This window comes from Pseudonaja textilis, chromosome 1 (assembly GCF_049901715.1).
Source record: "Pseudonaja textilis isolate UNSWEBS1 chromosome 1, rPseTex1.2, whole genome shotgun sequence".
In the NCBI taxonomy this organism is placed as follows: Eukaryota; Metazoa; Chordata; class Lepidosauria; order Squamata; family Elapidae; genus Pseudonaja; species Pseudonaja textilis.
The window spans coordinates 143,061,375-143,205,553 of NC_141990.1; the positions used below are offsets into that span (position 1 = coordinate 143,061,375).

At 38.9% G+C, this 144,179-nt stretch overlaps 2 protein-coding genes across 4 annotated transcripts; one reads left to right on the top strand and one right to left on the bottom strand.

Annotated features, from left to right (window-relative positions):
• Positions 1-18,099: 18,099 nt before the first annotated feature.
• Positions 18,100-98,976, bottom strand: CTNNA1 (catenin alpha 1). Of its 2 annotated transcripts, none has more exons than XM_026710422.2 (18): positions 98,569-98,976; positions 89,371-89,477; positions 87,380-87,575; positions 85,797-85,963; positions 85,120-85,239; positions 83,264-83,530; positions 81,601-81,804; positions 61,196-61,276; positions 60,233-60,385; positions 46,914-47,006; positions 45,258-45,414; positions 36,797-36,997; positions 35,685-35,836; positions 32,857-32,967; positions 31,173-31,354; positions 21,986-22,091; positions 20,510-20,644; positions 18,100-19,452 (listed from the first exon to the last, which is right to left on the bottom strand). In XM_026710422.2, the coding sequence occupies exons 2-18, from the start codon at positions 89,473-89,475 to the stop codon at positions 19,165-19,167; spliced, it is 2,718 nt and encodes a 905-aa protein (XP_026566207.1). In that variant the 5' UTR covers positions 89,476-89,477; positions 98,569-98,976; the 3' UTR covers positions 18,100-19,164. The 2 variants fall into 2 exon arrangements, with proteins under 2 accessions (XP_026566207.1, XP_087774668.1); XM_087918542.1 differs by lacking the exon at positions 98,569-98,976 and adding an exon at positions 97,727-98,242.
• On the top strand, positions 67,615-72,593 carry LRRTM2 (leucine rich repeat transmembrane neuronal 2). 2 transcript variants are annotated; one of them, XR_015740457.1, is made up of 2 exons: positions 67,615-68,006; positions 69,601-69,726. XR_015740457.1 is itself a non-coding variant. In XM_087918394.1 (2 exons), the coding sequence occupies exons 1-2, from the start codon at positions 68,003-68,005 to the stop codon at positions 69,828-69,830; spliced, it is 1,551 nt and encodes a 516-aa protein (XP_087774520.1). In that variant the 5' UTR covers positions 67,615-68,002; the 3' UTR covers positions 69,831-72,593. The 2 variants fall into 2 exon arrangements, 1 of the variants encoding a protein (XP_087774520.1); XM_087918394.1 differs by having other exon boundaries at positions 68,284-72,593.
• Positions 98,977-144,179: the final 45,203 nt, after the last annotated feature.

Here is a 144,179-nt window from a genome sequence, read left to right on the forward strand (position 1 = left end):
GGCCAAAACAGCTGCAGACATAGAACTGGTTCTATGTCTGCTGCTCTTCAGAGCTACCGGTTCTACAGAGGCGGACAGAACCGGTAGAATCCCACCCCTGGTTGGTTGCCACAGTCAGCCAGATGTTGAGAGTGGGTTTGGCACTTTTAGCCACCTGTTGAGTCTTTCCCAAGAACCTGGGATAGGCAGATATTCGATGGTGTTAAAGCGTTATTATCATCATGATGATTAAAACTGCAATGTTGTGAAAGAAAGTCATTCTCAGCTGAGAAGCCTCTAAGCCAGGGGTCCCAACCCCCAGTTCTATGGTCCATTGAGAACTGGGCCACACAAGCGGTGTGTGAGAGTGCAAAACCATTTTGTGTGTGTGTCCCCTGCCACCGCCACCACACGGTCAGTCCAGGGATCCAGAATGGTTGGGGACCATTCTGGCTCCATGGACTCCGCCACCCCCCTCCATAGTTCCACAGATCACAAGAATTGGTTCTTCCAGATTTCTGTCCCAGCCCGGTCCATGACTTGGGAAAAATCTTGGCACACCCTAGATGTGCGTAGAGCCTTGAAGATTTATATCAAAAGGACTTCTGTAGAGCCCCCCTCCAAAGATGTCTCTTCCTATTTGCATACTCGCATACTCTTTGCATACTACTTGCATACTCTTTGCTAAGCTCTGCTCTGCTTTGTTTATCACTGACAAAATGTGATACTGTACGGTGGTGGGATTCAAAATTTTTTACTACCAGTTCTGTGGGCGTGGCTTAGTGAGTGTGGTGTGGCTTGGTGAGCGTGGTGTGGCTTGGTGGGCATGGCTTGATGGGCGTGGCAGGGAAAGGATACTGTAAAATCCCCATTCCCTCCCCACCCCCACTAACCTGCTTTCCAGCTCCGTTCTCCTGTGCAGGGCAACCAAAGAGGATCCAGCCGATCACCTGGGACTCGGGAGGCAGAGAATAGATGGGATTGGCGGGGCCAGTCAGAGGTGGCATTTGCCGGTTCTCCAAACTACTCAAAATTTCCGTTACTGGTTCTCCAGAACTGGTCAGAATCTGCTGAATACCATCTCTGTGAATGTGGAGAGGGGTACCTGGTTGGTTTGTAGTTTCTGCCTTTTTCTTGGCCTATTTTTGAGCTTCACCTGTAATTCACAGAAGATCTAAAGAAAAAGAATTTTAAAAGAAGAGAAAAGAAAACAAGAATAGCCCAACAAACCACGATTCCTTGTTTATCAGCAAACCTGAATTGTTCAGCAAACCTTGTGAAAAGGAAACCACCTCTCCCACAGACTCCAAATTGCGTTGGATTCCAGTGCCCAGGGAACACATTTGGGAATGATTGCCTTATTGCAATGTATGGATTGCAACTAGAATATAGTGTTTATGAATTGATTAACAAACCATTCCATTATTTATTATACTGTATTTTTATCCCACTTCCCTACTTTATAAGTAACTCAAGGTGGCAATACCTTGAGTTACTTATAAATACTCCTCATATGCCTTCCTCCTCGTAGTTTCCCCACATTGAAAACCCTATAAAGTAAGCTGGGCTGAAAGAAAGTGACCCAGTCAGTTTTTCAATATCTTTTGGCCAAAGATTTTTTTAAAAATGAAGAAAACAATTACCATTTTTTTTTTTAAAAAACAGCATTTTCATAGATTTCCTTTTCTCCCATGAATAAGTAACTGGGAGCATATATCTTCTTCAGCTTGTTAAACTAACATTCTTGGCCTATGAACCTTGCCTTGGTACACTTCCTTGTGTCCATCCGAAGCGCCTGACTTACCAGGCCCGCTAGTAGGTAGGTCAGGCTAGTCCATCGATTATGCAGGGCTGTTCCAAGTGGAAAAGGTCCTACTTATGACATCGTCTCTTTGCTGATGTTCCCTCTGAGTTTACTCAGGAGGTGTTCTATCAAAAAGTGGGTCACTGCAGTCATTTATGAGCATCATCAAGCATGAATCTCTCTTTTTATTGCTGTTTTTCTATCAGGACTGCTGCTTGCAAGCCTCACATTTTTCAGATTCCTTTTCTGCTTGGCAGTCCTGCTTTATGCTATAAAAATGATGAGGCTTCTTATCTGCAGAAACCGGGCATACGCAGCTGAGATACGAAAATTTTCCCTTGCACGATAGACTCCTTGTATAAGACATACATGGACTTCTTGGCCTTAGAAAGACCCTTCTTTCATCCCTGCCGTGTCAAAAAGGTCATACAAAAGCAGGTGGCTAAATTCTTTGACCCTGGGATTATTTCTGTTCTTGGGGAATATGAAAAGACTTTGTATTTTTGTTGTTACCAACAATTTAAACCCAGAGCTTCTTTCTTCAGTTTTAACTCAGCACGACCCCCCTCAAAGAGGGCATATAGACTCCAAAATTAAACATTTTCTTGATCAATCAGCAATGGTATTGACACATTTTATTACATATTCCTCATGAAACCAGCCTTGTTAGAATGATAGCTACATTAAGAATCTGTTACAGGAATATGCCTTAGCAGATGGCAGTATACAGGTGACAATAAACTCATCTTGGAAGCTTAGAAAACGTTAAAGTTGATTTGTACTCAATGGGTAACAAGTTTCTAGGATAAAGACATTCCAGAAGGAAGCAGTAGAAAATGCCTTTTGTACTGCTGTCAAGAAGAAAAAGTCAGGATTGTAATAATGAAGTACTTGAGAGTGGTCTAGCAAAACTGGCCAATTTATTGTAGGACAACTCAATGCTATATTAACCGTTTCATTTACGGTAGTTACTTTTATTATTGGTGGCCATGTTTTCATCAAAAGTATTGTAACTCTTGTATTTCTAGGTGGACTTTCTTTATTGTATTATTATTGGCCAGGGTTCCATTGAAATTAATTTTGAATTTGTCGAACTGTCCGGTGAGCTGTCCTGAAGTGAGTTGGCCACAGTGAGTTGTCCTGTGGCAAGTTGATGCTGATGAGTTGACTGTGGTGAGTTGGCCCCATTCTATGAGAATGTTCTTAGTTATCACAACAACAGAGACTTTTTTGATTGTGGCTGTCTGAAAACATCTCCCTAGAGTGAAAGAACCTCTCACCAATTTTTAGGAAGCAAAGTGCGTGTCCCAGGCTGAAAAGCTTTTACTTTATTTTATTTTGGCAGTCTAACCAAGGTTATGCCAGTTGTGTCAAATAATGGCCGCAACCCAATTTTGTCTGAAAGCTATTAATGTATTTGATTATTACATGGTTCCACTTTTAAATTCTGTAATCAACAGAGTCATGTCCTTGGAGTGTAGTGCCAGAGCTGTAGAAGAGAATTCAGCTGACCTTCCCTTTCTCACATGCTCTGAAGTCCGGATGGCCTCAAAAGCAGGCAATGGAAAGAGCCATCTTGGTTGAATCAGAGACAGGAGTACAAGTTTCTCCCTTCCCCACGTGTGATGGAATGGGAACTAAGAATGAGATGTACTCCCTGTTCAGGCTCCCAGGTCTTATGAATCAGCCTGGAGGCTGGCTTTATTCCCTGGAAAATTGCAGTGACTTCTCATTAAAAATAATACCAGCTGGAAGGTATTGGAATCAGTCTGTACGACGATGTTTTGCATGTTTGCTTGCTGGTGATTTTGGGGTGTGTGTGGTTGGGTGGCGGGAGGAACACAGTAATGTTTCCATGCCACCGAACACAGAGTTTGAATTAGTCAATATCTCAGGACATTGCAAACTTTTATCTTAACCAACGTTTGCATGATTCATCCACTCCTGGAACCATCGCCGACTTTTTTGTGTAGACTCCTTGAAAGGGAGAATTCATACTGAAACATGGAAAAATGAAGAAATTAAAGTTGCCAATGTTACCAGTGGTCTTTTTAATCAAACTCCATTCAAGGCTGAATGGAGAAAAAGCACCCAATTCCAATCACATTATTTTAAGAGGCAGTAATAGCATTGCATATTAACTGGATAGGAATAGGGAAGATTTAATCTTCATGTACCTTTACATTGGTAAAGAATTTTATGATCTCAAATCAAGTTCTAAGAGGCACAATTTGAACATTTATCTGTTGAGATAAAGAAAGTAGCTTCTGCAATCTGTAAAATAATCAGGAAAGTGACATGATTGGATTTGAAGCATAACGACAATGCTAAATTACAGAATCTTCTTGTTTCCAGATAAAGCGCGTTCTTTATACACAAAGACTAATGTTGCATCTTTCTGGGAATAAAGAAAACTCTAAAAATACCAAGAGAAAAGAGAGTTGCCAACTTTTTAGTCACCCTTGCAGCTGTAGCATCTTTAGTAACAAAAATTAGAGGACTATAGCACGGCTGCTTTAACAGAGGACAGTGCTCGGGAAGTGCCTGTTAAATCTAGATCTTCACTGAATATTAATTTGCAAGGAAAACGTAACAGACAGCTCTGAAAGTTGATTGAACCTGAATTTGCATCGTTTGATTTAATGGACATTAATCTCTTAAGTTGGGCCTGAAATCTGAGCAAACTTTGTTCGTTGGATCAGAAGGCGCTGAAACAATACCAATTAAACTAGACTTTTATAATAATCTCAGGGAGCAATATTTAATAAAGTTGGAGCGTATATGAAATTGACCGGCAAGCCTCAGTTTAGAGACTTATAGTGAGAGTATCCAAACATTCTTTGGCGGGGTAGAAGTTACTTTCAGGGGCTTTAAGCCGCAATCGCTGCAAGCCTGTGATAGAGTCATATTCAGTTTGATGGAATTTATTATTGCAGAAGCAGGCTATTGATTATATATATACATGAGAATATCACCCCTGTTTCCATTTGGGAAACAGATGAACATCTGTCTCTGTCTCTCCCCCACTCCCACTCTCTCTCCCTCTCTCTTTCTCCCTATCCTCCCCTTCCCCTCCCACTGCCTCCCTCTCTCCCTCTCCATCCCCTTCTCCCCTGTCCTTCCCCTCCCTTTCCCTCCCTCTCTCCCCCTTTCCTTCCCGCTCTCCCACCCACCCCTGCTCCCTCCCTCCCTCTCCTCCCCTTCTCTCTCCCCTCTTACCCCTTCTCCCTCCCTCTCCCTCTCTCTCCTCTCCCTCTCTCTCTCCCTCCCTCACTTTTGCGCTCTCTCTCAGCGTGTTTCTAAAAATGAGTAGGTATAGGTTTATTTTGAAATGGTTATTTTCCTTAAGTATAACCAAGATGAGCCGTAGCCACTTTAGATCAAGTTCTGTGTGGGATCCATTGTCATAACAACAGTGAGATTCTGTTAAGAAAAAGCAAGAGACAATTAATTGTGGACTTCAGAAAGGAGGATCGTTTTCCAGGGCCGCCAAACAATTATTGACTAAGGAGGTTTAACGTGGCCAGAGTTTCTTCTGGCAGGATCTGAAAAACTTGTACATCTGGACTATCTCTAAGATTTTTGCTGCCTAATGTGGGGCAGCAACTGGCTTTTTCCTCACCAAAGAGTAGCAAAGCAAAGTACTTTGGCAAAAAAATAAAAAAAATAAAAATCAATACAATTCTTTGGCAGTTAGAAAGCAAGAACCATACTTTAAAATGACTGCACAATTACGAATGGTGTAATCTTTATCCTGAATTCCATGGGGTGAGATGAGAGAAATATCTTAATAAAAGCAGAAATTATGCCTGTATCGGAATGAAACATGTTGCTTTGCTTTTATAAGCCACATAAATCATCTTTTTCTTCTTCTTCAGAGCAAAATGTTAGGCAAAAAGCAAACCCATAGGCCAAATATGGGGGCTAAGGACTCCAACAGCAGATGAACCCCACATTTTAATATATACATCTTGAGGTCCTAGATCATTCTTCCCCAAACTGCAAATCCTCAGAAAAACTGGGATTTATGTTTATATATTTGGAGTTAATATATTCGGAGAGCATCACATTTGGGGAAGCTGGCTCTAGAAAACATGGTAGCCTCCAGTTGTGTAATAGAGAAGGCCTGGTGTTTCTGGGAAAACTAATATACTCTTAAAAAATGTAAAAGTATTTTATTCTTATTTGCTGGGGAAATTAGGTTGGTTTACCAATCCCAGCTCAGGGAAATGAGAATCACCTGGGGTTAAAAAGTGGTACAAAAGCTTTCTTATTGAATGATACTGTTCCTCTTCATTTTTGCTTTTCAGTATAATCTTTCCCCAGATGGCTTTCCTGTTCTATAGAAAGGGATAAAGGAAGAAGTGAGATGGCCGAAGATAGGGTGGGTCTCTGGGTATTTCCTCCCAGAGATAAGATAGCTGCTGAGGAAAGTGGGTGTGCTTTTATTTTAGGGGAATACGCCATTCAGCAAAGAGAAAAGATCTGAACAATTGTAAAAGACAATGCTGCAATAAATGCAAAGTCAGCTTCAATAGAGTAGTATTATTCATTAAAAAAAATCCATGGTTGTGAGGAGAAAGATGGAGAGCATCTTTCATTCATAATTATTTGTAATGATTCTCAAAGAAGCTGCTTGTAAATTGTGCTCCTTGATAGACTTTATCTATACCTACCTACCTACCTACCTCTGTCCATCTATCTATCTATCATCTATTCATCTATCTATCTATCTATCTATCTATCTATCTATCTATCTATCTATCCATCCATCCATCTATCTATCATCTATGTATCATCTCTATCTCTATATATCTACCCATCTATCAATTATCTTTCTTTTTTTCTCTCTCTTTATCCATCCATCCATCCATCCATCCATCCATCCATCCATCCATCCATCCATCTATCTACCTATCAATCATCTATCTATCTATCAATCTATATCTATCTATCTATCTATCTATCTATCTATCTATCTATCTATCTATCTATCTATCTATCTATCTATCTATCTATCTATCTATCATCATCTATATCACCTATCTATTTTGTGCCCTTATTATTTTTATTATAACTCAAGGTGGTGAACATACCTTTCTTCATAAAATACAACTGCTGGAATTCACAACTTCAGTGTGCTGCAAAGACCACTGGCATTGGTGGCTTTAAAAAGGGGATAAAAATAATTTTTGGAAGCTTGTTAACACTCTATTTGCTGAAATTTTGACATGTACAACTTTGAATCCCAGTTTCTCCACTGTGATGGCCTTCCAACCTCCTTGTAGGGTATACGATTATTTGGCCTGATCACCTAAAGCTACCATAGAAGGAGGCGGGCATAATAGCTGGCTAGATACCCTAAGCTTCAAATGAATTATATGCATTAAAAAAGAAAAATAGATGTAACTTAAGGTACTGACTCTATTGTTTGTAGCCTCTGCAGATGTGAACAGTGGTTTTCTTTTATTTCTTCCATTATTTAATGGATTTTGTTCCTAATCATTAATCTTTTTTTAAAGAAATGAAAGTAAAGAAAGTGCCACCTTTGTGGATTTTTAAATTGTTTCTGCTATCTGAGCGCACCACTTAAATGCGATAGTATTTGATAGATGGAGGTAGGGTGGGAGGGAAGAGATAAGCCTTTTGTTCCTCAAAGATGAAAAAAGCTTCAGAAACTGGATCTTTGGCCTTCAGTTTGATTGGAGAGCCAGTCTCATATGTCATCCAGAGGCACTTGAGGGTTTTTCTAGTTTTTCCAACTTCCTAGATTTTCCTTTATCTAAATTGAAACCGAGAGTCAGCTTGGTGCAAATGGCTTAAGGCACCAGTCTAGAAACCAGGAGGCTGTCAATTCAACTCCTGCCGTAGGCACAAGACTAGCTGGGTGACCTTGAGCTACACACTCTCTCTCTTAGCTCTAGGAAGGAGGCAATGCCAAACCACCAAAATCTTGCCAATTAAACTATTGGACTTCTGTCCAGACTGCTGCCAGGATTCAAAACTAACTTGAAGGCATCCAACACAACATCAAACTATTGTTCAATGATGTAAGTTGTAACTTTCAGCTTTATTATTGGGTGCATATTTTTGACTTCAGTTTTTCTATGGCGTGCCAGTGGTCAAGTAAAGAAGACATGGTGATATTAGAAAGTGATTATGTGAGCCCTTTAATATCATGGCCCTTTAACTTCACCAATAGTGAAGCCTGGTGGTGGCACCATCATGCTGTGGGGGTGTTTTCCAGCAGCGGGCACTGGGAGAAATGTCGGGGTTGAGTGAAAGCTGGATGGGGCAAAGTACAGGGGTGCCCTCAATGAAAACCTGTTCCACAGTGCTCAGGACCTGAGACTGGGTCAAAGGTTCACTTTCCAACATGACAATGATCCTAAGCACACAGCCAAGTCAACACAGGAGTGGCTTAGGGACAACTCTGTGAATGTCCTAGAGTGGCCCAGCCAGAGCCCTGACTTGAACCCTATTGAAAATCTCTGGAGGGGCCTGAAAGTGGCTGTCCACCGATGGTCATCATCCAACCAGACTGAGCTTGAGAGGAGTTTAAAGGAAGAATGGCAGAGAATCCCCCAAGCCAGGTATGCAAAACCAAAGAGATTCAAGGCTATAATTGCTGCCAAAGTTGCTTCAACTAAGTACTAAGTATTATGCCAATGTGATATGTCAGGATTTTTTTTTTCCTTTTTAATAAATTTACTTACATTTTGAAAATTCTGTTTTCACTTCAACATTATGGGGTACTGAGTGTAGTAGATTAATGAGAAAAAAAATGAATCCCAACAATTGTAGAATCAGGCTGCAGCGTAACAAAATGGACGAAAGTGAAGGGGGTCTAAATACTTCCCGAATGCACTGTAAGTCTATAAGTCTAAGTTTAAGTCTCTCAAAATCTCACAATGGAGATGGCGCAAATAAATATTGCTTAAAGATAGGAGTGTACTTCTTAATTATTCAACAAAACCTTGGAACGTGTCACAGTATGAATCACTCGAGAGTTATCACTCATTGGAGACAGTGAAAACCTCTCTCTTCAATGTACATGTTCATATATGTTGATACCACTGGTGGGATTCCAATTTTTTTACTACAGTTCTGTGGGAGTGGCTTGGTGGGCCACGAATGGTTTGGTGGGTGTGGCAGGGGAAGGTTACTGCAAAATCCCCATTCCCTCTTCAGCCCACTAATCTGCTTTCCAGCTCCGTTCTCCTGTGCAAAAGAAGACCCAGCCGATCAGCTGGGACTCAGAGGCAGAGTATAGATTGGGGGCGGGGGGGACCAGTCAGAGGTGATATTTGCTGGTTCTCCAAACTACTCAAAATTTCCGCTACCGGTTCTCCAGAACTGGTCAGAACCTGCTGAATACCCACCTCTGGTTGATGAACAGATGCTGGCTATGAACAGATGCAATGGAAAGACATATCAGTGTTACTTGGTGTGGTCAATGATATATTTAAAAATTAGTTTCAGCCATTTCCTATATGTAGCATAGTGTGTTTCTGATATTCCCCTTTATCCTCTTTTTGTCCTGCTCGTAATAAACAAATGGTGAGAGAATACAGGTAGTCCTCAACTTACCACAGTTCATTTAGTGACTGTTCAAATTTACAATGGCACTGAAAAAAGTGACTTAGGACCCTTTTTCAAACTTACAACCTTTGTAGCATCGTCATGATCATGTGATCAAAATTCAGATGCTTGGCAGCGGGTTCCCACTTACGACCGTTGCTGTGTCCCGGAGTCATGCAATCCTTTGAAGAAGCAAAATCAGTGGGGAAGCCAGATCCACTCAACAACCGTGTTACTCACTTATCAATTTCAGTGATTCACTTAACAACTGTGGCAGGAAAGATCATAAAATGGGGCAAAACTCACTTAACAAATGTTTCACTTAACCACAGGAATGTGGGGCTCAATAAGTTGAGGACTACATGTGTATCTTTTTACCATATTTCATACAGACTTGGGTATTTGTTTCCAAGATACAGACGTGTTCTGTCTCACCATTTTTCTTTCCCAAAAGATGAAAGAGTACAAACTCACACCAACACAGGCAGGCAAGCTGACTCGGACTTCACAGAGTTAATTCTTTGGAACTGATAATGTCCTTGGCATTCCAACACGCTCTGCCTGCCAAGTCCGAATTGATAACAAGTAAAAAGCTACTCACAGAGAATTACAAAGCAGACCACAAGAATCATTCACAACGAAAAACCTGAAGTAAGATTAAACTTTGTCCCGTACAAAGTTCCAGCCGACAACACACCCACTTTTATCCCCTGTGGGGTGTGGCTCAATGACTCAGCTCACTCTCTGACCCTCCCATGCCTCCTACGTTGCTGCTCACGTTTCTCCCTACGACGCTGCTTAGGATCAAGACAATATTCTTCCTCTTGACTCCCTGTCAGGGGCTGCTCCATTATGTTTTCCTCCTGATTAATCTCAGGCTGACTGTTCCTCTCGGTTGTCTGATGGAACCTGAGGCATTCTCAGGGAGGAAGGCATTGCCAGAGAGGAAGGTCCTGGGGAGGAAGGCACTCCCAGTTCCTCCTCCTCATCTTCCGAGTCCTCTTCCTCTAACAGCACAGGCTCGGGAATCAGAGCCACAACACAGACGGGTCCATCTTTTTATGAATTGTTCTAGGATCATCCAGAAAATTCCTATCAGATTCTTTGCTCTATAATTTCCAGGATCTTCCTTTTCCCTTTTTGAAAACAGAAACTTTCTTCCAGGCAGCTAAAATATCACTCTGCTCTTCAGGTTCTCTCAAAGAGAATACATAAAGGATCATCAGCAAATTCCTTTAGAACTTTCGGATGTCATCTGTCAGAGCCCTGGAGATTCAAATCATTCATAATAAAGAGGTAGGGCTGATATTCCCCCCCCCCCACTCTATAGGGTTGAAGCTTTAATTCTTTACTTCCCAACAACCCGGTGGAAGCTAAGGATCTTCCCCTGAAGATGGAGAAGAGCGGGGCCCAGGTAACCAGCCGATTGTGCCAGCCTAAATTCATGCCTATCAGCATTTGGCTTGGCTTTTGAAGTGATTACACCTCAAATATGGTCCTGTGTGGAATAATAAAAATTCATATTCCAAGAAAACTACCTAGTCAGCTCATTGACAAATCTTAATCGGGCAAAGGGAGTATGCAACAGCACCCATTATATTCACCCATTTAGCAGCTGTTCAAGCACTATAGACCACCGAAAAGGAGTGACATGCATAAGACCACATTAGAAGCAAATACAGAGTGGATGAGTTTGGAGAGGAAGGAGGATATAAAGGAAGAGATTACAAGAAGAAGTGCGAACTGTACACAATAAGCTTGACGAGCTTTCATGATGAAGATCCTGGAGATTATAGAGCAATGAATCTGATAGGAATTTTCTGGATGATCCTAGAACAATAAAAAGATGGACCCGTCTATGTTGTGGCTCCGATTCCCGAGTCTGTGCTGTTAGAGGAAGAGGACTCGGAAGATGAGGAGGGGGAACTGGGAATGCCTTCTTCCCCAAGACCTTCCTCTCTGGCAGTGCCTTCCTCCCTGAGAATGCCTCAGGTTCCATCAGACAACCGAGAGGAACAGCCTGAGATTAATCAGGAGGAAGGCATATTGGAGCAGCCCCTGACAGGGAGTCAAGAGGAAGAGTGTTGGTTCGATCCTAAGCAGCATCATAGGGAGAAAAGTGAGCAGCAACGTAGGAGGGTCAGAGAGTGATGATAGAAGAGCTTTACATTGTCAGGTGGTGTGGCTTTGCCCCTCAGTGGGACAATGTCTTGAAAGGAAGTGAACTCACTTGAAATAAAAGGTGACTGTGTCTAGAAAACAGGCCACCCCCACCCTCTTCCCAGTCAGGTGGAATGTAGAAGCCTAGTACTGGACGTGCTTTCCTTTTTTATCAAAATGTTTTATCTGATTTTTGTTTCATGGACCTCAGCTCCTAAATTTGCTCTAGGAAATGGATGAGGTGGTCGGGTCACATTGGAGTCTAGTACCTAGGAACTGATAACATACAAGAAGAGGAAGCACCTAATTTGTACGTGTTTCAAAAACAAAATCGTTCTGTACTACATAATTCACTGAAACATCACGAAGCTGCCTTAGACTAGTTATGGTTTGTAAAGATGGATTTCCAGCAGTAATGAAATGCAGCGGTACCTTGATACTCATTGTTAATTGGTTCCAGGAGATGCAATGAGTTCCCAAACTGATGAATACTAAACACTCCCCCCCTCAATATGGAATAATGTACAGGTAGTGCTCAATTTATGACCACAACTGAGTCCAACATTTATGTTAAGGGAAAAATTTTTAAAATAAGTTTTGGGCCACTTTATGACTTTTCTTGCCACAGCTCCGGACTACTTCTCTAATATAGGTAGTTGTTGTGGCTCCGGGCTTGGATTCAGCTCCTGTGACTGATATGAGTTCAAGTGAGGAGGACATGGCAGAAAAATATGAGCCGGCATGGCTCAGTGATTGGACTGGTAACCAGGATGAGGAGATGGACGTGACAAAGGACGACAGACCTGATGTATTAGAATTGTCAGGACCTTTGACCTCCTCTGGTTCCTTATCTGATCAACAGCCGGGAATGGCTGACAGGGAAGTTTTGAGAGAGTCTTCTAGTGGAGATGAGAACTTGGAAAATTTGTGGTTAAATGTAAGGAACAGAAGACGGTTGAGAAGGCAAAATCAGCTGGAGCGAAGGAGGAGAGCGAGTCAGTAAATTAGCACGTTGCCTCAATGAGTATAAAAAGACACAGCTGGGCTGGTACATTTTGCCAGGAACAAAGTGACTTATTGAATGAGGACGTTACAGCAAGAAGCTCTGAGACTGGAGATTTATTGCCAGGACTGGTTTGCCGGACAGAGTAAAGATTTATGCTGTGGATTGTGATTTCTGCCAGCCGTTATCTTGTAAGACTTCTTTCCGTTTGATTTAATTGTGAAACGGCTGCTTTCTGTTTTGTTCGTTTGAATTTTGAAGGGGAGTCATAACAGGTAGTTATGTTGAGCCATGGTGGCACAGCGGTATATAAGTAAGTCTAAGTGCTACTGCTATTGCTATGTTGGGTTGTGTCAACTGCAAAAATAATTTGACAGAATAAACTAACAAAGCTCTCCTCTTCTTAAGTCTGCCTTGACTACATGGAGCATTGCTTGCAGTTGAGATGTCCAGATTCAAGAACAATTCCGCTGTACAGTGGAAGAAAGCAATCCTTTCTGTGTGTTGATTTCATCTCCCTAGCAAAGATATTTAAAGCTGCTTTTCTCAAAAGAGAAGAGCACACAGCTAAAGCTTCAAAACCAGACAGAAGCTTTCCCCTCTTACTATTAGGTTGACCTCAGCCTAGCTATCACTTTTCTTCACTCACTGAACTCAGAGACATGAAAAGGTCTTTATTTAAGAGCACATTCTGAGGCACTGATGTATGTGCCAGGAGGGGAACATCCTGGCCATTGTTGCATTGCCCAGTTGCATTTCATCCAGGCCCTGGCTGGAAAGTGTGCTATGTTCTTTGTGGCCTTTCCTTTTTCTCTTATAAGCTTGGGTAATTTCAGCTATTTCCATCTGCCTTTTTCATTCTGAAGCCGTGTGTGCATTTTTCTTTTGTGAAGCCTTTCAATTTTTTCCTACATCATTAAACTCCGAAGCCCCATCAGGCACAAGGTACAGAACCATTTTCAGTGGCTTGACCAACACCCTAATTTAGACGCACCATTTAAAGAAAAGGATAATCTGGCAGAGGAAATGTGTTAAATATGTTAAATCGCCTTTAGCATATGTTTGATAAAGCTGCTTAAACATCATCAAACAATTTATCAATGACTTGTACACATTTCAACCCACGTTCTACAACAACCTTCACAACAACAAAGCTGACTGTTGTTCGGTCAGTACTGTCTGGTAGAAGAACGCATTCAGGTTGTCAGTTGGCTTTTTCACTTCAGGAAGCTTTTTTTAGCAGGAAAATGAGAACCAGACAACCTTAGTTGACTTATGTTGATTCATTAGATTGTGATGATGTGGATTTTAAGACTTAAATCAAAAGAAAAATTGGAGAACAAGGGTTACACTTTCCCCCCGATTTACACACATCCAACTGTCTGAAAGATTTAAACTAGGTGAAAGGAAACCTTTGTCAATTTCTTGTCAATTAGACAAGAAAATGAGGGACGAAAAAGAAATATGTACTAATGATGAACATCTTTTTGCAAAAGTTTATAAAGTGTTATTGAATTTTCATCTTGAATAGTCATAAATATGTTAAAGGTTGTATGGCTAAATAGGCTAAAAAAATTGGTTCTTATGCCAATGATCAATGGGAAAATATGTGGACACAGAGTTTGCACTGAACTATGATTTGAAAGAATGTTTTAATAAAAGGATGTATTGATGGTATTTAATTCCTGATAAATTGTGAAAGATGTGTAAGGGAGTCTCAAACAAATATTGGAAATGCAATCAATTTGAAGGAATTTTACCACCTTTGGGAGACAGGCAAAAAGGCTAAGACATTTTGGAATCAGATAACTAACTACCTTGGTTCAGAAAATTCAGAAAATGGATGTAAAATTGAAACCCGAAACTTTTCTTTTAGGGATAGCTGATAAAACAGGGGAAAAGAAAACACGGGACTTTGTTTTTATATTTTGTCTTCAGCTCCTAGTTTGCTATAAGCATAAGAGTGAAAGAGGGCCATATACCCACAATGGAACTATGGACTTTGAAACCATTGGAGTTAACCATGGCGGCAAAATTGGCAGCCTTGATTAGAGACAATAATTTGATTAAATTCCTTGTGAGCTGGAAACCACTGATTTATTACAAGACAAGGAGAAAAATCAACTTATAACTTTGGGTTTTGAGGATTAGGGTTTGATTTGATCAGATAAATATTGTGGATTAATACCTGTATGGTTATTCATATTTGACAATCAATATAGTATAGAGAAGAATATATTATGAAAATTGAGTTTTTGAATTGTAAGGTATTAGTATTCTATTTTAATTGTTGGTATTATTATTTAAACTTAGAGGTTGTTTTATCATATTGTCTTAGTACTGAAAAAAGTCCAAGGTCACTATTGTTATGTATTTGATGTATTGTTTTTGCCACTTTTCACATGACGCATCTGGCCTGCGAGTTTGACAGCACTGTCCTACTTCATCATCAAGCCAAGCTTCCAAACTTCATAGTATCTCATGATGACTGCAGGTCCTCGACTTACAACCGTTTGTTTAAACCCCATCATTGAAACAAGTCACTTAATTACCCATTCTCGCACTTATGACCGTTGCAGTGACCCCATGGGGACATGATCAAAGTTTGGGCCCTTGGCAGCTGGGATGTATATACCATGGTTGCAGCCTCCCAGGGTCATGCTCACCACTGTGACCTTCTCAGGAGGCTTCCAACGAAGTCAATGGGGGAAACTGGAAGATGCTAAATGATTGCATGATTCACTTAACAACTGTGGCAAAAGGGTCATCAGAAGGCACGACTCGCTTAACACCATGTCACTTAGCAATAGGAATCCCACTTCTAAGGGCTACCTGTAGTTCCTTAGCTTGAGGGCAACAATGCTCCATTTTTTATCCCCTAGACTGAGTCTCGTTCCCAGTTGCTCCTGTTAGCAAGGAGGAGCACGACCAGAGATGGAGCAAGCGAACAAACAAGGAGGATGGACAGGTCCTGGGGTTGTCTTGATATATTCCTTTTAAAAATAACTTACTTGCATTTCTGCTGTATGCTTTCTTGACATAAGTGTTTCATTCATTTGCATCTTGGAATGGGGATTTTTCTTTCTTTCTGACATGAAGAATTGGAGCATAGTCTGAGCAAAACGGTACTTTAGCAGTGTTAGAGCCAGTGGTGGTGGGATTCAAATGGTTTTACCACCGGTTCGGTGGGCGTGGCTTGGTGGGCGTGCTTTGCCTAATGCTGGTGCGCAGCTTTCCCCACACCAGCTGAGACCTGCAGCGCCCATCAGCTGAGAGGATAAAGAAGAGAAAAGCGCAGGGGCGGGTGGGAGGGCGGATCCTGCGCTTTCCTCTTCTTTTCCCTCTCAGCTGATTGTGGATTTTTTCCCCTCCTCTCAGCTGATCCTCGGCTTTTTTTTTTTTTTTTACGAACAGTTTGACTGGTTAGAGCTTTAGAAATCCAGCACATATCACTTCTTGAGTACATTTAGTGCTGAAAAACGACGATGACTTGTGGCCTCTTTATCTTTCAGCTTGCTTTCAAAAGTTGTGGGTGCTTCATGACTGGAGGCTTTTAAGAGACTGGACAGTCACTTGTCTGGTGTCCGGTCTCCTGCTTGAGAAGGCGGTTGGACTAGAAGACCTCCAAGGTCCCTTCTAGTTCTAGTCTGATTCTAATCTCCAAGCGTTGACCAAAGCCAATAACTGAAAAACCTATTTTGGGAGCTCCCGTTCCACCCACCCTTTGGGATGATTTGTCTAAACTTGGGATCTAGCACACCATTCCCATCTCCTACAATAATTCCTTCCTGCTCTGCAATTCCTATTAAGATCCAGGAGAAACTTTTATAGAATATCTGTATTTGGAACGTGGACGGATGCCAGTGTTAAAATCTTTTTTTTTTTAATTTCAGGATGAAAATTCTTGCCTTTTTGATTGTTCTAGTATTTCCCAGGAAGAGGATTTGAGGTAATTTGCTATTCTGTTTTTCTGTCTTCTCCCAATTTCTCCAGTATTGATTACAAATTAAGACAATACATGTTCTAATTGTTTGAAATGTATTGATCCCCCCACATTTCCTGGCCCCGATTTACCTTGTGTTCTTTCATTTTTATATTTCATCATCATCAACATCATTCATGCTCTGATTCAGTAATTTATCATAGGTACATAAATAACCTTATGCTTAAATGTATATTTTCAACACGTTAACTTTTTAAAGCAGATTTGTGCATCTGTCTTCTAGTGGCTGAACCACTTTTTCCGAATTCCCTTCTCAATTCCCACTCATTCTTTTATGTCACCCACATTTCATTCATTCACAATGTGCCTTCAAAACCAGTTCCTAGTTCTTTTGTTATAATTCTCTGGATTGTAACCTGTGACCTATCACTTTCATGTGCACTTCAAAAATTCAGTTTCTGACATACATTTTAACTCTTTTGACACTGAAGCTACGTCTTTATTTCTTTGTGTACTGTACCAGATCATTGTCCTTCAGTTCTATTACATCTTATTCATTTGTATTTTCTTTTATATTACTATTATCTCTTTTCCTTCCCTGAGTTTCACATATGCACTTTTCATTTGATTGATTCATCCATTCAGGGTCTTTAACGTTTACTCATTCTATGCTTCAAGTTGCAGCCTTCAATATATGCTCACAAGTGGGCCCACAAATGTTGAGTTTCAACCAAGTTAACTGACGTTTTCGTAAAACACTTTTATTAAACTTAAGTTACTAACCTTAATATATCTGAACTACATTTATTATTTCCTGCTATCAGTCAGGGCCCCGTTCTTGTCAGTTTGGGCACACTTTATCCATTATGTCAAAAACACAACCAAAACCTAAGTACTGTCACAGTATTTGATGCAATCTGGAACCTCCAAGCCAACTACTTTGCAGGCCAATGAATTATTGCCCATATATAACTAAGAGTATATACAGTATGCAGCACGCCGATACTATAGCTATTGTCTTCTCTAAATATAATCTTCCGATGAAAGATAAGTACATTTAAGTGAACACTATTTGGATCTGGAAGAATTTAAAAATGGAATTCTTAAGTTATTAGGATCTTTCACATGTTACTTTCCCCTGAAATGCCAACATTCATTTTTTTATTATTATTCAGTCATTAACCCCTAGAATTATTAATTTTAAATTTGAATCCCACTTTTTTCTCTAACAGTTCAATTGCCAATGACATTTTGGAGATCACAAAACTGTATGGGTTGCCCAAATAAACCAAATAGATAAAACAGGTCCCTCATGTAACATAAAACACCTTTAATTTAAAAATGTATTGTGGAAACTGCTAACTCTTTAGAACAAATGAAGCTATGACTCCAGCTGATTAACTCTGGAGTGTCTTTTTCTCTACTGAAAGTTACAAAAGAGCAGATCAATTTTGCCTGTTGTGCACTTTTGTATGCAGGGCCTCTTGTTGACTTTTAACAAAACCATTTAAGAAAATTAGGCATGAGTCATCCATTATTGGCCTTTTAAAAGTTAACTCCAATTAGTCAGTACACTATAGGATTAAGCTTATTTTACCAACTGCCAAAGAAAACTCTGACTAGTACAACTGGTTTTTATACTTTATTGGAAAAGATATAAAAACAGAAATCCATAAAAATTTTAAAACAGAAGAATTATGCCATGGAGCTCCCATTATGACAATTCATACCTAGGGTGCAGCCTGAATAAACATAATTTGCTACATTTCTTTTTAAGCTTTAAGGAAAATGACTAGCAATTATTACAATAACACAGTGATGCATTTGCATTTGAATGCCGAAGGAAAACAGGCAACTTTTGCAGCACCCACTGGTAACAAGAATTTTTTATTAGTCTTGTGGCAAAAAAGATCAGTAACCGGTAACCAAGCATTGTCACATCCCAAAAAGAAGTAAAAATTTGTGTGTTCTAATACATTGCACAATGCGCATCAAGTTCCTTTTATAATGATTTCTTCAGTTCCCAAGAGTCAAGGAAAACTACCTTAGAAATGCTGATTTAGCTACAACTTGTCCCTCAGTATTATCTATACCCCTAATGTGTGTTCCCCTCAAGAGTTACTTAGAATAAATGCATCAATGTGTTCAGGCTGGAAAAAAGTCAATACCTACTTCAATTAGAAAGAATGCTACAGTATATTACTTCTTCAAATTCATTTTCTATTGTCTTAGTGTTCTAAGTAGCAATTAGCGCTTCCACTTTCCCAATTATTAAGCATAGCAAAGTTTATCTTTATCCACCCAGCATATATATACTTTTTAGAAAAGAAACAAACACATGTTCGATTCCCGTTCATACTGAGAGGGCTCAATTTTCTCCTCATAGAATGACATGATCCAGCTATGCGAAGGATGATTGTTACTGTGAATTTATCTTTGGTTATAAAACAGATTTAAAGCAGGCCTTATTTTATGCAAAACAGGAGCTAGAAATATCACAGAAGCATTTCTAGACAGCATGTTCATACTAACTTTATCGTGCGTGCAAATTGAAAGTTGAACTGTCATGCTCCCTAACTCTGTTTATTTCTTTTTAGTCTAAATGATTTTATCATAATATTAAGTAAATAAACTTTTAACATAATCCAGAAGGCAGAAATTCGGAAAGGAAGGAAGGAAAACTGAAATGACAAATTAAATGCTATCCATGGCTTTGAATTCACTGAGGGCTTGCACTGGGTTAACGTGTTTCTTCTGGGAAGCTCGCTTGATTTTGGTCTGGGTCTCATCTTGTTTCTCTCGCTTGACTAGGGGCTTCTTCTCAGGAGCTTTCATTTTCCAAGACACAGCAGGAAGGTTCAGAGAAGCCATCCCTTGAGACTTCTGGTATTTAGTGGAGGCCACGTAGGAGGCCTTCACGGTTTGTACCACAGCATTCATCAGGTTCTTGGCAGCCTGGATCAGGGACATGGCACTATCCACCTTAACAAACAAAGCCACAAAAGAGAATACTTTGAGTCTGAGACAGTGCCTGAAATACAGTTTGCTATAGGAAGTTTATCGATAGCCTAGTTCATATATATCAGAGATGCGAGAATTCCAAGTTTGTGAATCTCAGAACAAATGCCAAGAGGAAGCTGAGATTCAGGTTCCTTTACAAAGAAGATTCTGTTTGAATCCAAGGGTGCCTTTACCCTTGAGAACTAACTATGAAGGGAATGGAGAAAAACATCTAGATACTTGGGCTTAGCAGAGAAAAAGAATTACCAGCGGCTAAAACTTAAATGATGGTAAAATTGGAGTTTGTTATTTGAACAGCAGATGCCTGTGCTAAGTCACAAATTACATTTTGATGGGCTCTTGCTTTCAAAAGCTGGAAAAATACTATACATTTGATGGAATTGCTGGCACAAAAAGGAACAAGGGCGTCGTTCTGTCAAATGGGTTAGCTTCAATCGCCATTGTTATGTCTGCTGTGCTTAATCTTAGACAAAGGCTTTCAGCATCGGATGTATAAATCCACAAAAACATCAACAAAGAAATTTTGCAACAGCTTCATTGTTGCAAACAACGAAGACACACAAATGCCTGCAAATGGCAATTTAGAGGTTGAACAATTAGTTTAGAATGTAAAAAGACTGAAACAATTAAAACATAATCCTATGGGAAAACAATTACAGAAGTGCAATTTATCAATTGTTGGGGTTTTTTAAACTGACTTAAGGTTCTTCCAAAAGGTACAGTTTGGAAATCCATCCATCCATTCTTATTTCAGTTTGCCATTATTCAGCCAAGCCGTTTTCTTCATAATGAAATGTATGCACTGGATTGTTTAAACCAGAGTTTGGACCATGCTATCTTTCTGAAGGAAAAAGATGGTATAAATGTCTCCAACCCTGGGAGGAAAATCTCGAGAGGTCTTGAAGATGCTGAAAGAACAGCTTTACGTTCTACACCTAGAATTTCACAACTGAAGCAAAATACAGTTTAAGAACTGAATCTAGAAAGGCACAAAGCAAACATTAGCACATGTACATACCCCAGACACCACAAGTTCTCCTCCAAGATTCTGAACTTCTGCCTTCACTTTGCTACAAATGTTCAGCTGGTGACAGTATAAAGCAATACGCTGCAGATAGGCTAGAAGGTCTTGTTTGCAAGCAGAATCTGGGCACTGTGCACAGGAAAAGAAAAAAATACTTCATTCTTTAGGGAGTTTTGCACACTCCAACTGCACTGAAATACAAGCCGGTATTTTAGTCATTTTATTTCTTGTTAAGCTCTATTCTGAATAGAACTGCATCAGGGATATGGAGTGAGGAATGCTTAGTCCTGATAAAATTCCAGATAAAATTCTGGAAGGGCTCAAGCTCACCCAAACCCATAGCCAGGTTTTCAGTGATTTTTAAAAAAACATCACTGGGGGAACCATATGGATCTCTGTGGGGAGGCTGATCCAGAGAGAGGCATCACAACAGAGAAGACATAATCCTCATGTCCCAACAGATGGCATGTTTGCTTGAGGGGACTGGAAGTATACCCTCTGTGTCCAATCTTACAGAATGGACAGAAACTGCTGGATAGGCAGCCTTTCAACTAACCAGTCCTTATGGCATGAACCTACAAACCAATCAGCAGTAAGTGAAGCTTGAGGAGCAGTGGTGACTCAAGGCAAGACCCATTATTGCCCAATGGCATTTCATTCTGGACCACTTGTAGTTTCCAAGTAATCTTCAAGGGCGACCCCAAATAGAACATATTGCAATAATTCACCAAATGGAATTTAATTTCCATCAGTCTTTATCCTTAAAAGATTCGGGTAACAATAGTCCATTTTGTATATCTAATGAAACTGTCAATTATTTAAGAATAAACATTCTAGAATGCAAGGAGAAAATCCCAGATAAATATTGAAAATCCAAGGTAGGGTTAATATTGTTTTAGCTACTATATTGCCAAAAATATAGACAATGACTTGTTTGATCTCTTGGCAAAGACAATATACATGCATTATCTTTTCCCTACAGTGACAGTGACAAAAAAAAGTGAAGTGGACTGAAAATCCTTGTCCTTTTTTCAGCATGTCTCTCACTATAGTTTTCTATAATAAAATAGCCTGTGTTCTGAAATGAAAAAATAAAAGACCTGATGGCATCGAAAGAAAACAAGATTAATTTTTTATCATGTATATGATAGTGCCTTGAATTAAGTGGGTATAAATGCAAAACTCTGTATATGACAGAATATTCTTTTTTCATTCATTCCACACATCTGGAAATTTTAAGTAAGTTTTTATTTGCAATAATTATTTGAAAAATAAGGTATCAGTATAGAATATAAATTCATTAATATTGAGAGCAAGCAATGAGGAAAGCTTCTTCGTAGAGAAGGGTACAGAATTAAGATTCTTAGGAAGACTCCATAAAACAAAATAGTGGATCTTGGAGTTCATAAATCTATTGCAAAATTAAAAGTGAATCAAAGACTCATAAAAAAAAAATCAATTATGGCTTACGTGATCAGCAATTGTCCGTCCTAGTTTATCCATTCTTGACCCTGCTTCTGCAATTTTCTTTGCTGCACTGATTACATCCGATGTATTTTTTAGAGGTCCTTTACCTCTGCAAAAGAGAATAGAATATTTGTCTGTTCAAATCAAGGGCGCATATTTCTTTGTAAATTATTTCCCACGATATAGGATTCACTACTAGACTGGTATGGTAGTCCTCGCTTAATAATTGTTTGACGTTATGACTGACTACCCCCCAAAAGTGACTTATGATCCATCCACAAAGGTATGACTGCTGTACTCCTGGGTCACGTGATTAAATTAGTAGGCCAGCAAAATGCTGTGGATATAGTATATTTAGACTTCAGCAAGGCATTTGACAAAGTAGACCACGACCTACTTCTTGGTAAGCTAGGAAAATGTGGGATAGACAGCATCACCACCAGACGGATTTGTAATTGGCTCGCAAACCATACTCAACGAGTAGTCCTTAACATTTACATGTAGGAAAATAAACAGTGGGATACCACAAGGTTCCGCCTTAGACTCAGTACTCAATATCTTCATAAATTACTTAGATGAGGGAATAGAAGGGGAACTCATCACATTTGCAGATGACTCTAAACTGGCAGGAATAGCCAATACCCCAGAAGTCAAGCTCAGAATCCAAAAAGATCTTGATAGACTTGAACAATGGGCCATATCCAACAAAATGAAATTTAATGTGGAGTAAAGCAAGGTTTTGCAACCTGGGCAGAAAAAAAAACACAAAAGTACAGGTACCGATTAGGCAAAACCTAGCTCAAATACAGTAACTGTGAGAGGGACCTTGGAGTCCTAGTGGGCAATCACTTAAACATGAATCAACAGTGAGTTCTAATCCTGCCTTGGGCATAAAGCCAGCTGGGTGACCTTGGGCCAGCCACTATCTCTCAGCTCAGGATGCTAGCCAATCCAAAAACCTTGACTTAAGCGTGCTTAGAGTTGGTTGTGTGCGGCAGCAGCCAAAAAAGCTAATACAATCCTTGGTTGTATAAACAGAGGCAGAGAATCAAAATCACGTGAAGTATTAGCACCGCTTTATAAAACCTTAGTTAGGCCACACTTGGAATACTGCATCCAGTTTTGGTCACCATATTACAAAAAAGATATTGAGACTTTGGAAAAAGTGCAAGGAAGAGCAACTAAGAAGACTGAAGGCCTGGAGACTAAACCAAAAAACAGCTGCGGGATTTGGGTTTGGTTAGTCTAGAGAAAAGAACAACTAGGAGGGACATGATAGCAATATTCCAATATTTGAGAGGCTGCCACAAAGAGGAGGGGGTCAACTTATTTTCCAAAAATAGCAGAAGGCAAGACAAGAAACAGTGGATGGAAACTAATCAAGGAGAGGAGCAACTTGGAATTAAGGAAAAACTTCCCTACAGTGAGCGCAATCAACCAATGGAACGGCTTTGCCATCAGATGTTGTGGGCGCTTCATCACTGGAGGTTTTTTAGGAAGAGACAGGACCGTTACTGGTACTTGCCTGAAATCGTATAGGGTCTCTGGCATGAGCAGGGGGCTGGACTGGAATATCTCCAATCCCTTCCAGCTCTATTCTGATTGATCGTATTTGGGGCACTTATGACTAGTTGCTATATTATCCTATGGTTGTGTAACTGTGGTTTGTGACTCCCCCTCCCCCAAATTTCTGGCAAAAAAAAAAGTCCATTTGTTAGAATTAATGACCACATAGTATGCTTAATGACTATGGTGATTCATTTTATAACCATTGTAAAAGCAGTTGTTAAATTGACTCTAGTCATGTGGTGACATGATTAACAACTGCAATGACTTATGACCAAAATCCTAGGGTCAATTGTGATAATTAAGTGAGGACTACACTTAATATCTTATGGAACAAATACTTAAGCTTGGCCATGGTTTATTTGATCATGGTGCACTTAACAAACCAAAATAGCTTTACAGAGCAAAAGTAATCATAGCTTGTTCTTGGATTTTTTTTTGAGATGCTCTTACATTGCCCCTTGAAATTAGAGACTTGGGTAGGGCATCCTTTGGCATTGCCTCATCAAAATTTCCCTTATCAAAGCTTTCATGAATGATTTGATTCTGTGGCAAGTTCTGTATGGTGTTCAAAGTCACAATCATAAGAAAGGGGCCCAAATCCAAGGACAACCCTAGAATAAATCTGAGATCTATCTATTAATCTATAACAAAACATGGGCTAAACATCAAACAATTTTGTCTGATGGTAAAAGTTGTTTAATTATTAATTGCCTACAATTTACTGTCAGTTTAAAACAAATTGCAATTCAGTTCAGAAATGTAGATTATCAAAACGATTCTAGCTTTGTGCAGTTCCTAAAACATTTCATAAACTGAACTTATTTAGATCTAATTTTGTAAGCCAACTCTTCAGAAAAAGGGCGTTGGTTCTTACCTGATACGCCCGTTCTCTGTGAGCTGTGAAGAGCATCCAGAAGTGGGAGGTGCTTCAGTCTCTTTTGGAAAGGCTGGGCTTAAAACTCCGGGACGCTCCTCCTCCTCCTCCACAGAACACCTCCTCAGCGTCCCCAGTTTTGCGAAGACTGAGTGCCAAAGTCCGGGACTCATCACCTAATCTAGATCCCGGACCAGAATGGAACCCCACCAGACGGAAAGAAATGGGTGGGGCTGGATGCTCTTCACAGCTCACAGAGAAGGGGCGTATCAGGTAAGTACCAACGCCCTTTCTCCCATGAGCTGTTCAGAGCATCCAGAAGTCGGACATACCAAAGCTTGGCCTGTCCTTAGGGAGGGACTCCTTCTGGATCGAAATCCACCCCTAAACTCTGTGGACCTTCTGCAGGACTCTTCTGCCAAATGAAGCATGCGCTGAGGCATAGACATCAATTTTATAATTTCTGACAAAGGGTGATGGTGAAGCCCAAGTTGCCATTCTGCAAATTTTGTCTATGGAAGCCTATGTAGCCCATGCTGCTGATGCTGCCGCACACCTTGTTGAGTGGGCTGTAATGCCCTTAGGAACTGAGATGGACTGGCATTCGTAACTTTTAGCTACGGTGGCTCTCAACCATCTACCAATGGTCATCGACGACACCTTGTGTCCTAAAATGGATGGACTGAAGGATAGAAATAGAGCCTCAGATTTTTGAAATGCTGCCGTGCGGTCTAGATAGATGCTTAAGGCCCTTCGAACATCAAGTTGATGCCATTGATGCTCCAGTCTATGAGATGGTTTCGGACAAAAATTTGGAAACACCAACTCCTGAGCTCTGTGGAAGGCTGAATTTACTTTAGGAGTGAACGATGGATCCAATCGGAGAATCACTCTGTCCGCATGAAACACACAGAGGTCCTTTCTCATTGACAATGCCGCCAATTCGGAAATCCTCCTTGCTGATGTGATTGCAATTAGGAAGGCCACCTTATATGTCAGGAATTTAAGACTATTGGTTCTTAAAGGCTCGAACGGGCCAGTTGTAAGTGCGGTTAGCACCTTGTTGAGGTCCCGGGGGGATAGCGGTGAATTACAGGAGGTCGTAAGTTTGCAGCACTCTTAAGAAAGCTGTGGACATGTGGATGGTGCGCTATGGACCAGAGGTCACCCCAGGCTATCACCGAGGCTAAAGCCGCCACCTGTCTACGTAAAGTATTTGGAGATAGGCCCTTGGTCAACCCCTCCTGTAAAAAGGCCAATAATTGTCGTATTGATGGGGCAGTTGGGTCGATCTTAGACCCCCGGCACCAGCGACAGAAGGTGGACCACGTGGCCTTGTTTATACAATTTGTTGAGGACCGTCTGGATGCTTGAATGGTGGCAATAGCATCCTCTGAAATCTGTTGGGCCCTTAAATGGCTCCGCTCAACCTCCATACGGTTAGACTGAGCCATTGTGGGTTCGGGTGAAGTATCGGCCCTTGGGAGAGGAAAACCTTTGACGGTGGAATTTTCCAAGGTTGTTCTCTCGACAGGTCCTGTAAGTCTGCAAACCATGTTCGCCTGGACCTGTAAGGGGCGACCAATATCAATTCCGCTTGTTCCTCCAATAACTTCTGGATCAACCTGGGTATTACCGGGAGTGGAGGAAACGCATGTAGAAGTCCGGGAGGCCACTGACAAAGCAGAGCATTGACAGCCTCCGCCCCCTGAGTCGGGTACCTTGAAATATACTGGGGCAATTGGGCATTGAGAGGAGAGGCAAATAGATTGATTACCGGTTGCCCAAACTTCCACACTGCTTCCTGGAAAACAGACGGGTGTAGGTGCCACTCTGCCTGATCTATCGTGGCCCTGCTGAGCCAGTCCACTTGTGTGTTTAAGGCCCCTGCTATGTGTTCTGCCTTGAGCGAAAACAGATTGGCCTCGTCCCCTTTGAACAAATTGGCCGTCTCCAGCATCAGAAGTTTGGAATGGGCACCCCCACCTGTTTACGTGGGCCTTGGTTGTGATATTGTCTGCCACAACCAGAACATGGCGTGATTGGAAAAGGGGTAGAAGCTGCGTAAGGCCAGGTGAAATGCTCGCAGCTCCAACAGGTTGATGCTTTGTGATTGCTCGGAAATAGTCCAAATTCCCTGCGCAGTGTGGGATTGGAAGTGAGCTCCCCATCCTACCTGGCTGGCATCGATTATGATCGTTGCCCTGTAAGGTTCCTTGAAAGGACACCCCTTGTTTATCGTGTTTTCCGACCACCAGCGGAGCGATCGGAGAACATTGTGCGCTACCTTTATCCGGACGTTGGAAGTGGCTCTTCCGGGTCACTGGAAAGGTAGCAGGAACCACTGCAGATCTCTAGAATGGAATCGAGCCCAAGGCACAATGGAAATACAAGAAATCAGTTTCCCTAACAGTTGAGACAGCACTGCCAGGGAAACCCTCTTTAAGGCTCTGATCTTTCTGGCCAAAGACTGGATACTGTTTAACCTGTCCTGAGAGAGAAAGACCTTGCCCTCCACGGTATCTATCACTGGCCCTAAATGAACTAACCTAGTTCAGGGGATCAAATGGCTTCTATCCCAATTTATGGAAAAGCCATGACCCTGAAGGGCTCCAGAGTAATCAGGGTATCCAATTTTGCTTGATGTCTGGAAGATGACAAAATTAAAATATCATCCAGATAACATTGTAAGCGAATAGATTTGATCCTGAGTGAGGCAGCCAAGGCCGCGAGGACCTTGGTAAAAGTCCTAGCCGCTGAAGCCAGACCAAATGGTATGGCGACATATTCATAGTGCCGATCACAATAGCAGAATCTAAAATATCTGTAGTGAGCAGGTCTAATTGGTATATGTAGATAAGCCTCTGTGAGATCTATGGAGATCAGGACATTGTTCTCTCTGATGCTGAGCAGAATGGACTGGAGAGTAGTCATCTTGAATTTTTGATAAACCAATGATCTGTTCAGATGTTTGAGGTCTAGAATAGCCCTCCAGCCCCCCAAACTCTTTGGGACCACAAACAATAGAGAGTAACAGCCGTGACCCCGCTGTTCAGATGGGACCTCTCTAATGGCCCGAATATGTAGAAGATGATTGATCGCCTCCTGCATCAACGCCCTCTTAATGGGGTCCATGGACCTAGGGCTCCTAATGAAAAAGTTCGGGGGGGGGATTGAAACTCTAGCGCAAAACCAAACCTAATAGTGTCCTTGACCCACGCACCAGAGGTGGAGCTGTCCCATTGATCAGCAAACTATTTTAGCTGCCCTCCAATGGGAACTGCTGTCAAGGACTCACTTGGGGTGACGAAAACATCGGCCTCCGGTGCCTCTGCGGTTTCTTCTGTTTTGACCTCCCCACTGACCTCTATCAGAAGATTCAGACCTATCTCTGTCTAAAACTGGATCTGTAGCCTGATGTTCTCTGAGATCTGGGAACGTATGGGCCTTGATAGTAGGACCGAAAGGAACCCCTTCGAAACAACTAGGGCGTTCTGTTTTCAGACCTCCGAAAGAGAGGGGGAAGCACTTTTTTCTTGTTTCTATTCTCTATAAGGAGGGCCTCCAAGACACTGCCAAATAATTTATCCCCCGAAATTGGGGCTGATGCCAACTTGCATTTATGCTTGGTATCCGCCTGCCAATGTCTTGAGTCATAGCAGTCTCCGTGCTGATACGTGAGATACTATGGGCCTAGACGAGAATTTAACTACATTAAATGTGGCGTCGGCGGAGAATTCTGCTGCTGCAATAATTTTAGCTATTCTGACATTTGACGCCAGCAGTATATCCCTCAAGTGGAAGAGCCATCATAGGGAGGACAGTGTAAAAAAAGGATGGCGCTGTAGCTGCCCTAATGGCTCAGGCGTCAGAAACGTGCACCCCACGGAGTGCCAACTCTGCTCTCTTTTCTTCCGGTCTCAGGGCTTCCTCGGCCTCGCTGGGAAAGGTTGAAGAAGAGGCCAGTGCCACAATGGGCTCATCCACCTCTGGCGTTTTGAAAAAAATTGAAAACTCTGCTGCCAAATTATAATATTGTTTATCATACCCTGTTGGGGCTGGGTATGATGCTGCTGATGCCCATTGATTTTGTACTAATTCAGCAAACATACGAGGGACAGGAATATTTTCCGCCTCATTAGCCGGTTGTGAGAATATTAGATCCTTGGATTCGTCCTGAGACCCTGTTGACAATGGATGAGGGTTTGATGTGCCTAGTTTAGCGATGTTCTTTGCCTTGAACAGTAAGGATTTAAAGAGGTGAGGACAAAAAAGGCCAGAAAAAGTAGGTTGGTCTGGAATGAGGCCTTCGTTGTCCAACATTCCCCATTTTAGTGGGTCAGCCTCTGACAACCCCAAGTCCATCTGATGGATTGACCCCACCTCCATGGGAACATCCTGATCCTCAAATTCTACCTTCCGCTGAAGGCCCTGGGCTGGCATGTTAGGAATATTGGGGAATACTTGAGTTTGATATTGTCCCATATGCGCAAAGGATCGAGTGGACAGGGATTCCGCATCCGAAGTGGCCCAGAAGTGTCTGGTCCTGATGGATTGCTGAACTCCAGCTGCCATGCCCCTTTGAATCGCCATCTCCATCAACTGCCTCATTTCGATGGGGATAGTATCAGGTAATCCCTCCTCCTGTCTTAGGCCGGCGACCGTGGGGGTGAAGGTTGCCTCTGGGATTAGCCCGGCAGTGCTCATTGGAGATGTGCCTATGGGAGGTTGTCCAGAAACAGCCTGCCTGGGCTGGGTGGATAAGTCCTAGGGCCCCAACAATGGACTTGGGTCCTGATCAGATTGTTGTGTCATAGCCATCTTGTCTGCCTCCCTGGCTCGTTTCTGTAATTGCCTTTCCAAAGCTAGGTGCCGTCTATGGGAATCCCAATCCTCCGCCTTAGAGGCCTTTTTGGGGCCCACTGGCTTATCTCGGGACTTATTTGTCTTGGAGCATTCTTTTAAAGGCGTTGTCACCTTTCATTGTGGATGACTGATTCTCTTGCCTCTGACTTTAATTTTTAATTTTAATTTTAATTATTATTATTATTTGTAGTTTGGGGTGATGCCTTCCCCTGTGGTTGAAAGTAGAACGCTCCTCCAGGAGACTAAGTCTATATATATCTATATCTATATACATGCGCCCGTATACATATACATGTGCCTATATCTATATGTAAAACTGTGCATATGGTAAACAGTATCTAAGGGTCCCCAGGAAGGGAAACCCCCAAGCGCTCCAAGTGAGAACCTTCTGGATCCCTGGTCCCCAACAAGGGAAACCAGCTATACAGGATCTGAGGTAATCCATTCCTGTCAAAACCAAACGTCCTGCAATTTAAATGGCACTTGCAGTTTCACTCCGAAGAAATGATCCAAAGGCAATTGCAAAGAAATGCCTGTTTAATGACTAGCCTGCTTATCCAACGTCAGCCAGACAAGGGAGAGCTAAACCCAGGGAGAACAAAGTGGGAAGGTACTGCCTCGGTCCCCAAAAAGGGAAACCAGCGGGGAATGGCGCCTGTGATAATTAGGTGCGAACTTGAGCCAGCCGTCGAAAAGGGCAGGAAGCAGAATCTCCGTTGCTAATGTCTGAGCCGTCTAATGAGCCGCTGCTGCTGAGGCTCTAACTTGCTAATTAAATGCTCCTATCAGACGAAATGGCAAGGCAAAGTGAGCCGTGGCTGCGAGTGCTCCGCTACGATCGCAGAGAAGACGATCTGAAAGTTAGATAAGGTAATTGCCTGAGGCAGTAGCCTCAAGCTGCCTGCGGAGTGGCAGGCTCCATTATTTACAAAGAAACTGTTTGTTTTTTGAACTAATCGAGGTAGCCTAATAGAGGGACCAGCCTGAAAAAGCCAAATTAAATGGGGAAGATTTTTAAAAGCTAAAATGACCCAAGAGCAAACCTGAATCAGAAACCCTTCTAGTCAGGGAATGCACAACCTCTTACCACGAAGGCTGAGCTAAAACTGGGGGACGCTGAGGTGGTGTCCCGTGGAGGAGGAGCGTCCCGGAGTTTTAAGCCCAGCCTTTCCAGAAGAGACTGAAGCACCTCCCACTTCTGGATGCTCTGAACAGCTCATGGGAGAATATAAGATTACAATCAGTTTAAATTTATATTTACTTATGCATGTGCTAGAGAAATTACTGTACATTTACATGTCTCTCTTGAAGTGTAAACACAGGAAAACCAGAAGGCAAAGTTAAAAAAAATATCATTAAATATAGGCAATGCAGTCTTATTAAGCAAACTTTACCACTCCTCCTTTAGGGGGAACCTTCCTCTACTTTGGTCAAAGTATCCCATGAGTGTCAAACTCGACCGCGTCACATGACTTATCGTAATGTATCATGATGCTTTTTTCCTTGGCAGAGCCAGGATGGGTGTGGCCTGCCAGTTTGACAGACCTGAATCACCCAATCTTAGGATCCCTATCTTGCCTAGATTGCCTTGCAGCTTTAACTGGATCTTCTTCAGTCTATGACCCAACACTGGAACAGTTAAGATTAAATGAAAAAGAGGAGAGGCTTGGTATCGTATTCATATTCATGACCCTGCTCTCATTTAGAAATCTCTCCAGAATGAGAGATAAGGGAGAATAAATAAGATCATTTCACAAGGTGTCTGAGACCGTTTCAGGCATATGCCCAACTGTAGTGGATACCGTCAAAGGAAACTAGCTGAGATTCAAGGAAAACAAAATTAGGTTACCCTTGAAAAGCCTACTTATACTGAATGCTTACCTGGTGAAGTCTGTCATCTCCATCATAATCATGCACATTTGTTTTGCCAGAACAATGATATCATTACCGCTGTCATCCCATTTGGATACTTCAGCATCCAATTTACTCTTTTCTTCTTGGAAGCTGGCAACTTGTTCAGCAATTTTAGCTTTTTGTTCTTGAGGGAGTTGAGCCATGATGGCCTGGAATGAAGAATTGTTCTATATATAAAATGCTTTTCAATAATTCGCTATTCAGACATTTTCACTAGCCAACCCAATTAAGAGTCAAAGTAGCGTATTATCCAAAGGAATGGCCAGGAACATTATTTTTTAATCTCTACCATATGGAAAAAGATACTGTTGAAAGGTGACTTTTTAAGTACCCAGTAGAAAAATATTGATAACATCAGAAATTTGTTTTCTTCTCCATTTTTACATTGTATAGATGCAAAATTTGAAATTGCTATAGGGGATGAAAAATAAAGAGTTTTCAGACAGAAAACGGACATATTTTTGAAAGCCAGATTGTAAATGCTGATCAAGGATCAAATCTTATTCAAATCTTCCAAATATAGGCAAAATTGGAGGGAAAGACAAAAAAACCCAGGCTACAGTGTAATGATCAGATCATGATTATTTGATTCAGCTCTGTAAATTACCAGAGATAGATTTTGAGGCAGCCAAGTTCATGTTGCCTACACACTAAAATGTAAGGCTTTTGCAGTAAGTGAAAGCAAATTTATAACAGGAAAATTAAAAAAGCATTGAGCTTTGTGAAATAACAAAAAGGGCAACCTTGGGACACTTGCTTGGACGACCATCTCTTCATAGATGTATCTGTTGGCAAGCAACCACACCCACCTAAACTTTCAAGTAGCATGAGCAGTAGGAACACTTGAAAAAGTGAACTATTACTTTGAGGTTCCTTCTGAACTCTATTTTCTATAGTATTTATTGATGCTTAATATAGTAAATACAAAATGAGTTTCTCTTTTACTGTTAAGCACACAAGAAACTAGATAGGATTTAGAAGTGGGTTTTTTTTAAAGAAAACATACAAGGAATGGGAAAGCTTAGTAATTCCATGCAGTTTTATCTATTTGTAACTATAATCTACAAAGACACTCTCATGCAAGTGGAAAACAAAACTGCTAACATAAAGACTAAGATATCCATTTATGTGTATATACAAGGGTCTTCAAACTTGGCAAGTTTAAGACTTGTGAACTTCAATTCCCAGAATTCATGAGCTAACTTGACTGGAGGAGGAATTCTGGGAGTTGAAGTCCACAAGTCTTAAAGCTGTCAAGTTTGAAGACCCCTGGTATAGAAGATAAAAATATAATGGTATCAAATGGCAACATGTTATATTAGAAATAATCTTTCTCAACAGAATTGTTTTAAATAAAAATAATTGCAGTTTGAAGGAATATTCCTTTTTCCATGGCTAGGCTTAAGTTTAAATCAAGGATTGGGAATGCAAAAATCAGATTAGATGCTGCTGCAGTTATGTGATTTTTATCTACACCGAAGCAACACAAATAGAGGAAGAAGATAACCCCAAGCAATAAGATAAACAATCAAATAATGCTATACAGATAAACAGATATACTGGGAATGACAGAAATCATGGTATCTTGGGCCTGATACTCAGGCTATATAGCCAATGAGATTAAAGCATATATTAAATAGATATCCCTTACTCTTGCACTATGACCGTGAATAAGTTGATCATCTTCAGTTTGAACACTTGTTCGGCTTCTGACATCAAAATCTTCTGTTTCAAAGTCAGAATCATCAAGTTCTTCAGGTGTCTGCAAATACAATTTAAGCCCAAATCAAATAGAGAGTAATTTAGGGGAACAAATGTTTCCATAGTTTTGGAATACACTGAATTAAAAACCTGTCAAACAGCATATTTTAAGACAGATGAATAATTAACAATAACAACAATCACACACATTTTTTACATGTTTATCTAGCACAACTGGGAGACAGTTTGATAAAAAGGTTAGATAAACACTTTAAAAAAAGTAATTGTCTTTTTATACTGCCTGCTTACATTTGGTATGATTTTTCTTCAGCTTAAGCAAATAGACATAAAATACTATTTGTAGCTTCTTACATTGCTCTATTTGTAACACTTTATTTAATGCAATTTTTGTAGACACTGTAAAATAACTGAGACCTGTGCTAGATTAAACCACAGCAATCCATTTAAAAGGATATATTACCCTTTTATTACCCTTCAGAAATCTGCACTTTGTATTTCTTTTATAGTAGGTGTTTTTGCTGATTTCTTTACTCCTAGAAAATGTGTTTCCCAGTTTACCATAATTAGAATATGTACTAGCTCCTGACAGTGGAAACGTTGGTAGTATTATAGTGTATAAACTACCTACAGATGGCAATGGGAAATAGGGTGTGGGAAATCAATTTTCTTTTAGTTTCACCTCATTTGAGTAAATAGCTTTGTGCATATCTCTATTCTTTATTTTCAAAATGACTAATCCCTAATGGCATTAATACAAGAATTTATGGTATTTCATTTGGGGGCTTGCTTTGAAAATACATCCAACTGGAATTTTAGACAAAATGCAGAGCTTTTACTAATTAGGTCTTTTAACGAACACCTAAGAAAAAGGCATTTGTCTCTCATAATGTATTCATTTTTAAAATGTTTGCTGGCTCATCTCCATCAAAAGCAGATAGATTTTGAATATAATTTCTGAATAAAAGTATCCTAGCCTTAGTCCTTATGAATTATTCTTTATTGAGATTTTTTTCCAATGCAAAGGAGATGAGCCTACTATCCCATCCTTTGACACTCCTAACTTGTTATGTCAGCCATTTATGCAGACTTAAACAATAAAAAGAGCATAGTATAATATTATAATATACTATTATATTATATACTATTATAATATACTATTATACTAGTATTATAAACCATTAAGATACAGGCAAAGCTCCATAAATAGATGAAAATCTAAATGTATTAACCGCGGCCAGACTGGCATTTGCCCAGTGCTGGAAACTACCTTCCATCCCCACTGAACTTATGGTCATTCAGAAAATTTTACAATGTGCAGAAATGGACAATCTAACCCAAGCATTAAAAAATAAAGAATCTTCAATTTATTCTAGCAATTGGAATCCTTTGTATATTTGGCTTAATCAAAGATAGTTCACCGCTAAGAAGACTAAGGCCGACGATAGCTTTGAAGAAGAAAAGACCTTACTGACAGTCACAAAATATGGTTTTATTATAATTGTCTTTCCTACCTTTGTTTTCCCCACTTTTCCCCCCTTCTCTTCCCTTTCCCTCTTTCCTCTCTCAAACTTTCCTTTCTTTCCCTCTTGGCTTACGCCAAGACTGGTGCGTCTCTTTGTTGTATATAATTTATAGCTGTGTTGTTGTCTTTTTTTTAAAAAAAGTAAAATTAATAAAGTTTATTTAAAAAAAAAAAGAAAATCTAAATGTAGTTAAATAAGTGCAATTTTTTCAAATATCATTGAACACTCAAAGCAAGGGCAAGCACAACTTGGATTCATAAATCACATCAATTAATGTACAAAATATGTCTTATAACCTGTAATAGCTGGATTGATCAATCACATAAAAAGAAGTTTGTTTGTGATGTGGTATAATGCAGAATCATTGAACTTCTTTAGCTTGGGGTATCCTTGGGCTTTGAGTGACAAGTTGACTGCTACATTCTAAAAGTGGATGGGTCTGGGAACCAAAGAAGACCCAATTTTGGGATACGGATAGATTTTTTAAGAGGTAAAATGGCAATAGCTTTGCTCTTTGAAATCCTCCCAAACTTCAAACAATGAAACACTTTTAATTGGCTGTCCCACTCTAAAATATGACATCTGCCTAAGATAAATACTACACAATGGAAACCTTATTCTAAATACAAACCAAATGCATGTTTAAAAATCTGTTGGTTTACATTGGAAAAGGGAACAGCTGAAATAGCAACAAATAAAGATTTGGAGAGAATGTATGCCAAGCAGCAAATTAAACTGTGACCAGAGTACTAACAGGCCAAAAAAAACTGAAGCAGCTTAGCTTTATACCATCCTCCTTTTCTATGTGGGGGACAGATGTAAACAGAATGAACAGCTGCCTGTATCTATCTCTTGTCCAGTTGGGAGACCAAGCACCAAAAGTCATTTGAAACATCCTGACTTTGGTAATCTCCATCACTTTCCACAACTGCATACAATTTGAATTGAAATTACTGTGTTTATTACAGAGATTAGAAAAATGGAAAGTGATCACAGTGTATAAAGAACTGCACAACAATATATAGGTAATGGGTGAAATATAGAGTGCAACTGTTCAAAACTTAAAATATTTAGCTGCAGATACAGTAGTTACTGGAGTTGCTCAAGTTATTAAGCTATGATATGCGCTGGATGTGTGCATGAATTTGCACAGAATTTAATATATGTCTTAAATTATTAATAAAACTTATTTCGAAAAGCGAATGCTATTTCAAGGAAGCTGAAGTTCACTCACTCTGATCATCAGTACTGCTTTTCTGATGTCACGGATTCCATCATATACTAGTCGTGAAGCATCAATAAATTCGTTTTCATCCATTGGTTGAGCAGGGTCAGAACTTAATGCTTCTACCGCAGCTTCTACTTGTTCAGTAAAACGTGGCATAACTACAGAACACACAGAAAAAATGAATTGGGGAGAACAAGAAGAGAGAAAAATTATACCACACAATGCTAAGGAGCAGTTTTCATTCATACGTATTACTGGAACAGCATTGTGAGCAGAGAAATATTTATGTTTATGCTTACGTTTAAGACATATGTGTGTGCGTATGTATTTTTCAGAGTGTAGACATCGGGGCATTGTGCATTATATAAACATAGGAACACAAAAAGGATGGCCAAGAGCTGTATGGTTCAAAATGATGCCTATTTCCTGCTTTATATCGTATAAGTAACTTTTTCATGTCTGACACCCACATGTAACATTTAAGGGGCCAGGATGAGAATACAAATACTAATAGCCAATATTTTGGTAAGATTTTTCTTTTTCATTTTTAAGAGGGGCTTTTTTAAAAAAGTATATACACCTATTTTAGGACATACACTATCAACTATAGCTCTAAGGAATGTTTTTCAACCTCAGCAACTTTAAGCTACGTGGACTTCAATTCCTAAGAATTCCCCAGCCAGCATGTAAGAACCATGCTTGAGAAGCACTGCCCTATGGCAATAACACTCAAGGCTCATGCATTGCTGCACAGTGCCTTACAGCACACTTCGAGCAGTTTACAATGTCAGCATATTGCCCCCAACAATCTGGGTGCTCATTTTAATGACCTTGGAGGGATGAAAGGTTGAATCAATCTTGAGTCGGACAGGATCGAACTCCTGGCAGTGGGCAGTCAGCCTGCATTCTAACCACTGCAGCGCCAGGGCTCCATGATATTAGTCTGTCTATATCTTAAAACAACCATTTGGTATTTTATAACAGCGGCTTCCTTAACTATTAGACAATACTTATACATCTACACAGTGGCTGCAGAAAGAAATGAGGAACATGGTGGCCTGGCTGATTGTTTCATCAAGACTATCAAATTAAAAGCATAATTATGTTGTTTACTTTACCTGTGTTTGACAGCAGTTTTGTTGCATCCAAAACCTTTTCTGTATACACCCCGGGTTCATAATTATCCATTTCAGAAGTGACAACATGAATTACTCTTGCTGCACGACCACGGATTGCACCAGCAGTGCGATCTAAACCATCAACATCTTTTTCTTGAAGAGCAATGACACATTTATTTACATCTTCTAGAATATGGTTTTCTGGTGGTTAAAAAAAAAGAAAGAAAGAAATGGGAAAATTGCATTTGCTACTGATAATGTGTAAATCAGCACAAGTTAAAAAGAAATTGCTATGTATATTTGAAATACAAAGTTAGCATGAAGCGTACAAGTTAAAATATTCCCGCTGATAAAGAAATCTTTCATTTCTTTTATTGAAAATTAACATAATGTAGGTTTAGGATGTCATAAATATATTCCAATCCACAAGATGAATCTAGTCAGAGTCTACATGTATATAGTTGCACAGATTCCAGCTATTGATCAAGAAGTAGAGGAAGCCATTAGATTATCTAACAGTGACCTCTCTTTGGTCACTTAAAAGCTTGTAGAGTTACAAGCAGAGGGGGTTATTCAGCAGGTTCTGACCGGTTCTGGAGAACCGGTAGCAGAAATTTTGAGTAGTCCAGAGAACTGGCAAATCCCACCTCTGACTGGAGATTTTACAGTATCCTTCCCCTGCCACGCCCACCAAGTCACACCCACAGAACCGGTAGTAAAAATATTTGAATCCCACCACTGGTTTACAAGGTGTAAACACCATATCCAAAATTCAGCCCCATCCTTTACTTTGGGGAAGGGGAGGCTCCTCTTCAAAAATTCTGATTCTTGTAAAGCTTCTTTAAATACCTTCGCAAAATAAAACTCTTTGCATATCAAGATGCTTAAGAGGGAAGCTCTTCCTAACCTACACGTGGCTAATGAAAGGCTAGATGATGATGTCAAATATAACACTGGGCAATGCAGAAAAAAAAAGGAAAATCAATACAGTAGGAACCACTATTTGCTCAGCTCCAAGTTGAGCAATATGTAAAAATATTTAATTATGGTAGAAGAAGAAAAGAGGGGGAAGGCTAGTGAATGAGGCAACCATTATAAACTAGCACTGGACATAAGCACAATATTTCTTCAAAGTACAAAATTTGGAACATGTTTTTATTAAGATTATTGAGAATTCCGCCCCCGCCATCCCTTCACCAGGATACCTTGCTTTAGATGACAAGTAGAAAAAACTATTTAAGCACTGAAATAATAGGCAAGATATTCCTGAACGCATAAAAATGGGTTCCTTGGCAAATTGTAAAAAAGCATTTCCATGGTAAAATAATATCAATTCTAAACAAAATGGCAGTAGCCATCAATATCTAGGTGAGCCTGTTAAGTGAGGGCACCCACAAGTTATGGGGGTTGTTGACATCGGTATGCTCTACTTGGGGCCATCTGTGAAGACCACCTGGAAGCTTTAAATGCTTCGGAATGCCGCAACAAAGGCAGTGATAAGCGATTCCTGGTATATCCTCCTTGCGCCTTCTGGGTACAATTAAAATGCTGGTTATAATTCACTAAGCCCTAATTGGTCTACAATCTGGCTAACTGAGGGATTGTCTATCTTCATGCCATTGTCTGGCCAGTATGAGGCAGAGTCCCTTCAATTAAAACAGTGTTGACTACTGGGATCTAAGAAGTGTCCCACCCACCTGCTTTCTTAAGTGAGATTCCCCCAGAGAGCCGTATGTTTCTTCCCTGATGGCATCCCGTAAAGCCTTAAAAACCTGGCTGTTTTCCCAGACCTGTTTGTTTTTATTGTGAACCACCCATAATAGTCTGGAGTTGAGCATGGCCTATATTGAATAAACACAACACAACAAATAAAGCCCATTTATCAGAAGAGTTTCTCTATGGGAGTACTAGCATCATAACATTCTCTCTCCTTCCCCAGTCACCCAATTCTAAAGGCCTCTACTATTACTCCCTTTCCTGGAAGAAGTACCCATGTATTCCAGGTGTAAACATTAGCTGAACACTCATACGTCTTATTTCCCATTCTATCTTGTTAACCTCTCTATATTTCATAGTATTTTTATTTTAACAATTTGTATGGAAAACTACTGGAATTGCACAGAAGCGGTATAGAGATACAGAATAGGAAGCTAAGTAATAATAATTATCATTATGAATAAAACATTTCACATTCAAAATGTTCAATGAGAAACAGTCACTTCACATCTGAACTAGACTGCTTAGATCATGTATTGTAGGTTCTTAACTAATTGAAATAATAGCAGGAGAAATTCAATATATGCATAGGTCTAGAAACTTGATTTACTCAGTTAAACAATCCAAACAACTTTACGTAAATCTTGCAACACGGTGAACAAAATCTGTAAGATGCCCAGAAGAATTACTGGAATTACAGAGATCAAGCAATTGAAAACTTAGTTGTAACATGGGCATACTGGTATGTCTGGCAGAATGCAAAGTTCCTGTTCAGTCTTAAAGAATGTAGTGATGCTTTATTTATACACTTCTGTGCTGTATATAGTTCTTTTCAGCAGACTTATGACAGGAAAAAATTACTTTGAGACAATTTATGTATTAAATCACACTACAGAAGCTGCAGGAACCTGCTTTTAGCAATACAGTGTTATAAAAACAAAGCTAACAACAGATGTGAACCAAAACCTGTGAAGGACACTGAGTGAGGAATACAAATTACAGTCCATAATATGAAAGGATAGTTAATTAGAGCAACACATTCCTTTCATAAGTCTGCTGAAAAGAACTTTAAACTTTTACTTAATTATACCAGGAATTATGCGAAGGAAAATAAAATGATAATGCTGCAGCTGCTGGTCGAATGATTCAAATCTCTGAGATTCTAATGCACAAAGTAAAGCCCAATGCTGTTGTTGCTTGCAAAGGAACAATCTCACGGGCAGATAAGTAACAGACCAAATACAGACTGTCATCATATTATTATTGAAATGCCTACTACACACGAGGCCCCAGTCAGATCAGGAAATGTGCAGGTTGAATTTGAACTACAGAAAAAAATGTCAAATGTCTCTTATCAGTTGCTATTCTTTATTCACTGAGAGTGTTCTTAGAGCCAGTACATTGTTTGTTGTGGAGCCTGCTGGACAGCGGATGTTTTATACTGGTTTTCTCCATGCTTCCTCCAATTGAGGCTGTGTTATTTAGGTTGAATCTTATGTTTTTCAGATCATCTTTAACTTGCTTTGCCCATATTATCTTTGGTGCTGATGTTGGATTATATGCAGGCCACTTTCTGATATCGTTCTTGAAAAGGTTGCTTAAAAGGATTCCGAGTGTATACCATAGGCACATTTAAAAAAAAATCAACCTTATTTTTGATAATTAATAAGTGTCCATGTACCAAATCTATATAGCAAGACTGGAAAATTTGCATCCTGGTTTTCAGAGAAATGTTTCATTTCCTCCACAGGCACTATAGTGCCGTAACAATCTAAAGAGAGGTGCGCCTGAAAGTGCTGTCTTGTGTTCTTCCCCCAGTTATTAATGGTATTTCTAGTGGTTCACTTACTCTATGCGGGCTTTACTGGGGCAAACATCACACTGTGACCCATCAGTTATCAAAATGTTTGCTGCATTAATGCTCATATGAATGAAGTGTTTGTAATGTTGTGCAAAGATGTCAATGGCTTCTGTGTTGCTGCCTGCAAAAATGGCACTATGATCAGCAAATATGAAGTTGATTAAATACAGGGAGTCCTCGACTTACAACAGTTCATTTAGTGATCGTCCAAAGTTACAACGGTACTGAAAAAAGTGACTTATAATCATGTTTCACACTTAGGACCGTTGCATCATCCCCAAGGTCACATGATTTACATCTGGATGCTTGACAAGTAGTTTGTATTTATGACAATTGCAGTGTCCCCGGATCATGTGATCCCCTTTTGTGACCCTCTGACACGCAAAGTCAATGGGGAAGCCAGGTTCACCTTAACAACTGTGTTATTAACATAACAACTGCAGTGATTCATTTAAGAAACATGACAAGAAAAATTGTAAAATGGGGCAAAACTCACAACCAATTTCTCACTTAGCAACATAAATCTTGGGCTCAATTGTGGTCATAAGTCCATGACGACCTGTGGTGGTTTAGCAATACTCTATTACTTGTCTATCAAAATCTTTCCTCATTACAACATCAGCTACAGCAGGGGTAATATCACACAACCTTGTCTGATGCCAGTTAAATTAAGAATTCCACTGAAAGCTATACAGGGTGCTGGAACTGCTATAAGTTTTCTTGTCCAGATTCTGGAAAAAATGATCCAACACAAAAATTAGCAGGTTTTGATGCCACTCACCAGCACCGGAAAACCCTTTTCAGGATTCGCATCTTGATGGTACATGTTAAGCCTCTTTATTTAAATGAGGCAGAGTTTCCTCCATTGAATGTGACTATGGTGCTCAAACTATCTGGTGACTGGCTGCCATTTGAGAGCTTATACAGGAGGAAAAACAGGTTTTCTCCAGCTAACAAACATTGCACTTAATTGGAGAAGTGGTCTAGATCAAGGTCCCCCAACCTGTGGGCCATAGCCCACTACTGGGCTGCGTAAGATGGCTGGGGTACGTACATATACGCATACAGCCTCACTCGTGTGAGTGTTACAGGTACTCCTGACCCCACTCGCAGCCCAATGGCATGAGTGTCATGGACGCTCATGACCACTTGTGCGACCATTGTCACAGGCACACGCGGCCCCACTTGCCTGAGTGTTTGCACACGTACATGTGTGCATTTGCCTGTCTCTCACAAAACCAAGCTTTCTTTCCCTCCTTTTCCCACTCCTGGCTGCCAACCCAGAAAGGTTGGGGAACACTGGTCTAGAGATTAATATACAGAACACTTATTCCATTATTATGAACCAATGTATTTCAAATGTAACCTATAACTTACATATAACTTCTTGAATTCCTCATACTTTACAACTTGACTACACCATAGTTATTGGGTTTCTTTCATATATTTTTTGCTATATTATTCATGTACTCTGCCATATACTAAACAATAAACAAACAAACAAATAAATAAAATGAATCTTGCAGTAGGCTTTTATGGACAATGTGTTTACTTTTCAAGATTTTTTTTTGAAGTTGGCCAGTATACATTGTTGAAGGTTGCTTGAAAATCAAGAAATGCAATGACGGTTTGTCACATCAAATTCTCTCTTCCATTAGTTGTCTGCTGATGAAAATTTGGTCACAGCATACTGGGTGGAAATGGGGTGCTGTTCCTTAGTTATTATCGGTTTCTGCTGTTTCTGGAAGTAAATTGAATCATCCTCATGAAGACCTTTCCAATGATTGATAGATGGCTTATATTACCAGTAACTTTGTTTCTAGAACTGTCATCTTTCTTTGAAGTAGTGATATGCGTGCTCCTTTCTATGCAATGGAGAGCTTTTCTGAGTGCCAAATGAGTTGTAACCGTCAATGCAGTCACTGAGTCAGAATAGTTTCCACCAATTCTGAGTGCCTCGGCCATGACTTCATCCATTCCAACTGTTTTACCATTTCTCAGTAGTTTTATTGCCACTTTTACTTCATCTATCGTAGGCTCTGCAATCAAGGTCTGATTTTTCTGGTGTTTGAATGAGTACTGGATTTTACTGATGGTCCCCAGCAGCTCTTTAGAATTGCATAGTTATTGAAAAAAATCTTCTGGAAATCAGTCATTTGAAGATCTTACAATATCCCTAGTTGATTTAGTCTTTCCCTGTTGATATCCGAGAGGGGTAAAAAACACATGGTACTTATGTTTTTGTGAAACTACTTCCAATTCTAGGATCATGGAGTTCCAGATTACTTTATGCTCTGCCATTAGCTGGTGGAAAATTTCACATTTTTTTTATATTAAGTTTTTTAAAAATAAATTTGATCGGTGACTGTTTAGAATGTAAAAAATATAAACATCAAACAATATAAAGAGAAAAGATAAAGAAAAAAGTGTTAAAGGAATAAACAGAAAAAATAGACAACTGCTTTTAGTAGATTTTTAGATAAAGATAAAACAGAAGATGAAGAAAAACAATAACTGTAGAATAAAAACATTATAGAAATACTTTTAATGATGTTTTCTCCTCTTCCTTTCCATTTTGAAATGTTTCTCCAACTGCTAACTAAAATATTAATATAGAGCTATTTGTTACCTGTTTAAAGTTATTTTGTCAGTTTTATTGATTTTGGTCTCTAATTCAGTGTAACATTATGGCATATATCTCAAAATGTTGCAATGTGATAATCTCAAGCAACAAATTCCTTCTTGCCAATATGGTGTTCAGTGTGTCCATTCCAAGTGGCTGTGCAAATATCCAATTTTGGTATAATAAAGTAATAGTTTGTTATATAACCAGCTCTTTGGCTAGCTGCAAACTTTCACTAGCATTCTGGCTAAGTTATCTGCTAGGATTAGCACATCAGATGCCCCAAATTTGGCAGCCTGTCTATATATGATTAGTCTGCAGTCCATGGATTAAGGTCTGCAGCTGGTCTCAACCATGGAATGATGTATAACAAGAAAATCTTGTTAATGCAAAATACAGCTTCAATATTAAACAAAGCAGATAATTTTGATGGTCTTAAAACTCTAGTAGAATGATTTGGGATTTGAACTCTAGGAACCTCACAAAAATTCTTTGTGCCAGAGTTCTCTTTAAATCTGTTTCAACAATTCACCAAAAATTGATCATGAAGATAATCCACAAGTGGCTCTTCATTGCACTAAAATTATACCATATAATCAGTCCCATTTGTAGATGATGTGGGTGGGACTGCCAGCAAATGAGTACATATTATTATGCTAGATGGCCATGCCTAAATCTGTCAGTTCTTTTAGTTGAAATTTCTAATAAAACTGGGGAAAAAGCTTCTTAAAATCCTTTTTAATGAATGCCGTTGTCAGTTTATCATTTATTTTCCTAATCACCTAAGGTTTGCTATTACAAAATGCTCAAAACTTGTCACTGGCTCAGAAGTACTTAAAAATGTGGGCATCTAACTGTTACAAAAATGTGGTAATTTCACAAAAGGGAGCTTTTAAAAATTCTACAATACAGTACAAGTAATTGGTCACCGTTACATTAACTATATTGCTAATGCTTTATGTCTTAGAAGTCTCATTCTGGACAGAAATATTGAGTATTTATTAAAACAAATGATATGGTCAGCCATCTCACTGTAGCAACTCTGGGTAACTAACAGTAATTAAAAAAACAATTTCAAACAATTACAGTAACAAAATTCAATAAGCCACTTGTTCAAAAAATTCATATTAAACACTAACCAACAGGCCTCCCCTGACCCCAATACTTGAGGAAAAACTTAGGCCTTTAATGTCTTACTAAAGGCTAACGAAGTCAGGACTCTCAGAATCTTGGGGTGGGGGTGGGGTATTCTACAGGGCAGGCCTCACAATAGAGAAGTCACATCTTCTTGGTCTTGTGAGGGACATTGTTTAATAAAAGAAACCAGGAGTATGGCTACCTGGTGGTGAGAAGAAATAATTGGAGGCAAAGAGCCCTGCAAACAATCTGGCCCTCGATGAGAATGAAAGATATCTCATTTGATTCAGCATCGATTTCTTCTGGATAGGGCAGATTACTGCTTGTTTCAAAACAGATGAAAGACCCCCTCTCTGAAGAAAGTGCTAACTTTACTTCATTTGGCTCATTTGAAAGACTCTTCTTTTTTAATGGTCCCTTGTAAGATGTCTCATTTCAGTGGGATCAAGGTGGAGGTACCCATAGCTATTTATATTCAAGAAACTTCTAACCTCCTCTTTTATGTGCTTCATTTATCTGAAACAATAGGCTCTTTCACACAAACATTTAACCAGTTAAAAATATCTTCTCCAAGCAGATAAATTAATGAAACTTCCAGGATACAACAATCAACACAATTACAAAGTAATTAACTGAAAACAATTTAACTTGAAACATGCTATGCCTTAAACTCCTTTTTTAAAGACAAAAAGAATGGAGACTATCCATAACTTCTGAAGAAATGCATTCCACAGTTTAAGAGTCACACAAAAGGAATTTCTCCCATATTGTACCACAAGAATGATTCCAAAAATAAGGTGAATGAATTTGCTCATTAAAAAAAAAAAAAGGATAAAGACAAAAACTTTTGTGGCTTTAAAGTCCAAATACTACTAGCTTAAATTCTGCCCAGAAATCAACTGAGCATTGCCTCAAATATTTTAAGCGCAGGCACAAGGTAATACAAACACTGCATGCCCATTAGCAGTCTGCCACATTCTATACTCTTTTCATTTTTGAGACTCCCTTCACAAGGACTATATTAATAGGAATATTTACGGGATTCCTTAAGGTAATCTTCAGCATTCGTAAAATTTGATCAACTTCAAAAAATAAATTTAAGCTAATGTAAATTTTGCTATTACCTGATACTGCCAAAAAATCATCAATGGAAGTGATGTCATCCACAGCATCTGTTAACACACGCACTTGCTTTTCCCACTGTTCTTTAAACAACTCCATGTTTTCTTGAGCCAGTTTACTTTGTGGCTTGGCAGCCAAAGCCAATGCTGCATTAATTACCTGCAAAACAAAATGTCTACAGTTGTTGATTTACCAATTTTCACACCATGCCTGGTTTTCTATGAAACTATGGGATTCTATGGGAGGGAGTGCTGAGAAAGCCAAGCTAACTAGAGATGGATTTAGATTTGATCATTTCCCAATTGCTAATGTCTATCTTATGCTATCTTACACTTATTTTATTTTAAATTTATAGCCCACCTTTTCAACAGGGCAGCTAACAAATCAAATACAAAAGAACCTGAACTCTCCTCCCTATGATAATAAATTTTGGTTTCCTCAAGAAATTTTGGAGCGCTTTGTTGGCTTATGTCAAGCGCAATCAGCCAGAACCACTCACAAATAAGCCCAAGTAGATACTTTATTGTTGATCCCTTATATTACAAGAATTTCACCAGACTGACTGACTGCCTTCCCCTTGGAAGGGGCAGATGTAGACCTAAACAGTTCGTCCTCACAGATTTTCTCCCCTGAACCGACTCTAAACTATTATGTCTCTTTATTCTCCCTGGAGGGCTGTGATTCTACCACAATTTGTGTGCTGCGGTTGTAGTAATCTATTGGTTGTTTTTGAGATGTTTTTGATGTACGGTACCGTTATCTTTTTCACAGCTTGTGCTGGTTGTGTTGTAGTGGGTAGACCGGTGAAGACCTTTATCCATAGGTATTAGGATTTGGTCCTTCAATAGAATGCAGTCAAGTGATATAAGTCCAAGTTGATAGAAGCTGTAACTGGCTATCAGTGTAAGTGATTTGTGCTTGGCAGGGAATGAAATTGGCTTGCCATGACTGTATTCTTCCTACTATAAATCCCATTAATTGGGGAACTACAATACCCTAACTAGCTAAAGTTTCTGAATGCCCTTCAAAGGCCATCTGAAGTACTATACATTATAGTACTAGTCAAGACTCATTCCTTCAAGTAAGACAGTGTTTTCTGCTGGGGGCTTAATTTCCATATGGATGAACTCTTAGGAATAAAACAAGTTTTGGGCAGGGCCAAAACCAAAGGCTGGTGCATGCTTGTTTTCCATGATACATTTCTTATTTTAATAATACCATTTTCTCTTTTTTTAGTAGTAAGCTTCAAGAAAAGCATAAGGAGCTTTTATGAGTGATATCATCTCTAATAGTGGAATCCTGAAATAGTGGCTTGCATACAATTAGCCTGAGAAGAGCTATAGGTAGCTTCCCCCGTGTTGCACTGTTCAAAACTACTGTATATCGTTCCTGCTGGATCTGGCATGCTATTAAATTAAATGTTTTACACTTTTTAAGATAAATTACTTCTAGAAACATCCAGCTTCTTGAATACAGCCGATAAATGTATGATTTTTTTTACAGCTACTTGAATAAGCTTCTGTGTTCTATCTAAAAATCAACCTACCTACAAAATTGTTCTTTCAGACAATAAATTAGATTTTTCTAAAGGTACTTATATTTCACAGCTCTGATATAAAACTGGAACATGAAAATGATGTATCAAGCTTGCAATTTACCTGAGGACACAGTGCTTCAAGCTGGCTTGCTGACATATGAACCAATTTCACACCTTCTTCATTATTCGAGATAGAACAGGCCAAGTTGGCAACCTGGTTAAAAAAAACAATAAATTGATTAAATTTATATGCCATCTTTCCACTAAAATGGTCTTCAGGGTAGCTAATAACAACATACAGGGAAATTTAAAAATGTAAACATATATTCATAACATTGTAAGACTGGTGTCCTGTAATTTTTTCCTAAGAATCTAATAAAATCTTTAAAATATTTTACAATTATTCATGTAAATTTGGTAATGAGGACTAGTTGGTAACTTAACAGATTCAATGATCTTCTTAATTATGCCTACTTAATTTTGTCTACTGTACAAATGAACAACTACTTTTAAATTTACATATCATCATCTAATTAAGGAATGCTTAAAGTTCTTTACAATGTAACAAGATTAGCACTTACCATTTTATGTCCTATTTTCACTTTTTTTTGGCTGCTTGTGCAAGATCACAATCTAACTTAGCACAGTACAGCACAGGTGAACTCAGTCATTAATTATGTTTAAGATCTGCTCACCATTTACAGTTTTCTGAACTACACCACTTGTGTAGCTACTTTTGTGAATTTCACTAAACAAATCTGCTGCTGAAGCCTTTTTGTGAAACAGTGACTAGCGATAAATACAGAGAGGGAATGAGGAAGCAAGAACCATTGGGCTACGGAGTGCTGGCAAATGTGGGAAGGGTGGAGAACAAGGCTCTGAGAAAGGAATGCGAAGAACCTGCAACGATCCACCTACTAGAATTCCACTGACCTCATGAAGTAAAAATACATGGAAAATTCTACCTATAATTGCAGTTAACCATTTAACTTCTCAGAGGAACGTGGTACACGATCATCTCATATGCACCCAACTTCAATGCAGAAGAGCATACACTGCTGCCAACTGGTGCAGAAAGATATCACAACCAGCTGTTTCTAGAGAATTCCGTGAAGACTTGGGCTGCTGTCTAGGAACAACAAGTCTTTCCATTTGTTTTCTGGCATCACACTAAAAGGCCACACAAAGTTGTGTTATTTTTTAAGTGAAAGTGTTTTATATTGTGGAGCATGCTCTCATAGGGCATTCTATAACATTAATATGTATTAACTGACAAGCATATGATAGGCTGCTACTGAAAGCCTTCATTTGTGCATAGAAATGCACAAAGATGGCACAAAAATACAAGAATAGTGTGTCTATCCCTTTGGGAATTGACAATCTTTTCCCTCCATTTTAGCAGTAATTCCCAAGAAGTTACAAACCAGATGGATCTATAGCAGAAGAAACAAGGGCAAATACAAGCCTGTCTGAAAACAACTCATCCTAACCATGTGCTCCATTATCAAAGTAACAACCCAATCTCCCACATGAGGAGCTGTTTAAGAACAATATTCAGGAGTACAAATGCACTGTAGCAACACAAAACATCAGAAAAAGAACACTGCCACAGAATATATTCCAACAAAATGGAATACCAATGCAACTTTATCAAAATGTCCCTGACCACTCAACTACTACAGCACAACCAACACAATGAAAAGGATAAGACTACCATATATCAAAACATCTTAGAAACAACCAAGATGCTATTACAACCACATGACGTTACCCTAGCACACAAACCAACTAAAGCTCTCAAAACATCTTACCTAACCTGAAAGACCCAGTAGCTAGAGAAGAAAAAACAGAAGCCAGCTACAACATATAATGTAAGAACTGCAACAGAAGCTATGTAGGACAAACAAGCAGAACATATATACCATGAGCACTAATCAGTAGTCAGAAAATACAATGAAAACTCTTTAATCTCATACGACTACATGGACACATTCAAGCATAGTTTCAACTAGAACACTGAACATCCTAAACCAAACTTAAAGCCACATCCCCCATAACACTGGGGAATTCCTGGAAGATTGGCATCAGCCATCAATAGGCACATAGAAATAAACCAGATTTACACACCATTCATAAGAGATAATAAAAACTAAGATGGAAACATTCCAAACATTCTTCTTCTTTGTCTGGCATTAATTCTTCTTAGACAGAACTGACAACTGACAACATCAGATAAGCAGGAATTAATGTCAGATAATCACACGGAGAACAATAACTTAATCAAGAAACTACCAAGTAGAAAACCACATCCCACCAATACTGGCAGGACAAGCTACTGTATATAAACAAAGAGGAAACCCTATACTCATTCACACAAATGATGTTATCTAGTTAGGTAATAAAACATGTGCAAGCAAACAACCAACAGAAGAGACCAAGGACTCCATAGCTCAATCCTGAACTACATTTATTCCCTTTTATTGGCACATGGCCTTTATTGGAGATTTCCCTCTCTCTCTCCTCCCCCACCAATAACAAGACAAGCAATTAAAATGCATTTTAATATGTTTTAATTAGAGGGAATATTTAGTGTCATGAAAATAATGACATGGGAGCCTTTCTATATTTTTGGTGGTATTTCTTGCAGTTCAACTATCCCTAGGGATAGGAAAAACACTTCAAACTGTGAGCAAAACTACACGAAATTAATTGTTTTTGGCATTTATTTATATTGTGCTTTTATCTTGTTTGTCACATTTTGAACTGTCCAGAGTCAGTCTATTGTCAAGTGTTGCCAAAATCAAATAAGTGAATAAATCAAAATGCTTACAACATTTTAAAATGTAAAAAAGTGTTTGTACTCAAAAAGCAGCAGTTTCACACTCAAACTGAGGTATTTCATGAAGCTCCAGGCTAAAAATTATTTGATAAAAATGCGTTACACATATCTGAATATAATTATTTCTTGATATTTATATTTTTGCTATGATCCCCGGATATAGGGTTATTTTTTTGCACGATTCAACCAGGATCAATTATGCCTCATCTTGACAGAACTGATTTAATTGGTTATTAATAAATTATAAATTATCAGACTTTCTTTACAACAAGTGTGCTCTGCAACAGTTATTATATTTATATCAATTGAATTTTTATTCGCACCTAAGAACCCAACTATGAGATAAGGGCAGTGGTGCGATTCAAACCAGCGTAACAACTGTTTTGGTGACCGCGTGCTTCGCACCTACTTCTGGGATGGCACCATGTGGCCTCTATATTGCATAAGAACGCTAAGAGGGTGGATCAGCTGGTTCTCACTTCCAAAAACTCTGTTCCCTCAAAGTCTTCAGGGACCAAGTGGAGCAGAAAGCAGCCCCAAAGCCTGCAAGCAGCAAGCAGGGTAAAAAGCACAGTGCATGATGCTTCAGGGAGTGGAGAAGGACCAGGGCAGACCATATGTGAGCTGAGGAGGTGCTGCTGTGCAAGCCTGGCCTGCGTTAGGCTTTCCTAGGCTGCCCCCTCTGCCAACTCCTGATGCATTCCATGCTCTGCTTAACAACTGCAATGGGAAAAGCTGGGGTTGTGGCAGTTAAGCAAGGTGATCACATGGGCACTTCGCTTAATAATCACAACTTATAATCATAATGGGCAGGCTCCATTATGGTTGTAAGTTGAGGACTACCTGTATTGATCCTGACTGCATATGCAAACCATTCTCCCAAAAAATATATATCCACAAATAATCACATGCCCTTCTCTCTTTCTAGCCGGAACAGGAAAAAGAAGAAAAAGATAACCAAAGAAATGGAGGAAGAGGATTGTTTAACACACACAGTACAATAAAAAGACAAGTTTGAGAGATAAAAAACTGGATGGAGGTAAGGAAGAGTTAACTGGACCAAGAAAGACTGGAAAGAGAAGCCTTGTTTTAATGTTCTACAAAAGTTAAAGCCACCAGATAGGGCGTTGGTACTTACCTGACACGCCCGTTCTCTTTGAGCTGTGAAGAGCATCCAGTAGTAGTGGGAGGTGCTTCAGTCTCTGCATGTCTAGGCTGGGCTTAATTTGTGGAACGCCCCTCCTCTTCCACAGGACTCCTCCCCAGCGTTCCCCAGTTTTGGCGAAGACGAGAGAAATAAACGCCCTCGTCCTCAATGCCCTAACAAATACATTGGCCGAAACAGGACCCCACCAGACGGGAAAAGGGTGGGGCTGGATGCTCTTCACAGCTCAAAGAGAACGGGTGTGTCAGGTAAGTACCAATGCCCTTTCTCCCATGAGCTGTTCAGAGCATCCAGTAGTGGGACATACCAAAGCTTGGCTTGTCCTACGGGAGGGACTCCGTCTGGCCTGGAAACCCCTCCTGGTCCCTGTGGACTCCTTGCAGAACTCTTCTGCCAAAGGAGGCCTCAGTGGATGTAAACACATCTATTTTATAATGCCTAATGAATGGCGATGGAGAGGCCCAGGTTGCGGCTCGACAAATTTCTATTATTGGTGTCTGTGTGGCCCACGCTGCCAATGTTGCGGCGCTCCTTGTTGAATGAGCTGTTATGCCCCTGGGCACCTGCAGGGATTGAGTCTGATACGTTTTCGCTATCGCGACCCGTAGACAATGGCCTATTGTAGAAGATGAGACCTTGCATCCCTGAGTGTTGGGCTGAAACGACACAAATAAGGCTTCCATTTTTCTAAAAGTTGCTATGCGGTTAATATATATTCGCAATGCTCGCCTCACATCAAGCCTATGCCATTGTAGTTCCAATTCTTGGGATGGTCTGGGACAAAAATTAGGAAGCATCAGCTCTTGTGCCCTATGCAAAACCGAGTTAATTTTGGGAATAAATGTAGGATCAGGATGAAGGACCACCCGATCAGAATGGAAAACACAAAGATCTTGTCTGATAGACAAAGCTGCAAGTTCTGAAATACGGTGAGAAGAAGTGATCGCTACAAGGAAAACTACTTTATACGTCAGAAATTGGAGACTTGACGATTTCAAGGGTTTGAAAGGGCCCTTAGTGAGTGCGACGGGGACCTTGTTAAGGTCCCAGGTGGGAAAACTGCTGGAGGGCGTAAATTTGTGGCTCCTTGAAGGAAACTCTGTATGCGTGGATGATGGGAAAGAGATAGTAGACCTTCACAAGTGAGAACTGACGCCAAGGCCGCCATCTGTCTTTTCAACATATTAGGTGATAATCCCTTGTCAAGTCCCTCTTGCAAGAACTCTAGGATTTGAGCCACAGATGGAGAGATGGGATCAATTCGAGACTTGGTACACCATTTGCAGAAACTGGACCATGTGGCATTGTAAATGCGAGTTGTTGAGGGGCGTCTGGCAGCTTGGATGGTGGTGATAACTCTGTTGGAAAACTTTTTGCTCTTCAGATGACTCCGCTCAACCTCCAGACAGTCAGGTGCAACCATTGAGGGTCCGGATGTTGAAGGGGTCCCTGGGTTAGCAAGACCCTGTCTGGCGGAATTCTCCATGGTGTTGATCTGGATAGACTGTGGAGGTCTGCAAACCACGGCCATCTGGGCCAGTAAGGAGCTACTAGAAGTAGCTCCACCATCTCATCTAGCAGTTTCTGGATGACCTTGGGAAGCAGTGGAAGTGGCGGGAATGCATACAGAAGTCCCGGGGGCCAACAACAGTGGAGCGAATTGAAGTTCTCCGCTCCTTGCGAGGGGTACCTGGAAAAAAATCTCGGGAGCTGAGCGTTGAGGGGAGAAGCGAACAGGTCCACCACTGGCTATCCAAATGTCCTGACCGCCTCTTGAAACAGAGTCGGATGGAGGCGCCGCTCCGATTGATCAATCGTGGCCCTGCTTAGCCAGTCTGCCTGTGTATTCGACAGGCTCGAAATGTGCTCTGTTCTGATGGAAAGTAGGCTGCTCTCCACCCAACGACACAAGCGCTCCGCTTCCCACATGAGATGTTTCAACTGTGTGCCCTCCTGTTTGTTTATGTGAGCTTTTGCTGTTACATTGTTGGTCAATATTAGTATGTGCTGATTGCGTACCTGTGGAAGCTGCGGAGAGCCAGGTGTACTGCTCGAAGCTCCAGCCAGTTTATGCTGCACGACTGTTCTATGGCGGACCAGCAGCCTTGGGTTGTGAGCGATTGAACGTGCGCTCCCCATCCAAACAGGCTGGCATCAGTGGTGATGGTAAGTCTGTGTGGCTCTTTGAAGAGGCAGCCTCTGTTGATGACTGGTCTGGTCCACCAGAGGAGAGATATGAGGACCTTTGATGGTACCTTGACCTTGTTTTTGGAGCTGCTTTGGCCGGAGCGTTGGTACGGGAGCAGGAACCACTGGAGGGATCTAGTGTAGAGCTGGCCCAAGGGATGATAGATATACATGAGATCATCTTGCCTAACAATTTTGATAGTTCTGCTAGGGACACCCTCTTAAGACCCCTGATCTCCTTAACTAATTGCTGAATGCTATTTAGCCTATCTGTGACAGGTAAACTTTGCCTTCCACCGTATCTATGACTGCCCCCAGATGGGTTAACCGAGTCGATGGTGTTAAATGACTCTTTTTCCAATTTATTGAGAACCCGTGTTGTTGTAGGGATTGTAATGTGTTCTGAGTATCTCTGACTGCTTGATGATCAGAAGATGACAAAATCAAGATGTCATCAAGATAACACTGGAGTCGTATGGGGATAGCACAGAGATGAGCAGCTAGCACTGCGAGAACATTCGTGAAGATCCTAGGGGCAGAAGCTAGTCTGAAAGGAAGGGCCACATATTTGAAATGGTGGTTATATAACAGAATCTCAGAAATTTATAGTGGGAAGGCCGAATAGCAATATGTAGGTACGCCTCCATCAAATCTATGGACATAAAAGTACGTCATCCTTTCTGATGCAAAGTAAGATAGATTGCAGGGTGTGCATTTTAAACTTGCGATATACTAAGAAACGGTTGAGACGTTTCAGATCCAATATTGCTCTCCACCCCCGTGAACTTTTGGGAACAACAAAAAGATGTGAATAGAAACCTCGCCCTCGTTGATTGGTAGCTACTGGTTGGATGGCTCGTATGTCCAGTAGATGATGGGACAGCTGTTTCCATAAGATTACGTTTAACCGGATCTCTGGAAACAGGGCATGACATGAAAAAGTCTGAGGGAGTGGATTGAAACTCCAGCGCAAGACCAAATCTGATCATGTCTCTGACCCAGGAATCAGACATTGAAGAGTCCCATGAGTCCGTGAATAATTTAAGGCGTCCGCCAATGGGAGCTGGGTCCGGGGAGTTATCTTGGATGCCGGAAAGACCTATTTCCTGCTCCTCGAAAGGATCTCTTGGATTGGCCAACCCTTCTGTTCCTATCCCCGAAGTTGGACCTGTCTGGCTGCTGCCCTGGTCTGAAAGATGGGGGTCTCTGGTATCTGGGTGAGAAGAATCCCTGATAAAAACTGAGGGTTTCTAGAATCTGACTTCCAAAAAAGGTAGAATTTTCTTTTTGTTTTGGGTTCGATTAGCAGCGGGTCGAGGGCAGGGCCAAAGAGTCTGTCTCCCACAATAGGAGATGAAGCCAGCTTGCATTTGTGCTTAATGTCTGATTGCCAATGTTTTAACCATAGTAAGCGTCGCGCTGTGACATGTGAGGTAATGGCCCTGGCTGAAAACTTGACCGCATGATGAGTTGCGTCAGCTGAGAATTCAGCGGCTGCTATAAGTTTTGCAGTATCTTGGTGCGCTCTAATGTTGGAATTAGGGACATGCTCCCGTAAGAGACGGAGCTACCTGAGAGAAGCACGGGTAAAGAAGGAAGCGGCCGTGGCCGCTCTGATGGCCCACGCATCAGACTGATGGGCCCTTCGTAGGGAAAGCTCAGCTCGTTTTTCCTCCAGCTTTAATGCCTCCAGTGCTTCACTGGGAATGGAGAACGAGGACGCTAATCCCACTATAGGTTCGTCTACCTTGGGAGTATTCAACAATTTTGAGAAATCAGGGGCCAAATTAAAGTATTTCCTGTCATATCCCATGAGGGCAGGGTATACCGCTGCAGACGCCCACTGTTTCTGTACCAGGTCTGAAAACATGTGAAAACATCTGCCTCGACAACTGGTTGGTTGAAAATTAGATCTTCTGGTCCCACTACTTAAGGAGTTGGAGTGGTAGAAGGGGCCAACTTGTTCAGGCGTGCAATGTTTTTTGCCTTAAACAAACGTGATCTGAATAGGTGATCAGGAATAAGGCCCTCATCCTCAGACATCCCACTTTCTAGGGGGTCTGCTTCTGACAGGGCCGGGTCACTGTCATGTACTGATCCTGACCCAATCTGTTCCATTTGATCAATGTGATCCACTTCTTCTGCCTCCTCCTCCTCCTCCTCCTCCTCCTGCAGCCCCTGGAGGGGCATGTCCCCCTGAAACTGTACCTGGATATAGTGTTGCTCTGATCTGGTCAACGACCTTAGAGATTGAGAATCATAGTCAGTGGTTACTGGGCGTTCCCTGGTCAGAACTGTGTGTTGAAGACCTGCTGCAATTCCCTGGCAGATTGCCAGCTCCATCCACGCCTTCATTCTCTCTGGAACTTCTGGAAGAATGTCGTCCTGCTGAAGACCGGCATCCGTCGGAGTGAATGTAGGTTCAGGAGCCCTTCGCGTGGTCTGTGTTCCAGGTAATTGGGCCTGTTGACTCTGGGAAACCAAGCTGTGTCTGGATGAGAGGGAGAGATCTAGGGGAAGAGGAGGATGGGAAGAGGTAGATGGTACTGGACTGGGGGGCAGAAGGTCCTGTGAGGCCCTGTGTGCCTCCTTTGCACACCTATCTATTTGCTTTTCTAATGCTTTATGGCGCATGTTTGCATCCTTTTCTGAAGCTTTAGAATGACCTTTTGTCTGCTTGGATTTGTGCTGAGATTTATCTTTGACCCTTGATATTGAGAGTTGAGAGCTACTACCGCCTGCCATTTTGAATTGAAAGAGATGCAGTATGCTCGTTATTCAAAGCAATACTGTTGAGGTGGTTGGCACGCCCAGGGGCCTGATCCAAGAAGGGACCAGTTGCCCTGATAATATCTTATCCCCTTGTTTTGTTTTGTTTTCAATTAAGATATATGTATATATAATATGAGTCGTATCACAGTAATAATATCTTTTCTTATTAAGATATTAATACTGAATATTTTATTATTATTATTATTATTATTATTATTATTATTATTATTATTATTATTATTATTATTATTGGAGTGAATGAAAGTCACATAGATAGATAGATAGATAGATATATATAAATTAATAGAGAAACAGCTTGATAGAGTGAATATCCAAACAGCCAAATTAAGAACGCCTGAAAGGCCAAGTTAATAAAGAGAGGCCTTCAACAGCTTCCCTGCACAGGCAGACACGGGCCCGGGTGCTCGCTGTTGTGCCGCTGGGTAAGGATGTGAGGGTTAAGCCAACAATAATACACGGATGGCCTCGAATCTAATAAGAAAATGAAGTGTAATAATTCCTTAGGTTATCAGAAGGAAAAACCTCTGATCGGGAAGGAAAACTACCTCACACAGCTCGAGTTACAAATAGCGCGGCCGTGCAGTTTTTTTTTTTTTTTTTAAAGTAAAGGCAAAAACAATGGGCATTATTTTTGGCGCGCGTGTGCTTCTCAGCAACAAACTCCCGCCGCATGGGGAAATGCCTCCGATGGCTTCTCCTTGTGGCTAAAAGGAACGGCGGGGGAAGGGGTGGAAAGAATTCTTACTGCTTTCCACACCAAAATGGCGTTCTGAGGGGAAAACTCAATGATATGACTCAGATGAGAGCGAAAATGCCCACGCCGCTATTGCCGATATAGAGAAAGGCAATGCGGAATCACAATGGCAGGGGGTAGAACAAGCAGATGGGGGGGGGGGGCTCGGAGCAATGCTGAGACCACCCGCCGCTTCAGGCATGAAACAGCGCTGCCCGAAAATGCAAATGATCTCCGATGACCAGATGGAGAGAGCTAACGTCAGGAGATCGTAAAGTGATTTAGAGGCTAAAAGCCTGAAAAAACGAACTGGACTATATTCAAACCTGCTGAGTAATACTCCTGTTTCAGCCAAGGAAGAACAAAAAGCACTGCCTATCCACAATGAGGCTGAGCAAAAACTGGGGAGCTCCTCCTCCCGTGGAGGAGGAGCATTCCACAAATTAAGCCCAGCCTAGACATGCAGAGACTGAAGCACCTCCCACTACTACTGGATGCTCTGAACAGCTCATGGGAGAAAAACAGCAACTCCCAGGCTCCAGCTAATTATCAGGCTGCTCTTTTCAAAGTATTAATCACAGTTCCGCAAGATTCATAGGGTTTGAAAAAAAGAACAAACTTCCTAATCTGAAAAGGTATTACATGTCTTCCGATTCCAGCCCCCATCCTCCCCCCTTGAAAAAAAAAAGAATAGTAGAAAATACTTTTGTTACTTTGAAATGTCTAGAAAGTTTCACATGTTTATGCATGGAATTCTACTTTGGAGTCTGAAACTAAGGCAATGGAAATTTGCTCCTTTCAGCGGAGGCATAAATTTTTGGCAGGTTTGCTCTTCTGAGCTCTGACTGAATAGTTAGGCTTCCAGAATAAGCACCACCAAAATATGGTTTCATCCAGTGGAGTTCATCAGAATAGTGAAGAACCTGACAACAAGCATTTGCTCAGGAAATACAGCATTAATATTTCATGTGATCAAAGTCAAGAAGTGATACTGGTTTGCCTACAAACTATAGATAAAGCATTGTTTATGACTGGGCTGGTAGTCAACACTTCAATAAAAAAAATGTAAGTCCACCCAAGACCACAGTACTGTAAGCAATCTCACATTTAATATGGAAGTGATAATGAAAACAGCAAAGAATGCTTTCATTGGCTTAGCAGCACCAGATTCTTGTTCCTCAGGTGAGGATTGAATCTTCCTCTAGCTATGTTTTTTTAAAGTGGCTGTCACTCTGCCTGTGCACTTGTCTATCACTCATCCTTTAGTAGCATGTTTTTCATCTTGCTAAGCATTATATATTGTGCAGTCTTGCAATAATAAACTTCATGAAGACCTGTTTGTCTTTGTCCCTTGATACAAATATGCAAATAAGACAAAGAACCAAAGCATATACCCCATGTACCAAAGGAAGGCTGAAGGTAGAAGAGGATTTACTAAACCAAGAAGAATTTATTATTAATCTTCATGTTTCCAATCTGTCATAAATCATATTACTAAGATGAAGAAAACTGAGGTAGGGATTTCTGTACACGAAAAGACTCCATTTCCTTAATCTCCAGTATTAAAAATAAGTTTCCGGGCTCAAATACTAAAGTCTAATTTTGTGTTTTCTGTCAAGCGCTGACTGATGGATTTTAAGGTTCTCATAAAAGTAAATAAGAAAGTCATTTGCCATCAGTCTACATTCTGTCTATCCTGTCATGCACTGTTTTATGAACTAAGAAGGAACATTTATACAAATCAATGACTAAAACATTTTTCATAGTAGGGAAGAGAGAGAGAGAGATGTGCCGTGTTTCTCACAAAATAAGGCCAGGCCTTATTTTTTTTTGACCCCTGAAAAAATGGCTAGGCCATCTTTTCGGGTGTGATTGAATTTCCTCCCCCACCTAGAGAGGCCCATACGCACGTACCTTGCCACGAGGCCGCTTCTATAGGCCGACGAAAGCTCCTCGAAGGCAGAGTCCCCAGCTGCTTCAGGGCGTGGCATGGCTGCCCATGTCCCCTCGCCTTTAGGCAGCCTCTATTGGGTGATGGAAGCTCCCCAAATACAGTCACTAGCCACTTCGATTGGCCGGTAGAAGTGGCCACGGGGCAAGCGCACACTCACATTCCCCTCGCCGTGAGGCCGCTTCTACTGGCCGATCGAAGTGGCTGGTGACTGCATTTGGGGAGCTTCCATCGCCTGAAAGAGACTGCCTAATGGCAAGGGGACACAGGCAGCCATGCCTCGCCCCGAAGCGGCTGGGGATTCTGCCTTCAAGGGAGCTTTTGTCTGCCGATAGAAGCTGCCTCGCGGCGAGGGGAGTGTGTGTGTGCGCTCGCCCTGAAGCCGCTTCTACCGGATGATCGAAGTGGCTGGTGACTGCACTTGGGGAGCTTCCATCGCCCGAAAGAGACTGCCTAAAGGCGAGGGGACACAGGTAGCCACGCCATGCCCTGAAGCAGCTGGGGACTCTGCCTTCAGGAAGCTTCTATAGGCTATCGGGGTATTCTAGCCTAGGCTACCTGCAGGGCACTCCTAAAGGCAAGTTTTCTCCCCATCCCCCCCACCCTTCCCCCCCATTTCTCTTTACCTCATGTAGTTCTAACGAACAATGTGAGAAATGGCGGGGAAACACATGGTTTAAATAGGCCTAAATTTTGGGGGCGGGCCTAATTTCCCCTCATCCCTAGAAATCATGCTGGGCCTTCCTATTGGTGGAGGCTGTATTGTTGGAGAAACACGGTACTTTTATGAGAACTTGCCTAATCCAAAAATAATTAATAACTTGGAATAGGGAAATGCTTCTTATAATGCAGACAAGCCAAATTAAATTTCAATATACTGCAGTTCTCTAATAATGCTTTTTTGTCAAATTCGTAATTATCCTCTCAGAATCTGTCCATTACATTTTAAGAGGCATGGATGGCCTCGGGCTGACTATTGCTACTACCAATAGTCTGATGAACAAGTTTTCTATTTACTTTCATCTTCCCAGATATAACAGTAACAAATGGATAAATATAAGTGTTTTTGTCTAAAATATTTTGTGCCAATTTGAGCTAATGTGTTGGGTAATCTAGAATGTGATCCAGTCCAAGCGCAGATCTTTAAATTTTGCTTTGAAATTAATTAACAACAACAAAGGAATAAGTAATTAGGATGAAGTACAAAGACATTTTAAGTCTAAGAATTTATTTGCATAAACTGTATTATGCTTAACTATTTGAGTAAGAAAGTAGGCTTGGGGTGGTGGTGGTGGGATTACTTTTCCAAGGTATAATACATCCTATTCCCAATGGGCTGTAAAAATCAATTGTCAAAAAGGGCTACTAAAGCATTAAGTACTCCAAACCCATCAGGTTGATATTTGTAAAACTGTAACTCATAGTTATTGGCTATCTTTTGTGGAAAAAGCTAGACTGAAAAAAAACTTTTATACTGCTTATAGAACACTTTTATAGTAAATGACTTTTCTCAAGGACTGGATTTTCAGTTACCCTAACTTTAAACTTTTGGGCTAAGATAAACAAGTCAAGCTCATAATCTTCATGCATACACTTACTACATATTATTCTCAGTGCTTCAGATAATGTATTTTCAAATTTCTTTCCAGAACACAGGAATAAATTTTGAGATAATTCACCGAAAGAATTTTGCAATAAAATAATACTTCAAAGAAGGCATAATCTATTTCCCACAATGCCCGTGTGGCATCTGGATTTAATTACCACAGTACCTCAATCAGCTTATTGGCATGTTCACGGAAAACCTGTGCATATTCCTTAACTTCTTTCTCATTCCCATTTTTAGCAGCTTCAATCAAAACAAGGAGTGGTACATTTGTTTCCAGAAAAGAATCTGAAACATGGTCCATAACTGCTTTACGGAGCTAAGAAGAGAAATCAAAACAAAATTAAGTTGTTCAACAAGGCAAAATGCTATTTTCAACTTCTGCATTACTAAAATACACTTTACCAGTGATCCTTCTATTAAAAATAAGTGACCTTTCATGGAGAATAATTATTTCAATGTAGGTGGGATTTTGTTTTTGAAAACTCAAAAAATTACTTGCTTAATTACTTTCAGAATAGATCTAGATCAAAACACAGGTTCAGCTTCCATTTTGATGTGACCAAGGACAAAGAGATAAAACTGCTTTAACTAATGACTCTAATGATTAAAAAAAAGCTAATGATTTTATAATTTTTTTAAAAAAAGAGTTCATTCATTGTTATAGTAGGGAATGGTAATCTACGCTGACCCCTAAAGAATCTGTCGAGGGCTATACAAGTGCATTAATGTTTCCTGAGTGAGGAAAGAGAGCATCTAATCTCATCTCCCAAGAATCCACATAAGGACTGCTGCTAACAGATGTGGAGAAAAGTCCTAGGTTCTCCTGCCCAGCTGATGGCTAATATAAAAGAGTATGCTCTCTGGGGTATATGGGGAAGGCCAAGATTTATTGGCAGCATTGGCTTTCTCAGTTTGGTCCTGTCACTGGGTTGTAAGGAAGAAAAAACATTATACTTGTAAATGTGACAGAATGAAGAAAGCACCACACTCTAGACTTAAGGTTAGCTTGCCCAGTTTTAATCAAATCTAAGCATTTAGTTTTCTATAATTGACCGATATGAAAAAACTGCTAGAATAAATGTTATGCTATGTACATGAGCTTTTTAATACATATTTAATACTGTACCTGTCTACGCAAATCTCTTGTCTTTTTTGTCATTTTGTCTATTGCCAAGTTGAGGGCATCACTTCTTTCTTTGCGCCCAGCCTAGAAAATCAAATAAAGCAGCATTACATTATAGAATTATAGTTATACAATAGCTCAAGTCTAGATTCCACTGACTTTTCCACTCATTCAGTTATCAATGGCGAACTGAAATCAGCAGAGGTCTTGTATATCAAAACAGCAGTGTATAGAAGTGTTGCTGGACAGATCTAGAAACTAGAATACAAAATTTGTACCACATATCTGATAGTGCACATGGTTTAGAACTTAAATTTTATATTTGGCTTCCTTAGTTGCACTTTATAGACTGATTAGGAATGGTTTGTAGCAATGTTCCTAACCAGCTGTCTGAGTCAATTCCTATATTGTATTCATTTTGCAAAACATCCAGGAAGCTGTTATATAGTCACTTGTGAAACAGTATCATGGTTAGATTCAGACTAAAGAATGAGGCTGGTTTATTATTGAAAGGAAATGTTGCCATGGGTCATGATGGGTCCTTGAAAATGTCCTATTTGCTTAATGCATATGATAGACAAACTTTGTCACTTTAAAATATGCACAACTATGTAGCATAAGACACATGGACAATCCTTTAATCTTGTTGAAATTATAATTTGTCCTATTCTAACACATCTTAGAACAGGGCTCTCTAAACTTGGCAACTTTAAAACTTGTGGACTTCAAATTTTAAAGTTGCCAAGTTTGGAGACCTCTGTCTTAGAAGATAAATTTTAGAGAGATGTCATTTTTGAGTATCTTCAGAACAAAGCAATAATGCTTTGTTATATTTATTTTACTTATTTATATATTTAGCATAGATAATGTGTAAAATCTCTGCTGCATGGTGTATATGTAATGGAACAAAGTATATATAATTATTTTCAACACTTTTTGTTAAGTATTCTTAGAATTGCACAGTTTCTCTAGATTTCTAGACTTGCTAGGTGTAGTGGAATCTCCGGTTACATTGAGGAAGATGTTAAGAGGAGGCTGAGCTTAGAATTCTTGCACTGCAAAAAGCAGTGTAGGTTTTACTTCCCGCCAAATCCCTGAAGCCTTTTGACTGATCCCAAGAGAAAATGCAATCAAGACTGGAGAGATTCTTGTACCATAGGTGACTTATAATAAAACCTCTGCTTGAGACTACCCACAAATTATTTGCGCCTGATAAGGTGGTTTATACATTTCATTATGACATAACATGGTTGTTTAGTTTCAGCACAATTAACCATTATGGGCTATTGAATAAATCATAGTGTAAGTTAAACAAAGCATAACTTAGAATAATATATGAATCCGGATGCAAAGTTATTTGAATTAAAAGAAACCTGAATAAAGATGAACCTCTTAATTACATGAACAGATTGTTCTAACTCCCAGGAAAACTAATAATCTTGTCTGATTAAATACCCCTTAGGGATCTTTTTCTGATTAGTTCCACCTGTTTAGATGTGGTCATCTCTTGCAGTAAATGAGTCATCACTGCTTTTACTTAATTTAGCAACTGTTTCTGTGCCCATGTTATTCCTTATGTTCCTTGTGGCTTGTGTCAAGTTTAGAAATTTGGCATCTGTCTAAATAACATGACAACCTTTGTTACATTATGACAGTATAGAGAAGGAGATGCATGAACCTAAGATTCTGTGTCCACATACACAAGTGCAAAAAGTCAAGAGAAATGGAAGGTATGATATTTCTCAAGAAAAATGTTTAGTACCAGTAAAACACAAGGCCCCTTTTTGTACAGGTGGCAGTATTGTACTAGAAAAACATCTGTTGAATTTCACTAATTAAGCAAGCAGGCTATGCCTATGCTAGGATATAAGGCTAGTTATCTTTATTTAAAATATTTTGAAAAGCAAACATGACAAACATTAGTATCTTTGAGAGCTTTTAAGTAAAAAGGCAGGATAAAAATAAAACGACATGGATAACTATGTTCTCCAGGAAATAAAACATTCAGATAAAATAGAAGATGCAAATAATAATATGTAAGTAACTCTAGCCTACTACCCGTATTATGTTAAAATGAAAACATGCATGTGGCAATACAAATTCTGTCCTTACATCCTTGCATCCAACGTAAGCACAACGTGGTAGGTTTGGCATCAAGGCCTGTTTTGGTCCTTTACAAGTACCGTATTTCCCCATGTATAAGCCACCCCTTTTTTCCAAAATTTTCAAGCCCAAAAAGTAGGGGGGTGGCATATACAAAGCAGGTACACTTTTTATACGTGAAAAATGCATAAAATAATAAAGTAGGAATAAACTGGTTTTCCAGCAGTATGCTATACTTTTTTGTAAAAATTGTACGTGATGATACGATTATGAGTGCGAGTACGCGATAGAAATGCATACGCTAGGCATCGGCCTGAATGCTTCGTTCCTACTCTCGTTCCGATGCGTAGATTGCTAGCGTCGCCTGCACCGCTTTCGGCGTCATGACCGAAGTTGTAGATCTAGACGTCGAATTTTGTTTCTTTGTAAATTTTCTTTCTTCATAACTTGTTTCTCTAATAAAATATTTTTTCAAAACTTCACAGTCCAAAAATTGGGGGGGTGGCTTATACAAAGGGGGTGCTTATACATAGGGAAATACGGTATCTCCAATTCCTATGGATAATGGGATAAGGAAGCTATAGCTATGGTGTGCAACAAGGAATATAATTATGCTTCCATGATACCTTGTGCAACACTGTATATCGGGATCCCTCTCAGAAATTCAAACTTAATCCTCATCTATCTGAATGCTGGATTGCCTTGATATACTATGAGAAGTAGGCTTGGTTCTTAATCTAAGCCAAACATATTACTGCATTTCTAACCCAGGGTTTCTGAAATAGGCATACTCTAGCTGACTCCATGTTTTTCTGCTTAAGAATTATTGACTATGTGTCACAAACAATAAATTGTGCTTTGAAAGGATTGAATCTCATAAAATGAAGACAAATTCCAATAGCTGGATTCAAACCAATGATCTGCTTCCAAAAAATCTACACACCTATTTGCTGGAATAGAATAATTCAGGTATTATAAGTGGAAGTTTAGACTAGTAGTATAAGTGGAAATATATTTGAGCTAAGATTTAAACTTATATATCACTATATAGTAAGATGTTTTATTGTATGACATTGACATATGTTTTATTGTATGACACTGACCTATGATATATATTTTTATGATGTGCACATTGTTTAAGGTAGTTGGTGGGTAGTCCAGAAATATAATAAACAAGTGAACATACAATTGGAGGAACCACTCCTATTTTTATGCATGTTCCCTTTGAATATGCTACCAACGTATAGTAATTCTTCTGGTCAGACATACGATTTTACCTAAGATAAACTACAGTACTATCGATCTTGGACAAAGTTTCTTGGAATTCTAATGTCTATTGTTTAAAATTAGAAGCCAAATGACTTGGTTCTTATCTTACAAATCATTTATCATCTGAATATATGCAATATTAAACCTTATTTTCTTTACTTATTATTATCATTTTGTTGAAATATTTCTCTTTAAACTTCACCTTTAAGATTTCCTTTTCTTCAGTTGCCTTTGCAAATACCTGGCATTTTATTTCTACTTTTGCCTTCTTTTGACTCTTCTAAGATCTGACCAGTTAACTAACAGCAGTCAAATGGCCTACTCAACCATCATAAAGGCATCAGGCAATTGCAAGAAAAAGTTATGAGAGATTTCCACATCACAGAAGCAACTATATCCAAATATATTCTCAGTAATCTAAATTGTTCAATTCAATTACATAAAAAGACAGCAAAACTGGGAGGAAAATAAATGACTTTCTATTACTATCTTTATTTTAAAATGATTCCCTTAATTAAAGTGGAGATGAGTTTTTCTTTCATAAATAGTACTGTAGCCACCATTTAAATAGGACAGATGCTTCTGTCCCATATTCATTCTCTCCCTCCCTCCTTCCCTCTCCGTCATACACACACACACATTACAGCTGTGTGTGGCAGAAAGGGTGATCACTACTTATCCTCCTTTTCTGGCTTGAAGGAGATACTCATCTTTTATAAATAAAGGGTCAATAGTTTTTTTTTTCTCCCAATTATCTTGTCCCCTCTCCTCCAATTTGGCCCACCTTTTCTTTTTTCATTCCAAATAGGACTATCTCTTTTTCACCCCCTTTCTCCATCCTGCTTTTCTTTTCGCTGCTCAGCTGGAATGAAGATGTGTGTGTGTGTGTGTGCACTTGCATCTTTATGCAAAAGGGAATACTTTGTGTGTGCGTGTGCATGCACACACAGAGAATCAGTTTAAAAAAAAAGGGAGTGCCTTATTTGACATACAACTAGGGATTAATTCAATTTTAGCTTTTATCTTTTTTTAAGATTGTGGCTTCTGGCAAGTATCTGTAAACCAGACTAGAAATATGTGATATGCATAGGTCCTTTGGAAGGGGAAAAATCTTTCCAGGACTGGATTCAGCAGAAGATGATATACTTAAGTCTGATATAGTAAAAATTTATGCATTAAATATTGAGTATGCTCATAGTTTTTTTTTCATCTCTTCATTTCTCAGACATTGTCTAAAATAAGGGTCTCTTCCTTACGTGTATCTCAAATATTTGAAAACTATTATGCACAATTTAAAAATATGAGTTGCGAGATCTGAAATAAAAAGGACTCGGCTAAGACAGTGGCCGTTTAGTACTTTAAGATAGATAGCTATACACAGCATGACTTTCAGTAGGTATTTGTAAGCCTGGCATCTTCAGTTTCAAAACCACACCTCCGTGAACACATTTTCCTTCCCAATCAAAAAGTTCAGCAGAATGTTGGGTCTGATTTGGAAGTTGCAAAGCGAAGGCACTTGGAAGTCTCTTTATGACTTAGAACCAGACATAAAAGTCCACATCCCACTGTTTTTGATCTAGAACAGGAAAGGACTTCTTCAGCTTTCATCTTTTTCCAAGAAAGCTGGTACTTTTTCTTACTTTGTCAAGTCTGCTAACTACTAATCACTACTTCAAGTCAGAGCCCCTTTGGACTTTGTGTGCTTTCTTGGTTACTGTTGAACAGTTTCCATCATTCTAACTGTGGATAGACAAGTACAGTTTTTGGCTAACGAGATCTGGTAAAATCTGTAGATAACTTCCTCCACTCCACTAGCCAAATCTAAAAATTCAGATTTAATAGTAATTTTTTTCTGAAAAGTACTGCATATTCAAAATTCTAAAAACAGTAACTGAATATTCTTCATATATTATCTGCCATAAATATGTGATTAAGAATTTTACAAGTGTTAGGTGAAAAGGAAGCAATTTCCCTGAGAAAAATAGGCATAGAAAAAGTAGCATAGTTATTTACACTTACAAAATCATAGTTTTAACATATATATTATGTATACACACACACACACATACACGCATACATATACACATACAAATATTTAAAAAATTACAGGTTACTTTATGAGTTAAAAAATTATAGCAGTGACAGAATAATATTCAAAATATAAAATGTGAGGTTAGGTCCTATTAGCATTAATTCTTATTAACTGAGAATTATGTTTAAATGTTGCCAAATTTGGATAAAACTATATTACCATTTCCAAATCAAATATTTACTAGGTTATTCACATTATTTGAACTGATAACTGCAAAGCCAAGCATGCAGTTAAATACTACTGCCTCTGGCTCACTCTTCAGTTCAATTTAAGAAGTAAAAGAGCTACATATTTAATAATTAAAGATGGTACTGTCCTGTACATTTCCAGGGACTCAGTCATTTAGAATGGAGTCCACATATGTATTGAGTATGTATACATGTTTCTAAATTCTGTCTGAACTACCCAGATGAGGAATCATCAAAGCCCAGTGCAACTGATTTTTACACACAATTTTACAGTTTTTAAAAGCTTGTCTTTTTAATATAAGATATACATTTATAAATATATTCCCTTAAAAAAAACTTTATGCTACTAATTTTTAAAATGTTATATCATGTGTGAGTTTTTCCTGTTAAGTTGTTTGGAGGACAAAGAGTGTGTCTCTGTCTGTGTGTGTGCGCTCTTATGTACCACCTTCACAGTTTTCATACAGAATACCAACACAAATACTAAATCACAAAACCCCAAACCTGTACAGCTTAAGGTTGTAGTAATAAGCATGTAATCTACAAGACAGACTCTTGAAAAATCATTCCTATCGCCTGGATATCAGCCGAAGAATTCTTACTCTTTTTCCTCTTAGTGGTAGTCTAATCTCACAATTGAGAGTTTGCACTATAGTGCCTTAAACTGCAAAAGCTTCTGGAAAACCCAAACAAAAAGGAACGTCACAGGATGACGTCAGCCTACATACAGTTGTGTGGTAGCAGCACATAAGCAAATGCATTCTGTACCCTAGCCCTGAAAGCTTTTCAGCAAATGCATTCAAGCGACTACAGAAGCTTCTCTCAGTGATAAGCTACCCATCTGCCATCAACAAGTTAAGAGTAAAAAAGCCATAGCTGTGGAAAGCGTTTGCAATTAAGCAGCTGTACAGCATAAGAAAAGCTGCCAATCAACTCAGCACTGATTCGGGAATTAACAGATCTGCCACTGGAAATCAAGGTCATGAATTCAAAAGAATATATTGGAAATGGGATGTGAAGCCTTTTTATTTACTTCAAAATCAAAGAAGAGTAAAGAGAGTAAATGATTTAAAAGCTGTCAACGTTAGAGCTTTTTACAGACTCACTGTGTTGAGTCTAAAACTACGACTGAATGCAACCTCCAACGTACTCAAAAGAATGGGTAAGTTTGCATTATTTGACTTGTTTTATAATGTGCAGTTAATCTAGCTTTTGAAATGCATGTTTAGGAACCAGTACTTTTTTAAGACTGGGAAACTGCTTATCAATAATTTCAGTAACTTAAGATATCTCTACCAAGAATTTTTTTAAAATAAGAATTAAAGCTCCAAAACATTTTAATGCATGTCATTATTTACAACATTCTTTCTCTTCTTGTTCTAAGCGTATCTCTGATAAGAATATCCTATTTTGTTGTTTCCCTGAATTATATTCTGCAGGCTTACATTTCAAGTGGCCATTAGGGGCTCCTATGCTGGCAGCAGTATATGCAATGAGTATTGTTTTTAAAATGCTGCCTGCCTTGGGCACGGCTTGTCCACCAAAATGCCGTTGTGAGAAGCTGCTCTTTTACTGTGACTCTCAGGGGTTTCACTCAGTGCCAAACACCACTGACAAGGGCTGTCTAGGTTTGTCACTGAGGCACAATTTTATTATGGAACTTGAAGGGGATCAGTTTGCAAGCTTCAGTCAACTTACCTGGCTTCATTTAGACCATAACCAAATTGATACAGTAAGAGAAGATGCTTTTCAAGGACTATATAAACTCAAGGAATTAATTTTAAGTTCAAACAAAATATCTCATTTACCAAACACAACTTTCAGTCAGCTACTTAACTTGCAACATTTGGATCTCTCTTTCAATCAATTATCTGCTTTGAATCCTGAATTGTTGTATGGCCTTCGTAAACTGCAAACCCTAAGTTTACGTACCAATTCTCTGAGGACTATTCCAGTCCGCCTGTTTTCAGACTGTCGTAGTTTGGATTTTTTGGATTTGAGCACAAATCGCTTGCGAAGTTTGGCGCGCAATGGATTTGCAGGATTAACCAAACTGAGGGAGCTTCACCTAGAGCACAACCAACTGACAAAGATTAACTTTGCTCACTTCCTTCGGCTAAGCAATCTGCACATGCTCTTCTTACAGGGGAATAAAATTAGCAACCTGACCTGTGGGATGGAATGGACCTGGAGCACTTTAGAAAAGCTAGATTTGTCTGGAAATGATATCAAAGCCATTGATACGACAGTTTTTGAAATAATGCCTAATCTTAAAATTCTCCTAATGGATAACAACAAGCTAACCACTCTGGAGTCCAAGGTTTTATATTCACTTAAAACCCTAACGACTGTGGGTCTCTCCAGCAACCCCTGGGAATGCAGCCCCAAAATATGTGCACTAGCCACATGGCTCAGTGGCTTCCAAGGTCGGTGGGAATACTCCATCCTTTGTCATACCCCAAACCATACCCAGGGAGAGGATATTCTAGATGCAGTTTATGGTTTTCAGCTTTGCTGGAACTTATCAACTGTTGTTACACCCATTGCTACAACTCACAGAGCTCCAACAACTGAATATACAAAGCAAATAAGCTCCTCAAATTTCCATGTGGGAGATAAAGAAATTTCAACCACCACAGGCATACCCTTTACCACAGAAGAGCAGATGCCTGAACCAAACAATGTCATCTTCACCCAGCAGGTAATTACAGGAACAATGGCTTTATTATTTTCTTTCTTTTTTATCATTTTTGTAGTGTTCATCTCCAGGAAGTGCTGTCCTCCCACATTAAGAAAAATTAGGCAGTGTTCAATGATTCAAAGCCACAGGCAACTGCGATCTCAAACACGGCTGCATATGTCAAATATGTCAGACCAAGGACCATATAATGAATATGAACCTGCCCATGAAGGACCCTTCATCATCATTAATGGCTATGGACAGTGCAAATGTCAGCAGTTACCCTATAAAGAATGTGAAGTGTAATATCTACAGGTAATCAAAGAACACAAAGGAGATAAACTTATTTTAAATTGCAGGGATCTGATACATTATTAAAAAAAAAAACTCAAATACTGAGAAAGCCTAGATTTTTCTAAGGAACTTGTTTTGAGTGATGCAGTAGTATTTCAGGGTGTTGTTTTTTTTAAATAAACCCACAATATTTTCAGTGTTTAAATAACAGTGTTGGCATTACATTTGCATTCCTGATGTTTGGAATCTAAATATGCTCAGCCCAAAATATGTATATTGTTTCATGTTATGTAATTATATGTGTATTTTTTTATTTTTTTACTCCCAAGCCCCCAGATATAATTTAGAAAAATAATTTGGATGAAAATATTGTTGGGTATCTATTTAATGGACTTAAGGGGGAATATTTTACCAAATGATGCATTGTAATTACTAAATTTTACCAGCATTTCAGCCAGTTCAGTGTTTCATGAAGTACATACTAACCAAAAAACAAAAAGATAATTTCCTTAAAAGATTGTTGTCTTGTGATCTACAGTAGAAAGGTGCAGAAAAAGGATTTTCCAGTCTACTACAGCATGGGATTTTAGTACTATTTTAACTCCATAGTAAGAATTCAGAATTCTAAATGTGTTGCAAATTCAGAATATAGCTACTGCCACTTCTGAATAAAGATCACATTCATTACTTCAAAATATTAACCTGCTACAACCATTCAGTAGCATTAAGCATGGTCTCCAAATATTACATGACCTTCAACTTCTGTTAAATCTGTCTTGACTTTAATGGGATACATTTCATACCAAGAAGCGACATATAAAGAAATGAACACTAAGGATTTTTTTTTAAAGCAAAAAGCCCTCTTTCTTTTCCTCAACAAGCCTGACTACTTAATACCAGAAAACCATTTTCTATATTCATTACTATTCTTCTGGCACCAAATTATTCTCATAGAATGAACTATCAATTACCACTGTAAATTCCAACACTGGATAATTTAAACACCAATCCAATATTCAAGGAGAGGGCTCTACTGATTGCAATATAATTAATTAATTAAATTACACTTGTGGAAAGAGTAAGAACTTTTAAACTCAGATTGGTATTTTTTGTGAAGAAATATTATAATGTCATTTAAAACAGGACAAAATTTCTCTGAAAAGCAAATAATCAGTTCTTGGATCTTAAAAATTCTAGATTTGGTGTTTATGAAACTTAACTTTGCTATACATTTGTGTAGTTTAAATGTAATGCAATTAAGAAATTATTTAGTACAAGTCTCAAAAATCATGAACACATAATTAAAGGTATAATATTTTGAAGAAAATGTACATATCTAACCATCATGCCAAGTTCAACAATGACATTTGTTAGTGGGGGAAAAGAAATATTGATGCTTGGATTCTTTAAATCAGTATATAACATTGTATATTGTACTATGCTGCAAGGTTTTCAAACAAATCATTTTTCTGATGCCTGTGCTATATAAACATCCTTGAATAAATATTGCAAAGGTTTGAACAGGGTGAAAAGGATGGAAATTTCAGACTTTAAAGCCAGTGCATCAAATCCCAGTACTTGCAAGTTTTATAATCGGCATTACTTTAGCTCAATATATTGGACTGTATTATTTAAAGCTCTATTAAACCAAACTATTAGTGAAAAGTAGATAAAATCTAAAAATCCTCTACATGATAAGCCATTGTCTTTCAGCCATATACAGCATATTCTATGCATCAGGTAACTAGATTTTCTCTGCACTGAAGCATAATATCTATTAAGAATCTATGTTCCACTTTAACAAACTGAGAACTGCCAATGCTTTGGTCTCTATTTCCACCTACTAACTTAACAAGAACCCACTGCCTGTAAGCAAGCTTGTACGTTTGAAGGTGAAAAGAAATGTATAAGCTGCAAAGATTTGTTAAGGCAACTGAGTAACAATTATGTTAACACGTACATTCTAACAGAACATTTTTTAAGCATCTTAATGACATTTGCATCTCATAAGACACTTCTTCAGAATACAGCCCAACATTACTTAACTACCATATGGAACAACTGGCTTACTAATTGATCAAAACCCTTTGTTATTACTAACCCTTCTCTTCAGGGCAGTTCACCTAAGTCAGGAGATGCTGCAGGAAGTACCAGCAGCTAAGAGATTTATTTTCTCCTATGTCAATCTGTTTTCTTTTCCTTCTGAACTACTTGAAAACACCTATAATTTTCATAGTCATACAAGATTTGAGAATACAAATTTTAGCCCCTTAGCTAGTATCGCATATCATCATGCCTATATATTTGACTGTTTTAATCTAAAGAGAAAGTGCAGGGCAGTGTTATGCATTAATCCTATAACATCAGTCATATGAGCTGCATGATACAGTTATATAATTACCAAAATATATCACCTGTAAAGCAGTTTGGTTCTAGTTACGTTAATTGAATTTTTCTACTTTTCTTTACGAATCTAAAAAGCGGGCATTTTATAAAGTGACAAGATCAACAGCTACTGATATCACATTCAGTAATGCAGTATTATTTAAGACTACGACCAGTCCCAATATTATTTTCACACTGACAGGGTCATCAAATAAGAGTTTCAATGTTTTCAAAAGCCATAGGCAAAATATTAACATCACCCAATAGCAATTTAAATACAATTTTCAATGACACCCCACCCCCCCGACTATTACTTATTCATGGGAAGATGGGTATGATATAACCTTGGCAAAGATCCAAATGTTGAATCATTAAATAAAATTTTAGGTGATATGCAAACCTATATGAATTAATTCTAATCTGGTGTTAAATTATGAGGCTATTGATCACCATCAGCCCAAAGCATCATATCTCTCCCAAATGCTACAACCAAAGCTGAAATACAGATTTTGCCATTTTTATTTAGTAGTGCTTAACAGGATGCCGTCTTGAATTACTTCATCTTCTATAGTTGATATTTCAAATGACAGTTACATCAGTCCCAGAAGGAAAATAAATAATTACTTATTTTAGTACTGTTCAATCAGTCCTTGAACATATAAATTATTTCCATTATTTTAGAAAGCAAAGGTTCCTGCAAGTAAGTTCCTGAATTAAATGTTCTCTGCTACCTATAGGAAGAACAAGTTGTGATGCTTAATTATATTCAATATCACCTTCCAGGCCAAGATCCAATACAAAGACTGAACTTTATAAGCTTTTACCTGGCATAGTACTGTACTATAATTTAATATTGCAGGACCTATTTAGTGGGGAAACTTATTGAGACATCATATAATAAAAACCATCTAAATGAAAAGCAAATAATGGTCATACCTGCACCATCAATTTCAGAAATATATGCCACACTTCTATTTCAGTTATCATTTTATCTTCCCCCTCAAATTTTTAAATGTTGAAAATATTAATAGAAAATTCTAATGATTTCTACTAGCAATATTCCAAGTGCATTTTCAGTGGGAAGTTCATAATGCAGTAAGTGCAGTGTACAAAAACATTAAAAAATCTATACATTATAAAACTAGAAGTTGACTCTTTCTTGGTGCCCTTTCAAAATAAGAAACTGTGAATTTGATTTTCTTTCTTGGTTATAAGTTTGCTTATTATATCTTTCCTTACAATACAGATTGTAGGAAAATCTCTTTTTGGAATGAGCATATTGTTTTGCTTCCAAGATACAAATATGATACCCTCTTGTTTTGGGTATTATCAATGTCACGGTATCACTATATCAATGTCAAGTAGACTTTATTTTGTTACTTAAATATCAGGTAAACAGCAAATTTCCATACCACAACCCTCTAGATTTTTCTTAAGGATGACAAATTGTAGAGGGCTGCCTTTTTTAAATTCCAAGAATATTATAATTTGAATGAGAAGGAATTCAGCATCACTAAATCAAATACTTTCACCAATTTTCATATTCTTCATGTTCTCATCTGCAAATTATTTATGAGGAACCCATGTTGGGTATAACTTCCAGTCTTATGTGCTAAGATTACTGTAGTTTCGTAGGCTGTTTCACAAAATAAATTTTTTTTCAACAGATTCTACTACATCTTTTTTTTTTTTTTGGCACCACTGAATTGGGCTCTGTCAATAGACATAAGGGAATGTAAAGAGATTAGTTTGCTAAGTCCATGTTATGAATTTTCTTATATTAATTAATCACCTGTTATTCAACATAATTTTACTGAAATCACTACATTGACAGAGTAGAATCTGAGAGAGGACCTTCCAGAATAACATTTGAAAAATCTTTTTTATATCAAACACCAGATTTTCCCACATAGTCAAACCTTTCAAATTGATCACTTGTACAACAAAAACTATCTCTAGTTCCTCTGCCAGTTTACGTACAGTCAGCAAGATAAGGCTCATAGCAAATTTAATTTCTAGTCCAAGTGTTTAAATAAGGAGATAGAATATAATCTGTTCCATGTTTAAGTTTCTAAGTATGAGGCTCAGCAGTCCATGGAAGGAAGAACATCAGTCTCAAATTGCTCTGAGGTCATTCGAAAGACTTACACAGAAAGCACTGATAAAAAGTTCAAGAAAAAAAAAACATTTTGTTAAGAGATCAGAATGGTCAACAGATTATGAAGTCTCAGATTCTATCTTGTAATAATAGGTTTTTGTATTTTAAATAATTTCATTTATTTAAGTAGACTTAAAAGATACTATAACATGCAACATATGTAATTCTTAAGCCCATTTCTACTCAAAGGTTTATGTCCCTAAGAGAAATGTGAAGACCACAATAAGCAATAAGAACTAATTACTACACTTGAATTAAGAAGGAAATCATTTTGGTTAATATATGGTGAGCCTAATGTACATTAGAGATGCTTATCTAGGGTTTTCAATCTAAAATTGAGAATAACTTCTGGGACAGATATATATTCTAAAATTCTGTCATCTCAACACATAAGTGGCTTTCAATTATCATAATTGCTGAAATTCAGCCAACCTAACATTAGAGGTTTTTGTTGTAAAGCACAACAAAAATTATCCAGTGCTTTCTAATAAGCATAGCTATTTGTTTAAATGTCAAGATTTAGTTCTCCCTTTTCCTTGTACTGTTCTTCACTTTTCAAATGCCTAAAATCTGCAGTATATTTCAGAAGAGCAGTTTTTCATTCTTTTCAAGGCAGAAAAATATCTTCGGATTAAAGACACATTTGAATACTTGGCTATTATTAATACGGTTCAGCATACACACTGTAGTAGTTATGCTATTATATCTCACATTAAATAAGATCAGGACACTGCAGGAGAGGTTCCCATTCCATCAGCAGAAAGTAAACATGAATTATTCCATATTATTTAAATGAAGCAATTCCTCTCTCCCCATAACTAGATAGCCTTGTCTGATTAGAAGAGGCAGAACTCCAATTTTTAGGTGTTGTCTTAGCCTTTTCTTTTTTTTTTTTTGCTTAGAGGTTGAAAAATAACAATTTCTCTTTTCAGTAATAATAAGTTTTATTCTGAGATGTCCTTCAATTATTTTGATTATATGCTCTGGAAATTGGCTAAAAGAAATTAGGGAAAAGCAATGTGTATGTAATTTTCTTTTCCTAAAATGAGGACAATAATTTGCTTTTTAGATACATTTTGAAATGTAACGATATTTCAGTGGCCTAATTTCCTGATAGGCAAGCCTATTATCAATTGAAGCTTAAAATGCTTTTGACCTTTCATAGACTTCTCAATGCTTAAATTCTTATTAGTGCTGGAAACCATTTCTTAGTTTAGCAGCCACTACATATTTTTGTTTCTTCTAACAGAAAAAGAAAAGAAGAAGAGACAGAGATGCCTTGTTGATCAGAAATAGTTCCTGTCATATGTGGTTTTTTATTTAACATATTCATCTTTCACGTTTTCTGGAAGTTCAAAATGATATATAAATCCTTCCCCATCATTATTGTGTCCTATAATAACTCTTAAGAGTCTGAGAAAAAAAAAAAAGATTGGTTCAGTTAATGACACAAGCTCTATGATTAAGAGAAGAACCCTGGGGTCTCCAGTGCAAGTTTAATGCACTGGCATTAAAACTCAGCAGAGTAGTCCAGCTTGGAACCGAACATTGTTTTCCACTAGGAAAACAATGATCGACTGATCTATAGAGCTACAGATACTGGAAATTTTTGCTCTATTTTACATAGTTAATCTTGATGAGTTATTAAATAAGTTAGGTTAAAATAATCTGTTGGTTTATTTTCTTAAATAAAGATAAGCTTTTAATTAAATAAAAACCAAAACCAAAAGTGTTACATCTTCTCACAGTTCTGCCAGATGGCAAACAAAAAATGGCTATGATACTAAACCATAACTTTAGTATTGGTATTAGTATTTGATAGAGCTACACCTGTTAAAAGTTGCAATACTGTAATCAGTATTCCATATATATAGTACTGAGATCTTGCCACACAATCCTACATCTTATATCTAAGAGTAACCTATCAAATATGTATTCGGTTTTGAATAAATTCCATAATCATAGAATCATAGATCTAGAAAGGACCTTGGAGATCTTCTAGTCCCGGGGTTGCCAATCTTTTGGACCTCAGGGATCACCAAACTCATAATTTTAAATCCTGCAGACCAGAGACCCTGGGAAAATCCCCCAAAAAGTCTGCAAGAAAATTCCACATCCCATTTTCCTACCGATCGATCATTATTTATTTGGGATTGCAGGATACCATCTCCAGCTCCGTTCTCGGGGGAGAGAAAGAAAGAGAGAGAGAGAGAGAGAGAAAGAGAGAGAGAGAGAGAGAGAGAGAGAGAGAGAGAGAGAGACTGAGACTTTTGGCTTCATGCAAGGAAAGCAGCAGAAGTCTTTCTTTCTCCCTCCTAAACTCCACCAGAAATGAGTCTTTGCTGGTGCAGCCTCTTGGAGCAAGATGTCTTGCAGGGTCCCAAAGACTGGAGTTTGGGGGAAAGAAAGACTTTTGCTGCTTTCCTTGTGTGCAGCCAAAAGCAGAAGAAGAAAGAAGTGGAAAGAAGCAGCCCGGTGGCCAGGCGAGGTGCATGGGGGCGTTCCCCCCTCCGATTTTTCCCCCTTCCCCTCACTACCTCGTGTTATTTGCAATGCAAGCAATGCAAGCCATGTGTTCCTGCGCAGCCTCGACTAATTGCTTTGGAGGGTGCTTTGGGGGTGATATTTCTTTGCGGACCATCAAAATTTTCTTGTGGACCACCAATGGTTCCCGGTCCACTAATTGGCGACCACTGTTCTAGTCCAACACCTTGTCCAAGGCAAGAGTCCTCAGACCATCCTGGACAAATGGTTATCCAATTGAAAACCCCCCCGTGATGGATAATTGAATTAATATCCATATAACAATGTCATTGCATAAATGGACCAAATATCTGAAAATAGGACTGAGAAAATGTAGATTTGCTGATAGTCAATTTTCCTTTCTGCATAATCATGGCATTTCACAACTATTTCTGAATTTAATTTTCCCACTAATGCAGAGAAGAAATTCTTAAAACACTATAATGAACAAAGGTCAAATATTTTTAAAAATTAGCCATATTAGGTGAAGCTGGTTATGTGGCTTCCATTTTGAAGGGGATTGAATTAAATTTATTATATACCAGTACTAAATGAACCAAATTTAATGCTCACAGTTCTACTCAAGTAATGCTCCAGTACTACTCAAGTACAAGCTTTCATGTCAGTTTTACCAGGTGGACCAGACAGGAAACATGACCAGAGGCTAATTCTACTTTATTATAAAGCTATATTAGCAGTGTCTTCTGAAAGGACAATCTTCTGCCACCTCCTTTACAGACCAAGAAACTAAAGAGGGTACCCCCTAAGCCTCTTGCCCTGCAGGCTATGCTGTCTCTTATCTGACTATTCCTTAGCCGCCATCTCTTCATCCTGACTCCCAAGAACTTTCTCACATACATTATATGTTAAGTCCTGTTCAACACTGTTTTTATTTAAATTTTAAGTCACTAGAGGTTTTCTATTTTCTGTGCAAAGTATGAGAGTGCTGAAACCGATTAACTGAAGCCACTGATTTCTGAATGGGGCAGATACTGTTTCAGAAATTATGTCCTGCCTTACTAGACAGAAACAGTATATTGACAGTAAAGTCCTTCCCACCATCTTCTGGGTAACAACAGACAAGGAGGGTGGCTGGGGCTTTAATTTGCAGAAGGATGCAGTTCTGAAAATTTTGCAAAGCCATTGTAGAACTCAAATATGCCTCTTAAACTTAGGTACACATGCATTAAAGGACTATTTTTCTTTAGTGTAGCATTGGTTTGAATCATAAGTAGAGTTTTGTGGCTGCTAAATCAAATTAATTTTATCATATAAAATTGCTATTTGGATTTCCAAATGTTTCAAAATATGCTTAAATGCTATTTAATTAAAGTAACCATTTTTTCTAAGTACTTTGAGTACTATAACTGCACAACTGACAACAAAATGAATGGCTTTATAAATTACTCATTGTCCAGGATCTAAACAGACCTTTTCAATCATACTCTCCTTACTACCATATTGTAAGCCACTTTTGAAAGTAAGTTCACAAGATAGTTTCACTAAAATACGAAAAAATATGATTGAAATGAAAAGAAGTCAAGCTAGACTACTAAAACTTGAAGCATACCTGTAAGAGCTCTTCAGATCCCTGGCTACTATAAATTATGTGCTGAGTATAGATTTCCAAAAGAATGTTTATACAAACTAAATATTTTATATTTAAAATATAAAGAGAGATAAACATATTGAATACTCGGCTTTTAGGATGTTTTCATATTTAAGATAGGTATTACCAAAGGAAACCACTCAATTTCTCACCATTATTGGCTTTATTCTCCTTAAGTATTTCATAAAATCTAGGGACAAAGCTGAAGTATCTGTTCTAAACGTGATAATTTTCACACTCTATTGGAAGGAATGCTCTCTGAAAATACCTTAAGTCTAGGTGGTTTTTCAGGAGGCATCTAGAATATCAAGAAGTATATGAACAAATTCAATACCCGTAGGAAAAGTTTTAGATGCCAGCTTTTCAAATGTGTATTTATTTTTAAACAAATAGAGGGAAACATGGATTCTAATAATTAAAACCTATTTTATCAATTATGAACAAACAATTCAGAAGTTTTTTTAAAAAGCCAACTGCCATTATTTTCTCTCTCTCCCAATACATAAAGGATGTGATGATGTCAGCTGTTCTAATGTATGCATTCTGGTGCCTTCAAGCAAGCAGATGTAATTAACCAAACAATATCTGTAGTTTCCAGTCTGTTGTCCAAACCAAAGTATTTGTCTTATTGCTCTTTGAATATGATAAGGAAAGAAGCCAAGAACAAGCCATTATTTTATTCAATGATTTGTTCTAAAAGCTCTTTATTTTAACTAAGAAAAATAATGGAAAGGTTACAAAAAGGGGAGATTGTAAAAGAATAAACTAGTTTAGTGATTGTGAGTAAATTTAAATGTTTTTGTAACAAAACAACCATAGGTTTACATTACAATACTTGTCATCTTATCTTGGGTTTTTCCCTTTTACCAACCTCTTCACATTTTCTTAATTTAAAAAAAGCCTAAATCTTTGCAAAAAGTGTAGACTTGTTATCTTTATCTCTTACTTTTCCAAAGCTTGTCTCCCTTTTCTACCTTCCATTCAGATAGAAAGAGTTCCTTCATAAAGAAAGATTGGAAATGAGTTGATTGTATCACATTATAGTTTAATTATTTTACATCAGTCTTATGCTTTACAAACACAGCCATGCTAAGTCAGCTAGAGCAGGTTCAGTCTACCTGAAGTAAGATTTTTTTTTTAACTTAGAGCTGCCAATAGATATTACAATTCTGATCATATTCCAAATGTATTTCCACGTATAATTCATTTAGAGAATTTTGATAAGCTTATCATGAATTATTTTGAGCATTCTGGCTGCTAAGAAGGTCTCTTGAGGGCTTCTCCCAAGATTTTGGGGGGCTGGATGTAACCCAGGAACTTCACTTTGTATTCTCTAATCCACAGAGTGTGGGAGATGTTTTTGTTTAGCCATTTTTACATACGTGAAACATTTAAACTGTTAAAACATTTAATTTCATTGAATTTCAGCTACCATTGGTTGAAGGAGGCTGGGCAATCCACAAAGGGATAGATTTAACATTTTTATCCATTTTCTGAGTTGTTTTAAAATTTGATAGCAATGTTAAGAGTACCTGAAGTTTAATATATCTATTTTTTTCATTGTTTGCTAAAAATCAGCAGGAAGTGATCACATTATTCTTCAGTAATTGAATGCTAAAATGTAATGGCATAATCTTCCACAGTTCCCCAAAAGGGGCTTTGGAGGCTACATCCCTCCCCATAGGTTGTCCAGCCCTGCTCTATTCAATACAGCTGTATGCTTGTAACTGGCTAAGAAAGGAAGATGAGCACTGCCCCCTAGAGCTGGACATAACTGGACAGGGAAAACCTTTATCTTTTATTTTTTCTACTCAAGCACAAAAAATACCCTGTTAAAAATTAATATTAATGGCAGAGTTATGAGTTGTAGACATATTGTTTTAACTAACTGTAACATGGTTTTGATATGCAAGACATTATTTCAATTTACACATCTTATGTATTTTTAACATTCCTTGGCCAGAATCCTGCCAAATTCAAGAACGATTTCTCTCACTCTTTTAATACCGAATCAATTCTGAGGAAAAAATCCAAGCCTTTGAAACTCTCTACTATTCTAATTTACCCTCAAGTCAATTTCAAAAATTAATAAAAAATAATACACTGATTTAGTGGATTTTGAAGATTAATATACAATTGAGAACAGTGGTTTTTCTTTGGGGAATTGATAGTTTGGAAAAAAGTTGTGGAACTTTGTTTTTGTACACAATAACTGCAGTGAGATTATTACATGCACAAAGGAAAAATTTGGCATTACCCACAATGAGGAATGGTTGGTAAAGATGATGGAACGTGCAGAGATGGCCAGTTGATTTCCTTGATCAGAGAAAAGACAATTATCTATGTTTATAGCTGACCTGGAAACTCTTTATAGATTTTTTTGCATGAAACAGAAAAAAAAATTAACTTATGATTTATAGGTTTGATGATTAGACAGGATAGATTATAGAAAGAAGAGAGTTGCATTGTAACCATAAAGTAAAAGGAAACTCTATAACTCTACTTATAACTGCTGGAAAGAAGATTGGAAGATATTTCCTTGGTTTTTTTTCTTTTTGTACTTTTAGCTTTCTCTTTGATTCAAACGTCTATGGAGATTCTCAATAATCCAGATCAGGGGTCCCCAAACTTAGTAACTTTGACTTGTGGACTTCAACTCCCAGAACTGAAGAGCAGAGCTGGCTGAGGAATTTTGGGAGTTGAAGTCCACAAGTCTTAAAGTTGCCAGAGACCTCTGGTAGATCATAATTGTCTCAAAGGTGCTTTTTTTCTTTCTGTCAAAAGGCAATTGGATTGTTTTTTATTTGAGGAAGAAGACGAAAACGGTTCGCTTCTTATCCAAGAAGCTTCATCAGTATAACAATTCTCTTTGATTTTTTTCTCTCCCCCGCTTACTTTGTATTAGTTTTTAACTTCATTTAAAAAAAAAACATCTTCGAATAAAATGAAATAACATAGCAGAAGACCATCACAGGACAATTACAATTTTAATGGCTTAATTTTACTTCTGACAATCTGTACAAGTTTTCTAATTCAATTCACATTGTGTTATTGTTCTCCTAAATCCCAATGAAAGAGAAATGCTTGCAAATATAGTTGTTACTTACATTTCCCATGTACTCTGAAAGCAGATCTTGTAATGCTTGTCGCACTGCATTACACTCGGCCACTATGCGTTCCCGTCGGTCATCACGTGTGCAGGATGAGTCAGCCATTAGGGCTGCACCACTAATGATGCTCTCCAAGCGCTCTTCTAAGGATGGCCTAAAACGCTCTTCACTGAAGTTCAAGGGATCTACAATAATTTGTTTCTGTTAAGAAGAAATGGTTCATAACTTTTAATAAAGTGACATGCTGCTCTTTTGATGAAGATCTTTTAAAATTACTATAAAATATGTATGCTTAACAAGTGCATTTAGACATTTAGATCAATATACTACCCAGAATTAACCCAGTGTAACACTGGCTAAAGCTCAATCTACAGAGATCTATGTCAACAGTTGGATTTTAGCTGTTTTCTTACCTTCAAGTACTATTTTTTTTAAAAAAACTATAAAACAGTAATATGAACTTAAGATTGCAATAGTGACTTCAATTTGTGGTTTGTCAGTTTTCCAATTTATGTTGTATACTGTTACGCCTTCATGCTGAAGTAATATTCATTAACAAGTTATTATTTTTTAAAAATCAGCAGCTTTTTATTTTTCTTAAGAAATTCTCCTAGGTGCTAAGGTTTCTTTGATTTGGTATCAGCAGCTCCAAATATTTTAATTATACTAATTATGCCATTATTTTTACCTGTTGATCTTTTTAATGGGTCAACATCAGTTATGCCATTTTACTGCAAGAATTAAACACGTCTCAGTAAAATCTCATATGGCAATATTTTTGTACATTCTATAATATTTTACATATCTGAGAGTGAATTTATTTTGCCCACACTTTGGACAAATGTCCGTATTTTGGACAACGTAGCTAGAAGTGACCTATTTGAAATATTAAAAGGGAATTTGAAGAGACTGTGTTTATTAATTTGTTGTACAAGCTGCAGCTCCTCAGATTCTATCTTCTACATAGCTATCAAAAGATACATTAGCCTTGACCTCATTCCAAGAGGTCAATGTGAACGGCTGATCAGGGGGAAAAAAAGCTGGGAAAGCTGGATAATGGAAGATAAATTTAGTTGGGAAAAGTACCTTGCAGAAGCTGCATACGGTTGACTAGGAGAAGTGGTTCTCAACCAGATATGAGTATCAGACGTGTCATTAAAAAATAGTTCAAGTGAACACAGAGTAAACTGAAATTGTGTTGAGCACAAACGGCCTCATTTCTGGTTATTTGACTGTCTGAATTCTGGAAAATCTGAAAGCCTAGCCCCCAAACTGGGAAGCCCATTACACTTTCTGTTGAAAAACTGGAAAATTTAAACTTTAAATAAATTGATACAAAACCCTGATTTTTCAAAAGAGAAGAACTTTTAGTGCTGATATAAAATACAGTTACAAGCAATTTGCATTTCTATATTGCTAGAGTTGGTTTGAGCTGGGCATTATTAAATTAGGTGTTATACTTCATTTAATAATTCCCAATTCGCATTTCTGCAAATATGTCAGATCCTGCTGTATTTTGAAAGACAGTACTTTAATAGTTTTTACAAGCATAGACTAATGATGTCCCTTATATGTCAAGGTTGCAAATCAGAAACTGTCAATCACATTGCTCCAGAAATATAGTGGCAAAACTTATTTACAGTACAAATTTAAAACTTACATCAAAGTTATTAAGTGCATAAGCCAACTCTCCACCACCACTCTGATGCTGGGCAGAATCTTCAGAAGCTGTCGCTTGGGCAGCATTAGAGATTCCTGTGACTGCCTGCTGCAACTGCTTGTAGATCAAGTCCCTATTGGCTTTATAGGCAGCTACATCTGGATGCTGGAGGCAAGCTTGAGAAGCGGTATAAAGAATAGGGATGTTTTTCTGAAGAATTCCTCTGGCTGCAGCCATCTGGTCACGATGACCAATGTCTTTCAGTTCCTGCAGAAACAGTAACATTTTATTTAGGGATAATTTGGGGGGAATTTAGTTTTTCTATCAGCAGTGACAAGATGTGAGGCTCCAAGTATAAATCCCAATAGCCAATGGAGAGGGACTGATGCAATCTCACAGCACCTAGAGAGGAACATATTGTCCATTTCTTATCTCAGGGGCCCCCAACCTTTTGGACACCAGGGACCAGTTCCATGGAGATTTTTCCACAGACTGGAGCGGGCATGGTTTTGCAAGCTGCCTGCATCCTACAGTTGCAGCTTTGCTTGTTTACACAGCCTGGTTGCTGGCATACCACGGCCTGGTGCCAGGAAACCCCTGCCTTATTTGACCTATTTCAATTAAGAAATGTAGGGTAGCCCATTATCAGGATGCATCAGGAAATGACATGATTTCTAGAGGACAATAATGTTGGCAAAATGAAGCCTCAAATGTCCATTCTGTAACTGAGGTCACTATAAGTTCTCCATCTGAATTGCAGAAAAAAAGTACAAGCCAAAGCTTAATATCATCATCGATTAATGTGTATTAAACAGGCAGCAGTGTCTCACAACAAATATCATTCTCATCTCTTTATACCAGTTTACTCATCAGTCTCTCCCATTCTAAGATACCTGACCACACATTCACTTTTTGCTAAAAACAAAACAAAACAATTGGAACAAGTTATTCAACTGAATAATTATATAATTAGTAATAGTTGCATAGAGGACTCTTGTTCTGTAGCTTTTGAGAAAAATGGGCAGCTTGATTTTAACCTGTTCCATAGAGAAGGAATTTGAGAAAAATGGGCAGCTTGATTTTAACCTGTTCCATAGAGAAGGAATTGCATGCAGATCAAGTAAAAATACTCTCTGCTCTGCTAATCTCTCTGAGGGAGATATTCAGTTAAGAATTTGATATATAAATAAATAAACAATCCTGTTCAGGAGACTAGCAAATCTGAGGCAGCTGACTAAAAGATCTTCTCCACATTCAGCCAGTTCCTTAGGAGAAGAGTTAGAAGCAGTTACGCTGAAATATATTTTCTGAGAGAGTTTGTAGTAAATTGGAGCCACTTTGAATGTTTGAAAAAGGATCAAACTGAAGATAATGACCCCGTTACATGCCTTAGATTACATGAGTTGCATAATGTAGAAAAGAAAGAGCCAGGCAGCAATGTTGCAGGCAGGAGCCTATAAAATGCAGATTTCTATTGTAAAAAAACTTTTTTTTGGTAGTAAAATGGTCACACGAGTAGCTACTCACACAAAAGTGGGTGGATTCATATAACTTTTCCAAGCTTATTATGGCACGACTCTTTCAGCAATATTACTTACAAGCTATCAAAAATATATTTTGTCTTCTAGTTTCTACACCTTTAATATGGCTTTAATATTTCCATCAAGGTGTAGATTTAGCGTTTCTCTACCCATGTGGCAGCTTTGGCTTTCTTTAAAAACAAAAGCCCCTGTAATTACATCACAATTTATACATCCTCTTTTCACAATGGTCAATATTATCATTTTGACAATTTCTATTACAACTGTTTCTGTATTTAACAGTCAGATTTTATAAATATCCTAAAATTACTCTACCTGTTGTCTCTTGCCTGCCATTATATTTAGCTTATCCACTTCTGGTTTAAGAGCTTTATATTGTATTCCTAAATCTTGTTCAGTTCCAGCATTTCTTAGTTTTAGAATGCCTTCTTCCACCTAGAAAATGAAATCAGTTTTAAATTATTCACAATGTGTATAATTTAGTATAAACTCTTCAAAAGCAGTTATTTATAATGTCACTATACTTAAGCAAGAGAAATATGGTCTAACCCTAACCCCAAACAAATCAATAAAATCAGACACACTAGCAAAACAAAAAAACTATTATGTTTGTGAATATCAATTTTCAATAAGCTATTAATGTTTTATATTGAATTTAGCAATAGCAATTTATGTTAAAAGGCCATGAATACATCAGATCCAAATTAAATTAAAGAAGTGCCTGGGGTAAAGAAGTAAAACAGAATTTGTTCCACTGATGGCAAATCTGTCAACCAATATGTAACAATATAGTAAATTTTTTTATTTTACAGAAATTTTCCATTTAGACCAGAATATTGTTTCCACAATAATGTAAAATTTCTTAAAAACTCCAAAGCAGGGTATAAAAGACATGGTCTTGCCCTATTAACCCACCAAGTTATAAACAATAATTCTGAATTCCTTTTATTAATGATGCCATTAAAATAGTGAACAATATACTCAAGACTTACAACTTTAAGTTGTACAAGTAGTCTGTAGACATCTGCCATATCAGCCAAAATGAGCAGCCGGGTAACTGCTGACAAGAGGGCCCGAGCTGCTCTCACCATATTCCCTCGTTTCACAGAAGAACAGGGGTCATCAGCAAATTCTCCAGAAGCACTCTTCATCAAGTCTCCTATATATGCAGAAAGTAACTGCAAGGCTTCAGTTTTTAATAATTAGGAAAGTATTTAGCCAAAACCAAAATGGCATGGATTTTTCTCATTAAAACATCTATCACTATAATTTTCATCACATTCTCTTCCAAAACAATTTATTTCTGGCACTTAGGCGAGTATTGCAAGATTAAGGATTTGCTGCTTATTTAGAATTCAATGGCCTTAATAGAATGTGCAAATATTCAACCTGAAGCTGGAAAGACGAGTAAACTGTGTTACTGGCTTTTTTAAAAAGCCACATCTTTGTCTGATTGTACTCAGCAATATCATACAAGCCCAGGGAAAGGCATGGCTTCATTATGGAAGCACTGACCTTGGTCTCTGTGCCGGATTTCAAATACCTTTCAAGTTCAAATACTGTACACCTTGAAGCCTAGTCAAGTTACAAAATGGAAATAATGTAAAAAGATTGACATTTATTGCTAAATGATATTCAAATTTTGGCCTGTACAAATCTTGAACAAGGTGGCTTGGAATACATTTACAGAGCACTGCTTTTTGAACTATTAAAACACGCTATCTTTTTAGAAATGTAGTTGGAAACTGCTCCTGGTTTTGTTGACATACACGCAGATAAACAGCTACTTTACTTTGCTGGGAAAAATGAAGCAAAATTGCATGCAGGTTAATGTGAAGACACCTGGGACATTTTTGAAGCAGCTGCACAAGCCTAGAAATGATGCGCCTGTTTTAATTATGCAAAAAAGGTGCTCTGTATGTGCCACTGTGGGTTCTCAAACATCTCATTTTAAATGGTTTTCATAGCCCCATTAAAATGATAGCTTTTTGTCAGATGATAACAGGCTCTATTAATATTTTAAAAATGGGGTGAAGGTGGGGGAAGAAAATATTGTTTTGGATTTTTTTCAGTAGCAGAAGATACCAATACAAACTCTTAAGTTAAAGACAATTTAAGGCTATCGAATTTTATGTCAAGCTTTTTGGAAGTAAAAAACAACAAAATCCTCTGGGGTAATAATGCAACCATTTTCAAGTTTACAAAAAAATGTCACTGAAGCTGCACTTTCATAGACATCAGTCAATAAAGTCAAAATTTGATTCCACAAATGTAATGGCTGATTAAGGCAAGGTCATTCAATATTTCTCTGTCCAGCCCTTCTCACAGGACTATTGTGAGATTAAGCTGAGAGTGGAATAACTATATACATTTTTGAGGTGCTGTATATACATAAATATAGTAAAGTTACATAAAACATGCTGACACATATTAAAAGCTGAGCTTATCCCCAAATGGTGTTTAAATATATGCACATACTGACAGGCAAGTTCTTTCTTTTTTAAATTGGTAATTCCTGTGAGCTAATTTACAAACATGGACAATCCTAAAAGTTACAACTTCATCAAAGATATACCTTGTTTGCGAACATCTTCCACAGCTGCTACCAGTTCTTCTTTAAGAAACTGGCTCTCCTTTGCAATTTTGTCCCCCTTTTCCAAAAAGTTTTCTGTTGCTTGCTCAACTGATGCAGCTAAAACATGCGCCTTTTTAGATCGGCCTCTTTTTTTGTTGGAAGGACCTTTGTTGCTAGTATTGACCAATGTTGTGACCTGAAAACAGCATAATATAATCCATTTTTCAATTAAAAAGCTTTAGCTATTTAATATGGCACAAATTCCCCATGAACACAATTTCAACTTTCATTGCTTGAACAAGATAACTCAACTAACACACTCCATATTTAAGTAAACAAACCTTCTGCTAAAAGGGTTTTTTTTTTGGAACTCAGATTATATATCCTGGTTGTTTTTCAAATATCTATAAATCAGAAATGTGAAGCTTTGGGGGAATACTTGTGAAATCTTCAGTCAAGTATTACTGAACCTGTAGCATTCTAAAACATGACATGAGAAATGGAAGCTATACAGAAATGGGGTTTAGAAGCAACTTTATTTCTTTACTCTTATATGTTCATGCCTATTTTTGTATTGTTTAATTCTCAAAGGATTTTTTTTACCATTGTATTACTATTCAGTTTAATTGTTAATGGCAAGTCAATGCCTATCTTTTAGCATTAAATCCATGACACATTACATGACTTATTGCCAGGGTCAAAGAATAAGGACCATTCATAAAGTTGCATCATAGATTTATTCAAACCTATATAAAATTAATGGTCAGCACTAAATTGGTGCTAGATAAGGGTTAGCAGAATTCATGGGGAAGGGGCTGCACTTGGATCTCTGTGGAAATGCAACAGATAAAATGTTTGATTCTGTCCGCCACAGACACACACAGACACACACACCCCCCACCCCCCACCGGCCAACTATCCCTGCTCTTCTCCTACAGCTATTGTGACACGTTTAGAAAGATTCCATTATTTGGCCTGGGCTCATCAGTTAAATTTAAACACTGATTTCAGATTTTGTCTCTTAAATATAATTTCTGACACTGTTCATTCAGGCTCACATGCACTGCTCTACCTTTGCAGTATTTCTAGTTTTAAGTAAATTAAATGATTAGCCATTTCAAATTTTTTTAGCTCAGAAATTATAATTTGATTTAGGGTTAACATTAGGTTTAAAGTAAGATATGGTCATCTTTTGACGCCTGGATTCTAATTAGGAGTTACTCAGTTTGGCAGATATCAAACCAACCATACCAAAAAATAAGAGAACGGGATGTTTTGAACAGAGAAAGGAAAAATGTGTGCATGCAGGACTTTGCAATATAAATTTAAAAGTCTATTTAGGTCGTATTTTGGTTGCTGAACATCACTGCAATTATTTGGGCTAATTCTGGGTCATTTAAATTCCAATAATTTAAATGGGATTTAAGCATAGTTAATTTGATATGAGATTAAGGACAAAACGCCAATGATGTTTGGTCTCACTTTTTTTAAAATAATATGCCAGTGATTCAGTTTTAACACTGTTTTTGTTAAAGTTTCTATTAATTCTGGATGCTATTTTAATCTTACTTAAATTCATTTTTAAAAGAAACGCAGTAGTGGGATTGATGTTCTTTTTTTTACTCATCAGTCTATCAAACTTGTTTTAATATATAGGATTGTAACACCAACTCCCCATCTCCAAGCCCAACATTTTGGGATTTTCTATATTTACTACATAAAACATGTGGATATATTTCAGCTTTAAAAAAAAATTAAGGAAATAAATCCTGATATTTTCTACTTTGATCTGGCTTTATAAAGGCAAAAAGAAAAAGAAAAGAAAAAGAAAGAAAGCTATGAACAGAAAACATTCCAATTGCATCCTTAATTATAGGCCAAAGTGACTATCAACACAATGCAATTAATCTATCGATTCTCCAATGTAAATAAAACTCCAGATCCAGAACATTAATAAAAAGCAAAGGATAACCATATAGAGTTTTTATTACCTGGGTAACAAGAGGTTCAAGCAATCTTTCAACTGCCAATGTTCTTATTTCCAAGCTTTTTGGATCCCATTTGAAATTAACATTTCCTGTATTAATGGTAGTCATTTCTGGAAAAGAAAAGTATTAAATAATTTCAATTCTTTAAACAACACAAATGTCTATGCAGCAAACTCACTGGAATCAATAGAGGTTACTCAAAACTAAATTCAGACTAAACTCTGACCCAAAATAGAGCCATTTACATATATCATTAGAGTCTGAACAGCTAATCAAATTGAGATTTAGACTAATAGTTGCAATTTCTTTCTTGACCTTTTACCCCAGGGAGCAACCTTTTTGAGGGCCACCATGCAATCTTGCACAGTGCACGAAACATAAAATTAGCTGAAAATAGTTCAAGATTACATGCTAAAATGTGGTTATTTAACGAAATTAATGTTGATATATCTAGGATTTTATATGCCATCCTGGAACCCTTGCTTTAGATTAAACTTTAAAAAGCAACCTCGTTTTATCCCCATATTTTTCTTATCTTTCCTTCCTATCTTTTTTCTTTTAAATGAATTGTTCTTTAAAAAAGAGAATAGCCCACCAGTAAAAAGTGACTTATAAAAGAAATGATCCTAACTGTCCATTCCAACCATTTCATGAGTTTGCAATAAAAAAACAAACCACAGCATTATTCTAGCTGCATCTTTATATTCTGTTGGCACAATGCTTATATACAGTATATTGCATTACTACCCCACCCCCTCACACACACACCTTACAGGGAAAATAGGAAAAGGGAGCATTGTGTACTCCACATTAAGTTATACCAAACAAAGACAAACACTAGTTTAGTTCTAACCAAAGACACCCTTGGACCTTCATAAAAATGCTAAGGTTCAATTACTGTAGTTATAGCCAACATAGTTCTACTCGTTTCTTTTTATAACAGCTGTTTCCATCCAACAAAACTACAAGAGTACATGGTGAAGCATGGCGAGACAATTGTGCTTTTTGCAAGTATTACTTCACTCTAATCACAGATCTGACAATTTATTGAAATGTAAGGTATTTTGCATGCCTTAAGGAAGTTACTGATGTTGAGCCTTCTTACTAACACCCTCTTCTAAACATTTACTTTTCTATCACATAAAATGGGAGCATGTTACTTGTGTACATTCAGAACCGAATGTTATGGGATCTAGAGGCAATTCTATAGGAAATGTCATCATTTGAACCTACCTAATTATTTTGCTCTATAGTCTGCAACCTATGCCGTAACTGAGATCAGAATTTGTCATAAGTTGCTTCTGTTAAGCAAGGCAACCACGTGATCACTTTGCTTAATGACTACAATCCCATCTCTCCTGGTCGTTAAGTGGACCTTGGGGTGCCTGAGGGAGTGGGAGAGGTTCTAGGAGGCCTGGTGCAGGCCTAGGTCTGCACTGCAGCACCATCCCAGCTCATACATCGCCTGAACTGTGCCTCCCACATCCCAAGGCACCCCTTGCACAGCTTCCCACCCTGCTGGATCCCACAGCCTTAGGCCTGCTCTCTACTCCATCATGGCTTCATCCACTTATCTCTTCCAAAGGGCATCTTTCCAAAACAGCACCCAGATGATGTTGCCCACTTCCACAATGGAAGGCCGTGCATCGCATGGTATGATGCTTTTTTGGAAAGGCAATCTTCAGAAGAGGTAAGTGGGGCAAGGTGTGACTGAGCAGGGATGAGGCCCAAGGTTGTGGAACCCAGAGGGGTGGGAAGCACACCCAAGGCCTGTGGAGACCCAGCGAAATTGGAAATTTGGTCCAAGGAAGCCAGCCAGGCAGGATGAAGAGGGGAAGATAGGCAAGTGGGGCAGTTGCAAGGTCCCTGAGGCCAGTCGTAAGGGCCTGAATGAACTTTGGAAATGGGTTGTAATTTCAAATGGCTTCTGAATAAATGGTTGGAAGTCAAGGACTACCTGTATAGGATTGTACAAAATCTTCCAAATTTGAAGCATTCTATTTGAACACAAAATGCCATGTTTTGATGCAAAATAGCTTAGGTAAGTATGAAATGGATTCTCAAGCATTCTAAAAATGTTTTGTCTGTGAAACAAGAGACATGCTTGAAACACAGCTTTTTGAAACTCAAAAACACTTCCGGAATGCCCCAAACAGCATTTTGCCAAAAAAAGCAATTCATCCTTAAACTGGGAGATTTTCAAATTCAGTATTTTTGCACATCTTTATTGCTTTCCACATGATTTGACTGTTTATCTCATTAGACACCCTGCAATTAGAAACTTGCAAAGTAAAATCAGAAAAGAGACTTATAAACAAAACTTAATTACTGCAATGCGTTCAAGTGTAAGGTGTATGGACAATCATAAAATAGCACACATATCAATTTCATTCTAGAATGACATTATCTTAATAACTAAAATCCAACAAGAATCTTGAAGACATAAAATGGAGATGTGTAACATCTCCATGGGGTTTAAGTTGAACAAATATTATGCTTTTTAAAAGTGCAATTTAAATAACTTAAAATTTGAATATATGCAATTCAAAAGCGAAAGCCAGTTTGGTGTAGTGGTCAAGCACCAGGCTAGAAATCAAGAGAATTTGAGATTTAATCCCATTTTAAATATCAGGCCAGCTGAGTGACCTTGGGCCAGTCCTAGGAAGAAGGCAATGGCTAACCATTCCCTAAATCCTGCCAAGAAAATGGCAGGACACTCAGCCACCAGGAGTCAAAATTGATACCCCCTCTCCCCCCACCCCAAGTAGCCGCAACTTAGAATCACAAAATGATAGACAACAAACTAACCAAATTGAAATAATTTTATTTCAATTATAGTCAAAGTATCATTTAGTTGTTTTCAGCAAAGTTTCTAAATGGTGAAGACTTCCTCAATGTGCAGCAAAGCCAAACCATTCAACTGGGATGGGGAAATCAATTCTAAGTTTCCAGTCACACTATTTAATATATTGATGATCAGGACAATTTTCCATGAAGATGGATGGATATGAGGGGAGGAACTGCAATATGAAAATTGACCACACTCCCCAACCCAACAGGATGAATGAACTCTGTTTTCAAACTATTCAAGATACATGTTGCTGCTTTTTTTTGGGTCAAGCCAATGTCATGTTATAGCTACACATTCTCATACTATTCCATAATATAGGAACTTTAAACTATGTAAATAGTTTAAACTGGTCTCAAAAGGCAATTTCCTTTCTTTACATTTTGAAAGCTTATTAATTTTTATGCCTGCATCTGTAGGATGTTTTTGGAAAACTGCAACAGCCAAACTCTAGCCACTGAAAATTTTACAATTACAGGAAATAACCTTATTTTAAGCACAACTGAATTTCTCTTTTGGCTTTCTCACCATTCTTAAAAACTCAGTGATTCTGTATCACAGAGCCTTCCAATACAACTGGTTGATCTCATTCCTTCACTACACAGATTTCAATGAAACATGTCTGTGACATCTGTCTAAAATGTATGCAATTGTTGAGCTGAAATAGCAATATGGTGATGTCATTAGTCCATTCAAAAACTTTATCCTTGTTTTTTTTCCCTGGCACTTCCACTCTAGATACAGCAAGAGATACTGTAGTAGTTTTGGCAAGCAGCCTAGATGACAATTAAATGACTGCATCATTAATGAAAGTACTATACTATACTTGTCTGGCAGATTATATAATAGCCATTAATCCTCCTATCCAGAGAACTTTTGATTACGCAACACATACTCCACAGAGACTTAGTATGGGGCAAACAATAATCACAATAAATGGAACACGTTTTCTTTAATAATGTTTATTTTGACCACTCACATTAAACCAATACTGGATGAACCAATTAGAGGATAGTTCCACAGTCACACAGTAATGGGAAAAGGATGTTATTACTGCAGGAAAGAGTATCTGTAAGAACATCCTGAATTTAGACTTTATTTAGTGATTTTTTTTCATTCTATGATAGCACTTTCATTACTCAGTTTTCCCATTTGCTGATGTAAATAAATGGTGAAAATCTCAGACTACTTTTGAAAGAAGATAAATTACCAAGTTGGTGTTAGCTCTACTAATGTCCAAGAGAAGTTATCCTAAATACCATATGAAAACTTGTAAATATGTAAGAATTTCAATGGCATTTAGTGAAAATTTAATATTATAGACACCTATCAAAACTAGCTACAGTATATTCAGATGTTTTTTTTCTCAATGCTAAACAAAAAGTTAGTAAGAAACCACCTCCAATACAAGCCAGGAGAAATTGGTGTGATATATTGTGTTACTTTCTACTTGAAGCACACATTGCTGTAAACTTATTTAGAATGGCATCTTCTGGTATAATTATTGCAGTAAGCATCTCTCTACAATTCTCTCTGCCAAGTCTTTTATCTTGTAATGCCTAAGCATGCCTTTAAGAAAACCTCCTGTGGAAATGCAGTATGAGTCCTTATCTCTGAGAAAGATTATTCTACAACTTAAAGGGAAAATTGTTTCTATATCCGAAAGGAATCAATCACAGAAGGGGCACATGTATGAAAAAATGCTGTTTGCTCATTAATCAATGTATATGTATGCATGTATGTATGTATGTAATTCTGCTTTGTTCGGGTATTTTCCCACGTAATTATAGTTGTGCTTTTAAAGTTGTAGTAACATTTCGGCAGAATCTCATCTGCCATCATCAGGCTTCTGTATCTGCCATCATCAGGCTTCACAGACGAACACTATACAGTCTGACTCACTATACAAAGTCTGACTCACAGACGAACCCAATACACAAGCCTGATGATGGCAGATGAAATTCTGCCGAAACTTTGCTACAACTTTAAAAGCACAACTATAATGACGTGGGAAAATACCCGAACAAAGCTGAATACCATACATATAAATACCTGCGAAAACTTAAGAAAACAAACATACATACATACATACAAAATGAAGGCCTCTAAAATGGTGCCAAAAGCAAACGATGTATTGATGAACATCTCCTGATGTTCAGTGGATCTTCTGGCTTCTCTAACTTTAAAGCGTTTCAGATTTTTAATTTTAAATGGGGGGTTGGCATGTTACAAAGCACAGTAGCATCGTCATTATTTCACAAAAAAACATTGTGCGGCCTAATATTGTGTTTCCAACAATATTGGAAAATAAAAATAGTGAACATCTACGGCTTAATGCTTGGTTATAACTGTACCCATTTCCCCACAAAACCATTGAGGGAAGGGTAGAAAGGATGACAGAACACTAATAATTTGCCCTTTATTAACTGGGATCTCATAATTGTTCCTTCATTGCAACCATTTTGTGAAGAAGTAAGCTTCTTATAGAAGAGTTATGACTCACAATATACTCCCAAATTTCAAAGCTCATAATTTGCTTAACAAATGGAAACAAAGCCCCAAAGAGATTTTAAAGCGGGGTTTTAAAGTTACCCTTGCTTTAGAGCAGGCCTGTCAAACTGGTAGTCTGTGGGCTGGATATGCCATGCACAGGCCATGCCCACCCTGTAAAGGCAAAAAACATTGCGATAAGTCACGACCTGGGATGCAATAGTTTGACACCGGTGCTTTAGACTCACGAAAGGAGTAGTATATAAGTTAAAAAGGTGTTCCCTTCTGAACTGCACAAATATGGATTGAAGAGATACTATCAAACTCTCATCACAACCCCTTTTTAAACACAAGGCTAATCAAGAAGGCATCCCCTGTGCTACAAAAATATCAAATCATACGTAGTACATCAGTCTTAAAATGTATGGATATTTATTATTGCTTATATGATTTGGCGTTCCCCAACTTAAAACAATTCTGGCTGTCTCACAATTATAGAGAGTAAGGAAGTGACCTTGATAGAGATATTCAAGGTGTGCTGCCTTATGAAAATAGGGGCTGAAACATTTTTAGATCCATAACAGGTATTCAGGCAGCCATCTCCAGAATTCATTGACAAATGGGGGGGAGAGATAAACAATCAGACTTGCAAAATTCTGTTATTGTAATCAATCTCCAGATACTCCACAACAACCTACCAACATCCAATATCAGAGTCCCCATTCCAAGGCCTGGGAGAATGCCAAGATCTATTTGGGCAAAGTTTGGGCCAAGATCTGTCTGGTAAAGACAGCAGGGTGGGAGCCATCTGGGTGTTATGGCATAACTTTATTTCACAAGGCAAGCACTGATATTGTTTAATTAAAGAAACTTGGAGTGCACCAATTCTTTCAGTTCAAATCAGCTGGGAAGACACCAAGGGACACAAATGATCCTTTAAATCAAGGAGTCAAACTCCCGGCCCCATCATGTGCTGGTCACGCCCATGCCTGGTTTAGCAAAGGGAGGAAAAATCCCGATATGTCATGTGATACTACTGTGACGTGAGTTTGATACCCCTGCCTTAAATAATTATCATGTAGGGCATTGTAGGTCATAACTAGCATCCTGAATTTCACTTAGAAGCTACCTGGCAAGCAATTGCCGCTCAGAGTTACATGGGCATATCAAAGCATTAATTCTGGACCAATTGAAACTTCTCAATGGTCTTCAAGGGCAGCCCCATGTAGCATGTGTTCCAATATACCCATATATTTAGCAATGCCATATCAGAACAGGAATTTTCAGTTCAGGTGAAAACCTAGTAAGATGGCTATCTATTTCTATTCTTGATATGTTATCTTGTAAAACAAAACAGATTGGAAAAGCATTCCCTAGCTCTAATCTGTCATTAAATCACAATCTAGAATACTTCATTTCAGATTGTTTTCACTTTAAAATCTTGAACAACTTGCATGTCACATATTATTGATAAACTTTTACTTTTTAATTGAAGAATTCCCAGCATCACTTTATAGCTATCAATACAGAGAGAGAAAAAAAACTAATGTAAGAATCTTAATAAATTGGGACTGTATAACTTTCAAAATTCATCTTTGCCTTATATATATGACTATACTCTGTTTCTTGACCAACACAGCTTAGCATTTGGGTCCAAATTGTGGACCTTAACCATACCTATTTTTAGATATATGCAGCAAAGGGCAGTTTGATTATGCTCTAAACCGAATATTCATATCCAAGACAACTTCCAAAAACAACTGTTCAAAGTTGGCCTTCTCTCTTTGCTAGTAACTAGTATACCAAATATCCACCATGGGGAAAAGGGGGCGGAGATGACCAAGAGAATGAAGAAATATTAGATTAGAACAAATAAATAGTTAAATAAGCAAAATATCTGGTGCATTTCATTACAATGTCTCTACTACTGACATAATAGATGTCTTGATAAAACATACAGTTGGAAGAAATGAATGCTATCTTAAAGTTCTACAAAATAATAAAAAAAAACAGAAAAGCAATAGGTGATGAAAAATGTTTGGACCCAAAGTTACAGATGTATCCCATAATCACACACAAAAATTAGTAAATCCCTTATTTTATTAACACATGGGTAATCTTAATGGTAATGCGGGAACAATGCTTTCATGTGCTTCAAAGGTAGTATCATTTTTGAATCAAGCATAATTTCTGGTGTTTTCAGATACATCCTTACAATTGTGACATTGTGGAAACCCTCTTTCACAATATCACCATTACAAACACATCCTGCTGCCTTTGAAAGTAATATTCAGATGGTACATAAGCTGTGAAGTAGTAGGATTTCCTATCTCACAGACTGTAATGACTGCTCTACATTCTTTAAATTTCAATTTACAGAGCCAACAGCCCCATGTAAAATATTTTACAAGATTTATATAAAATGTGCTTACTATATTCAATAATACCCCAGAATTATTGAAATATTTTTAGTATATGAACCATAATATTGATATCAGAACACAAGCTATGAATGTTTCATGTCATCACTCAACTTCAGGTAGTTTAATACCAAGTCTGTAAAATCTTTTTTTTTTAAATCAGAAGAGATACCCAGCTTCTTCTCAGGGTCAGCAAAAAATACTTGAAGATTATACTTTTTATAGTAAAAATATTCATCTGTTTATGATTAATGTTACTTATAGGAAAGGAAGCTTATAGGAATTATCCTGGCCATTCAGAAAGCAGATTTGAATTTAAAAAAAAAACCTGTCAGAACAGATTTATTAAACTTGAAATTTTTGAGAAACAGATAACAGAAGCCCAATTTTTAAAAAAACACAGGAGGCTCAATGGGTTAACCCAGTAGCTAAAAAAATGAAAGACTATTTATCCATAAAGATTTACAGCGATTGTTTCATAAGCTGTCTTCTGCACAGGATTTAAGCCAGAAAGATTTAAGCCAGTTTTCTGAAACCTGCTCCTCTTTGACACGCTTTATATATATATAAAAATCGCATACTGTAGTTAAACCCGGCTTACATGACGGTGGATCTAATAACTGCTTAGCCAGCACTTTTGTTTGCTTTTTTAACACCAGCAAGTTTTCGAAAAGTCCCTCAAAAAGTGCTTTGACTCCCCCACTGGGGAACGAGGCAAGCCAGGACTTCCTCTCTCTCTCTCAGCTGCCAGCAACTTCTCACGCCGACGGATGAGGGGAAAAAAGGGAGCCTTTTCTCCACCCTCCTCCTCCTCCTCCTCCCCATTAAAAAAAAACACAACAACTCGCGTCCTGTTTCCTTATGGGAGAAAGGTCCATTGCACGTCACAGCAAAATACCCCCAAACGACTGGGGGTGGGTGGGAGAGGAAGGGGGGAATACGACCCCAACTGGCAGCAAGAGGAAACCCGCGAGAAACTTTTCTCATTACGGCGGGCTCTCAAGTCTCAGAGCCTCCCGAAGAAACTTGAGGAAAAGAAAACCCGACTTCCTTGCTCCGCCTGCCTTGCCTCCCTTCGGAGGAGAACTGGAATGGGGACACCGCCCGGGGTTGAAGTGAGGGAGAGAGGGGAGGGGGGGGGAGGGCAGGGAGGCCGTTGGCGCAGGAGGCGAAGGGAACTAGAAGCAGGAGTAGTCCCCCCTCCGGGCAGTTCCGGGTCTCTTTCTCTCTCTCTCTCTCTCTCTCTCTCTCTGCCTCGGGAAGGGAGGAGAAGTCCAAGAAGGGAGCCGAGGCCGCTCTCGGTCCCGCCGCACTGCTGCCGTTTTGAGGGCAGCCCACTTCTAAAACTTTCCAACTCGGCCGGCCAAGAGAAGAAGGCCCAAAGCCGGACAAAGCGACGCCCACGCCACATCTCCAACCGCCTCCATTGACCTCGAAAGTTACCTGCGGCGGCTCTTTTTTTTTTTTCCTCCTTTTCTTTCCCCCTCCGCTGTGACGACGGCGATTCGCGCTGGCTTTCCAAACACCCCCTCACCCCGTCCAACAGGCCCGCGCTTTTGTCTCTCGCAGCGGTCGGTTTAGGTGCGGCCGCCTCGCTTGAGCCCCGTGCCTGGCTGATGCTGCCTCCGCCGCCGCCGCCGCTGCTGCCGCGCCCCGTCCCAAACTCAAGCCCGAAAGTCCACACGGAAGACGACGAGGAAACGGGACTCTTCCGGGCACCTCCCCCTGCCGCTTTAGCCCAGGCTCTTCTCGGCACCGCCCTCTGCTCCTGGCCGGCTCGTCCCAGCACCGCCCTCGGCCGCTTGGCTTCCCGGCCCTTTCCAACAGCGAACGGCTCTTCCGAGCACCGCCCGCCTCGGAAAGGCAGAGGCACAGAGAGAGAGAGAGAGAGCGGCCGGGCGGGGTGAGGGTGGGGGCGTGGAGGAAGTGGGTGAATCAGGGCGAGAGAGTTTCAGGTGAGAGTTTCAGACCGAGCTTGCGCTCGGCGCGGCCGGAGGGGCGGGGGAGGGGGGAAGCCCTCTTCCGAAGATTCCCGACGGGCGCACGTAGTTTTTAACGCACCTTTTTATGGACATGAGGGGAAGGGAGGATGTTTGTACGTGTGTGTGCGTGTTCCTCTTTTCCATATACGGACTGGGAGCGCTTCCACCTCTTGTAGGGGAAAAACAAAGGCACGAAATCCGGTGCAAGCGACGTCACGGCTACGGGAAAGGCATTTTGTGGAAAGAATAGCCTTCCTTTCCTTGGAAGGGATGATTTTTAAGCGCGCTCTTAGTAAAAACAAAAAGTCAAGCAGAGTTTAACAGACATTCCATTGGATCGCAACTGGTGAAGTGAGACTTTACCAAAGAGGGATGGCAAAAATGCCCTAATAAATTTGTTGGCCTTTTTAAGCTCGCTCTTTTTTTAAAAAAAAATCTTTTTCTTTTTGCTATAACAGCACATGGCTATTTTTCGAAAAAACATCTTTGATACAAAATTATTTATTGAGAATGCTTACACCTCACTGTTCTTTTTAAAGAAAGAACTTAAGGCAGCACAAAGTTGGGCCAAAAAATCAACAATAATATACAACTTGAGTGCACTGGCTAAGCGTGATTGCCAGCGGAGCAGAAAACAATGCCAGCTCAGCTAGTTTTACTGTCAGATAAGCTTTATTTATTTTGTTCAAAACATGGGGACTTCCTGCTCTTTAACAAACTCTCCAGATCCTCCTTGCGCTCAATGCATTCTTCAGGTAGCACATATGGACCTGGACAAATTCTTGTGGGTGTTGATTGGTCAGTTTTTTGCAATCTAGACTTCTTTATTCAAATCTCAGCTCCCACATTTTCATTTTTTGAGGGTTGTTGGCGATACCAACCAGGAACATCTCTGGAGGGCTTTTGCTTGGATTAGGTTGGTTTTAATATTCAGATTGTTGTAAGTGTGTAGGGGAGGTATACAGAAGAAACTGTCAAGGATCTTGGAGTTCTCATCTCAAATGACCTAAGCGCTAGAGCCCACTAACTACATAGCCAAAAAGGAGTTAAGAGTTGTTAACCTTATCCTATGTAGCTTTTTCTCTGGTAATATTACACTAATAACTAGAGCATACAAAACATTTGCTAGACCAATACTCGAATACAGCTCATCAGTCTGGAACCCACATTACATATCTGATATTAACACAGTTGAGAAAGTCCAAAAATAGTTCACGAGAAGAGTCCTTCACTCCTCTACTCATTGCAGAATACCTTATGCCACCAGACTTGAAATTCTAGACCTAGAAAACCTAGAACTATGCCGCCTTCGGTCCAATCTAAGTATAGTATCTAAAATCATACATTGCAATGCCTTACCTGTCAATGAATACTTCAGCTTCAACCATAACAACACAAGAGCAAACAATAGATACAAACTCAAGGTTAATCGCACCAAACTTGATTGGAGGAAATATGACTTCAGCAACAGAGTGGTCAGTGTCTGGAATACTCTACCTGACTCTGGTTTCTTCCCCAAACCCCAAAAACTAATCTTAGACTGTCTTCTATTGACCTCTCCCCTTTCCTAAGAGGTCTGTAGGGGTCGTGCATAAGTGCACCAATGTGCCTACCGTTCCTGTCCTATTGTTTCTTTTATATATTTTTTATTTTTCTTACATGTATCCATGTATTCATAACTATGTTTTTACTTATACCTATTATCTTGTAAGAAATTGACAAATAAAAATAAAATAAATAAAAGAAGCCATTCTGACTTCTTTCTAATGTTAATTCTGGCAGAGTGATTCTAGGAATGGGCAGCTTCACTATGTCAGCTGGGCCAAGGCAGTTTAGACCAGTTGTGTGGACTTGCTGACTTAGGAATTCTGGGAATTGCAGTTCTAGCTGAGGTTGAGAAACATTAGATTTGAATGATGGGTTCAGGAGATGCCCACAAATTAGTTGATTAACTTCCCAGCTGAACATCATTTGGCCCTGGCTTTACTCTGAGTTGCATGTTTTCTTCCTAAAAGCACAGCTAATATGGTCCAAATGTGGTCTGTAAAGTTATTGGACTAGGAACAAGGATATCCCAGTTCTAGTACACCAGGGAAGTCAAATTCACATTGTCATGGCAGCGTCACATGACGTATCAGGACTTTCCCCTCTGTTAAACTGGGCTGCGTGTGACACATCCGGCCTGTAGGCCAGGAGTATGACAGCCCTATAGTACACCCTCACCTATGGAAGCTCACCTGACCTAAAGCTAACTTTAGGCCAGTCACTCACTCTCATTTCAACCCATCTCATAGGTTTGGTTGGAAGGAGTGTTAAATACATTGCCACGAGTTACAGGATGAAAGGAAGGATATGCATCTTAAGAAAAGGACTATCCAGCCACACTTTTTAAAATTTCAGTATCAAAATATGCTTGGAATTACTTTATACCAGCCCCGGATCGAGGAAAAGTTAGCCAAGAAAATTTCATAGGATACAAATTTTGAAAGGATTTATTCAACTAGGGATCTGTAGGAATGTATTTACCTTATGCTAAAGAAATTTGTGTATATAGTCATCATCCCATTCTGGGAAGCATTACTGGTAGTTCTTGATTTACAGCTATTCATTTAGTGACCATTCAAAAATACGATGATACTAAAAAAGTGACTGACAACTAGTTTTTACACTTAACATCTGTTGCAGCATCCCCATGGTCACGTGATTTGGTGCTTGGTAAGTGGCATGTATTTACATAAGTGGCATAAATTTGGGTGCTTGGTAAGTGGCATGTATTTACGACAGTTGCACCGTCCTGGGATCATCTGATCACCATTTGTTATCTTCCTTGCCAGCTTCTAACAAGCAAAGTCAATGGCAGCATGATTCACTTAACAACTGCAGCGATTCACTTAATAACCCATGGCAAAAAAATGTAAAACGGGGCAAAACTCCCTTAACAACTGTTGCCTAGCAACAGGAACTTTAAGCATAATATGTAGAGTCCCTATATTCACTTTAATAAATATAAATATGTCAATTATTTTAGTGTTAAGGCAGGGGTGCCAAACTCATGGCCCACGGGATGCATCACGCGTTGGCCACCCCCACTCCCATTTTAGCGAAGGGGGAAAAGTCATGATACGTCACAGGACGACATGATGCCATGATCTTGACACCCCTGTGTTAACAGAACTCCTCAGATCAGATAACTTGGTATTTCCAGATGGGGTTATTGGGAGGATTTGAGGATGCTTTGACTGCTGTGCTAACTTCGCTTGTAGAAAGGAAGTTTTGCTTATTTAAATCTGATAACTGAGATATTTAAACGTGTCTACAAATATCAATAAAGCATGATACAGTGCCCTCCCTTTTTTTAATAAAAATGTCTTATTTTCTATATGTTGTTTTTAAGAATCAAGTACTATATTTAGAGATTGTATCAAATATTATAATAGAAGAGAACAATCTCTGAATTTACTAGAATTGGTTTTCCACAAAACTGCAGTCTTCTTTTAAAACAAATGGTCATTTGAGAGTTGCTGGAAATGTGATGGATGTACTTTTAACTGTCTAACCTTCCAGTTTTGGAGGGGAAGGAAATTGCCTCAGATTCAGAGCTGGCTTCCTTTCCAGTAAATTTCCAATAAATTCATAATAACTTTCTTTACTAGTAAATATAATACATCGAAGTAAATCTAACTAAGGACACATTAACTTATTTGTCATTTTTATGGGCAGGTGGGCACACTTCCAAAGTGTTGAATTGTAGCCATCTATCATTTTTACATTGTAAAATATAAATATAAAATACATGCGGTCTGTATCATCCCTAGAGGCACTAGTAGAAACAAAGTTAATGCTAGAGGTTGATGCTTTATTTGCATCATGTCACCCATATATTTATTTCTTTGTTTAATTGAAACAATTGAATAAATAATTGGAATTAGGTGCCAAGAAATGCCATCTGCCAGTGTATAGATACTTTGGTCTTTCTGCTGGCAGGCTGCCTACTCTGCCATAGTTCTCAATGACTTACCAGCATATTCTTGTTTATTGCCTCTGTAATATCATGACTTTGAGAGAACACTGCATTTGCAGTTTCTTTTTTCTTGAAACTTCACAAAAATGTCGTAGTGACAAAATGTTTGGGTTTATTTGGTATAGCTGGCATGACTTTGATGGTGTTCAGCTTCTATTTACCATCCTGTAATTTATGCTTCTGCATTCTCCTTTCCATGAATATAGTTCATGTTTGCCCAACCTTTGGCTTTCCTGGGCCAAAGATTAAGTGAAGTGGAATTACCTGGGTCGCATTTAAAATATATAATTTAGTTAATATATATAAACCACAAACTTCCTTTAAAATATTTTTATTATCCTGCGGGCTATATTACTAGCTATCTACAGTTGCATATGGCCCATGGGCTGCAGGTTGGACATGCCTGATTTAGTTGATTGAAAGCTGGCTGTTGTACTTGTAATCTCATGTCAAATTTACCTTGATTTTGGTGTGAGGAAGGCCTATGTAGTTCCCTAAGACCTTTCCACTGACAATATGTGTCTTACATAACTGATGAAGGGACCTAGACATACAATATACCTGCTGATGCTCCAATTCATTTATATAAAACATCTCATGGCTAGGAAAAACAAGCAGTGATACACTCAGAGGCTGATGGTATGAGATTTTCCAGTAGCTCCCAACAGTCTTCTCTGATGGGACTGGCTAATTTGTTGATTCAGAAGTCCCAAACAGTGCACCTGTTACTTCCTAGATGCCCATGTAGAATTCCAGTGACCTTGTAGCACACAAGAACATCCGTATGTTATTGATATTGTGGCTACTATTTTATGACTCCATTTTTCAAAAATCTCCTTCAGTATTTTTAATGTCATAATTTTTTACATCCTCTTATCAGACTCTATATTTTTTCTCTGCCTAAAATCTTTAATCCTCTCCACTGTCCAGTTTTTGAAATCATAATTATCTGTGTATGTCTTGTAAAAACCAAAATAACATCTATTTCTCATGACGAGCTGGTGGACTTCACAAATTCCAAAACCTTATTTAAATATGTATTTTAAATATTCTAAAATATGAAATACTTATTTCAATATTCCAATTTTATTTGGAACCTTAGTCTGTTTATAACTTTGTTAGATCACAATCTTCTTTAGCTTTGTGGAGGTTTATTTCAGTTTCTTTGAATTCTTAAACTTATGATTATTATTTTCTTTCTTTCCAGATTGAAAGCAGGCTCATCTGGTGTTTTCAAACTTGTCATTCCAAAGATTTCTAATAGGTTAGAAGTAGTTAATGAGTTATTTCAAAAAGCAATCAAAAAGTGAGGTTTGCAAATTTAATACCCTTTAAAAGGCTCTGACACAGTTGTAAATAAGATGGCTGATCGTATTATCTCTTAGTGCATAAACCCACAGAAAAATTGTGTTCAGTCTCTTTGCAAGGTGCAGCCATCAGGAACGTATGTCAACTCCCATCCTCTCTTTATTTGGAGACATCTTAGCCTTGAGAGTGTTAGAGGAGACCTTCCATAACATCTTATCAAAGCACTTGAATATCTTTTTAGTACATTTGATTTTAACTTTAGTGGCTATTGTGAACTACTAAGATTCCATATTCCTTCTCCTTACCAAATACACAGGTTGGCTTGAAATAGTTGTCCAGTTTTTACTATTCAATCAGTTTGTCAGAATTTTTACAAAAAAAAATCTAAATTCTTATTTGGAGTTGATGTCACAAGGTGGTAGGTTTTAATGATGTTCAGGCCTGGAGAATTGGCTAAATCTTTTGAGTATAAACAATTGGTAATTTTTAAACATCGCCATTACCTCCCTTGGTTCTGATGTGTTTTACTATATCTGTGCTTTTATTTTGCCCCTGACTATAAATTCAATAAATCATATAAAAAGCACAGGACACAAATGCATTCCTCCTAGCAAGATATCAACCTTAATTTGCTACTGCTAGTAACGTAATTACTGTTACAGATTTGTTACCAGTTGGTTGTTGGCATGGAAATTGTCCCGTAGAGATGCCCAGGGGGTAAACAGCATTGGTTGGGCTTCTCAATGATGTCTGGCAGGAACGGGATGCGAGTATACACAATCCTCAACTTACGACCACAATTGAGCCCAAAATTTATGTTGCTAAATGAGAAATTTATTAAGTGACTTTTGCTTCATTTTATGACTTGTCTTGCCAAATTTGTTAAGTGAATCATTGCAGTTGTTAAATTAGCAACACAGTTGTTAAGTGAATCTGGCTTCCCCATTGACTTTGCTTATCAGAAGGGGATAACATGACTCCGGGACACTGCAACTGTAATAAATATGAATCCGTTGCCAAGCATTTGAATTTTGATCATGTGACCATGGGGGATGCTGCAATGGTCGTAAAGTGTGAAAAATGGTCCTAAGTCACTTTTTTCAGTGCTGTTGTAACTTGGACCTGTCACTAAGCGAAGTATTGTAAGTTGAGGATTACCTATAGTGCATCTGTCCTTGCTCTGTTTGGTCTCTCAGTTGTTTTTGATACCATTGACCATAATACCCTCCTGGAATGGCTATGGGGGTTGGAAGTGAGAAGCACTGTGTTGTTCTCTGACAGTCTTTATTGTGATATGGTTGGATTATACCTGTCCTACAGAAATGCAAGCACAGGTTTAATTCAGATCAAACAAAGTGTTGAAGAAGAAAAGCATGCATTGGCTGATTATGTAAAAGGCCATCAAAAACAAACATTGAGAATTAATGATTAGGAATTGGAACTTACTAAAGGTTGTTGTTGTTGTTAGTTGCGAAGTCGTCTCTGACCCATCGCGACCCCATGGACAACGTTCCTCCAGGCCTTCCTGTCCACTATCATCCCACTGGGCCCATTTAAACTCACGCCTACTGCTTCAGTGACTCTATCCAGCCACCTCATCCTCTTTCGTCCCCTTCTTCTATTGCCCTCAATCTTCCTGAACATTAGGCTCTTCTCCAGTGAGTCCTTCCTTCTCATTAGGTGGCCAAAGTATTTGATTACTAAAGGTACAGGAAGCAAAAAATGAATATCAAAAGAATGTAATAAAAACAAGAACAGAATGCTGTCATGACAATGTTACGTGTCAATTTCTACCAAAGGTCAAGGGGAAAGTGCATAAAGATAAAACCTAGCAGTGGCTTACAATGGTAACATTAAAAAAAGAAAAGAAACGGAAGGGTTGATTTTGACTGTGGAAGAGCAAGCTATTCAAACGAATGCAACAAGGCTAGAATTGAAAAATCATCAAATGATTCAAGGGGCACATTGTGCAAAAAAGCAATAGAAACAGCAGATCATATGGGATATGATTGCACAAACCGATTGCACAAACCGATTATAAACATACCACTAGAATATCTGTGAAAATTAGCATGTACAGGAAAGTAAAGGAAAATTGGTGGGACCATACAGTTGAAAATGTAGTTGAAAATGAGCATTATTGTTGTTGGATAATAATTGTGTCCTCATCTGGCAGATAGCTAGATAAATGTAGACTGAATGAAACGTATTCATACTGTCAGAAGTCTCCAAAATCATTGGTATGCATTACACTTAATAAACAACAGTCAGTGATATACTGGCATACTATTTGTTACTATACTGCATACAATAGATCAGGGGTTCCCAACCTGGGGTGCTTGCAAACTGTCACTGCATTTCTTGATTTTCAAGCAACCTTCAACAATGTATACTGGCCAACTTCAAAAAAGTCTTGAAAAGTAAACACATGTCCATAAAAGCCTACTGCAAGATTTATTTTATTTATTTGTTTGTTTGTTTATTATTTAGTACAGGGGGTTCCCAACCTGGGGGCGCGAGACGATATTCCAGGGGGTGCGAGAAAAGTCCAGGTAAATAATAGGATATTGGCTATATGTTGGCATTTCTATTTATTATGCAATGGATTAACTTTGTTTTCATTTTAGAGTTAAGTATCGTTATTTAGTGGCTGTCACATACATAGCTGAAAAGATTCAATCCTACCATATATTTAATGCGTTCAGTAGTTCCTAAAGTCTAAATTTCAGGGGGTGCGAGGTTCGAGTGAAATTTCTTTAGGGGGGCGAAAAAAAGGTTGGGAACCACTGCAATAGATAATCAAGATAAGTGCAATGAGTTATTGTGCCAATCTAAACAATCTTCCAATGGATTACATTTGGGCAAACTTTTGCAACTAGAACTCGTGTGTGTGAGCAGGAAGACAACACTCTATCATTTAAGTTACTGCAGTATTTAGATAAAAGTGGCTTAATTAAGTCCCTAGCCCAAGATAAATAATGCAACGGAAGTATATGGTCAACAGATTCAATTTTCACTATTGGACAGAGACAAAGATAATCTGGCAATGAGCTACTGCTGAATCTACCTTCTGATTGTGCTAACGGCAGCATATTATCTAGCCAGGATGAAGGTTCTTCAATATTTTAGGCACAAGATATTGGCAAGATAAGGAACAACTGAGAAGGGTTTACTGAGTAAGCTGAAGTGGTAAGACCATGGTTTAGGTCTTTCAGGAAATTAAGTTTTTTTAAAAAACAGAAAAGCTGTATCAGCTCCACACAAGGAACTGACCTTAGACAGAGAAGCCACAGTCTTTGATCTAAATTTATTCCCTTAATCATAAAGGTACCATAGAAAATCAGGGAGATAAAAAGTGTCTCAAAATTTAAGTCAGTATTTTAGGTAACAAGGCAATCTGTATATCTGAATTGAAATCCATCTGGTCTCTAACATAGAAAAGCAGCTGGATTCACCTTGCAAATTTCTTAGAAATTCTGATTCAACAGTTTCAAAGAGAGTGTTAGAGATTAGAACCTTTGTCCTACATATCTTAATAGCTGCTGAAACATCTTTATTGCCATTCTGAATCACAAAATGCAGGACAGCATTTAAAAGCCATTGAGCCTTTGTGAACAGTGTCTTTATCTGTTATTTCCAAGATGTAGAGGCATAAAAAGGCATAAAAAGAGACCCCAAGATATTTAAAGACTTTGACCTAGTTGATGCTAATGCTACCTTTCATCCACAAATAATGATGATGATTCTTAGACAATTATTTTTATTTTCTCTTGATTAAAGTCAGGCCCATTTTCCATACGGAAAGAGACAAGACCCCTAAGACATCGTTTGAGACTTAATAAAGACATAGAAAATATGATTTCACTGTCTTCATAAAACAACACTGAAACAAACCTATTGGTTAATGAAGGAGAGGGAAACAGTCTGGAAGTGACCTGTGCCACCGGCTTTGTGCTTCAACCTTGGTTGCATTTATATAAAACTCTTTATGTCTAGGAAAAAAAAGTAGTGCTATAATCAGAGGCTGTTAGAATAATAAGATTTTCCAATAGCTCCCAGCAGTCTGATGTGACTGGCTAATTTGTTGACTCAGAAGTCCCAGGCAATGCACATGTTACTTCCTAGATGACCTCATCCAAACAGAATTCCAATGACCTCGTAATTTGCTGGAGGAGACATTGTTGATATTGTGGCTACTATTTTCTGATTCCATTTTTCATTTTCTCCTTCAGTCTTTTTATTGTCATAGCATCTTGCATCATCTTACCAGCCCATATATCAAGGGTCTTCAAACTTGGCAAGTTTAAGACTTGTGGACTTCAACTCCCAGAATTCCTGAGCTAACATGACTGGAGGAGGAATTCTGGGAGTTGAAGTCAACAAGTCTTAAAGCTGTCCAGTTTGAAGGGCCCTGCTGTATATGCTTGATAAATGTAAAACAACCTTTGCACCTGAGGAACCTCAAATATATTGGACTTAATTCCTATAATTCTCAGATGGCACGATTGGAAATTATGGGATTTAAAGTCCAAGAAGGAGAACTGTTGGGGTGGGAGGTGGGGGGGTTACAACTGTTGGGGAGTTGCAGTTAAGGTTTGATAAAAAAAAAATTGCCACTTCAGACTGAAGTGATCGGGTTACCAAAAATGAAATCAGTCTATAATTCATTTTGTTATTTAATTTTTTTAATAAAATAATCCAAGAAAGTCTTGTCCAATTAGTTTGTTGAGCGTTATAAATACTTACATGTTAAACATCTCCATATTAAACTGATGTATTTGAATGACAGAAGACAATGTTCTAGGGTTTGAACAAGCTAATTTCAGATAAATTAGATCATCTTCAGATTGCTGTCTAGTTCTCTAGTGCCAAGCCAAGAAATATACTTTCCATCCAGAAGGAAAACCATATGTTGCTTGCATAGATTTGAAGGCCTTTTTTTTACTTGATTCTCAAAAATGGCTTATGGGAAAAACTAACTATATCCTGTATCAACTAGTGTTTACTAGCTTTAATCATGGTACTTCATGAGAACAATGCCATGCATGTTTATTATGGCTTTCTTTCCCAAATCCAATCCAAAAAAGGTAAAATACAAGGTTGCATCTTGGCACCGATCTTTTTAATAATTACATGAATGACAATTAACTTTCCCATAGTAAATGTTCTGCAGGTGCTTATTTTAACAGGTGCTTCAGTTAAATATGTGCATAGGATACATATTTGAATATGTGCTTGAACGTATATTCTGCTAAAGTGTGATTGTGCAATGCATGTTTATTAACGTCCCAATTTGAAGATATCATTTAATCAACTAGATCATACCATAGTATATAGAGCTTTAGTGTAAAAGTGGACTTCTTATGAAAAAGAAATCCTAGAGTAATTCCTGGGTAATCACACAGTGTAAAATTACTCCGTTTGCTATATAGATTGCTTCAGTGAGAAGCACCATTGAAAGAAATAAATTAGTGTCCAAAATTGATCCTGCTGATTACTATTCTGCAGGTTAAGAAACCTTACAGTTTTCTATAAAAGAATTCTCATTCTATGTACATTATGTGACTATTATGCTCAGATGATGGAGTCATGACTGATCATATTTCTAGTGAGTTAAATCTTGCATAATGTCTTTATTTCAGAAATGCTGAGAAATTCTTTTAACATTTCACTCTCCTGCAATGGATTAGTTTTATCGTCAGTCATGGTTGATATGAGAGAGGCTTTGCTTAGACTACACAATGACAACAGTCTGCCACCAAAATCAACAGTTCTGTTGTTCCACCTTTGATTCCCTGTAATCTTCAGGTGTTTAAGTATCAGCATTGTGATGTCATAATTGTGCTTTTGTTTAATGAGCCTGCCATAAGCAGTCACTGATGTGAATAACAGCTAGGAAAGCTCATTCCTTCACAGCGTATGTTTAATGAATGTTTTCATACATCATAAGGGAAAGGAAAACCAATCAACAAAGAATTATGTTTTTTAACTGAAGTGTGCCTGCAGTAGATTGCAGATTGGATTTCATCATGGTGAACCCAGCAGTTTCATTCCAAGCTTTGGATGTATTCCAGAGTTTTACATAGCACGGGCCCCCCAAACTTAACTACTTCAGTGATTCATTCAGCAACTGGGGCAAGAAAGGTCGTAAAACGAAACAAAACTCACTTAACAAATGTCTCACTTGGGCACATAAATTTTGGGCTCAATTTTAGTCGTAAGTCAAGGACTACCTGTAATAATGAAATACATATGGTTAGGATCCATTCTGGGTCAGTCACTGGGACCAGAGGTTTTTGTTTTTTAGGGCTGAGCTGGAGCACGAGTCTGAAAGCTCGGAAAACAAAACCTCTGGTCCCGCTGATCGACCAGATTGGATCCTGCAACATTATCCTGGGACACGTGTGTTTGCCCTCATTCATACACATGGTTAGTTGATGTTTTTCACCTGCTTCTATTGATAATTATTTATGTCAAGGGTCCTCAATCTTGGCAACTTTAAGACTTGTGGATAGCTGGCTGAGGAATTCTGGGAGTTGAAGTCCAAACGTCTTAAAAGTTGCCAAGTTTGGAGACCTCTGGCATAGCATTACATGCTGACTTCTGATTCTTCTTTACCACTTCTTAATCACACATCTTTTAAATGCATTGATAAACATCATCCATTCAAAGATTGGGTAGAGCATTTTATAGATTAGAGACTAGATTACAGCTAGCCCTCAACTTACAACAGTTCATTTCGTGACCATTCAAAGTTACAACAACCACTGAAAAAAGCGACTTATTGTTCTGACCCAAACCCTTTTCCAATAAGACAAACAATAATCAAAGAGAACAGAAACCTTTTAATGAGTCTTACGAATCCCCGGTTAAAAGGCTGCTGCAAACTAATTACTTTGATAAGCACAAGCCTCTCCAAAACTGTGCAAGACTACCAAAAATTACAGATAAATATTTCACAACATAAGAGTCTTCAAATACCAACTCAAGATACTGTAATGTCCATGAGGCAGAGTTTCGAAACGTCTTTGCTTCCTGCAAAGAACATTCACTTCGCAGCTGGCTTTTATCTTCTTGAAGGAGGGGCCATTATCTTGCAGCCTTACTCACGAGTCGCCCGTGCTGTTGCAGCTGCTCTTTCCTATGAGCAATCCTGCACGCACGTGCACTTGGCACAGGCTCCTCAGGAACTTCCTCATCGCTGCTGCCAGCCCCCACAATCTCTGAAGGCAGCAGTCCACTCCCTAATGGTCCTGGTCCCTTATCTGAGTCCTCGCTCTTCTCAGCCATCCGCACCTGCTGCCGGCTAACCACAACACTTATGACCATTTTTCACAGTTACAACCTTTGCAGCGTCCCCATGATCATGTGATCAACATTCGGATGGTTGACATGTTCATATTTATGACGGTTGCTGTCATGTGATCACCTTTTGCAAACCTCTGACAAGCAAAGTAAATGGGGAAGCAGATTCACATAACAACCAGGTTACTAACGTGTCAACTGCAGTGATTCACTTAACAACCATGGCAAGAAATGTCATAAAATGGGGCAAACCTCACTTAACAAATTGTCACTTTACAACATAAGTTTTGGGCTCAATTATGATCATAAGTCGAGGGCTACCTGTATTGATAGGAAATTATTTCTGTTGAGCAGATTTGTAGAATGATCGGTCACAAGTTCATTCATTTTGTTCTAATTGTGTGGAATCACCTCCTTAGCAAAGGAGATCTTATCAATCAATCACATTCAGAATGATTGAAGAATAGTGTGGTTTAAAATTAAAAGAACTGCTACAGGTTTGGACAAAATTCTGTTATTAAGTACAACTGGTTTTCTTGAAAGTGTTTAAAAATCAATTGAATTTGAATTGAATAAGCATGGAATATATATTTGATATAAAATTCCTTTTCAATCTATTTTGGCAAATAATCAAGAATTGGCCAGAAAAATAGTAACGGTGTGTGGCCTATTTTAATGGCATTATATCATTCATAGTTTTTTTGCTAGATTGCATTGAGGGTTTCTAATCAATTTTGTGTATACTTTGGTTTCAGTATCCATTGAATTAGTCAGCTCTTGAAGAAATTTAAAACATGAACCAACAGCTTTTACTAATTAATGTGATGTAACACATTAATTTGTTTTTTTAATAGCTGCTAGATTTATAGCAAAATTAAATTAATTAAATTATCATGGGTGTTTAAAATTGCAATAAATGCTATAGTATTGGCTGAAAAATTAGTACAGTAGCAAAGAGTCATGAGAAGTTTTTAAATATTAAAAATAAAATTCACACTTTGTTCTTACAATAAAATGATGATGATTTTGCAAAATCAAACTTGTAATTTGCTCCAAACTTCAATGAGAAGGGGGGGCAGGGGGAGGAAGGGGGAGATATCACTATAACATCAAGAAAATAAATGAAAAATGCCCGGAATAGCAGAGGTGGGTATTCAGCAGTTCTGGAGAACTGGTAGCAGAAATTTTGATTAATTTGGAATACCACCTCTAACTGGCCCCACCAATCCCATCTATTCTCCGCCTCCCAAGTCCCAGCTGATTGGCTGGGTCTTCTTTTGTTGCCCTGCACAGGAGAACAGAGCTGGAAAGCACGTTAGTGGAGTGGGGAGGGAAGAGAGATTTTGTAATAACCTTACCCTGGAATGGGGTGGAAATGGGGATTTTGCAGTATCCTTCCCCTGCCACTCCCACCAAGACATGCCACGCCCACCAAGCCACACCCGCAGAACCGCTGGTAAAAAATTTTTGAATCCCACCACTGGAGGATGGTATTAAAAATGTTCACAGTACCAGCTTACCCAGATGAAAACTCTCTTGAGATTTTTTTTTGCAATTCTCCATATTATCGCAATCAGAAAATATGATCATCCAGCTCATTCTAAAACTTCAGCCATATTAAAATATAAAATCTACATGTCTTCCTCCAAATATTAAGGAAAACGTTAACACTGTTAATCATGTCTTTTTGCTTCAACACATTCTTTTGCCGTTTCAGAAGAATTCCTAATAAATCTCTCGCATCTCTCGTCTTCAGGCAAAAGCTAACACTGTACCCAGCGAGACTGGACCTTTTAACTCTCTCGGAATGAATTTCTCCCCAAGGCTTTATAAATATTACACACGGGAGATGGTAAGGATAAATACATTATTGATTTCTCAGGCTCCCCAGACAGGTAAACAGAGCTGCGCCGGAATTTTCTAGGACTGCTGCTCAAGAACCGAGAGGGCGTAATTGGGAACCTGGGTGCAAACAAAGGAATAAACAAGCAAACCGTAAGCAACAAAGTGGAGATTAAATTGTGAACATAGCTCTCCTGGGCATGATCATTCTTAATGAGGCAGAGATATGGCGAAAATAAGGAAGTCCAAATTGACTCCATGTCTTGATTAGAAAAGTAATCCCTCAGCTCCCTTTTTAATAATCCGCTCTTTGCTTGATTTGCACTCTGGTGTCTTACATTTGGAAGATTAATATCAGATGCCTGTGTTTTAAGATTACACTGAGATGTACAATTATTTTTAGAGCTAACTTTTTTGTTGTTGTTCCAGTTAACAGTTTACTGCCTGTATACTATCACCATCTCTGAAGGAGTTTACAGTACTATATAACAAATGACTTGAATACAAGCTGTCAGAGACATAAATCTCACTTTCCAGTAAGGTTTGTTGCTGGTATTACTTACCAAGCAAGGCAATGAAGCAAAACAAACAACAACCCCTACCCAAACTTTGTAATATATCAATGTCCATTATATAGTAGGCTGTATGAAGACAAGCCAGCATTTTCCCAATAGATGCATACATATACAGGTAGTCCTTGACTTACGACCTCAGTTGAGCCGAACATTTCTGTTGCTAAGTGAGACATTTGTTAAGTGAATTTTGCCCCATTTTAGGACCTTCTTTGCCACAGTTGTTAAGTGAATCACTGTCTGTTAAGTCAGTAACAGCATTGTTACGTGAATTTGGTTCCCCCAATGACTTTGCTTGTCAGAAGGTACAAAAGGGGATCCCGTGATCCCAGCATAGTGCAACCGTCATAAATATGAGTCCATTGCCAAGCACCTGAATTTTGATCACATGACCATGGGGATGCTGCAATGGTTGTAAAGTGTGACAAATGGTCATAAGTCACTTTTTTCAGTGTCATTGTAACTTTGAACGGTCACTAAATGAATTGTTGTAAGTCAAGGACTACCTGTAATTGTGGATTTTTGCTTATTTGAGACTTGAGACTTTCAAGAAGAGATTGGACTCCCATCTGTCAGAAATGGCGTAGGGCAGGGGTCTCAAACTCGCGGCCCGTGGGCCAATTGCGGCCCGCAGGACTATATCCTGTGGTCCCCATAGTGATAGGAAAGTATAATATTAGTGCGGCGCGCAGGGGGAATGGACCTGTGAAGGAAGTCCTGCCCGCTTTTCCTTGTCATGGCTTCTTCTCCACCCTGAACTTTAACAAGTCCAAGTACAGATCCAGACTTACTGATGATCATCTTCAAGCCATACTGAGGGTCTCAAGTGCCTCCTCTCTCAAGCCAAATGTGGCTCAGATATGTGAGAGGAAGCCTTGTCAAGTCTCTGGCAGCAAGGAGTAAGCTGGAGAAGCCATGTTCTGAGGAACTGTTCATGATCTTCATTCAATGTTCCATTCATGTGTTCAGGACAGTTCGTGTATTGGAGAAATCATTAACTGTTGATGACATTTGAGGATATTTTTTTAACAACGTTTTTTGTGGAATCCCTTATGCGGCCCAGCCTCACCCAGACTCTGCCTCCAGCGGCCCCCAGGTAAATTGAGTTTGAGACCCCTGGCGTAGGGCCTCCCACTTGGGTAGGGGGTTGGACTAGATGACCTACAAGGTCCCTTCCAACTCTGATTATACTGTATATTACATCTGTTATTATTTGATAGTGGAATCATAGACTGTTTTTAAAAATAGGCCAGACCTTTGGACCACAAGCTAAATAACTACAGCTGAGGCTGGCAGTATAAAATCCTTGGGTTGTCTGTGGCATCAGAGCTTCCTTTATCAAGCCCTTCCTCCACTTCCACCTGCAATAATTCTGATGCCACCTATGTGTGTGAAAGGGCTCCACCCGTTTTGCATCACTGCCCTTCCTTTGCAACCTTCATTCAGCCAAAAAGTAACCCCCGGTTGCTATTTTTGTCAGTCCTGATATGCAAATAGTGGTGAGAGCAATAGAGGGTATGTTCTACATCACAGTCTAAAGGTTAACCTAAACATGTCAGTGGTGTAACGATATGTGGGAATGACCTTGGGAAACAAAAGAAAGAGCCGCAGACTAGACCACTGGTTAGATAAGAAGAAGCTGAACCTGGCAGAAGAAATGCGGGTAGGGAAAGCACGTCAGAAGGAAAACCACTTCCCATTTACTTGGATTGTAAAGCGCAAGAAAGGAAGAGACGTACTTTCAAGTTTGCAATATTTTTTAAAAATATAACTGTACAATAAAGATAGGGCTAGGCCTCCTGGGTGTGCTTCTTGTCTGGGCTACTTCGAGTGCTGACAAGTGGTGAGGTGCTTCATTTCTCTGCAGCCATACCGTCCTCAAGCATGTATCTGGAGCAGCAATTGCCCGTGCACCAAAGCATTTTAAAAGTGGCCAAGAGCTTTCAGCTAACTATGAGAATGTCTTTAAGGGGTGGCTCCTAAGGAACTCTTTTCTATGAGTTGTACTGGCTTCTAATATATATAGAATAGAATAGAACTGGAAGGGACCTTGGAGGTCTTCTAGTCCAGCCCCTTGCTCAAGCAGGAGAACCTATATCATTTCAGACAAGTGACTGTCCAGTCTCTTCTTAAAAACCTCCAATGATTGAGGCCCCACAATTTCTGAAGGCAAAGCTGTTCCACTGGTTAATTGTCCTCACTGTTAGGAAGTTTCTCCTTAATTCCATATTGCTTCTCTGATTAGTTTCCAACCATTGTTTCTTGCCCTGAACTACGGTACTTTGGAGAATAATTTGACCCCTTCTTCTTTGTGGCAGCCCCCCAAATACTGAAATACTGCTATCATGTCACCCCTAATTCTTCTTTTATTTAGACTAGCAGAATAGGGGTGATTCAAAGTGCTCCTTATCACCTTTAAGACCCTACATGTCACAGGGCTGGGTTACTTGAAGGGCCACCTTCTCCCAAGAACATCTGCCTGCCCCAGACAGCCCCACATGGGGGCTGCTCTAGATCCCTTCTTTTAATTCTTTTCATCTTCTGGAGCCTAGGAGGTGTGCTTTTTTTCTGGGGTTGCTCCTCTTTTCTGGAGCCATCTCCTCCCTGATTCTCCACAGGCCCCAATTTGGCTCACTTTCAGGAAGGCCACTAACACTTGTGGTTATTCTGTTCTGTTGCTTGGTTGCTATATTCTGTATTTTGCATCTTTGCAGTATATTGTTAGTATCGAATGGTAACATAGTTTGGGGAGTTGGTTTATTGTTTTCCTTTTCTGCTGCACACTGCCCAGAGCCATACTGTTGGATGCCCTTATATAGTTTATTAATAAATACAAGGTAATTTTTTTTTAAAAAAAGAAATCTTAAGCACATGACCAAACTTTAGCCTGAGCTCCAGAATTATCCTTTTCATTTCAGCTTTCTTTTCCAATAACCATTTCACAAGATGTAGGCTGATGAGGCGCATTGCTTGACCAAAAAAACATTTTCGTTCACCCCTGTGTGGTTTTGATTTGCTCTTGTTTATTATTCAACATTTTATTGATGTGGTTTTTTTTCCCCCCTTTAAGACAAGGGGTATAAGGCCAGTTTTCAGAAATCTAATCACAATTTGCTTCCACAAAGCATAACAAATAGTTCTTTTATGGATGGGAGCCTGATGGTGTTCAGAGAAACCTACATACATATGTAGTCTAAATAAACCCAATAGAAATGTCACATCCTGCACACACAATTCTAGGCAAAACACACATATCACATAAAGTCAACTTGCTGATATATACAATATCCAGTGCAATACAGAGATATAGAACACACAGGGAATACAAGGAAAATGTCACCATCTGGTCTACCTCTTCTTCCAATCCCCTCCCTATCATGCTGGGTAAACTTTGTCAATTCATCTCACCTTCTCTCTCTCTCTCTCTCTCTCTCTGAAATTGCCCCTTGTTCAAAATAGAGCTGAACAGGAATCTTATAATATTTGTGGATTCTGTATGGAAATGAAAGTGAGACTGCTGGCAGCTAGCACGGTTGTTTAAATGAACTTCTTAATTAAATAAAAAAATACGACTAAACAAAATACCCAAAGAGTATGAAGAGAAGTATATGCCGAGCTATCACTACTCATAGATGCTACCTGGGAGGGCTCAAAGTATGACTGAAAATGGCACCTTACAATATTTCACTAAGATAACCAGACCTTTGAAAGTTTCCTGTATAATAAAGTAGTCTATTCACACTATCTTGCACAACTGTAGTGTCAATAAATCTGTTAATAAATTGTTGTCAAAAGGGTATCGTATATAAAGATCTCCTGACTTACTGCATGATTTTTCACCAGATTGATTTTTGAAGTTATTCTCCAGAGCAGATATGTGTAAAGACTGTGACTTGGGATATGTACCATGTTCATGAGTTCCAAATAAAACTACAACTAGCACTTCATTCTAAACTGGTATTTTTTTTAAAAAAAGTTATTAGTATATATGTAACCATTGCCAGCACCTTCATCAGATAGGGTTGAGTCGCACGTTGAAGCTTGGATCTTTAAAACCTGGCTGTCTAGAAGCTTCTCTTTTGCAAGCTGATTTATATCCACCTCCATGGGATTTTGAGTGCCAAGAGTCAAAAGAGCAATGAAGTCATTCTGTGCTTTCTCTACTTGGCTGAGAGGCAAGATATTAAGATTGTGTCGACTGTTCATTTATCTCTTCACAATCAGAATTGTTTAGCGGGAGTTATAGAGATGACAGATTTTAATAGCTTTGGCTTTTCAGCTTGCAATAAACCATTAATATCTTTAGTGTCAGCTGCATTCAGAAGTATGGTCACTTTTATTTTTGATTGGTAACATATTCTCAATATCTCTCAGTAAATCTTGAACAGCTTTCATTAAATTAGTTAGAGTGCAGTTGTATGGCTCAATTACGTGGCTAAAGGATCTTGAATTTATTGGAACTGTTTTTGTAGTAGAATGTCAGGTACAGCACCGTCGCCATCTTGCTCACTACAGTTGGACACACTCAGCAGAACGGGGAAAGCAGTACTGGTGATGGATCATGTTGTGAATAAAAAGATACCCCATTCTTCTCACCAAATTGAAACTCTACCTACATGTGTTCACATAAGTCAGAGGTCTCCAAACTTGGCAACTTTAAGACTTGTGGACTTCAACTCCTAGAATTCCTCAGCCAGCTATAATTTTTTTCAGTGCCATTGTAAGTGTGAACACTAAATGAACTGTTATAAGTCAAGTACGTTGTATGTGGTTAAATTATTATCCAATACTATATGCTGTGTAAGCACCTGGTCCAGGTGGAAAGAGCAGAGGAGTAGAGAACTTCAGCTATCTGTGAACTGTTATCATTCAAGGTGGACTACCTTAATCCAAATGAAATGAGTTCTAATTCCAGAAAAATCATTTCAACTGTTCCCTTCCCATGGGAGACAGGAAAGGAAGAGAGTTTGCATTCAGCAATACAATTTTTCAAAAACAGGTTTGCCCTTAGTATGAATTATCACTTGCGATGAGATTGCTGATGGGTATTTCAGAAATGTCCCAATACTTCTGCTTCTAGTGTCAGATCAGATGTTACCTAATTCAAGAAAAATGTAACACCCTGCTGTGCTATTACAAACAGCAGTGACCTAAAAATAAACATCAGAAGCAGTTCCTTATAATGTTGGATTAAAGCTTTTCAGTGCAGTTGTGGAATTATGAACAGCCACTCTTTTGAATCTCTTATTTACTTTTCATAAATCTGCAACAATAAAGGTAATAGTGGAGTAATGTGAAATGAGAGACTTTGGCATCCGGAATAGAATAGGAATAGAATAGAACTGGAAGGAACCTTGAAGGTCTTCTAGTCCAGCTCAAGCAGGAGAAACTATACCGGGGTAGGGAAACTTGGCTCCTTTATCACTAATGGACTTCAACTCCCAGAATTCCTGAGTGAGCCATAAAAGGTTCCCCATCCTTGGCCTACTGGTTTTTCAGTTGTGGGGGAAATCAATTTTTGACCTGAATGGGACTGTTTAATATTCAAATGTAGGACTTATTCTTTATATGCCCCACAACTGAAAAACCAGTAGGCCAGGGATGGGGAAACTTTTATGGCTCACTCAGGAATTCTGGGAGTTGAAGTCCATTAGTGATAAAAGAGCCAAGTTTCCCTACCCCTGGCCTATACCAATTCAGACAAGTGACTGTCCACTCTCTTATTAAAAACCTACAGTGATGGAGTGCCCACGATTTCTGAAGGCAAAGCTGTTCCACTGGTTAATTGTCCTCACTATTAGGAAGTTTCTCCTTAATTCCATATTGCTTCTCTGATTAGTTTCCAACCGTTGTTTCTTGTCCTGCCCTACGGTACTTTGGAGAATAATTTGACCCGCTCTTCTTTGTGGCAGCCCCTCAAATACTGGAATATTGCTATCATGACACCCCTAATTCTTCTTTTCTTTAGACTAGCCAAACTCCAAACTTGCAGATGTTCTTCATATGGTTTAGTTTCCAGGCCTTTGACCATCTTAGAGCATGTCTGTATGATAAGCTCAATCATTCGTAGGGTTAACAATGAGTAAGCTACTACCCAACAGTATGAGCCAGATGACAGAAGTGAGACAAGGAAACCCAGAATCCAATGTTCTTTTGTTGCAATGGTGATTATGTCAGGTTGAAAATACTCCATCATAGTGAATTTAATAAATTAGATGTGCCTGAGGTGGGATGGTATGCACGATTGAGAGTAACCTTATTATAAGGAATCAAATTATTTGTCCAGGAACCACATTCTTCCTCTGATTTAAAATGATGGACAAAGAGCAGAATTCTGATAGATGTGTGAAAGAGAAGGATTGTTTTACAATTGGAATACTTTAGGTGTGTTACCAAGCTGTGTTATCTGCACATTTGGGCCTCCTCCTCCTCCTCCTCCATCAGTAGGCCATCATTTCCCATAATGTTGTGAATGGATGCTTTATGGAACACTCTAGGTCCGTGATGGCAAACCTATGGCACGCATGCCACAGGTGGCACGCAGAGCCATTTGTGCAGGCACGCGAGCCCCAGCCAAACTTACCTGCACTATGCATGCATGGCTCCCAGCTCATTTTTGGCCTGTTTGAGGCCTTTTCTGCCCTCCCGCAGGCTCGAGGGAAACCTCTGCAGCCTTTGGAGGCCAAAAAACGGGCCTTCCGGAAATACCGGAAATGCCAAAACGGACCTGTTTTCGGCCTCCAAAGGCTGCAGAGGCTTCCTTTGAGCCCCCAGGAGGGCGAAAACAGTCTCAAACGGGCTGAAAATCAGTTGGGAGGCGCATGCATATGCAGTGCAGGTACGGGGGCAGGTGGGTTTGCATGCGCATGCACAGGGGGGTGAGGTGCATTGCATAATGGGTGCTGGCATGCGTGCTTGTACTTTCGGCACACCACAACAAAAAGGTTCGCCATCACGGCTCTAAGTCACCTTGTAGTATTTTTTTAAAAAATAGCTATTTCTACTGCAGCTGAAGTGGCCCATAGAGAGGGAGTTCAAGGTAGGTTTCAAGACCTTTAGGTCCAGTGAGAGGAGATCAGCTGCCAAACATGAACAGATGTAATTGAACTCCAGATGAAACCTGCCTAGTTGATATTTTTCAACATCTTCGAACTTCTGCTTGAACACTGAAGGTAAACGGTTCTGCTTTTCGACTGTTTGAAGAGTAAGTCCATAGTAGAGAATGAGGACGAAGTCTGCGCTATTAGATTTAATGACCTGATTTTAAATCACAAGTCAGATTTTGGATGATCATGGGGAAAAAAAAAATCCTTTATGATGACAGCTTGTTTGAGAAGGAAACCGGTTACTTAGAGGAGGAATCAACTAAAAGCAGAAATTGCAGAACCATCTGTAAAGGGGGAAAAAATCTTCATTTCCCAGGCTTAGTTTTGATGGTTTATTCAGAGGCCTCTGACAACTCATTGACATATTGAGCAACAGCATAGCCAATCACACTAATCTACTGAATTCCTTTTTAGTGTGCTGTGTGAGCCCAGAATTTCATTTAGCAGCCCCAGGTAATTATGGACAAGCATCTTGATCCAATATAACCTATTCTATAATACTATGAGCTAAAACACGTGGTACTAATCTATACCTAAAGGATCTAATTTGCCTACCATGTTCTTACTGTCTACTGTATCATCTGTTGTTTGCATGGCTCAAAAACTCTCATTCTGTTTTTGTTTTCTATAGTTTTGAGAATCGTCTGATTCCTTGTTCTGTCAATTGACATTACTATAGACAGGATAAACAGAGCAACGGAGCTAGAGTTTACAGTCAGCTAGGATCCTGAATACAGCAACCTTTTGCTCGTTAAATCACTGGAGCAGAGCTGAAAATAGAGATCCGACTTTGTCGGGTCTGAGCATTAAAAAGAAGCCCATCACAAGATAGGGTAGGGAAAGGTTAAAGGATGCCCTGACAGGCTAGAGCAAGAAACTTTAAAATTAACTGAGGATTGAGAATACGGTATTTGGGCCAAGGAGTAGTTGTTATCAAGAAAGGCTTTATTTCCCTGATTTATACAGAGAGCCACAAATCTGGACTATATCCTTCTGTGGGTCTCAGGTCTATATGCAAGCTCTTCACTTTCACTATGTTAGCAGAGCTATGGGGTTTCCAACTTTTGGCTGTTCCCAGTACCTTCTTGGTAGCCATCATATTTGGGCTTGTATCACAGTAGTACATCCACAACATCGCTCAATGGCCCAAAGGTGGTCATCTACAGTCTACACTACCACCACTTATTCAAGGCCTGTTGGAACAAGAAGTTGAGGTTGTGTTTCTATCGCCTGAAGTACAGTAGTTCAGCACTTGGGGCAGTTGCTTTCTGGTCCAGCCCCTCCTTATAAAGGGCCAACCATATAATGAAAAAAATCCTAGCCAAAAAATTATGGCAGGAGCCACGTTCCACTAGTGCAATCGATTTAACACATCCGATGGTTAGAAATGTGGAGTACAGCTGTTGCCCAGTTAAAATCTGCAGAATTTAAATCTTGTGTGGAAGTGACAGGCTTATTTCCTGTGTGCTGTCATATGTGGATTTCATTTTTACAAATGGCTTCCTAATTTTTCCATAATAAAGCTGTTTACGTAACCTCCTTGCATCTACTCTGGAATGTGGAGCTAAGAGAAAGAGTTAGGTGTTTTTTAACCATGTCTGGTATAAAGCCAGAAAGTAGGATAAGAGGTAGAGAGATTGGTGATCGAGTGTTAAGTAGTCCCACTCACTTTATTATCCCATTCCCTTGTGAAAAAATACTTTATATCCTGGATCAGGAAGTATGTTCCTCCATCTGCTGTTTTTCACTGTTTGTATACCTCCATTGGCTAACAGCTTTCCCGGAAATGCATAATCTTCCAAACGAGAACTGTGACTATGCTACAGCATTTTTGTGGTAAATTTGTCGACATCCTAGTGGGGCCTGGGATCTGGAAATGGTCCACAGATTAAGAGTTACTTACCTCTGTATTTACTGATCTCTCCAACTGTTGCATCCCATATCCCAGAGGTCTCCAAACTTGGCAACTTGTGGACTTCAACTTCAGCTAGGCTGGCTGGAGAATTCTAGGAGTTGAAATCCACAAGTCTTAAAGTTGCCAAGTTTAGGGACCCCTGCAATATCCTCTTGAGCCCTTGGTGTGTTAAAACAGCAGTGTTCTACTATGTATAGATATGAATCTCAATCCTTTGTCTTTTGAGGTGCTTGGAAATATCCTATTATATATAACTGCTGCCCTTCCCACTGGAGCTCATGATACACTATGATGTCTTGTGGATTTTATATAGCATATAAGGCTCCTTGGGATATATCTTCTTTCTATTTGGGTCCTTTCTACATTCACTGCCACAATCCCAGATGGCGATGTTCATAGAAATACAGACTTGGAGGGCATCTTAGAGGTCATTTAGTCTAACCTCCCGCACAGGGGATACAAACCTACATTCTCTTTGGCTTTTCTTAGCAAAGTTATTTTGTTTTCAGTAGTTGCTGCAGGAGGTTGGTGCCTGATTTTCTGTTACTTTTCTAAAAGCCTTATACAAGGCCAGGCTCAGACATGTTAGAAATAGATTCAGTATGCTACGGAATACATTTTTGTCATTTATTTCCTTCCTCTGGGATCTTTATTATTATTACTGTTGTGCAGATGCTTTTGAAGAGTACTCAGCAGGTGCTGGCAAAAAATCAGGTGGAATCTGGTAGCAACTTTTCCAATTAACAAATGTTATTAAAAAGCACAAACATAAGGCATAAAATGATTTGCACCACACAAAGTGAGCGGCAGTTCACAAAAGCTTACGCCTTTTAATAAAACCTGTTAGTTGAAAAAGATGCTGCTAATCTCCTGATTTTATTTTTTTTTGCTACCATCAACTCACACAGTGCTCCTCCTCTAATGTCAGCAGGTGCTGGGAATTTAGGCTCAATTCCAACTTTATTCTCAAAGCCTAAGAAGTTTCCAAATACAGGTTGTCCTCAACTTATGATCATAACTGAGGCCAAAACTTATGTTGCTAAGTGAGAATTTGTTACCTGAGTTTTGCCCCATTTTACCATCTTTCTTGCCACCGTTGTTAAGTGAATCACTGCAGTTGTTAAATCAAATAGCAAGGTTGTTAAAGTAAATCTGGCTTCCCCATTGACTTTGCTTGTCAGAAGAATCACAAAAGCAGATCTTTTGTAAGAATAAATAATATAAAATGTAAGAATAAATAATGTAAAAAAGTATATCTTTGAATTGTACATGAATACAACGTGAAATGCATAAAATAACGATTGGAATAGTATATTATGGTGGAAACAAACAATAGGTATAATTTAGATGTATTAATATAATATGGTGGAGAGATTATACGATAGGATAGCTTTAGCTAGGATGTATAACATGATCGAAAGGGAAGAAAGGGACTTGATGTATCCAGTACACAATGACGTTGTATAATTATGAATAGTTATGTATATTAAAGAAAATGTATAATTTAAAAAAGGCAGATCTCCCCCCCACCCCCCCGCCGTGTTTTATTTACTTTATTTGTATAACATAGCAATTCCATTTCAATCAATCAGTGCATTGTCTGGGTACAATTATTTTTAGACAATCGTAATCCAAAGTTTACAATAGCATTTATCACAATAACATTAATACTATAATAACAATAATATTTAGCTGATCTGTTTTATCAAATTTCCATTTTAACATTTATCCTTTTTATGTCCCTACATTTCTAGCTTCTGTTTTTATTGCCTAACCATTGATAAAGTAAGTCCCATGTCAAAAAATATTCAGTGTCTTCTTTGTCCTTAATAGTAAGTGTTAGTCTATCTATTTCTGCACAGTCTAATGTTTTCTTGATTACACTCTCATCTGTCAGGGCCTCGTCACACTTCCATTGTTGAGCATATACAATTCTAGCTGCAGTTAATACATGTAAAGTCAAATGTATAGTCCCTTTGTCATATTTTTCTGGCAGAATGCCCAATAAAAATATTTCTGGTTTCATGTCTATTTGCTGTTTTATCTTTTTTTTTTTTTTTTACAAAAGCAGATCTTATGATGCTGGGACACTGTGATAGTTATAAATATGAACCAGTTGCCAAGCAGCCAAACTTGTGACCAAGGGACTGCTACAACAGTTGTAAGTGTGAAAAACGGTCGTAAGCAGAGGTGGTATTCAACAGGTTCTGACAGGTTCTGGAGAACCAGTAGCAGAAATTTTGAATAGTTTGGAGAACCAGCAAATACCTCCTTTGACTGGCCCCGCCCCCATCTATTCTCTGCCTCCCATTGAGTCCCAGCTGATCAGCTGGGTCTTCTTTTGTTGCCCTGCACAGGAGAACGGAGCTGGAAAGCAGGTTAGTGGGGGGGGGATGGAATGGAGATTTTGCAGTAACTTTCCCCTGACACGCCCACCAAGCCATGCCCACATAACCCGTAGTAAAAACTTTTTAATCTCACCACTGGTCGTAAATCACTTTTTTCAGTGCTGTTGAAACTTTGAGTGGTCACTTAATGAACTGTTGTAAGTCGAGGACTACCTATATGGGCACAAGTAAGAGAGGGGACACCCTGCAATGAAAATATAGAACAAATCCCTCCAGCAAGATCATTAAAATTCCAAATAGCCCTGCATTGAGTAACCCATCATTTTATCTACACAATTCCATGAAGTTGAACAAGAGACAGGATTATTAGACTATGGTTGGTTCACACAACAATAGGCTCACCTATGCTAAAAATAAGACTGGCTAGTTTGTGGTTTAACCTGTTCTGGCAATACAACCACAGACTGAACTGACTGTGCCTCTGCTAATGTACAAATGCTTCTTGCCTATTGCTTGGCAGCAAAACCCTGATAAAGATCTTCTCATCCTCCCTATTCCCCATCTCCTTATCTTCTTATGCCTATAACTCTGCTGCTTGTATCTTACGATTTATATTGTTAGTATCTGTCTGAGTACGATTTACATTGATTGCTTACTTAATATCCATGACTATCGCCAAGTGTTGTGTCTAATGTTTTATGATGAATGTATTTTTACAATGACTATGATAATGATCTATCACTACTGTTGTATGTACACTGAGAGCTTATGCATCGGAGACAAATTCCTTGTGTATCTAATCACACTTGGCCAATAAAGAATTTTAATTCTAATCATTCTAATTCAGTGCTTGCAAAGCCCTGGAAATTCAGCTTCCTTGCCACTCCGTGATCAAGATTTTTTTTTTCCTTCTCACACTTCAACTACCTAGAAGGTCCCCCTGCTTGTGTGTGTGTGTGTATATGTGTGTGTGTGTGTGTGTATGTGTGTGTTTTGCATTCGATAGAGTATCCAGTGCTCACCTTGGCTTAGGAAAAAAGTCTTGTCAAAACAAAGCTTTACTGACTTGCTATTGGGATTTGCTGGGGCAGCGTGCCACACAGGTTTGCTAGAAAAACACATGATGAACTGAAAGTTTCTTGCTGTCATCATTCCTTTTATAGTTTGGAAGAGGTGGGAGTAAACTCGGGGGTCTGGCAAGTTTGAAACTGGAAGCCTGACAGCTTATTGGCTCACCTTCTAGGAGCACAGCTACCGGGTAGCTTTGACAGAGCAATAATTGGCTCTAAGTGCCCGCAGCAAGTTTCAGGCCCACATTAGCTTTTGATACCTGAAGACAAAGAAGGGGAATAACCTCCCAGCTGGAATTGAAGATTATTTGCAAAGGAGAAGTGGGATGGCGGACAAAGCAAATGCCAATGGCTCTGAAACATTTTTTTTTTTAATGCCATCTTTTTTTTTCACATATAACTCTTAAAATATACTTTTTAATATGCTTTTTACTGTATATATTTTTCACACCTTTTTAATACATAATTCAAGGTGGCATATGTAACTTATACTCTTTTCTGCTAATCCCCCCACCCCCCAGCAATTCTGTGAGGTGAGTTGGGCTGAGAGCAAGAGGCTGGCCCAAAGTCACCAAGATGGCTTTCATGCCTAAAGCAGGACTCGAACTCATTGTCTCTTGCTTTCTAGGCCAGCACCACAAGATCAAACTGACTTTTTGATTCTGTTTTTTTTTTTACTTTTTTATTTGTTTTGTTTTTGATTCTGGGCCAGCCTAAAACAATGGACACATGTGTGTGACATCAATAAAGCTGAGGATTTCATTGGCATCTGGACTGAGCAAATATAAATACACAACTTATTTTAATCTCTAATTTATATATCACAAAGATTCTCAAACTTAATACAGCAACCACCACTGGGGGCTTTGCAAATGACAAAGCCCAGAACAAATTTTGACAGTGCCCCCCAGTTGTTTGAGCAAGGCTGATTCATTCTGTCCATCCATCCATCCATCCATCCATCCATCCATCCATCCATCCATCATCAATATAATGATACTGGTAGTAACAAAAATGGTTAGGGTAGTAGAGGCTAAAACATATAAAGAACAGTTGCTGGAATTGGGTATATCTAGTTTAATGAAAAGAAGAACTAGGGGTGACATGATAGCAGTGTTCCAATATCTGAGGGGCTACCACAAAGAAGAGGGAGTCAACCTACTCTCCAAAGCACCTGGAGGCAGAACAAGAAGCGATGGATGGAAACTAATCAAGGAGAGAAGCAACCTAGAACTAAGGAGGAATTTCCTGACAATTAGAACAATTAATCAGTGGAACGAATTGCCTCCAGAAATTGTGAATGCCCCAACACTGGAGGTTTTAAAGAAGAGATCCGATAACCATCTGTCTGAAATGGTACAGTGTTTCCTGCTTAACAGATGGCTGGACTAGAAGAGCTCTCCGGCCCCTTCCAACTCAGTTATTTTGTTATCCACCCATCCATCCATCCATCCATCCATTGGCATTGTATGTTATAAAGGAACATGGTAATTACTATTTGTTAATTAGAATTGACATGTTAACATGTTGTGTGAGTTCAATCAATGACTTTCATGGTAGGCTTGGAATTCCATGTTTGCTATTGCTAATTTGGTTTAGTTTAGCAATCCCCAACCTTTCTGGCTCTATGGATTGGCAGCCTTGGTGGTGGGTGGGAAGATGATGGATTCTTGTGTACAACCTAATCTCACTCATGTGCAGATAAAGTTTTGTGCACTTTCCCGCCACTTGTGCAGCCTGGTTCCCAACGGGCCATGCAGCGGTACCGGTCCATGGACTGGGGGTTGGGGACCCGTGCTCTAGCTGCTATCAGGATGTCATTCTAACAAAACACAAAGAATTACAATATTATTTTGGGAGGACTAGTATATTCTGATTAGAATGTATTTTCATTGAAAATCAACATGGTCCTGAGGAGGAAAAGGAGAAGACTACTAATATTTTGCAATGATGTGCATAGTGAACTTCAGCCAAACATGCATAAATTAAGCTAATGAGCTGTCTGGATTACTGTAGTTCAATGGGTTCATCCTAAAGTAAACAGTGTAATGAACAGAGTGAAGAGACACTCTCAACCCAACCAAAAAAGGCCCAAGGGAGACCACAAAAGTTGTTAACTTTCACCTCCAATTTGCACTGTTTGTCTTATAATAAATTATTATAACCTTAAAGGAGAAAAAAAACTCCAACAACCCACACCATTCGGCAAGCATATAACTGAAGAAGTATTTTTTTTTCTCTATATGAGTCACTGACCCCAAACAGTGAAATAACCTCAGCCTTTATTATTCATTGGGGTTGTGCATTTCAGAATTTACTTTCTGTCAGGCAGCCCTGCCTAGTCCAGAATCACGAAGGTGAAAGACAGGCTGGGAAAAATAATGTTTCGTTGTGAATCATCAGTTTGGCATAACTTATTTTTCAGACTTTAAATAGCCCACGATCTTCAGCCTTTCAGCATTCTCACAGTTCTTGAAACTGGGAAATAAAATTGCCCAGGCTGGTATTGTTTGCCTTGGAGGCACAAATCTAGGCAGCCAGCCTGTTTCCAGATGTTCATTAGCAAAAAAATAAAAATAAAAAAGACTAAGACAGTGTCTTCAGCTCTAGGCTGGCTGGAAAGTTAGATTACAACTTCAGTCCTTCTTGTCTCATAACTATTTGGATGGTCTGATTGGGGATGGTAGAGGTTGAAAGAGGGCACCTGGTTGTAGACAATTGGATACTACCTTTTGGATTAAGTATGGCTCTCTTTCTAAACCTGATATGTACCTTGCATATTATGATAGGAAGCCTTGCAATTGGTGAATGGAATAACATGAAGGGTAATGAAAAAAATGGTTCATTCAAAAGTTCTGAAAGGTAGGACAGGAATATATAAACATATTTTTATGTAATTCAGAAAATTCATCCCTTTATATATGGGCACAACAATAATGGATTTGGGGTGCTTACGGTATCTAACCCACAACAGTTGGCTTGGTGAAAGAAACTTACAAAGGCTAGTAGCATCACTAGCTGCAAAATAGCTGGTACAAAATACAGAACTGTAAATTAGGATCCTCTTATTTGAAGAGCTTCTGGAAAGATGGGGTATATGACAATACTAGGGTGTTTGGTTATACTCTTCCCAAAAAATGAGAACATATCATCAACCCCCTCCCCAAATGAAGGAGACATGCGCATTCATACCTAAATTTATACGAATTGGATATAATTGTCATTTTGTTCAAAGTACCATTCTGCCAGCTGATAAAGGAGGAGCAATAATGTAATGGGTTCACCATGATTACCCAACACAACCTACATTTGTGAATTTCGAGTCTCCCTTATCTAGGGTAATATATGTCTTGCTAGGCCTAGTGATGCACCTTTCCTCGCATGTGAGAGAAGACCATGTGACACATTCAGCACCTGCCATTTAAGATGGCTGCCAATCCTGTCTAAGGATAAGGCTGGACATTGGTTGCAAGAAAATTGAAGAGGCTTGTGGCCATAGATATTCACTTGATCCAACAGAGAAGCTGTTCCTGGTAAGAATAGAATAGAAAGCCCAGAGGCAGTTCTACGTTGCTGCAAAGAATCAGAAGTTCAAATATCCTGTTAATAATTGCTTTATAGATCAAGTTCCTTTCCCATTCCCAGAAGCTGGACATATTCCTCAGCTGAGGAATTCATTTTTGGTTACTCTCTTTTCATTCCCGTTTGTGAATGATAGGTTTCTGTGTTTTAAAGGAGAACCCGAAACTTCACACAGACGTATATTTCTGAAGACTCTCCTAATTTTGATGTAGGGAGCATCTACTGTTCTGAGGAAAATATTTCCTGTTTGGCAGTGGCATGTACTTGTGCCTGATCTTATAATGCTATAGAAGACATATAGAATTGGGGGCAGGGGGCTTCATTGTTCAGGTTGGTGCCCTTTTAGATTTGTTCTTAAGTGCATCTGATGATAGGTTTTTCACATTGCAGATATCTAGGGCATTAGTGGATGTATACTTGTCCACCCACAGATTGAAAACAGGACAACACTGCTTGGTTTTCAGTTTGCCTTGCCATTTTGAAAAAGTAAGGGATGGCCATTTATTTTTCACAGAGGAAATTTCTTTTTGGAGGATTGTTATGTTTTAGTCTGATAAAAGATATAGCACTCTAAAAAGAGGAAGAAGGCATACCAGGCTCCTGAAGTTCCTATGATGCATGACGGTCGACTGGTTATAGTATGGTGACCTCTGTCATTATTTAAATTATAGTTATTATTTCTAAAAGTGCAGCTGTGCATTTCAATTATCCTGTCTCATTTAATATATTTTCCTGAATGATACCACCCAACACCCATGTGAAGTCAGGAGAGCACAACATATTCTGATACAATTCTACCATTTTGTTCCTAGTGATCTTGTGTTGTGTTCTTTGAAAGTTGTCCGTTTTGGAAATAAGACCAATCTGCTCATGGCAAGATCTCTTACTATTTTTAATAGTTTAAAAAGGAGGCAAGGAAAGGCAGCCCTTCTCAAAGCTTTCCAGATGAAAGGGAGCCTGCCAAACAATTCTTATCTAACACATCTTTAGATGCTAAGAGTTAAATTTAGTTAGGGGCCATTGGGCCTACCACTTTAATTTTTCTTGCACTGATTCAATTTCCTTTGATGTTGATGATAATGTCCCCATGCTTACTAGTTACAGGTTAAGGAATTCCTATTCAGTCTGTGAAGTTTTAAAATGGAAAGCAATTTTGTAAGGCTGCAATTGGGACTGGCAATTAATGAGTGGAACATCTCACCTGATGTTTGTTAAGTAACAACCATCCAGAGTTATTTCTTGTCCCAGCAATGAAAGTAAAATGAAATAGCTAGCTTGTTTCCCCATAGACATTGATTTTCCCTTAAAAGTGGAAGTGAGGATGAGCATCATTTTAAGATAATGAAAGCAACAGAAGGCCAGCGATGGTAGCAAGCAGGAATGAAAACACTAGCAGTTGCTGTGAAACTAGCGAGAGAAGTTAGGGTGAGGCCGTATAGTAGAGTGATGGAGTGGGATTCGTGATGGTATGCTACTGGTTTGGACCAGTTTATCTGATGCCTCAGAGGATCAGCTGAGAGGAGGGGGAAAAAAGCCTCCACAATCAGTTGAGCGGAGAAAGAAGAGAAAAGCATAGGATCGGCTCTCCCACACACCCCTGCGCTTTTCTCTCTCTTTTCCTCTCAGTTGATTGGCACTGCAGGTCTCAGCTGGCGTGGGGAAAGCTGCATGCACGTGTCAGGTGAGTGTGCATTAAGTGCATGTGCACGTGAGTGCGATCATCGAATGGGTAGTGGAACAGGTAGGATCCCACTGCTGAGTGGGATGCAGAGGTGGTATTCAGCAGGTTCTGACCAGTCCCGGAGAACCGGTAGCAGAACTTTTGAGTAGTTGGGAGAACCGGCAAATACCACCCCTGACTGGGGATTTTACAGTATCCTTCCCTGCCACCAAGCCATGCCCAAAGAACTGGTAGTAAAAATTTTTTTGAATCCCACCACTGGTGGGATGAGATCAGCAGGTGACATGTTACTAAGAACTCCTGGTTCTCTGAAAGATGAAGACATCATTGGCCATGCTTCTTTCGTGCAAGTACAGGTAGTCCTTGACTTACGACCACCACCGAGCCCAAAATTTATGTTGCGCAGTGAGAAATTTGTTAATTGAGCTTTGCTCCGTTTTATCACTTTTCTTGCCATGTTTGTTAAGTGAATCACTGCAGTTGTTAAGTTAGTAACCCAGTTGTTAAATGAATCTGACTTCCCCATTGACTTTGCTCGTCAAGAAGTTTGCAAAAGGGGATCACATAACCCCAGGACACTGCAACCATCATATACATGAACCAGTTGCCAAGCTGCTAGTGCTTTCATTCCTGCTTGCTACCATCGCTGGCCTTCTGTTGCTTTCAATATAAATCACGTGTCCATGGTGTGGCTACAATGGTCCTAAGTGTAAAAAATGGTCCTAAGTCTACTTTTTTCAGTGGTAACTTCAAACGGTCACTAAATGAGGACTACCTGCATACACGAGAAAGCCCGAGCATGGCCAAAGCAACAGCTACAGCATTGTAAAATAGTTCTGGATGTCTACGGCATACCAAGTAGGTATGAGGAAAGAGCTTCAAGCCTTCGTCTCAGCATGTGAACTGGGGGTCTATCAACAGACCCGCTAATCTGGCTTAAAGCAATTTCTTTGTGTGAGATTCTGCTAGGTAGTTTAGAGGGTTTTTTTTTACACCTAAACTAGAGGAAATTGAGAGATTGATTTACTCCCCACCCCCAAGGATTTAACATCAACCTGATGAAGTATGTATGCTCTCTACTGCTTGCTGCCTGATAAGTTTTATTTGTGCCGAAAGCACCACCTACACACAGAGACCAACTGTGGAATATTTGTTGAGGCTGGATGATATTTAGTTCATATTTTTCCTTTGGGTAGGAAATAAATATGTGGCACATGTATGAGTGAGTTAGCTCAAACACATCACGGGAACTCACCGGCTTCTGCAATTAATCCCATTTCAGCCTAAGCAGGCAAAGCCTCTTTAGCATCAGCACTGAGATTTACATGTTGTTGCTTTTAACTGGCATTTCCCATGGATGATTGTAAATCCTTAAGTGCAAATTGTTTTGTTTATAACACCATTATCCCAATGGGCTATAAATCTCACCTCCGAAGGAAGATGAAATCTAACAAGACTTCATGGAGCCCCCTTTTCTTATATTTTGGATAATAATCATGAAAGGATCTTAGAATATCATGGGGAGGGTGCAATCTTTCAGCCTGACCCCCCAGCAATGGTTGTAGATATTTTGAGAACAGAGATCAAGATTCTGACTCTGAATGTCAATTTCAATCATTGTCACATATAATTCTGCCTTGTTCTGCCAGGGTTGATGAAGAAATGCATTTTTTATATGCTGTGGGCATGGTCGCTCATAGAAACAGAAATTTAATTTTTGACAAATGCAGTACTCCTGCTGAAACCTCTCACGTCAAAATATTCCATGAATGCTATAGTAGCAATAGTAGAATATTTTTTTTCAGAAGCATCATAAGTACAGGAATATATAGGATGGCAGAGAAAGAAATATTCCTCTTCTCTGAAATATAAAAGCTCTAAATTATATAGAAAGAAGGGAGAAACTATTCTTATTGCTAAGACTGAAATTGAGAAGATCAGTATTCTAATAATTACTATTAAAATGCTGATTTTATTAGAACAATTCCCATTTTCTGTAATGAGAAGAAACAACATTCTCATTATACCTGGTAAATCTTTAGATACAAAAAAAAAAGTTCCCCAACCCACTAATTTCTTGTTTCCCAATCTTGGCAATTTCCAAATGTGTAGACTTCACACCCCAGATTTACGAAGCCAACGTGACTCTTGATAAGAATTCTGGGAATTGAGGTGCATACACGAAGTTGCCAGGTTGCTAATCAGCTTCAGGATAGTTCTGGATTGGACCAGCTCTTTGGATTGAAACATAGCTCTGAGGAGAAAATATAGGATTAGATCGATCAGTGGCATTTCGGTATTTTTCAGACAGGCTGGTGCAGAGTCCTAGATGGTGAGCAAGACTTGAAGAGTTAGCGGAGAAATTAATACATCAGATGTAGCGGAGAAATGGGACAATGAAGCTTGGGGTGCCTAAGACCCTATTTCATCCATCTGACCCCCTCAGATCTGTATATCATAATTGCCCTGATTAGAAGAAATATGTGAAGAAATAAAAAAGTAACATCTTTAGATTAGACCTGGTGAGGTAATAGAATTTGTACAGTTTTCTTGGCAACAGTACAAAGGTATTTTACCATTATCTTCCACCTTTTTTATACTACTCAGTCTAGCCTGTAACCTTGATATCTTCTGATAGTCTGTCAAACAGACCTGATTCTACTTAACTTTCAAACTCAAGGATGACCAGGTGCTGCCACCTGCTGAGGATGTGTAGACATATTGGGGAATAGGGACCAACATTTGCAACTGGAGAAAATCCTTAAAGATGGCGCAGAATCTCCATACAGTGCTTAAAAGTGTGGTTCCATCTCCCAGCCTCCTCTGCTATTAGGAATAAGAACCGTGCATATGAACAGCTTTTTTTTTTAGATTTTCTTTGGTAGCATAAAGAAAACAAGCTATTGTGAATATACCACCCAGAGGATTAGTTGGATCTTTAGAAGAAGAATCAAATCAGGGAGAAAATATTATAATAATGGATGGCTTCAATTAGTCTCCTGTAGAGTAGCTAAATTTGCGTATCATGATGAAGAGTTAAATTTCTGTATTTCATAAATGACCACAGGGGATGTGATTCTGGATTAATCCTAAGTGAAAGCAAAGATCTAGTATGGGAGGTGTTATTAAATCAGAAAGAAAGAAATTCCTGTAATGCTATCAGCTTTAATTTATATATAAGAGAAAAATTGCCTACAAAGGCCAACAGAGTCAGAGTTTATTTAGAAAGGAAATTCTAAAAAAAAAGTGGCATAACAGAAACTGGAAAATTGGAAAGTCAAAAGGATCACATCTCCAAAACGTTTTTTTTAAAGCTACAATAAACCCCCCCATAAACAATTTATATATTGTGTATCTGAAAAGTCCAAGAGGTCACCAGTATTGTTAACAAATACTGTCAAAGAATCTAATAGAGGTGGAAAAAACAAAGGTTCCTTGAAGAAATTGTTTCCAAATGAGAAGAAAAAAAAAATCAAAGAATGCACATTTGAGGAAAAAGGAACATACCTTTAAGAAGAAGAAAAAATGAAAGGAAGGAATATAGTAAAGGGTGCCAGAAATGATTTTGAGGAGTATGCTATTAAAAACAGTGACTAATAATGAAATATTACATACATATTATAAGCAAGAAAATGGCTAGAAAGGGTGCATTTGTGGCAACAGTCTGAGTCCTAAATGAAATCTTAGAAACTGCAGAGAAGATGAATGATTTCTTTACATTCCCCTGCACTCTGTAAGATATAGATATCTTACTCTGATCTGGTATTTGCAAAAGCTGAACCTGAGGATTTGAAGCAAATATCAGTAAGCAGGAGATGTAGCTCCAGACTTCAATAACATAGTTTTAGTTTACAATTGTCTATAATCTGCACTTCCTCCATATAAACTTTTTTTCCTCTTGCATAATATTCTAATAGGGACTGCTTTAAGTACTATCATATCTGTATTAGCAATCCTCGATTTAGTATTAAACTGCTGCTCTAAGATTTGGTCTCTGGTTTTCTTCCTGACAAAGTGCCCAAGGACATCCCTTGGAACATTTCTTAATTTTGCAAAGCGTGTTTTGATACTATAAACTTTATTCATATCTGTCTCAGTGTCAGGTTCATCCCAATCCAAGATGTTAGGGACTTAAAACTCATTTCTCTGGTATCTTCTCCATGGCTTTCTGGAATTGCTCTAAATCAAGGGTGTCAAACTCAAGGCCTGATCCGGCCTGTGGGGTGCATAGATCTGGCCTGCAGAGCTTCCCTGGAAACAGTGAAGGACCAGCCTGCGATGCCTCTGCCAGCATAAACGAAGCTTGCAAGGGCAGCACATGCCCCTCCCAAGATCTGATTTTGCTAGCAGAGGGTTGTAGGAGGCCATCCCAGCTGAAAATGGAGCTCAGGAGCCCATTTTCACTGACAGAATGCCACCACAGGTACCCCCCCACGATATGAGTGACATCACTTTTTTAAAATGTACAGTACTTATATTTTTTGCAAAAAAATGAAAACATGTTCCTAGTTTTTTCTTCTAGGTTCTTTTTTTTCTGCACTTTTGTCTTCCTCCCTCCCTTCCTGTTATTTCTTTTTGTTTTGTAAAACTTTAGTACAAAAATTATTTTAAAAAGCTTTCTTGAATCATAATCATGTTAAGCTTTTTGTTTTTAAATTAAAATCCTTTAGTATTTTTTTCTCTTGTTAATTTTGTTTTTTTTTTTCTTATTAATCGCAAAAAGAAGGCAGCACACTGGGCATTTTTCTTCTTTCTTCCAGTTATTAATTAATTATATCCAAAGGTTTTTAAGAAAGTGAAATTTTTGCCACCCATGGATCTGTACCGGCTACACAATAGTTTTGGGGAGGTTGATTATCCTTTGGTTCCAAAGCGGAATCAACTCACAATCAACCACAAGAAATTCAGTTCCTGTGGTGTCCTCATGAGGAGCAGCTACCCAGACTGCAAGTAGGTCATTATCTATTTGTCCTTGTTCCAGAGCAATTTTTGTCCTCCAGAATCTGTATCCTGGCCACTGATTTCACCATGATGTTACCCTGTTCATGGAGATGCTCTCAGCGATGTCTAACCCACCATAGATCCTCTCTGGAAGCCTAGTATTTTGGGGGTTCCCATGGATGTCTGTTTGATCATTGTCAAAATAAATGTAGCAATAGACAAGCCTTTGGTTTCATTCTAATATTATATCTATCATATTTGCATTTGACATTCCATTGCATATAGCTCAAATAAGGGCTGACTATTTATTCATCCCACTTCCTGGAATTTCTGGGTTTTTTTTAAGAGCTGTTCCTGTGGCATAACTTTCCTAGCTATAGAAAGTATCTTGATATAGTGTTCATCTGAACTGCATGCAATGGACTGATTCTTGATGATTTATTCAAAAAGGGGAGGGAGATAGCGAATAAACATGAAATAAAGGAGTTGGTTCTGAAGTGTCAGTATAATAAAATGTCTTTTAGGGAGTACTAATGAGCCTAGCCAAGCACAGCTGGAGGGGAGTGTTAAATAAGGAGAGATCTACATGCAACCAAAGGAATCTGACATGAAACAGACCTATGCTAGCTTTCATGCTGACACAAAGGCTGCCAAGCCATACTGTGCCGAATCTTTTGGCTAGGCTGCTAATTATATTTAGCAATTTTTTTAAAGGTTGCTGCTGAAGTTGCAGCTTTAGTTGGAGAGAGCCTGCAAAACTACTGTGTTTCTCCAACAATAAGCACCCCTCCCAATAGGAAGACCCAGCATGTTGTCTGGCATTAAATGAAATTAAGCCCTCTCCCCAAATTTAGGCCTATTTTAAAACATGCAAAATGGGGGGGAAGGGCAGGGGGGACTTGCCATTAGGAGCGCCCCGCGGGCAGCCATGCCTCACCACCAGCCGCTCCTTATGGGCAATTATGGAGAAGCGCGGAGAGCTCCCTTCTCCCGCCAAGCACCTTTGCCGCAGACCCGAGACCTTCGGTGCCCGCCACTGTTACTTTCCCTTCTGCCCGTGTCCCGGCGGCATTTGGAGCTGCCACTTCTGCCTTTGAAGCACCGCCACTGTTTGGAGCGCGTTTAGAGGGCCGCTCCAAATGCACTCCAAACGGCGCTGGCGCTCCAAACACGAAAGCGGTGCTCCAAACAGCAGCGGTGCTCCAAACGCACTCCAAATGGCGCCGGTGCTCCAAACGGCAGTGGTGGCACGGGCAGAGGGGAAAGCAACAGCGGCTGGCGCTGAAGGTCTAAAGTCTGCTGCAAAGGTGCTTGGTGGGAATAGGGAGCTCTCTGCGCTCCACCATGATTGCCCATTAGGAACGGCTGGTGGCGAGGCATGGCTGCCCGTGGGGCACTCTAAGGGAGGATGCAAGGGTGGGGGGGTTAAAATTGAAAAATAAAAATCAATACATGTTGTCTTTTGGAGAAGGATCTTTTTGATTTATGTCTCACATAAATTAAAGTGCCAAGTCTTTTATCCACTGGATCCCAGTTGGTTAGCAGCATTAGGACTTCTAACCTTTAAGACTATAAACAATTCTTCAACATTTTAATATACTTCATTTCTTGTGTCCTCCTGATTCAGGTTTCATTCCCCAAAGTCTTATCAGGACAGGCAATCCTTGTCAGATAGGAGAGAAAAAAGGCTTCAGAAATGGATTAGCTCTTCTTGGTATCTGCTTCGTTTCTCCCCGATGAAAGGAACACATTCAATTATTTCAAAACAAACATTTGAACAGTAAGTGAGAAAGTATTTGTCACTGGGAAGATTTTTTAAAATCAAATTTAGGAGGACTGTAACAAAAATAAGGGATGCCTTACTATATGTTGGATTCCTTGAGATAACTGGATCTTAAGCAAAATATACTCAGATGTAGATATACGATATACAATATACGAAACCATTTTTTTCAGCTGTCAGGTCAGTTCTGTCTCATGGAAACAGCCTGGGCAAGTCTCTGCAGTTTTCTTGACAAGAGTTTGGAAGTGGTTTGGCACTGCTTCCTTACTCTTCTTAGGACTGAGAGAAAGTCACTGGCCTGAGATCACCCAGCTGGCTTTGTGCCCTTAGGTGGGACTAGAATTCATAGTTTCTCCAAACTTTTCCAAACTTCAACCTATTCTCCAAAGGACCTGAAAGCAGGACAAGAAGCCATGGATGGAAACTAATCAAGGAGAGAAGCAACCTAGAACTAAGGAGAACAATTAATCAGTGGAACAACTGGCCTAGGGTGCTCCTAAGTTATGGGTGCTCCAACCTGAAAGTTTTAAAGAAGAGGTCAGACAACTATTTGTCTTAAATGGTGTAGGGTCTCCTGACAGAGCAAGAGATTGGATTAGAAGATCTCCAATGTCCCTTCTAACTGTTATCCTGTTATTCTGTCTTCTGTTTTTTAGCTTGATGCCTTCACGATTGCACCAAACTGGCTTTAAACTAGATTAGGAATGGTAAGCCTTCTTGGTGAAGTCTATGTTAGATTGCTCAAAATGTGAGAGAGTACACATTCCAGCAGTGATTTTGGCAAGTTCAGGATTAGGCCTATTGAGGTAAGTGTGGGTAAGGAGAATGTTTGGATGCATGCGTGCAAGAGAGGAAAAAAAAAAACAGAGAGCAGGACAAACAAAACAAGTGCAGTTCTAATATGGTTACGGTTACTGTGATTTTAATGCTGCGTGTGTCAAATGTCCTTGCTTCCTCCTCATCTGGATTTCTCTGCTCAACTCCTGTTTGCCTTCTGTTGTCTCAGCAGTCTTGTCCCCCATTTGGTCCTGTCTCACCAGCGGTCCAGCTGCTGATCTTAACAGGATTTTTTCAGAGATTAAAAATGGAAAGAAGTCCAGGCAAAACACTGTAGCCATACGTCAAACTTGTGCTGTTAGAATTGATGTGCTCCAGGCAGAGTGACAATATTTTGCTAAAGTCAATGGCATTGGCAATTCGGGCATCAATTTGGAGCTTGAAGTCTGAAAGCTTCTGTGGATTTCCCAGAGTGATCAGGAACTGCGTAAGGTCCAAGGACTCTCTCTGCTCACCTGTGCTGGGTTAACATTCTCCTGCCCTAATCTAACACTTTGAGCCCCTTCACTCTGTCAGGTATAACTAAAGAAGCCCTCTGGGCTGTGTTGCGATTGCCCAAGCATTTCTGTGCCCTTTCTTCTATGACAAACCTTGTTAGAAGAGAGCCTGCCTGAGCACCTAGAAAAGCTGCCTTGTCAGCTTTCTTGCGTATAAAAGAAGTATTCGTAGATTCTTGCTGGAAAAACAACTCATTTATACATACATACACACACACACACACACACACACACACACACATATATATACACAGTATTTAGCGTTGAACACTATACAGAAGCCTGATGATGGCAGATGAGATTCTGCCGAAACGTTGCTACAACTTTAAAAGCACAACTATAATGACGTGGGGAAAATACCCGAACAAAGCTGAATACTATATTATATACACACACACACACACACACACACACACACACACACACACACACACACACACACACATATATATATATATATATATATATATATATATATATATATATATATATATTTTTTTTCGTAGATTTTCACGGGTACAGGTATGCAGGTCTTGACGTGTTCAGGTCTTTTCCCGTATAAGATTGAGAGTATCTTGGTGATGTTTCGATGAGGTCCTACTCGCCATCTTCAGGCTGGTGCTTTCAGTTTTGTGCTTGTGCGAGCAAAGCATGATCAGAGCTGCTGTCTCTATAAATTCTGGTGGGGAGATTGGCTGTGTTGTTATTTCTTGATTGGTTGATGGAGTTGATGTTTGCAGATTGGTTGGCTTTTTCGTAAGAACACGTGTGGTTGAGGTATTGGCTGTGTGTCTATCAGCCTCCTGTGTTGTAACGGCCTGGGTAATGGGTTGTGTGATGACCTTCTGTCACAACAATAGAACTCAGAAAGTCATCACACAACCCATTACCCAGGTCGTTTCAACACAAGAAGCTGCTCAACATTTCCGCTAATTGTTCTCCAGAACTGGTCAGAACCTGCTGAATACCACCTCTGCATCTTGCAGACACTTATAGGCAGTGGTGTGTTGGTAAATATTTATCAACCAGCTCTCTGGAAAAAAGATCCCCATGCTTCTAGACTTCATTGACACAGCTGGCTCCATTGCTGCCACATGCTGTGCTGCTAACCACCAAGCAGCTGATTGGTGTACCAGCTTTCATGGTTCAGGTCAACTATAAACTGGCTTGCAAAATCCCAGGAAATTTAACCATCAGCTCTCATAAACCAGTATGACCCACAACATGTTGCTCATATGACAAGTTATGAAGGCAACTGTTACCTTCAAATGTTGGTGACAATACAAATCAGTGAGACAAGGCAAACCATACTAATAGCCTCCCAAAAAGATTGAGTCTGACCATTTGCTACTGTAGGTTCTGAAGCTCCCAGATTCTCATAAGATTGCTTTTCTTTGTTTGACACTCTACAGACAATTTTTGTGCCGAAAAGATAAAGTTGCATTATAAAATGTTTCTGTGCCTAGCACATACTGCCAGATTAAATCAGGACAATCTTTTGAAGGTGTGCTTTAAAAATGTGTTTGTTTAATTTATATCCACTTTTCCATGTAAGGAAATACTAGTCATGGTCAACAAAATTAAGAAAAAGAAGAAAAAAGAAAGCTCAGCCTTCCAGCTTATTGTTACATTCCAGGACAGGAAGAACAAATGTATTGTCAGTTGGACAAATGTATTGGCTATTTCTCTGATAATATTACCGTTTCTTAATATGGATGATTCCCTATCACTCGTAAAGGAAGGAATCCTGATGTTCTAGAATGAGAACCCAGAACATAATGCATCAGACCCATGGCCCATTTAGCTCAATATTGTTTTGCTGATGGACAGGAAGTCTTTCAGCTAGAATTTTTCCCAGGTCTACTTGGAAAGGCAAGAATGCAACCCAGAACTTTCTGGGTGCAAAATGGACGGTCTCTTATCAAATTACAGCTGTAGTTGTATGGTTTGTTTTTAACTTGATATCTTGGTCAACACTTCAATGGAGATGAGCACTGGATTCTGAGAGCATGTCTGGCCAATGGTTTTCCTTCAGTCTGTGAGGATGCGCAACACTGTGCCTGCCTAACATGCTCTGTTTCAGCAGCTGACCTCTGCTTTAGTGACAAGGCAGGCCAGTGGTGGCGGTCCAGAAAGCTTCAATGTGGAATGTGTTATGGGAAGTAATTGGTGGATTTTCTATTAGCGGGGCAAATATTAACTTCTTCTCTCCCTAATACAACACATGGCTAAGGCTGAAGGTGGAGAAGTGAGTGATAGAACTTTATCGGTGGGACGAAGGGGAGAGGGGTTTTGTTCCTGTTGTACTGAGAAGCCCTTAGTCACCCCAGGGATTAAGCACGGCTACCTCACTCACCCTGTGAATGATCTGTCAATTATCTCACCCTCTTGTTCTCTCCCTTGCTCTTTTATCCTCTTTGCCAGTCCCTTTCTCACTGGCACATCTCCTGCACTTACCATCCATCCTTTTCTCCCTCACTCACCCTTCTCTCTTGCCCTCTATGGCTTCATCATCTACTATTTTTTTCCCCTCTGGTCACCTGCTCCCTTTGTTGCCTGCTTGTTCCATTGTCCGCTCCATCATTATGCATTCAATCATTCTCATTGTGGCCTTTCTCGGATTTGTTCCTCTGCCACTCGTTGCCTCGTTCTCTTTGTTGCATGTGCCATTAGCCATTTGTTTTCTTACTCATTCTTTTCTCTATCACTTACTCTTTTCACCTGCTTTTTATTGTCCTGTATTGTTTTGTTGCTTTCACTCTCTCTTGACTTTGCCCATCTCCTCACTGCTGTCTCGTGTTTGCTCACTGCTCCTATGGTTGCTTGTCTACATCTAGCAGCACCCTCTTTCACTCATCTACCTCTCTTGTTCTTCCTTTGTTCTTCACTGTCCTTTTGTCAGCTGGGGCTCCGTTCAAAATCCAAGAAAGAAATACTTAGACTCTTGTAATTAGAGAAAAGATATCTTTTACTGGAAGTCAAGTGGTAGTAACAAGAGAATCCTGAATCTGAGGAAATAGGCACGTCCATCACATATATCAAGGGTTTGAAATGTTCCCACACCCAATAGTTCAAACAGTTCCTCCAATTAAAAGTTGTGAACCTCATCATGTGGACATCTTCAGGTGGTGATGATTAGTTGACCTTGGCTTACTCAGATAAAGGGTTGCAGTTGCGCAGAGAAGAGAAAGCTAAGCAAGAAATAGAAACCCTCCTCAGTTTATACAATATTAGTTAGTAACACCTCCAGCTCACTTCCCATATTTTTCCCACTTCCACCCCCGGTTACTCATGACAGCCAGAAAGAAGCAAAGCAAAGGAAGAAGATCTTGAAGGCTGACACCTTTTCTCTCTTGCTGTCTCTTGGATTGGGGGCTACTGACAGGTGCTGGCAGGGGGATCCCCTGACCTCAGCCAGTTGTGCTCTGCTCTGCAAGCTGTGCAGTTGGGGCATTGGTGGGTCCACACTGTTAAGAAGTCTATATAAGTGGCTTAAGCAGCACTTCACATCAGGTGTCTGCTGTCTCCCACTGTCCTGGCAGCCCAACTTTGCCACATCATCACACAAATGCTGCCATTGCACCAAAAATCATACACAGAACAAAGCTGGTGTTGGGACAAGATGGAAGATGCTATTTTAAACATCAGGTGAGAACAGAGGTGGGCAACTATGGCCCCTTTATGACTTGTGGACTTTAACTCCCAAAATTCCTGAGCTGGCATGGCTTGCTCAGGAATTCTGGGAGTTGAAGTCCATAATTCACAAAAGGGCCATAGTTGCCCACCCCTGGGTTAGATGAATATGAAGTTACAGGTAGAAGAGAAGCTCAAGGTTGAACTACAGGTTCCTTGGGGCTGTCTGAGCTTGGTGGGGTTTTTTTTTGCAGACCTTTCAATACCAAATTAACATCATCAGTGTGCTAAACATCTGCAAGAAAACCGTCAAGCTCAGAGGGCACGAAGGACCCCACAATGTGAAGTTAGGAAGGCTCACCTATGGTCTGGGGATAAGACAGAGGATGGATCATGAGGACATGTCCTTACAGAATGGTGTGGCAAGTGTTTTCAAGCCCAGGATGGGTGAAGTAATGTCTTGCAATGAACATAGGGGAAAGTGGATGTTTTGATTAGATGCAGAGGTTAGTTTTACAATGGTTCATTCGGCATTGGGATGCTTGCTAATGCAATGCAAAACTTTTGCATTGCATGCAGTTTCAGGTGTACAAATGTCCCCAAATGTTCCCCAAACTTCAGATTCTGTAGG

What these genes read in the sequence shown, in the direction of transcription:
- CTNNA1 (XM_026710422.2), bottom strand. Translation starts at nt 89,475, where the DNA reads ATGACTACCATTAATACAGGAAATGTTAATTTCAAATGGGATCCAAAA. An exon ending in AAAACTGCTGTCAAACACAG is followed by an intron (nt 35,837 to 36,796) that starts GTAAAGTAAACA and finishes TGTGTTCTGTAG; the next exon opens with TTATGCCACGTTTTACTGAA. An exon ending in GACGGACAATTGCTGATCAC is followed by an intron (nt 20,645 to 21,985) that starts GTAAGCCATAAT and finishes TCCTGTGCACAG; the next exon opens with TGCCCAGATTCTGCTTGCAA.